The 134,842-nt window shown below is 43.2% G+C and overlaps 7 protein-coding genes and 1 non-coding gene across 19 annotated transcripts in view; 6 read left to right on the plus strand and 2 right to left on the minus strand.

Annotated features, from left to right (window-relative positions):
* Positions 1-7,492, plus strand: part of LOC125288454 (collagen alpha-1(XXVIII) chain-like) — a 31,172-nt gene extending 23,680 nt beyond the window's left edge. Inside the window, 13 exon segments of the mRNA XM_048234839.1 lie at positions 42-110; positions 640-708; positions 2,535-2,603; positions 2,757-2,825; positions 2,918-2,998; positions 3,475-3,510; positions 3,667-3,703; positions 3,855-4,030; positions 4,229-4,607; positions 5,042-5,427; positions 5,704-5,833; positions 6,101-6,292; positions 6,599-7,492. Coding sequence (XP_048090796.1) covers positions 42-110; positions 640-708; positions 2,535-2,603; positions 2,757-2,825; positions 2,918-2,998; positions 3,475-3,510; positions 3,667-3,703; positions 3,855-4,030; positions 4,229-4,607; positions 5,042-5,427; positions 5,704-5,833; positions 6,101-6,292; positions 6,599-6,606 — 1,701 coding nt within the window. The 3' untranslated portion in view covers positions 6,607-7,492.
* A 2,603-nt stretch (positions 7,493-10,095) lies between these two features.
* Positions 10,096-10,168, plus strand: trnam-cau. Its single transcript has one exon. It is a non-coding gene; the product is annotated as a tRNA-Met (tRNA).
* A 374-nt stretch (positions 10,169-10,542) lies between these two features.
* On the plus strand, positions 10,543-21,596 carry LOC125288751 (kidney mitochondrial carrier protein 1). The gene is made up of 9 exons (XM_048235361.1): positions 10,543-10,771; positions 10,904-11,051; positions 11,284-11,378; positions 11,802-11,887; positions 13,577-13,672; positions 14,427-14,551; positions 17,194-17,332; positions 17,726-17,806; positions 19,800-21,596. The coding sequence occupies exons 1-9, from the start codon at positions 10,708-10,710 to the stop codon at positions 19,839-19,841; spliced, it is 876 nt and encodes a 291-aa protein (XP_048091318.1). The 5' UTR covers positions 10,543-10,707; the 3' UTR covers positions 19,842-21,596.
* A 24,013-nt stretch (positions 21,597-45,609) lies between these two features.
* On the plus strand, positions 45,610-51,700 carry ednrba (endothelin receptor Ba). Its single transcript, XM_048235601.1, has 7 exons — positions 45,610-46,477; positions 47,482-47,594; positions 48,121-48,325; positions 49,014-49,163; positions 49,598-49,731; positions 50,879-50,987; positions 51,423-51,700. Exons 1-7 carry the CDS (start codon positions 46,040-46,042, stop codon positions 51,558-51,560), a joined length of 1,287 nt encoding a protein of 428 aa, XP_048091558.1. The 5' UTR covers positions 45,610-46,039; the 3' UTR covers positions 51,561-51,700.
* An 8,077-nt stretch (positions 51,701-59,777) lies between these two features.
* LOC125288894 (ETS-related transcription factor Elf-1-like) lies at positions 59,778-72,637 on the plus strand. Of its 10 annotated transcripts, none has more exons than XM_048235593.1 (8): positions 59,778-59,849; positions 66,399-66,720; positions 66,996-67,149; positions 68,510-68,626; positions 68,832-68,978; positions 69,385-69,459; positions 69,594-69,786; positions 70,012-72,637. In XM_048235593.1, the coding sequence occupies exons 2-8, from the start codon at positions 66,652-66,654 to the stop codon at positions 71,129-71,131; spliced, it is 1,875 nt and encodes a 624-aa protein (XP_048091550.1). In that variant the 5' UTR covers positions 59,778-59,849; positions 66,399-66,651; the 3' UTR covers positions 71,132-72,637. The 10 variants fall into 10 exon arrangements, with proteins under 10 accessions (XP_048091550.1, XP_048091555.1, XP_048091548.1 ...); XM_048235598.1 differs by lacking the exon at positions 59,778-59,849 and adding an exon at positions 64,710-65,223 and having other exon boundaries at positions 68,868-68,978; XM_048235591.1 differs by lacking the exon at positions 59,778-59,849 and adding an exon at positions 64,711-65,223.
* Positions 72,638-73,411: 774 nt separating this feature from the next.
* On the plus strand, positions 73,412-101,864 carry sugt1 (SGT1 homolog, MIS12 kinetochore complex assembly cochaperone). Of its 2 annotated transcripts, none has more exons than XM_048235603.1 (13): positions 73,412-73,649; positions 73,738-73,786; positions 75,305-75,395; positions 76,912-76,981; positions 78,071-78,141; positions 81,165-81,218; positions 84,077-84,105; positions 87,442-87,467; positions 87,903-87,999; positions 90,021-90,128; positions 98,115-98,205; positions 99,816-99,988; positions 101,196-101,864. In XM_048235603.1, the coding sequence occupies exons 1-13, from the start codon at positions 73,636-73,638 to the stop codon at positions 101,295-101,297; spliced, it is 975 nt and encodes a 324-aa protein (XP_048091560.1). In that variant the 5' UTR covers positions 73,412-73,635; the 3' UTR covers positions 101,298-101,864. The 2 variants fall into 2 exon arrangements, with proteins under 2 accessions (XP_048091560.1, XP_048091559.1); XM_048235602.1 differs by having other exon boundaries at positions 73,413-73,649; positions 84,074-84,105.
* A 1,168-nt stretch (positions 101,865-103,032) lies between these two features.
* LOC125288511 (leukocyte cell-derived chemotaxin 1-like) lies at positions 103,033-111,568 on the minus strand. Its single transcript, XM_048234932.1, has 7 exons — positions 111,390-111,568; positions 110,886-111,026; positions 109,944-110,084; positions 109,161-109,274; positions 107,393-107,546; positions 106,574-106,689; positions 103,033-103,933 (listed from the first exon to the last, which is right to left on the minus strand). The coding sequence occupies exons 1-7, from the start codon at positions 111,459-111,461 to the stop codon at positions 103,709-103,711; spliced, it is 963 nt and encodes a 320-aa protein (XP_048090889.1). The 5' UTR covers positions 111,462-111,568; the 3' UTR covers positions 103,033-103,708.
* A 963-nt stretch (positions 111,569-112,531) lies between these two features.
* LOC125288102 (protocadherin-8-like) lies at positions 112,532-117,478 on the minus strand. Of its 2 annotated transcripts, none has more exons than XM_048234199.1 (3): positions 113,786-117,478; positions 113,464-113,665; positions 112,532-113,346 (listed from the first exon to the last, which is right to left on the minus strand). In XM_048234199.1, exons 1-3 carry the CDS (start codon positions 116,228-116,230, stop codon positions 113,003-113,005), a joined length of 2,991 nt encoding a protein of 996 aa, XP_048090156.1. In that variant the 5' UTR covers positions 116,231-117,478; the 3' UTR covers positions 112,532-113,002. The 2 variants fall into 2 exon arrangements, with proteins under 2 accessions (XP_048090156.1, XP_048090154.1); XM_048234197.1 differs by having other exon boundaries at positions 113,464-113,668; positions 113,786-117,475.
* Between the last annotated feature and the right edge of the window lie 17,364 nt (positions 117,479-134,842).

Below are 134,842 nucleotides of genomic sequence, written 5' to 3' on the forward strand. Positions count from 1 at the left end.
TGTTGTGGTTCTGGGTTTGAGTCTGGTCCTGTCTCCCTTAGGGCCCTCCTGGTCTTCCTGGGCTTCAGGGTGAACCTGGCCCAGAAGGGTTGGGCTTCCCTGGACCAAAGGTACAAACAACATTTTTTTGTGTTTGTGTGGTGTTGTTACCTCCCTCTCTCTCTCTCTCTCTCTCTTTTCTCTCTCACTCACTCTCTCACACACTCTCTCTCTCTCTCTCTCTCTCATTCTCTCTCTCTCTCTTTCCCTCTCACACTCTCTCTCTCTCTCTCATTCTCTCTCTCTCTGTCTCTCTCTTTCTTTCTCACTCACTCACTCTCTCTCTCTCTCTCTTTCTCTCTCACTCACTCTCTCTCTCTCACACTCTCTCTCTCTCTCCTCATTCTCTCTCTCTGTCTCTCTCTTTCTCTCACTCTCTCTCTCACACACTCTCTCTCTATATGCTAAGTGCTGTATGTGTCTCATTATTCTCTATCTGTGTCGTTTCTGTAAATGTGTGTGTGTGTGTGTGTGTGTGTGTGTGTGTGTGTGTGTGTGTGTTGTGTGTTATAATTATAAGACATATTTCCTTAATTAGATGTTTGACATATGTTTGACAAGTTATAAGACATATTTCCTTAATTAGATGTTTGTCATCAGGGTGATGTGGGCTTCAGAGGGCAGACTGGCTTGCCTGGACCGCCAGGAGAGGGGGTGCAAGGACCACCAGTAAGTCCAGAAACACACAGCTTATCTCTCTCTCTCTCTCTCTCCTCTCTCTCTCTCTCCTCTCTCTCTCTCTCAAATTCAAATTCAAATGGTGCTTTATTGGCATGACAAATATGACACTTGTATTGCCAAAGCAATTGTTTACAAAAAGTACAGTATCAGGATCTAAGCAATTATACAGGTACAAGGGATAGGGGTACATGGACAAAGTGTAAAGAACATTTTTTTTTATTTTTTTTTTTTTTGTCTGTGTCTGGAGTACAACATATTGAGTTCAAGTTCTGAGTGACTCAACATCTGGCATAGACGCTCGTCTTTCCTCTCTCTCTCTGTCTCTATTTCTCTCTCTCTCTGTCTCTATTTCTCTATTCTTCTTTCTCTTGTTCTCTATCTCTCTGTTTCATACATACAGTATGGGGATCTTATTTAGAAGATGGTCAAAGTGCAAAGTCAGGCAACAAGTAAAGTGTCTTGTGCATTAACTAAAAGCTTTCGTGTGGCATGTCAGGCACTCTTAAGATCTTGTTTATGGTATTAAATTAGGAAATACAGTAGATGTTGTGTTAAATTAGACTTAAGTTAGACTTTTCGTTTTCAACATCAGCGACAAAATGTGAAGAAACAATAGTTTTGACTTAATGTCTATAACCCTAAGCTCCGTGTTATCAACTGAGGTTAGCAAGCTCTCTTATAATACCACACTGTAGAGACTTCTCCTCTAATGAGGAGACAGCACTCAAAGAATCCTCCATAGAAATGGATGGGGTTAGTTAGTAATGCAAATATGGTCGCTGTCTAGCCTACACATATTCCGCCCCTTCCTGTATGCCTTCCTCATTCACTTGAATAGGAAAATAGCTGCCCGATAACTGCCCAAAGTGCCTTGCAAGATAGCCGTCGAGTGGGGGGACTGACTTGCCTAATAGGACTTTGGCTGTACCACGTGTGGTTGCTGAATTAAATACAGTGCCGTGTGACTGCGTTCAAGACCACTCAAAGCCTACAGAATCCCACAAAGTTTGAATCATCAGTCGATAATTACTCATATGCATCTGATCAAAACACTCACAACTAGTCAAAAATCATCCGCTTTAAAATGATCAGGCTATTCTCCTTTGAACACTATAACAGTAAGCTGAGCTCACAGCCATGGAGTTATGGTCCTGTTCTTTTTTTATTTGGTGCTATTGAAGTGGATAAGTATCTAGTCCTGGGCAAAATCTGATCGGGCCCAGATGATCTTGAGAGAGGTGGCAGAGTTCATTCAGTAAAATCAAACGCCATATGACATGTCAGAAGTGATCTGCTGGGATCTTATGTTCAAAGGCTGCCCCAATGAGCATATCATTTTAACAGGTCATCATTCATGTCTCTGCTGTCATGTTAGTGAACACACACACACACACACACACACACACACACACACACACACACACACACACGCACGCAAAGGTCTTTGTGTAAGAGAATGTAAGGCAAAGACAGAAACCATCTGCTACTACATGTGTTTAAACACCAACACTTGCTATGGTTATTATAACCAGACTGACGCTAGTGCTAAGCTCCTTGGAGTGCCTCTTCTACAGAGGGCAATGGTGATGATGGAGAAGGCTTATAGTAAAGAATGAACAGTGACGGGTTTGTATGTTGTCACACACACACATATACACACACACACACACACACACAAACGTATTGTGCGTACGCCAGTATTTATTTTTGTTTGCCAAAGCACCTCTCTTAACCTGTATTGGCATTAATGTTTGATGGTTTGCCAGATCTCTTATCAGTGCCTCTCTCTCTCTCTCTCTCTCTCTTGTCTCCAGGGAAACCAGGGAAGACCTGGGCCACCAGGTCCTGCAGGTCCCCAGGGAATCGGTCTTCAGGGACCAAAGGTATGGAACACTATACCTATACATAAACACATGCAAACGTGCAAATACACGTATGTTATATATTATGCTGTTTATTTTTATTTCCACACACACACACACACACACACACACACACACATTGACTCTCCTGCTTGTTCTTGTGGGTGTTCTCAGGGAGACCAAGGATCCCCAGGGGGGACAGGACCGAGGGGTCCCCCAGGAGAAGGCTTCGCAGGGCCAAAGGTACACAAGGATCTCCCTCCCTGTAGCTTCTTACTGACCTTTTCCTGAAAGACGTCCTTTTTAATATACTATATTCTCCACTCTCCACTCAGGGGGATCGCGGTTCTTCAGGGGAGAGAGGCCTTAAGGGCATTAAAGGAGACTTGGGAGATGCTGGTGCTCCTGGCGAATCAGTATGTACTCGTAGCTCCATACAGCATATTACACACAGCGAAAAGCACAGTGACACACTATGTTGACATACTATGTTGTACAGTACCTCAGAACACATATATATATATATATATATATATATGCATCGAATGTAAGTTCTATAGAAAACAACAAGGTGTGACTATTTATAAGACTAATGCTTGTTATACTCATATAACATTTATATACTTAAAGCAAAGTAAATTTAATTGAAAATGTAACATTCACACCTCGTATGCCAGTCTATAGTGTAGACGGCCTACTAAGGGTTCAGTAACTTCAGTAACTTCTATAAATGTAGATGTCACCCTCGTTTTTGAAATGCTTATTGATAACTGTATGCTTGTCTTAGTACCAATAGAAAAGTTACTCCAAGCACATAAGAGGCCTGATTATGAAACAGAGCATGAACATGCATGCACATGATCACTTTGTATGTATTCTTCTGTGTTTTAAGGGAAGACCTGGTGTAAAAGGAGAAGCAGGCCTTACGGTACATTTATCCACTCGCTTGAATATTAATGTAGACAAACACACAGTAACAGCTACTTACAGTAAATGCTAAAGAAATGAACATATACTTCTTCGATATTCTTTGTTGGAAGTTAATTCAGAATTTCTCATGCAACTTGATTCTGATCCAAAACAGAGAGAAGATGTTATCAGGCTGATCAAGGAGATTTGTGGTAACCATACACTCATTTACACAGGCTCAGCTGCATTATTAAGCTTTCAGAAATCACATGGTCAGTTCTTGGCTCCTGAATAATCTCAGACGCTTTGTTTTTGTTTGTTTGACCTTGGCGGCTTGTTTGTTTGTTTGTCCTTTGTCTCCAGGCTGTGGAATCAAGTGCAAGGAGGTGCCCATGGAGCTGGTGTTTGTCATTGACAGCTCGGAGAGTGTGGGCCCTGACAATTACAACATCGTGAAGGAATTTGTCACGACGCTGGTGGATCGTGTGACCATCGGTCGTAATGCCACGCGTGTGGGCTTGGTCCTCTACAGTCATGAGGTCAGTTAATTTCCTTTACAGATCCCAAGAGGAAAATCAATTACACATTCAGCCACAATTATGCGTTTTCTGCACTGCCACACACACACTCTCGGTGTCCAAGTCTGTAAATTGTAACAGAATGGATTTCTTTTAAAATTTGTAATGTATTTTTACTTTGTATTTCTACCAATTTACCAACCTATTTTTCAACCACAGGCCAAACTTGAGTTTGACCTGACACGCTACAACGCCAAGCAGGACGTCAAGCAGGCCATCCGCAACATGCCTTACATGGGCGAGGGCACTCTCACGGGCACTGCCATACGCATGGCCACACAGGCCTTCTACAGTGCCCGCCACGGCGTGCGCAAGGTGGCCGTGGTCATCACTGACGGGCAGACGGACACACGCGACCCCGTCAAGCTGGACATAGCTGTCCGGGAAGCACACGCGGCCAACGTGGAGATGTACGCGTTGGGCATTGTCAACGCCAGTGACCCCACGCAGAAGGAGTTCCTCCGTGAGCTTGACCTCATCGCCTCCGACCCAGACAGCGAGCACATGTACCTCATTGATGACTTCAACACACTGCCAGGTAAACAGTCCGCCTACCTGGCCAAACAAACTTTTCATAAGTGCCATTTAAAAGTGTTGTCCATTAATCCAATCCACTGGTCTTTTTCTCAAATTGCTCATGGTCCTGCACTTGTGTTGTGTTAGAGTTTCTTGGTATATTTGCCAGCCTTTATTGAGGCAATTTCAATTTCCCTTAAGACAGATGTTATGTTTACAGAATAGTCATTTCTAATCTTCATTACGTCATTGTTTAATTCCATCAAAATGTAGCTTTCAGCGGAACTACATGATTTGGTTTTGCCCCACTATTTCAGTATTCAACTTCAACACCTGTGTATCCATCTGTAGTTAGCTTTCATGCTAGCCTTAAACAGTCATGCATTCGGTTGGGTGCATTCGGTTTTCCATTTAGCTTTCCTGTTAAGAGTATGCAATCTGTTTTTTCACTCCCAGCTCTGGAATCTAAAATGGTCAATCAGTTCTGTGAGGATGAGAACGGCGCTTTGGTCCTCAACCGTGTCAATGGCTACCTTAATGGATACAATGGCAACAACGGCTACAACGGCCACCGTAACCGGATCAATGATGCCAACGGCCAAAACAACAACAGACATACGCTAAATGGGAGACACCCTCTATCGCCCACTAACACACACATTACTACACATAGAGAAACACACGGAGGCACACACACATCGTCACACTCTGGAACCCATAGTGGAACACACACAAGAACCCATTCCGGAACCCATAGCGGTGCAAACACAGGTACACACACTGGAACGCATTCTGGCCAAGACCATTCGCACACTGTCAGCAGTGGAGGAAAAACCACAGAGGTCAGTCAGACATTTTGGAATCCATAACAAAAATGATAGCACCTGTGTAGTGTTATCTTGTCTAATGGTTCCTGCTCTGTGTGTGTATATGTGTTGGTGTGTTTGTGAGTGCATGCATTCATGTGTGTGTGTGTGTGTGTGTGTGTGTGTGTGTGTGTGCTTGCATGTGTGCATGTCTATATCTGTGTGTGTGTATGCTCGTGTGTCTGCGTGCATATATCCATATGTGTGTGTGTGTGTGTGTGTGTGTGTGTGTGTGTGTGTGTGTTACAACAGCATGGTGGTGTTGCCACCGGTGACACACAATTACACACCAGGATCCACAGCCATGGCAACAGGACATCTGTCAACAGGACGTCCACACCCACTATCTATGTCCCAGCACCGAAAGACCCTTTCCCTGAAGGTACACACACTCAGGCATTTCAGCCTCAACCAACTTTTATTATCTAAATGGTGTGTCTGTGTGTGTCTATGTTTGTGTGATTCCTACCTACTTACTATACATACATTCATACAACATAAACATACATACATACATACATACATACATACATTTATAAATACATACACTCACATACATCTATTCTTTCAGTAAGAGTCTACTGTTATTTCAGCATGTGTGGAGTGCTTCTGATTTGTGATGCACTGTAATTCCCTGTCTCTGGCACAGAGGTCATCCCCCTGGACCCACGCTGTGAGCTGCTGCTGGACCCAGGGCCGTGCCGCGAGTACATCATCCGCTGGTACTACGACCGGCAGGCCAACGCCTGTGCCCAGTTCTGGTACGGAGGCTGCGAGGGGAACCGGAACCGCTTTGACACTGAGGCAGAGTGCAAGAAGACCTGCGTGGCCAGGAAAGCAGGTATGTGTACTCTCTCTCTCTCACGCACACACACACATCACACACAGTCATTTGCGTGCATAGATACTCAGATGTGCATTCTTACTCTATCTTTCTGTCTGACACACACACACACACACACACACACACACACACACACACACACACACACACACACACACTCTAAACTACACATGTACTATCACACAAACACATTCAGTATACAGGCATGGACCCTAAACATACACTGTAAGTCTCTCTGTCACATACAGTATATACTCAAAAAGAAAGGCTTAAAGCATGTGTATGTGTTTTTTGTTTTCATAGATGGCTAACGCAGAGGGTCCAGTCGGAACACCTCATCTTTGCTATACCTCGTCCGTCGCTACCCTCCGCAACAGTGGGCAGCAGACGGCACAACAACGCCTCCGTCAGCGCAGCTCCAACAAGCCAGTCCTAACTATGCCGATTGGGCCTTGTGTAAATACTATAGTCACCAAGTCAGTCCACATATAGGCTAGTAAAGATAGTCATGTCTGACTTTCATATCTAAACTGTACTTGTTGTTTGTATTTTTATGTATGTTTTATACTGTATCTTTTCTCACTGGAGTCTGTTTGGAATTGAAAGAATGGAGTACTGTGATCATTCGATGAGTTGTTGTTTGTCATCTGCATACTTTTTCCAAGACAATTTTAAGGTCATCATATACACACATGTGCACACACACACACACACACACACACACACTGCCAGTAATACACCCATTTTGCCCAGGGCGATACTGCATTCGTGCAAGTCTAGTTTTACATTGTGGTTCTCTGAGAATTTGAATATAAGGGAAGTGACATAATAATGATGGGAAGGTGTTATAAAAGCAGAACATATTACTCTCTCTCTCTCTCTCTCTCTCTCTCTCTCTCTCTCTCACACACACACACACACACACACACACACACACACACACACACACACACACACACACACACACACACACACACAATGTCTCCGGCCAGCAAACATGCACATAAATGCATCACACACAGTCTCTGAGTATCTGTGAATCTAACAACACTGCTCAAGTTAATCTTGGAATTTTATTTTATTGAGATGTTTACAATAACATGAGACCCTGAGCTGCATTCTTGTACATGAGTATGTGTGTTTTACAATGTATTTCCTGACCTTATTTTCATAAATAAAATGGAGTTTTAAATTTTAGTAATGGTGTTGTGACTTGGTGTCTAAGACAGGAAAGAACACAGACGGTGCCACTGGGTAGTGGGCATAGGCAGTTCTGGGTAGGGCTTGTTTTTGGAATTCTTTTGCTAGGGTGTTTTTGGAATTCTTATGTGGCCTTTGGAATTCCCTTCACCACTTTCTAAGGCTCATTCCATCTTTTTCTTGGACTGAATCCAGTGCCAGTGGGTACAAGAGTCAGATGTGTCACAGTGCTTCCAAGGAAAGCCTTGTCTGTTAGCTATGTCAGAGTTGCATACCTCTGTAATGTAATTGCAATGAAACAAGCCCTTGCCAAGTCCTAAACCGACAGAAAAGAAAATAAACTGTCACTAAACTCAAGTCAGATTGTATGACTGATGATAATTTCCCGTCTCTATGTAGGGCTACCAGTTTTAACTTCATGGTAGTGCCTTGCTTACCTGATTGAATTATGAAGTTTCAGCTTTGGTTTGTGAAATATTTTGTATACTGAATTAAATCAGATCAGGACACTGGTGCTATGTAGGCTTAATGGATCATTACCGTTAGCTCTGTGACCACCTTAGGTGTGAATTTAAAGGGGAACTTGGCAACTATTTCAACGTAATAAACCCGTTTAGAAATCATTTGGATGGTTAAATGACCTGTTCCGGTGAAAATGGTGACTTTCCCCGCTGCGCCTAGCGTAATCAGGCGAAAAACCAACCTTGCAACATTGAGACTACCGTCCCGGAAAGAGAAGTGAGAAACAAGAAACTAGTTTTAAATCGTGTTTCTTACCTTGTAACATCCACATAGTTCTGCCAAACTTATGCTAACCGTTCGCTAGCTTGTAAACAAATCCATGTGCTTTATCATTACCTTTTCCCACAGTTTGAAATAGCATAATGCACAATTTCTCCAGCAGAGGGGAAATCCTGCCAAGTTTCCCTTTAACATAACAGCTATGTATTCTTAAATTTTGTTTATCACTGAGTCAAGTTCAGCAAGCTCTCTGCTATCTTGGTTAAGAGGGCCATTCATATTCCAAGGTGCAACCAAGAATGACAGGGGCGATGTTCAGCTGGCTACTGGTGCTGCAGGTCGCGGGTTCGAGTCTGGGACGGAGCTGCGGTGTCGACAACACAGGTTAACTGAGGGCCAAACGAGTCGACAGTAAGACCTTGACCAAAAATCTCTATAAAAGGCTTCCCCTAACCTTAAGACAAATCAGACCACCAATACTCGGCAATATGGATGTTCAGCACTGTTGGAATGTCCCAGTCTGATGTGTTGTGTCTGCGAGTCCGCTGGTTCGAGCCTAGGTTGAGCCATGCAGTCAACAGCACCGATCAAGGAGAAAGCTACACCTTAGCAAATAACCTACTTTAAAAAGTAAGCAAGCACGTAAAAAAGGGATTTCATTGAACTGAAGTCAGATCGGGACACAGGTGCTACGTAGCCTAATGTGAATGTAAATCAACTGTCTGGCACTGGCACTGCACTTTGTTCCTATCCCACTGGTTGAAGTATTCCTCAGTTCTGGTGATGTAGTTCTAATCAACAAAAAACATGGATATGTGTTTGTTCAAGAAAACACATATATTATCTTTATTACATTTAATTAACAACATAGCTGTGTTGTGTATGCCTATCGCTTCGTTCACCATGAGTTCCGAATGTGCAGAGCTACAAAATCCACAGGCCTAACTGTCGCTGTCAGAGCCGTATAAGCCCAGAGCCGTATATAGAGATATCTCTATATCTATATAGCTCTATATATGGCTCTGTATAAGCCTATAGAGAATTGCCATCTAGTGGCAAAAATATGGTATGCCCTCCCAGTGTGAAAACTGGATGATATGTCAGTCAGCAAAACTACTAGTCAAGATAGATGTCGACTAAAGCTTTTCTATCTTGCTTGTTTTTTTTTTTTTTTATATATATTTGTTGGTAGCCTAATGGATGTAGGATGTAGCATTTCCACACTAAACGACCGTAATAGGCCGTAATACTTAATTTAGCCACAAGGTGACGCTATATCATTGTTCTAAACAGAGCCGTACATAGAGATACAAATACGGCTCTGGTTCTAGAGTCGCTGTCTACGGCACTGGTTCTAGAGAAATACCTAGCTGTCACTCCCTTGACCACTTTATATTTGCACACATTTACTGTTTTTCAACTAATTACAAGTGATATACATATATCTAACAAATGAACAACAAATAGGCTACACAACATAGCTTGAAGACATTTTGACAATATGGGTTGTGTCAGAGAATGTCTGTGTGTGCATGTATTCATGTAGCCTGCATTCAGTGAATTACACAGGAAACAAAAGTCCTTGTGTGGGACAAATAATCCTGATTCTGATTCACAGGCAAAAATGATTCTCAAAATAAATCCCATGTTGCATTATTTGTTATTTCAGGACATCCCCCAAAAATGTCAAAACAGCGTTAACCTTTCCGTCAACGTCGTGCATGTCCTTTTTTAAGTTCTAGGAAAACTTAGAGCAATACAATGGCAACTTAATGAGGCTTTTATCTTACATAAAAGTAGCAGAGAACATTAGCTCTTTTCTACAGTCAACTTCCGGTACGTTCTTCTCTGTTTCAGCCGCCTCGTTGGCGCAGTAGGCAGCGCGTCAGTCTCATAATCTGAAGGTCGTGAGTTCGAGCCTCACACGGGGCAGGGCGAGATATCCTTTTTCCACTGCCATGTTCATAGTAAATACAGAGAACCTCATGAAATCCACCGGTAGTCCTCTCGGCCTTAACAATCTTTGCTTATAGTATGTCCAGAAAACAGTTGAATTCAACATCCTCGGTACATTTGAAATTATTCAAAACAGAGTACAGAGAGACAGTCAAATTATCTCCCACCAAAATTTTTTTTTGTAAAATATATCGTTAACGTTATTAAAAAGCGCTTAAAGGTTTAAGTTGACACAACTCATATACCGTTGTCTCACATTAATGGGCAATCATGTGAACTAATGTCGTCGGCATTCCCGCCACCTATGAGGGGAGGGACATGTGGGGGAGTGCCTGATGCAATAACGTTATCGTCCTCCCACTGTGCACGGTTCACTTCACGTTGAGCAGTCGGAAACACGCTTCTTACGGTAGCCTATTTATTGTCTGAGAGGAAGTGTGCCAGCATTCAGTGGGACATTAATTCATTTTTTTCTTAGTTTACTCAATTGCCTGTTTTCCACCGGAACCGTCACAATGTCGAATGCGAATTGGAAACCATTCATCTTCGGAGGATTAGCCTCGGTTACGGCTGAATGTGGTGAGTTAACGTTAGAGAAAAACGTGCAACTTAGTGACGAACACCATACAGAATAGCACAGTGATACCTTGGCATGCACTGTTTTAGGAACTGTAAATGTAATGTCATTGCAACACATATTTTGTGTTTCAGGCACCTTTCCAATTGACGTGACCAAAACCCGGCTTCAAGTCCAGGGGCAAGTCTGCGATAGCAAATACAAAGAGATACGCTACCGGGGAATGCTGCACGCGATGGGCCGAATATGCAAGGAGGAAGGTCTTCGAGCTATGTATTCTGGGTAACAGAAGTACATCCATTGGTTTTAATAATGTTGATGTATTGTTTGGAAAATGATCGCTTAAATATGCTATATTTGCCGTCACTCTGAAAATGGAGCCTGAATTTTTGAAAGCCGGGTTAGCTATGCTAACCAAGTTAGACAAGCCGCTTCATTAAATTGGCCTACTGTGGCTCAAGGTGTTGAATGATTTGATTTCCAGTGTTGTAATTCAGTTCACTTTTGTTTGTAGAATTTCACCAGCAATGCTACGACAAGCCTCCTACGGGACGATTAAGATTGGCACATACCAGAGTTTCAAAAGGTTGCTGGTGGACAGTCCAGACGGTGAGTAATAACGTTATTGGGTTTGCAGCTATTAGGCCTAACGTTAATCCCCACGCACTGGTTAAGGTGGTTAAGGACTATAGACAGTCTATGGGTTACACTGTTTCAGTGGTGATGGAATCTTGCACTAACCGCCTCCCAGTGTTCTAATGTGGAATCCAAGAAGTCTCCTACTGTCCTGCAAATGCAAGGTCTTCCTCAATTCCATAAAGAGATAAATAAGCAATTGGGAGTCCTGGAATTAGGCTGGACTGAAGACCATTTAAGTCAGATAACTAAATCAGATTCTTCTGCCACAGCTACAAATTCTTACCTGGCTACTGCATGTTTACAGATTTCCTTTTGTTTGTCCTTATCAAAAGTCTCAATTGATATTTAATATCATTGATATTTACGTGTGTGTGTGTTTCTGATCTCCCTTAGATGAGACACTGCTGACTAATGTGGTGTGTGGAGTCTTCTCGGGTGTCATCTCATCCTCCATTGCTAACCCCACTGACGTCCTGAAGGTACACTCTCACCTTAGCGTGCAGCTGAACTGTTAGTCATCAGTGTCCATAGGCTCTCAGATGACTTTACTCAGGAGCAAATAATTCCTGCCATAGATGGAGGCTGGATCTGAGCCACGTCTTTGCTGGCTCTGTTCTTGTCCGTTTCCTCCGTCCGTTTCAGTCTTTTAGATCAGGCTGCCTATACGTCTCTTCCTTATCCTAGAAGTCTTGCTCCCATATAAATCTATAAGTCTACATATACTCCAGAATGGCAAGGTGTTAAAAATCTTTGCTAGGTTTGTGCATAATTTAACCTTGTTCTACTTCAGAGTATACTAGTCTTTACTTCATAGCCATATTATGAAATAATAATATATATGATTTCTTTCTTCATGTAAACATCTTATGCTGCATGATTGCTAGAGTTATTCATAATTGGGATTTTCCAGTTAGAGTTGACATCAGATTTTTGCTAACACTGAAAGTTACCGATAAGACACTTTTAAACATCTCTAATAGTGCGCAAACGGAAACCTGACCTTAACAAGATTCCAAGGTCATCTGTAGAAGGCTAAAAGGGGTGGGTGGTTGTGGGGAGAGGCCTGGCCTTTACTGGGGGAACAGTCTGTTACTCCTTGGTTGCTAATATTAGTGTGTTCTTTTCATGATCCTCTAGTAGAAATTCCTCTGATTGACTCTTGCCAGTTGCTGGTCTCGGTGACTAACTTGGCTTACTCCATTATGTCATATACAGTGGATTATAAGTGTATGCAGTATAATATTGGTTGGTATACACTTGCAGAAATAGAGGCTGGATGGTGTCTTGGTGACTGTTTAGGCGATCTGGATATTGGGAAATATTGAATTTCCCCTTGGGGATCAATAAAGTATCTATCTATCTATCTATCTATCTATCTATCTATCTATCTATCTATCTATCTTGTGCCAAGTAGTTGCAGATTAAATACCGCAGACAGGACACACTAGTTCTTTTGGCTCTCCTGCACGGTACCGAATGGAGACGGTCCAAGAACAGCCCAGCTTTTTGACTTATCAGTTACATTAAGTATGCTTTGTAAATCATGTCTCAAGTAGCCATGTAGTCATAAGACGTCAATTTATTAGTAGGATAAACCCCTTCCGACTAGCCATCTAATAAGATCTACAATGCCATATTAGTAACTAAATGTTCTAGAATTCTAGATGTTCTGCATAAGAACACTTTGCAGAAGTGAGCAAGTACATCTGTGTAAAGAGATCAGGACTAATGGGCATGGCCCACTTTAAAGAGCTTGGCATTCGCTCATAAGGTTTAGTGGCATAAATTCAGACAGGCACATAAATATGGAGGCAGCTCAGGGCCAAAGGGTTATTGGATCTACCCCCAGCCTGGTGGTCACGATGGCTGGCACTGGTCTTCAATAATTCACTAGGCTGTTGTGGTGGTTGTGTTATGTAAACAGTGAAAGGGGTGTCCTTGACTGGTGTTCAAAGCTTAATTGTCTTTGTTGTAAAAGATGTTGTAACTTTGTTTGCATTGTGTGTTTACAACCTACCCAAGATCCTTATAGTAGAGATGGGTAGGTACATAGCATCCTGAATGCAGTGCTATCCATTTGAATGTGTAACTTATTGTCCCAGTCTTTGGACTTACTGGCAATCTCCTCATATTTTTTTGTTGTTTTTGTTTTGTCATCTTTATTTTAGATCCGGATGCAGGCTCAGGGAAATCTCATTCAGGGAAGCATGATTGGAAACTTCATTAACATCTATCAGCAGGAGGGAACAAGGGGCTTGTGGAGGGTAAGCATGCAGGAACGCATGTATTTGGATGTGTGTACACACATTTATATGCAAACTTCCATGCTCCTTCAAACCTGAAACACACATATGCATATGCAAACACATACAGCATGTATTTGTATGTGTACCAGAGCTAGTGAGTGGAGCTGAGCGATGCAAATATCCCGCTCCTCGCTCAGGTGGCTGTTTACTCGGCCGTTCCTCCGCTCAAATTCGCGTCAGGTCACTCCGCTCAAATTCGCTCCAGTTTAAAAGAGGGAAAAATAAATACAAGCCGAATTGTCACCTTGAACAGAAAACTTAAATCCCAAAGAACTAAGAGCAACAGCAATATATTTCACTCATAGAACATTTATTTTAAAATGCAACACTGAACGAGCAGCAGAACGAACAAGCTTGGCAACGTCAATACATATACACGTAAAACTAAAGGGATCAGTGGGATTTATTGCCTAAAGAATAGAGGCTCAGCATCCAAGTTTTACTTTAGCCTTCTACTTGATACGAATCATATTCAAATTCACGTTTCAAATTCACGTCTCCGTTTCTGCGAAATGTGTTTTCTTGTCTGTCTGTGATTGCCATGTTTACCTCGCTGGTGAATGTCACCCAGGTCATAACCAGGTGATGGATGGATAGGTGTGACGGGTAGCGTTCCTCAGGGCTGTTTTTTTGCTCATACAGCCCTGCTGTGTGTGTGTGTGTGTGTGTGTGTGGCTTAACAGCACCCAGAATTAATAATGTTGTTTTTCAGGGGGTGTCCCTTACTGCCCAGAGAGCTGCCATCGTGGTAGGCGTCGAGCTTCCCGTCTATGACCTCACCAAGAAGCACCTGATTCTCTCTGGCCACATGGGGGACACTGTGTACACCCACTTCCTGTGAGTTCCACCTCTACACGCTTGTTCAAATTAATATGTGACAGAAACGGGGCCTATTTCTCCAAATCGCAAAAGGAATCGCAGTCATAGGAGGAAGACCACACCCACAGATTATAGTTTTACACACACCCCCACAAGACAAGTGACTCCGTTTTTAATAGGGATTTGAATGACAAAGGAGTAGAGGTCAGTTCTTTCTCCGTTGTCTGACGACTTCACAAGCACTCCTGAGATCTGTAGACCTGCAGATAGGATTCTATATTTTAATGTTATTATGTTGGTACCTGTACAAAGCTAATGCGCTGCCGATGTGTGCAGGTCTGAGTGAAGATTAAGTGTCTCATCCCCATGAAAGATGGATGGGGTGAAACACTGTTATTCTCTGAGCTGCTCCAAGCCTGTAGAGTAGCTCATGTATTTCATATTATGCATACACCTGCACGCACCTCGAAACCAGCTCTCATGTTTGAGGCTCTTGGCAAGTGTTTTCTGGTCTGCTCTGATTGAGGGGTGTAGTGAAGCTCTGTTATCCTCCGAGCCGTGCCAAACCTTTTGGGTGGCTTGTTCTTTGCTTTGAGCACAGAGAGGATTCAGTTTTTTTTTTTTTTTTTTTTTTTTTTAGCATTAACATTGGCTGTTCTCAGACCTGATTGTTATAATGCTATTGATCCAGTTTTTCATGAATATGTCTCAAGGCACTTTACAGAACCTAACTTGAACCTGAACTTGAACCAGACAGGGGCAATGGAAACCTCCCTTCTAAGAGAAGGAACTCTTGAACAGAACCACAGATCATATAGAAGGGGGCTATCTGCTTGGTGTTGGCTGGATAGAGAGATGAGGTCTTATATGTATCGATTTAGAATATGCTAATTTTAATCAGACATTGTACACATCAGTGTGTTCCTACTGACTACTATTAACTACTATCTACTAGTAGCTTATATTCAGAGAAGCATAGGGAACATGCACTCTTATTTGTGTAATACTCCTAGTACAAGGATCTACCGCACATACTCCATTGTTTCACACTTGCAATAAACTACTTTAATCTCTTGCTACATTCAGCCTAACACACAGTTGCCTTTGTTGGAGGCAATTGAGGGTGAAGGTACCTAAATTGGCATGTCCTGTGCTCGCGCTGAGCCTTGCTAATGCTAATATTTGCTAATGGGAGAAAGGAAGGAATGGTAATTATGTGTGATTGCCTTCCTCTTCATTTGGGTGTTGCTGCTAAACTCTCGTAATGGTGCAATCCCAGGGATTAGCATGGAAGAAAGTGAGGGGAAAATGGGATTAACAGAAGAATGTTATGACATCTCACGGCGGATCACCAGGTCATGAACGTGTCAGATTTACACATTATTAGGCTCGTGTTTTTTTTTGTTTTGTTTTTTTTTTTTTCTCCCCTTGAATTCTGTGTAGTATTACTTAACTTAACTGTAACAATTGGACTGCCTAACAGTTACAGCAAAATACCTTGTACCTATGAGGATCTCCCTGACCTCTTCAAGTGGTTGTGGGTAGATTTTCACGGAAGTTTAACCACCACAACATCAGTAATTGATGTTTGACCCCAATGGGCTGTTTGGATGGTAGTGTTTCTTTAGGTACATGTTTGTGCACGCAACAGATTTTGTAATTGCCACTGATCTCATGACGGAGGGGCAGAGAGTGCTTGACCTGTTTATGCATTCCAAGCAGTTAACGAGGGAGACGCTGACTGGCTTTTCCTGTCGGTTCACAGGCCTATGGGGCTAAATGCCAACGTGAAGCCCAGGTACACAAACAATGAACATGGACTTGAACTTTGGCACAATGAACAAGTGTGCTTTTCTTTTCTCCCTCTCAGCACTCTATCTTTGTGATGGATGTGATCTAAAATCTGAGTAATCTCTGTCAGTCCAACCATCTGTGTCTAGGTTATGCACAACCAATCAGGGTAAATAGTGTGGTTGTGACTTTGGAGCAATCGTGTTAAAACATGCAGTGGTGGGAGCTGCTTAAATGTGGTTTGGGTGAGGCTGATTTCATACTTCCGGGAATTTGTTTTTGTGGTGAGCTGAACGGGTGCCAGAGAGCTTCAGTTAACAGTCACAGATGCCAATCTCCTGAAAAGGATGGAATGAAAGCAAAACCAAACTTGAATATTAAACATGCAGAGAAGGTGGACATCAAACTGGCATTTTAAGTTGTTGGCTGATGTGTTAACTTTGTTATCTTTAACATGTCTTTCTCATGATGGAAAGTCTGTGTTCTTTTGTGCAGCATTAGGCGAGGTTATGAGTACAAAAAGAGATGAATACATGAATCAGTCAATAATTGAAAATGGACTCTTCGGGCTCTGAATGTGTAAATACTCTTGTTAAGCTACAGTGCTTTCTTAAAGCATAATTCCGGAGCGATTTCAACCCAGAGTCTGTTACACCAGCTTCAGCGCCTCCAGTCTAAAGGCTAACAGTGGAAGTGCTTAGGGCAGACTGCCAAAAAAATGTTTAACGACTGCTGGTTGATCTTTTGATATTTCATCTACCAGATGATTCTGTGATTGACTGATGCTTAATAATTCTGCTGGTCTGATTCTGTGGTTGTTCTGAAGGTTGATATTGAAATCGCCATGATTTGAATCTGTGTTTCTGCAGGTCCAGTTTTGCGTGCGGCCTGGCAGGAGCGCTGGCGTCCAACCCCATCGACGTGGTGCGCACCCGCATGATGAACCAGCGGGTGGTGCTGGATGGCACATGTGGAGGGTACAAGGGCACACTGGACTGCCTGCTGCAGGTAAGCATCCAATCAACCAGCACAATCCTCCCAGAGAGAGGCTATCTGGTTTAGAACAGGGATGGGTCCAAACAGAGGCGACCCAAGTAAGATATGGTGAACGTTTGTTGAACAACTGGGCTACACTGAACGAATGCATAATGTTGGAAAAGCATACGTGCCACAGAAAAAGAGGGGGAAAAAGGGGGGTCTTATCTTGAATCTATGCATGTCTGATGTAGCCAGTTTCTTTGATTATAGTGCGAGCCGTAGTGTCACAGCATACGAGCTGCGAATATTCTGCATTCGGTAGCTAGGAGTTAGAGTGCTCAAAGTGATACTTTCTCTGTCGTTTAAGGATGGGGAAATGCCCCGCTGAGTGAGCTGACTGACTGTCTTTCTTGTGTCCTACAGACGTGGAGATCAGAAGGGTTCCTGGCTCTCTACAAGGGCTTCTTTCCAAACTGGCTGCGACTGGGACCATGGAACATCATTGTATCCTTTTCCACTCTGGCTTATGTCTGTGTGTGTCTGTCTGTGTGTCTGTGGTGGTTGGTTATGTTGGGGAGCAATCCTACCCCATAGGCTATCCCCCCCTCGTTCATATCGGTGTCATTTTGTGTGTGTAAGAGGCAGCACAAATTTACCCTGTACCTGCACTTGGAAAATAATCTGCCTGGTTAGTGCACTTCCTGTGTGTAATCGGGTGCAGGTGTTAGGAATATTCTTTAGGCCCCTCACAGAATCAACCAGAACAGCTAATGCTCATCAGCTGTTTAACAGACATACATGCGTACATACATTGTCTTGTGTGGCATGAGGCGTGATGCACTTAACCCACTGTGCCTATACCTTGACCTATACGTTTTTTTTCCTAGAGTGGTCATTACATAATGATTACATAACACACCCTCAGCTCATGCGAGAGGGGCCCCTCACCAGGGATTGCGATGAGAGGTTGAGTTGAGCTACCAACAATGGGCGGTACAGTCCTGCTGAAGGGCCGCTCTGAGATTAGATTAGCTCTGACGCACTTGTGTAAGAGTGAGACCCAGGATCAGTTTAGGGAGAGAGCCAAAGAGGAGAAAGAGGGTGACGTTTATTCAGTGAAGTTTAGTGACCCTCTATGAAGAAATTCAAGGGGGAAGTGCGGGAATGACAAAACAAAGAGGATTAACCGTCACATATGCAGTTTCCTGCACTCTGTTTAGGTGCTGTTTTACTCTGTGTCTGTGTTTACGATTAGAAATGTCAAAAAAAATTAGCCTACCGCTTTATTCTTCTTCATAGTTTGATATACCAAAAATCCGAAGTACTTCCACATCGAACTCCTCAAGTTATTAGGGCCCATCACTCGTCTCTCTACATGTCGCACAGGTTGATCGCGTTGTCCTCCATTTTTGCCAAAACACGAGCAGCACAGCTGCTGATTGAAACGGCTGTTCGGTCGTAAAATTGGTGGGAATTTTCTTTTTAGCTTTCGCAATGTTTACTGCACTTCGGAATTCTTTTATATTCTTATGTTCTTGTTTGTGAATTTTTGTTACATCTATCTTTTTTATTTGTTTTATTTCGTTTAAAATTAATAGTGTAAATATTTGGTTAAAATCGATTCCCTATTTTAGTTTTCGAAACTTGTGTTTGGTCCAATCGATTGTGCAATCGATTTTCGAACGTAAAGTGACAGCCCTACACACCATTGATACAAAATATTTCCATATGATTGTACATATTTCATTGGTGCTTTTTATGAAAACACAGACCCTGTATTTTCTGCAAGATGATCATATCAGACATAGGAGACCAGGAGAAAAGCTAAATGTGTTTATTTATGTGTTAAGTTTGTTGCCTAAAGTGAGGTATGATTCTTTTTAAGGTCATAGAAGTGGCTGCACAAGTAAAACGGTTTAAAATCTTCAGTCAGTTGGTAGACATGCGCTCACAGCAGACAGCTTTCTGCAACTGATTTAATTTGCCCTCATGTGTTTATTCATTGCTTTTATCCATAGTGACATGCAGCACTGGGAAGGTAGACATTTTACCTTTTTGCTGATTTCTGAAATCGAAACCATTGACTTTGGCAGGGGGTGGGGAGATTTCGCTTTAATGCAGGAACACTGCATTTGTTGTTGAAATCTAAAACTGTTTGTTTCTTTGTGATTGTTGCAACCACAGCAAATTGTAGACTGTGTGGTGCACTCACTTGTGTCTTTCTGTTTTATTTATGGGATACATTTTAGTCTTGCTTTTTTCCCTCCTCAAACAGTTACAAACAAACCTGAGATCTTACACAACTGGGTTTTTTTTGGCAGTAATAATTTAACTGTATCTTGTGATTATATGTAGGGCTGAACTGAAGCTTGACTTGTATCGCAATAAAGTCAGACAAATTGCAACTGGCTAGTTACCCCACCCATTTTTCAGGCTTAATTATATGCAAGATTTACAGTGTATGTCATGTATTACACCTTAACCCTGCACCGTTCAGTTCTTCCTCACCTACGAGCAGCTGAAAAAGATTGACGTGTAAGACACTTCATCACCATGAGGAAGAGGAGAGGGAGAAGTAGAAGAGAGTGGCACGGCAATGCCTCGCCAAACCGTACCGAGCGTAGAACCCGGGATGGAGTGGATTGACCAAGGTAGCCAAATGCCATCTCATGCCAGTCGGGCCCCACCTGTCTGCCCACCCTGCCAACCATAGCTGTCAGAAGTGTCGCCTTCCTTCCCCTTATGCTACCCAGGCTAAGGGGCATATACCTCGTCACAGTGCTCCCCCACACATGGCTGCTTGCGCCAGCATAGCTGGCGTGCTGCTCTACATACACCAGGCTTCCGTGTCTACTCCACACCGTCTACATCTGTCTGCTTATTAAGGCCGTGGTAGAACCCGAACCTCCAGAGAAGTTTATTTCTGGATGCGGCTTTGCTCCGCCGCGGCAGCAGTGTTTGATTGGCGGCTTTCGAGGGAGTGACGCGCCGGTCTCGCTGGGGTCTGTGTGGTTGTCAGGTGACGCCTGATAAGAGCTGGAGATAAGGACAGAATATATGGAATGTGTACAAACACACAGGGAATTTTTATTGTGCTCTGTTATGGAACAGAGAATGTGTTGACGTGTTGACAAAGTCTAGTCAGCTAGATTATTTTGTCACCCCCACACACCCACACACACACACACTCCCCAAACTAATTTTGGAATGAAATTAGAGTGACCCTCATCGGATGCCCTATAAAGAAGGGGCTACACTCTTTTATTTAAATCTCAAAGATAAAAAAATAATAATCATAATTTGCCACTTTCTGAAAGGACCAAAGCATAAGTGTTTTTGTTTTTGTTAGTTGTGATTTTTAAGTGTCACATTGTTAACTTATCTAGCAGTTTTCATCACAGAGTACATACTCGATTTAATTTCTTCAGACATTTTAAATCCCAATCCTTCAATTCATCCAAATTATCTGCCACATGTCTAGAGGGTCCAGACGTGAATGTCAATGTGCCTTGCTCTTTTCTTTTAGATGAGTTTCACACTCTTTGACCCCTCTGTACCGCATTTCAGCCAATTCATTTTAGTCTTCTGGTGCACTAGTTTAATGTTACGTCCTCATTGTAAACTTTTAAAAAAATAATTGTAGGGAGATCATAAGAAGGTCACCTGAGGAGCACTATGAAATAGTCCAACAACATTTTCTTATTGTCTAACAAAGATTTGGTCATGAAATGCTGACCTTAGGACGAGAGACTACTGTAAACTGGCTGTATGCAATTGAACCTGGAGCACTTGACACTTTTTTTTTTTTTTTTTTTCTCTCTGATACGGACCATTCTGTTTTGCTGTTGACAATGATTTCACATGTTTTGGTGGGTGTGTCTTGTAACTAGGTGTGTGTGTGCGCTAGCCTCTCAAAAGAACTATGTGTGCTGCAGCATGCCCTACTGAAGAGCTGGAGGTGTTTTGTTTCAAGTAGTGTTATATCACCACCAGCTAGATAGAAGGGCAGAAATCTACTAGGCCCGCTGGGCCACCCCTATAACCTACAACTACATGGCTCAAATGTCCCAGGGTCTTGGGTACATCCTGTCCAGGGCCATCCTATTTAGTGAAGGTGAGCTGCAGTCATGAGACAAGAGTATTACTGTGCAACGACCATTTAAAAGATGACCAAAGCTGTGGAAAGTATTCCTGGGTGTAAACACATTTAGAAAGATTTGGGAATATGAATCTGTGTGCTTGTATCATGACAAGTTGAAATATCATTCTGAATAAATTATTGCTGTTAACCATATGTGGTTGTTTTGAGTCCTTGACCATATGAATTATGTAACTAACATGCTGATCAATGAAGTTATATTTATGCCACTTAAATTCCAAAGTTTGAGGGCCTGAAGTACAGATCCTCATGACCGTGGTAGGTTAAAGGCATGACATGCATACAGTATTAAACATATCGTATAGCCAATCCAAGTAATGAGATGACCACACCCTGTTTTCTACTGTTTGGTGTGCAGTGGTTCAACTTTTCACAGGTAGATATTCATCCTTCCTATCTAGACGGCTATCATGCCACTTAGAGCCTCTGAGTTGTATTAAAATCCACAATGGCAATTAATTTAATAGCTTGATGGGCCAAGTCATGCAGCGTTAGTTGATGTCTCAGCTGTAGTTTGCAGTGCGGAGAATGCATTTCATGAAATGTGCTAACCAGGGTCCTCCTAGAGGATTTCAAATCTAGAACAAGCTTGTTTATTTCGAATGACAATTTCTCTCCCACAATGATTTATGAATAATTCAAGGACCGTGTGAAGTAATTGTTCCTCTATTTTGCTGAGGAGTCCCAGTTTTCCACATAAAGGCCATTTTTTCTGGCGCGCATCGACTACCCAGGGGAAGACGAAAAGCTATTGTCATGAACCCTCTGTGATTCCTTTTTAAATTTATGCGTGGGGATTTATTAGCACCGTTGCAGTGTCTGATTCTTCGTACTGCACTGAGACACCATATTGTTTGCCGTGTTGCTTATACATTATTAAGATCTTTTTTTAAATAAAGATGTTTTGCCGTAAGAACAGACTTGGTCCATAGACTTAATGGAAATGATTCCTAAGCTCCCATGAAATTGCGTTATTGTGAGTGTAGCCCCCCGACAGTTAATTAACTGGATGAACATGAGACTTTTAAACTTGAAGTGTGGTCTGTCTTGGCTATGATTTTGCTCTGGATAGGCCTATATGGTCATGCATGGGGCACTCATTGAAAAAAAAATGCATAACCATGTAGGCCTATCATGCCTAGCTTTTTTCCAGTAATGAAGTGTGCCAGCAGCAATACCAGAAAGAAAAGACTCACTCGTAAAAATAATGGGCCCAATGTGAATTCATACTTTAACATACTACAATCTAGTTTTAAAATCTGCTTGCAGTGGGACTATCACAAATCTTATCAATTTGTTGCGCATACAAATAGCCTATGAGGATAGCATACACAGGATATGACACGTTCATGACAGTATGCAGTTCAAGTCCTCTTTAAACCCTTCCTGAATGCCTATAAGGTGTCAGCCAATGGACACAGCATCAAACTGATCAAAAGGCCATCACAACTCGCTAATGTACGTGGGTGTGTGGATGATTAGGAAATGATGTGTATTGAGTAGGATGGGGCCTCCAAGTTCTAAGAGAAGTGTTTGACCCACATTGCAAAGAGTTGAAAGCCGAAGACGAACTAGTGCGCAGTCACGGGTCTGATTACCGATTCCAGTCGTGACTGTTCAACTGCTGGGGCAGGCTCTCGAGAGATGGACTACCTCTCAGAGGAGATTCCTCAGATGTTTCTGCTATGGCGCTTTACGGACAGTAGGGGGCGATCTAACTCTTCACGCGTTTGTCAGGAAGTCTCAGTTCATTTGCGCATATGAGAGTCCTTCAGGCACAAACGTCTTTATCAGAATAAAGGCCTCCGTGTGAGATGAGATATAAATATTTGAAAGGCAAAGCGATAAATGCGCTGCTGAAAATCTGTTGCCCCAAGGCAGCGACATCTCACTAGACACACACACACACACCTCTATTTTCTGTTAAATCTTTCAATTGACATGTTGTTGCTAATTAAGGCCCTCTCTTGCTCTTGCCTTTTCCTCTACCTCTGTTCTTCTCTTTCACAAGTATCACTTCTATTGGTCATCCTTTTTGCGTTGCAGTGCCACTCATTAAAATGATTGGATTTAAGAGCAACGTGGGACAAATGATTAATAGAGCATGCTTATATATGTACTGGTTTCCTTTTGGAAAGTGCTACTGTTTTTCAAAATCCACATTCAGTTGGTCACTTTGCATGAGCCTCAGAGGATTTCACTCCGATGGACTTTTATACTGCTGCAATTTCCACCTGACGTTCACACCACATCAGATTCACCCCAGTCTTCTTTTACACTTCCATGTTCCTTTGCATTGTAGACTAGTCGTGTTCTTACGCTTTTAGAGCTTTTAGTTGGCCACAGACTGACATCACAGTCTCAGGGGAGACATCCAGGAAAATGTTTGTTCTCAGAGATGAATCTTTGAAAGCTCTTTAGACATATGTGATCTCATTATTGTTTCAATTATGTATAAATTCCATCATAGAAATTTCTCCTAAAATTCTGTAAGTGGGACAGTTTGAGACACAAAAAAAAACGAGGCACTTTATTGTGAAAATGTACCTTAATCTACATGAAAGAGGAATTCCTAGAGAGCCCCTCTTCACGACAGCTTTGAACAGTCTTCTTGTCATATCGACTAGTTAAATGCACTTTTATGTGTGAAAAGGATTAATGCTTCATCCCCAAACACCAAGCTTGTCTTGAAAAAGAAACTGAGTAAAAAATATTGAGATGTCCAAACAATGAGAAAAAACTTGATTTGTGAGCCTGTTGAGATATCTCCTTTAACACCACTGGAAACACTAGGACCACATAGACATTTAAGAAGTATGATATTTAGGCCTAAATAGCTTTTTAATCACAGTGTTGTCTTTGATAAACTAAGGAGATAATAAATAAGATCTTTCTTTACATTTTCTTCTCTGATGGGCAACCTTGGTAGGGCCCGGAGTCATAACCAGCCCAGGTAAGACCCATATCCCGGACGTACCAAAGCTGCACCTGCTTCTACCTGGGCATATTTCAGAGAAAAGGGAACAGATGAATTGAAGAGTGTGACAAGGAGGAGTAAGATAAAACAACAACAGAGAGAGAGAGAGAGAGAATGCTGAGAGAATGCACCACCCCCGAAAGCTCTCTCTTCTTCCACAGACACATGGGGAGCTTGCCAGCACCCGATAAGACACACTCTCCCAGAGCCAGAGCCGTCACACTGTTTCCTGTCACATTAGTCCACGCACACAGTGTGCCGGGGCGAGGAGGCCCCACGCGTGGTGAAATCAATCTTTATTGTGTGTGAGAGACAGAGCGAGAGACGAGAGACAAGTCCACGCTGTCAGCGGGAGGCAGAGATCCACACGTGTGTGTATTATCAATCACCGTGGCGTGAGAGAGGGGACAGCGCCCAGATTGAGGGAAAGAGACGAAGGATGGAAAAGAAAAGAAAAGGAGAGAATAATAATAAGACAAAAAGAAAGACACGCAGTGACCAGTTAAGGGGAGGGGGGCAGCAGAAATAGGTGAAAGTGGAGGGCACTTAACAAAGAACAAGAGCGACCTTTCTTTAGGCCACTGATGCAGAGCTTTTAATCTTTTTTTACAGTCGACAGTCACAGTGTTTTGTATTTTTTTCGTTCTGCTTGAACTCAGAAGGGAAATGAGCAAGTCATTATGCTATTAACAAGGAGGGGTGGTGAGGAAAGGGGTTCCCCCAGCTATTTATATATCTGTTCCCCCAGCTACATATATATATCTTCCTGTGCCCTTGTGCCATTGCCTGCAAGACAGTGATCTTTGAGAAGCACAGATAACCCACAATGCATCAGTCTTGATTGTTTCCCTTTGTAAATCGCTTTGGATAAAAGCGTCAGCTAAGTTACTAAATGTAAATGTAACTAATGCTGCTTGAGTTGATGACCATAACGGTTCTCAGTGGCTGGTGAACATTATTGTTCACAAACACATTCAGGTTCCTCAGTGACTTACTACTTAGTTGAATGGAGTGGACAGTAAATCTGAAAGACGAATAGTGCATGCTGTGTAGTTGCAAGCTTACTTTTAAAAAACAGAAAGTTCTCACTTTGACCTCTGTAGCCGTGTGAAGGGCACCAACAACAGTATTTCAGACGCAGTTTACAACATTGCTCTGACTGCTGCGTCATGGGGAATCAAAGCAAAAGCCCTTGACGCGGTGATAGTTGTCTGAATGCTTTCCATCTCTGTAACCTCTCAACACACACAACACACACACACACACACACACACACACACACACACACACACACACACACACCAAGAACAACACATATAAAACAAACACACACAAGCACCATCAACATCACATATAAACACAAACACACACACAGAAAAAACACTTGCTTGCATTTACAATGGCACCAGGCCGGTGTTTGACGGATAAGGTTTGCCCGTTAACCTTGAGCTTAGCTGAGCATGCAAACATCAGTTGGATAGCAGAGTGTATGTGTGTGTTTGTTTGTGTGATGGAGGCGATGCTGGTGGGAGGCGATGCTGGTGGGATGCGCTACGGCACTCGCCATGGTGACAAAAAGCTGTTTTCAGGGGGGGCGGGGGGGCATGTTCCTTCTCCTGCACACATACCCACCACACCCCTACCAATTTTTTTAGAGTTCTCCCATCCCCTGGATTAAAGGGACACCAGGCAAGCCTGATGCTTTTTCTCTATGAAACTCCCCCTCGCTCGGTCTGAAGCTCTTTTCCTTTTCTTTGCATCTTCCGTCAAGGGTTTTCGCTGCTTTTTCGCCGGCTCTGCCATTATACACACGTTTGCAACAATCTCTAGCGTTTTGTTAGCCTGCCTCTGTGCTGTAAACTGATCCTTCTTCGATCAGCGGGTAGAATACACCGAACTTGCAAGTGGGATATTCTTCCTACAGGCAGTAGGGGCGGGCGAGAGAGCCTTCATTCGCCCCGTAATGAGTCATTTAACCATATACCGACTTACGAAGATGATTAATTAACACGAAAACGTTGCCTGGTGTCCCTTTAAACAGTTGCCCTTAACATTCATTCTTCAGAAATTTATCCCAATTTCGAAAGTCATAACAGCCAAGCATCCATGTCATATGAGGCTCTGTTAATGGTCGATGGTCATGTCATATGAGGTCTGTTAATGGTCGATGGCATTACAAAAAAAAAAAAACAATGAAGGACACACTGAGTGTAATCGCTAATGTGGATGTAATTCATTTCCCCCGAATGAGTGTAAACTTGGTGTGTGGATGAGCGGCGACCCAACCGCACTCACTCACTTTAATTAGGTCAACACCAATTTGCCTTCTGCTGGCACAATAGCTATTCTGTGTGACATGCTGACCTGGTTTAGACGACTTCTTTTTCTTTTTTTTTTTTGTAGATGATCAAAACACACATTTTCAGGCCAACTCCCTTGTTGCATTATTGTGCCACACACACACTCTGTCATCCTTTGCAGCTCGAGCGCTGATACAGGAGCGCCCCATCAAAGCGACTGAGGATCATGAAATTAAGAGATGACAGCATTGGCAGGGTAGGCAGATTACAATTTCATATTCTGGTCACAAGATGTTGGAAAAAAGTATGACTGAGCCATTTGTCTGTCGGATTTTCAATGTAATAATATTAGCCGCCATCGCCAGCCCGCAGTTGGACATGGATTTCATTTCAAAGATTTCTTATATGATCTGTTTTGAAAGGACAGCTGCCTGGGTGCTACATGGTGTTGTAAGCCACCCTGTGTTGTGCGATAATAGTGAAAGGCTGTGTAAGCGACACACATTCTGTTGCGTTCTGAGAAATGCAATTAGGGGAAGTGTCACCCACATCTTAGACCTTTCAAAGACATCTCAGTCGCATTCTAATTATGATTATGACTTGCCTGTATACAGTCACAATATGAAAACTGGCATCTTGCCTCAAGTGGCCATTGTACTGTGCATTTCACAAGTTATTATTTAATGAACTATACAGCCCTGCAGGCTATATGCTAATCTCTATTATCCCTTGGGTATCAATTCACCCATCCCCAAGAGGCATAACATCATAAAAAGACTTTTTAGCAGTTCAACACTGTGTGTTTGTGTGGCAGCGACCAACAACTTGACTACACATTTTCCCGCAAATGCGTTGTGCAAGACACAACAAAGGCCCTTTGAGCCATAATGGCCAGTTGCAGCTGCTCTGAGCCACAGTTTCTCACTGTGGTCTTCTAAGAAATAGGCCTGGAACAGTGTATTCCTAAGAGAGAGTGGAAGAGGGGTTGTGCCATTGGCACAAAGACACTATGGGCCACGCTATTAAGCATTTAAAATAACACACTTTCATGGCAATATATTGTGCGGCTCAACGCAGCTGTGTGTAGCCAGTTGTACTGTACATCGGGCAGTAATTGGCAAAGAGGTCAGGGCATGGTTCAGATTAGCAATCCAATTTATGGTCAGAAATCCCCAGGCAATCTATACCCTCTGTTGGAAACCTAACTAATAACCTGACTTATATTTAGAGTATCTGAGAATAGCATGAGGCCAAAGCCAAGACCCCCGGACACAAAAGGCAGACTGTCAGTGACCCCTGGGACCCCCTCAGGACATTTTTTCTCCGAGACGAATAAATGCAGAAAAAGAAAAAGAAAAAGAAAAGAAAAAGAAGACATGGAGCGAAGAAAAAGAAGATGATGATGATGACGGGGGAACAAATGCACAACACGAAACACTTAAGAGGCTTATTGAGTTAACAGCTCCAAGGCAGCCATGTGAGCTGGGACCCAAGGGTGTCTTCATCACAGGGTAACTCTCACAGGAACCCCCACCCCCTCCAAATTCAAACCCAGACCCCCACCCCAGCCCAGTCACCCTCCACCACCTTTTTTTTAAAACAGATATGAGAGAGGCAGCAGCCTGTCAGGCTGGCTGGCTGGCTGGCACCTTTGCAGGGGCAAAAACAAATTTTGATTATGCCAACGGAGGCTCTACAGCGAGCGGGCAGGCGGGCAGGCTGAGAAGGCCGAGGACTTACTGTAGAGAGAAAGCAGATAGCTCTCTAGATCTGGCCCAGATCTGGCCCCGAATCAGAGGCAGATTTCCCAGATCAGGGCCGCGTTTGGGCCAGACCTGCCACAGAGTCCGATGCTATCCAGTATAAGTTATCGGTGAAGCACGTCTGCAGGGAGAAGCTGGACAAACATTTAGTTTGAGAGAGGCATGTTGAGGCAGAGCATCTCCACAGAGGAGTCAGGGGAGAGATGTGGGACAAAGACAAGTCTGATCTGCCCTGGGATGTGATGTGCTCCTTTGAGTGCCTTCAAATGCCAGTGCAGCCACTGCTGAATTGAATGAGTTTCTCTTGAAGATTGTTTCCCATGATAGGCTAATGTGAAAGGTTAACGGTTGAAAAGTAAAGTTTCACAAACAAGCCTCTGTTTTATTCATTTGCTTTCCTTTCTCTTTCCTTGGTCTTGCACAAGCATGAAAAAATGCACAAGCGCACACACACACACATACACACACACATGCACACACACACACACACACACACTTGCAAACACATACCCACACAAAACACACACACACACACACACACACATACACACACACACACACAGACACATGCAAATACACACACACACACACACACACACACACACACACACACACACACACACACACAGGTCATAAAGATGAGGAAATACGAGCCTGAGTAGCTCATGACTTGTTTTGCGGCTGTACGTGTGATCAATGGTGTGAGGAAGATGTCAGGGTCAAAAGAGGGCTGCTCGTTTTTCACCACATGGTTTCCTGGAACGCCCCGCAGGTCTCTCTCTCGCTAGGCTCCGCTCCCGTCCAACATCCACCGACACTCCCCATGCAGCGCAGCGATCAGGCACCTGAGAGAATCACAATTCATATGCACACTCATGCACGAACCAGGCCAATCACACACACACACACACACACACACACACACACACACACACACACACACACACACACACACACATCATACATACATACACACACATACATACATACACAGGCTGTATAAGGCTCACACAACACACAGACAAAATCATGCATACACAGAAATGTCACTTGCTTTTTTGTTGCAAATAAAAAAATAATATGCACACCCATACATCATTGCAGACATGCAGACACACACACACCTGTTCTGTAAGAATTTCCAACAGATGGCCTATCACCAGCAGACAAAGGACTGGCGGGAGTCTGATGGATCTTTTTTGCCACCCCCCTTCCCTCCTCCCCCCTCCCTCTCCTGTCCGGTCTTGTCCTGTCCTCTCCCTAGAGGCTGTTCTAGGTACAGTACATGCTAGACCAGTGTCACCAAGCCATCCATTTCACTTCTTCCAATGATATTACAGAGATAGATCTCCACACTCCCCATTATCTCTCTGCTCCTCCGCGCAAGGAAAGAGGGGGACACAGGAAAGAAAGAGAAAGAAGAGAGGCGCAAAGTATGAAAAGATGAAATGAAGAGAGACTGAGATGAAAAAAGAGAAAAGGCAAGAAAGTAAGCTGGGAATGGAGCAAATTGCAATGACAGAAAGTGTAAGAAAATAAACTGGGAACTTTGTGAAAGTGAATTAAGGTTGGAATGAGACTTAATGGAGAGCGATTGGCAATGCATGCATCCCATAAAAGAGAGACTCTGCAAGGACAAGGAGCTCCATTCTCGCCAGCTGAGTGTGTGTGTGTGTGTGTGTGTGTGTGTGTGTGTGTGTGTGTGTGTGTGTGGTGTGTGTGCTAGGGGGGAAGACAGAAGGCTTAATAAGAGTCAGACCCCTGCCTCCCCAATGCAATTACTGTATGGCCACATCTGGCCTCACTGTGAGCTGAGCTCATGCCAAACTCCTGCCTGCCCTATCAGTGAGTGGAGAGCCGGGGAGAGAGAGAGAGAGAGAGAGAGAGACAGAGACAGAGAGAGAGAGAGAGAGAGAGAGAAAGAGAAGGATGACATGAGAGAGGGAGAGAGAAGGGGGGGACAGAGAGATGAGATGAAAGAGGAAGAGGAAGGGGGGAGTAAGACAATGAGGACAGACAGAGGGAGGGAGAGAGAATACCCGGAGAAAAGGGAGAAGAGAAAGGTAGAGAGAAAGAGAGGGAGGGAGAGAAAGAGGGATAGAGAGCAAGCAAGCGAAAATGCAAAAGAGTGAGAGCTGAAGAGTAATGAAGACAGGATGAGATAGAAGAAAAGTGATAGAGAGAGAAATAAATAAAGCATGAAATAAGGCTTCTTCAAAGTTTGGACTGAGCATACCCTGGAACATAGTGTTTCATGCCATGTAGGCCAGTGCAACCACAACACATCAGAAGATACAACCCTCTTAACAACACATAAAACATAAAATACAAATATAAAACACAGCCTTTTGGACCACACTCATACTATACCAAGCCAGCCAATGTACAAATGAATTCCAATAGATTTACTTATAACATAGTAATAGCATGTGAGCTTAGCACCATTTAGAAACACAGGTCCCAATGTACATTACAATCTGTGAACAGATTCATAGTTTGTTTCACAGAATAACTCAGTGTTGGAGTTAAATTTACACTGGAGTGATCATTTCATTCCCACATTGAGTTCCTACAGTTCACTGAGACATTGTGTTAGATTTTAGTGTTTTCCCTAATGTAATACTTTCTCTTGTCTCTTTGTCCCAGCCACAGAAATGCTTGAGACAGAACGTTTATTGTAAGCAGACAGAATGTTGTCACCTTACAATGGCAAATGGCATAGGCCTACCTAACTAATTGCTAGCCCCAGAAGAGACAGCTTAATTAAATCTACCCAGAAAGGCCACATCACTACCTGCCCCCCTCCAATCTGACCCCAGACAGGAATGCATATTCTGTCACTAACTATATATCTAGCCATGAGTGTTCTAGATCGGGGTTCATTTGTTTTGGCTTCACTTTGCAACATTGTGCCATGCTGTGCGTGGAACAGAGCTACCAGAACTCTGTTGTAACATTCAGAATAAATAACTATTATTTCGCAAGCCAGCCTCAAGTTTTACCTGCTCTTAACTACATTGGATCAACTCGGTGTCTTCATTTGGAATTAAGGAGACGGTTTTCAACAGCATTCTTCAATTGTGATGTCAAAGGATGTCATTCTGTATCAAGACAAGTTAAAGCTACACAATGTAAGAATTGGTATTTCATATAGGTACCCATTTAGGGTTGATACAGTACTACCCATTGCATCGAAAACTGACGAAAAGGGTGTTCCTGCACAGTATAAAACACAGTTACGTGTGCAATAGCAGGCATTCTGGGTGCAGACTGACAATGTCACACAAATATTGCCAGTACACTGAAGTATAAATCAGTGTATCATCAAAATGAGCTCAAAGCTGTCGCTTTAAAGGAAAATTCCGGTATTTAGCACTTTGAGTCCCTTTTCTGGTTTGTTTTGGATGAACTAGCCCAGTCGCGCTGGATGCTGCACGACGCAACATTCTATCTCCCGCCTGTTGCTGCATAGCGCAGCATTGAATCTCCCGCTGGTTGCTGTGTAGTGCAGCATGCTTTTTATTTCATGTTTCTAGGTGTACAGAGGCTTAGATATTAAGGTTTTGGTAGACGTTGACAATTCTTAGTATTTTTTCAGAAAACCCTCAGGAAATAAGGTTATTTAGTCTAGAAACTATAGGATTCTATAGGCGTTTTTAGCAGGCATATTAGGAGTAAATGGGCTAGAGTGGTGGACACCGAAATTTTGACGATTGGTCCTGTCTCGACTTTTCTGACTCGTTTTGAATCGCCTTTGACTAGTCAGAGTGGCTGCCTACAGGCATACTCAAACATGTCCTAAAACAACCCTTAACATTCGTTTTCAAAACTGTGCAACTTACCGAAAGTGGTTAGTGGTGTTTCGTTGATGTTCCAAAACAAGTAGCTTAGCTTAAATACAGTTTCTGTCGGTTTTATTTGGCATTTTGTAAAATCCCATTGATTTCTGTTGGAAGACTCATTGCACGTTGATATTACTGCGCCACCGTCTATGCTTCAGGCTCAAATATTGAGCGGAAGTTTATACGCGGTTGTGAGGTGTCTGAAAAAATAGTTCCACAATAGCAAATAAGACGGCTGGAAATCATACATTGCGCCGATATATTTGATTTTAATAATCAACGAATATCACTAACCACTCGAACGTTAAGGGTTGTTTTAGGACATGTTTGAGCATGCGTGTAGGCAGCCACTCTGACTAGTCAAAGGTGATTCAAAACGAGTCAGAAAAGTCAAGACAGGACCAATCGTCAAAATTTCGGTGTCCACCACTCTAGTTCATCCAAAACAAACCAGAAAAGGGTCTCAAAGTGCTAAATACTGGAATTTTCCTTTAAGGTAAAAAAACACTAATTTGAATTCGCATAGCAGTACTGCGGAAACCAACCACGCACTGAGAACAGGTGATACCAATATTACCTAATTTATTGACACAACACACAACGCATTGTAGCAGAAAGCAATTGATTAATTTGTGGCATTTTATTTAACACCTAGAAAAACATGACTTTAAATGAGAGTTTGGTAGCTTCGCTAATGGTGTCATTACGTCATCTGTGGGTTGACCCACCGGTGCTTGCGTGTAACATTGTGTTGCATATCAATTCATTAAATTACCATTAGTTTGTGCATGTCTGTAGTACAGTTTTTGCCTATTGCTTACACACTAAAAAATAATGCTTAGACCAAAGCCCTAATACCTAAAGTTCTTGTAACATACATTAAACACTGTATAACCATAGCTTAAACACATTTTCTGCTTTGCAAATTGTTTATAATTATGCAACACACTTATTGTAAAACACTACACACGATTCCTTATACACTTTGTTCAAAAGTGAAATCTCCTGTTATCATTGGGAAAACACTTCTATTGAAAATGCAAGCACACCTGGTAATTGGTAAAACCCACACACACACCTGAAAACACTTACAGAGAAAACTCCAATCAGTCTGAGGCTTAGCACTACAAATAGACTTCAGGCAAGTTATTGTGTACCTGTTCAAGTGTGTACTTTTACATTGTGTACCTGTTCAAGTGTGTACTTTTACATTGAGTACCTGTTCAAGTGTGTACTTTTACATTGTGTACCTGTTCAAGTGTGTACTTTTACATTGTGTACCTGTTCAAGTGTGTACTTTTACACTGAGTACCTGTTCAAGTGTGTACTTTTACATTATTGAGTACCTGTTCAAGTGTGTACTTTTACATTATTGTGTACCTGTTCAAGTGTGTACTATTACACTGAGTACCTGTTCAAGTGTGTACTATTACACTGAGTACCTGTTCAAGTGTGTACTATTACACTGAGTACCTGTTCAAGTGTGTACTATTACATTGAGTACCTGTTCAAGTTTGTACTTTTACATTGAGTACCTGTTCAAGTGTGTACTATTACATTGAGTACCTGTTCAAGTTTGTACTTTTACATTGAGTACCTGTGTACAGTTCTGTATTTGCCCCTTTACTCCCTTCTTTTCTAAAACCTATCAAAGAACTATTTTCAGTGTGCCAATGATAAGTATATGACCACCAACCAGATACCTGCATGCCTCTTTTGTAAGCAATGGAAGGGGCATGCAGAGACATTGAGGTGGGGTCAGTTCAAGGGTGGATATGGCACAGAAGGTGATATTTTCCCCATTGCCTATAGCCTGAGAGGATGTTGACAAGGACTTGTGGCCAGATCTGAACATTTATTGTTGCAATAATTACATTTTTAGAAAGGATTGTTGTTTTATTTTGGCCTACATGTAAGTTGTTTATCTCCATGTACGATATGTGTTATTTTGCTGTTTTGCATTTTCACATGAGCCAAATTCTGCAAAAAGTGTGTAAGCAATAGGCAAAAACTGTAACACATTGCATTGAACAAATTAGAGCCAATAGTGTTGCTTTATCACCAGACATCAGACCTTATCTGTGACCACATGGACCTGAGTGTACCCTTTCAATGTGCTATTGTTTTGTCCCTTAGTCCAACTGTATATTGAATCAAGTAATTGAGGTAATGCAAGCTGATTGGATGGGAGAGGATGTGTTTAGTCAAGCTGAGCACACTGCTGAACTGACCCCGATCCCACACTTGTATCAGATTAACCATCCAGATTTTTACCTAGAACTGTTTTAAGTCACACTTTACTTCGATAGTCAGCTCCTCCATCTACCTACAGATGCTCAGATTATCTAAAAACTATCACTTTCTGGAGATATGCACATATCGTATATTTATTGATATGACTTGTTTACTGGCATTTTCTAGCATATGCTCCAGACATGTGCGACTCAGAGCGCAACATGCACACACTTTTAATGAGCCAGCTCCATTAATAGATATATAAAGAAAATAATGACATGGCAATGTCCTCAGAACCATGAGGAAGTCAGTTGTTTCACTGCAGTTTTAACAGGCACTGAAGCCCAGTGGGGTCAGGGGGCCCTGAAGCCCAAGCCTTTGCATGGAATCATTGCCTCAATATCAACAAATCAGGATGTAGACTATGAATCTGATTGCATTTACTATTGGCCATCCCCAAAATGCACCAGAATACAGGAAATCACATCAAACAAATTAAAAATGTTCTGGGGGAGGACCCCCAAACCCCCCTCCCACATATAAGACAATAAGTGGGGGGCCCTTAATACATCTGGGCCCAGGGGCCTGAAAGTTCATAATCCACCCATGACTGAAATAATTGTAAGAACAAAAAATATTATTATTTTGGGATTTATACAAGGAACAATGTAAAACACTTTTCCATTCTCTGACAAAGACCTTGTGAAAGGTCTTGCCTTTAAACCCGGATAACGGAAGTGGTAACCTAACTTTAAGCACCAAGTCTTGCCTGTATGTAAGAAGCATTCAACAGAATTCAAAACAGCCCCTTCCAGTGTTGTCTGAATTCTATGGCGGAGTGTTTCTGATTAGTTCAGTCTAAGCCTTCTGGAGCCATATAAACATATAGTATGATTATTACACACAGGTCAATTTCAAAAGCACTTGGGAACTTTGCTTGGGAAACAGTAACATAAAACTGTCTCTCTCCACCTAACACTTCAGATCCTGTCAGATAGATGGCAAACATTTTTTCCTTGTTTTCCACATAAGCTGTGAGGACAGGACTTAAAGCCTTCGCTCAGGCTCCAACTGAAGGGGTTGTTGTCAGACACAACATCAGCTATCAGATTCCCCATCACTTTTTGCCATCAAATCTCCACATGTGGTTTGAAGCCAAAACAGACTTTCAAAAGGAGCAATAATTTGAATCTTCATAATCACACACACACACACACACACACGCGCACACACACACACACACATTTTCACTCATTTTGGCAGGTAAGGTACACTTGATAACAATGATTACATTAAGATAATGTAATATTAATCAAAAATGAAATGAAAAAAAAATCCATGTTTGCTCATCAGAGATTTGAGGGCCTTACCTTTGTATTTTCCCTTATACCTACTAATGTGCCTTGGTCAATATTAATGTTGCACTATCAATCCAACATACACAGAAATACAGCAACACCCTTTGAGGAACAAGCAGAGGTCAACAGTGTTTGCACAGAAAACATGGCTGAAAAATGGGCGCCATTAGCCAAATGTAGGTCGGCATTGCCTCCTGAGGACCAGAACAAGCGAGACATGAAACATGATTATTGTGTGAAAGTCTTAGAGACACCGATACTGAGAAAAGAAAAAAACAAAAATATGCATAGAAAAAGTCACTCATTTGTAATAAATTCTGTGTTTTTTTCCCCTGGAAGACTCAAGAGCACCTTGATTTTAACGGTGTTAAATATGGTCTTTACATAACAGGTCATTGAATGGAGAGAGATGTACGGTATGCAACTGCGTGTATATGATTTCACAGTTACCGACATTCAGAGAGAGAGGAAGGCAAGGAGTAAAAAAAAGAAAAACAGAGGGAGACAAAGGGATGAAAGATTGAGAGGAGAGAGAGAGGAGAGAGAGAGAATACCAATGCAATAACTAGAGGGAAAGAAGGAAAGGAGGGAAGAGGGGAGGAAGAGAGTAAAGGGAGGAAGAGAGGGAAAGGGAGGAAGAGAGGGGGGGAAGAGAGGGGAGGAAGAGAGGGGGGAAGAGAGGGGGGGAAGAGAGGGAAAGGGAGGAAGAGAGGGAGGAAGAGAGGGAAAGGGAGGAAGAGAGGGAAAAGGAGGGAAGAGGGGGGGGAAGAGAGGGAAAGGGAGGAAGAGAGGGAGGAAGAGAGGGGGGAAGAGAGGAAAGGGAGGAAGAGAGGGAGGAAGAGAGGGGGGAGGGGAGAGGGGAAGAGGGGGGAAGAGAGGAAAGGGAGGAAGAGAGGGAAAGGGAGGAAGAGAGGGAGGAAGAGAGGGGGAGGAAAGGAGGAAGAGGGAGGAAGAGAGGGAAAGGGAGGAAGAGAGGGGAGGAAGAGAGGGGGAAGAGAGGGGAAGAGGAAAGGGAGGAAGAGAGGGGGAAGAGAGGGAAAGGGAGGAAGAGAGGGAAAGGGGAGGAAGAGAGGGAAAGGGAGGAAGAGAGGGAAAGGGAGGGGGGAGGGAAGGAAAGGGAGGGAGGGAAGGGAGGAAGAGAGGGGACGATTCCCATTTATACATCCTTGATATTTCCCAAGCAACTGCTACATATAAAACTAAACCAATAACCTTGTGCATGGCGAAACAGCCTGAAATATACCGTCCAATGGCGTGCAGTCCATTCATTATGGCTCCCAAGGGGCACGGCAGACAGAATAGCCTGCGCACACACACACACACACACACACACACACACACACACACACGTAACATAAATCTCTGCATTAAACCAAAGCAATACATCATGAATCTGTCACGAATCTAAGTTAAAGGAGGTTGGGCCGTGTTCAGGTTGGATCATGCCCATGGTGGCAACACAGCACCAACTTCTAAGGCAGGAGAAAGAAATGAATAAGACACTATAAATATGTTTCATCCACCTGATCTATGTTTACCACATCACATTTCTGAGTTAGTCTTCACTACGGAGACCACACTACTTAATCCTAATGTTTTTTTCTTTTCAACATTTTAATGTCAGAATATGTTATACTGTTAATAATAATACGTCAGTTCAACCGCAGGGCCAAATAGCTCAAATAGTTTAGCAAGCTAAGCAGCTGGTTTGGCTGTGCGTGCGTGCTGGGCTTGGCTTATAGGCTCCGTCCTGCTGAGTGATTGTGTGTGAATGGGACTGGACACAGGCTGAGGTGGACGCAGCCTGGCGTACCCGAGCAGAGAGAGAGAGAGGGAGAGAGAGGGGAGAGAGTGATAGAGAGAGAGGAGAATGATAACAAGAGATGGAGAGAGAGAGAATGCAAGAGAGAGAGAGAGATACAAAGAACAAAAAGAGAGAGAGAGATAAAAAGACAGAGTGATAATAAGAGATGAAGAGAGGGAGCACAAAAGAGAGAGAGAGAGAGAGAGAGAGAGAGAGAGAGAGAGAGAGAGAAGCTCCTCTATGCCGTGTCTCTCTGGTGGGTAAAAGCCCGCCGCCACTGCTGGCTGGATCGAGGCCAACTCGTTACACGGTGGCGGCCTCCTGACTCATCGCAGCAAATTCAACGAATCCGCTCCACTTACAAAAGCGTGGCAGCCCACAACACCGCTCTAATTTCAGGAATGAGTGTTAGCCCTCACTTTATTTCCGCATTCAAAAAGAGATGAGGTCTGTGCTCCTCTTTTATTTGTCTTTATTCTGGAACATTCTCAGGTGTGCCTTACACACACACACACACACACACACACACACACACACACACACACACACACATACAAAAGAAGTAACACAAAAACACACACACACACACACACCCATCCACACACACACACACACACACACACACACACACACACACACACACACACACACACACACACACACACACAACCTTATAAACATTGCAAAAGCTAATCCTTTTGATGTTGCAAACATGCTTGTTGCTTAACATTTCTTCCAGTTAGGACAGAAGTATTCTTTTTAGTGTCACAATAAGCTTGTCATGGCTCCAGGTCCTAAACTAGGAATGTGCTTTTAAATAAATGGCCCCAGCAGACAGGGTAAAGCCAAATTCTGAATTGAGGGCTTGTTTTGAACGGAACGGTTCTTTAGAAATGTCACGACCAAAGGTGAGCGTTCAAGTGTGCCCCCACTTCACCAGGCTCTTTGGGTGTGCTGGCGGCAGAGCTGTTCATCAAAGCTCACTCACGGAGCAAAGGAGTAATTTCCATCCAACACACTCTCCCTCTCCCAAGACAACAGCACCTCATCACCTTAACCAAAACAGTCATTCACTTGATTCCTCTCCCCTTTACTCCCCTGACTCATGCAATCTCTCCCTCCTTCTCTCTCTCCCTTCCTTCCTCTTCACCTCTCTCTCTTTCTCTCCCATTCTCTTCCTCTCTGCAGCATCAGAGGGCTCCATTGTTGTTGTCTCAGCTTGACCCTGGCAGTAATTGGCTATCACACCCTCTGTCACCCTGCTCTTGTGATCCTGTGCCTCCCCTCTGATTTAAGTCCTGAAGCAACAGAATGGAAGTTTGGGTGAGTTGGATTGGGGGAGGGGGCGGGGGGCACTTCTCTGAACAATGAAGCCTGTTGAGTGTCCTAAGACAGTCATCCCATCCAGTCCCATGTGCTGGTTGTTACCACACCTTGTTTACTTAGTTGCTTTTTGTCCTACAAGTGCCACTCATTTAACCAGCACACCACTTTAACGGCATCCCTTAAAAACTCTTTAATTTGTTTCCTTTCCATTTTCAAAGCTTCAGTTGCTTGCTTGAAATCGTGTTAACTGTTTGCTAACAGTGAGGATATGATTTAACTGAATCAGCTATCCCTCATACAGTACTGGAATTGACCTGACACGTTAGCAGATCATACTAAACCATGTGTAGCAATTCTGTCTTCTACGTTAGTCATCCATGAGCAATGGCATTGTGCCTCCCTCCAGATGTCGCTGTAAAAGAATCAAGCCTGTTTAACGTCGCTATTATGGTGAACACTGTCATAGAAACCCTCACCCACCCAACCCATGCAGACACTCACGCACCCTCACACTGACTAACTCACACCCACTCAAGATTCTCAGGTGTTTTTTTTTACGACTTCTTCAGATATGTCCTGAACAATCGAACAAAGCAAAGGTCTGTCTACTCTGAGCCTCCCCCTAATCCTATGGTTGCCGGAAAAAAAAAATTCAGAGAAGAGCAAAAAGCGCTGGAGGCGAACACTCTCCATCCACAAACACAAAGACCCACAGTTATCTCTTTCTCTCTCTCTCTCTCTCTCTCTCTCTCTCTCTCTCTGTCTGTCTCTCTCTCTTTCTCCACTCTCTCCAAAGCCACATAAAGTGACTTGTCCAGTGATTAAGACCCATCCTGGACGTCACAGACCCAGTCACCCCTTTCCTTCCTAGCCCTTAGATCCACACTCCCCACCCCCCTGAAGGAACACTGGAGGTGATCTTCATCACAGGGATCACGTCACCAAAGGTCATAGGTCAAATCAGGGAGTCTATTGTGTATTAATGTGTTCATGGGGCATCAGAGGGGATCATGGTACAGAGAGCCTTTTTTCAGTAGTGCTGCTGGATGAGACTGACAGCCCAGACACGACAGACAGACAGACACAACGCCGATTTAAATTTACAGTCCGTCTTACCTGCCGTCTAGACACACTAGCAGGATCGCCTTTATTCGGGCTGTTTGAGGGAATGAATATTTATGAGATAATATGTAATATTCATCATTGGGAGAGCTTGGCATGGAAAGGATCTGCCCTGAGTATTGCATGATTGAAATATAGTTTTAAGTCTTCACCCTGGATGATATGTCAGCATAAACAATGTCTGTTGCATGCAGCATGTTCCCCTTTTAATATTTGCTGTCATATATTTCATCTTTGACATGCTCTTATTATCTATGTGAATCCTATCAGTTTGTTAGGAGAGACTGGAAGAGACCTAATATCAGTTTGGAAATGCTGATTTCCATATCCACAATATGATAACTCCTATGTCTAACATGACAAGTATTCTGTTGTTTTGTTGACTTAACTAAATATCAAACATACATATTCGGTCACGGTCTGAGCTCAGAAAACAGATAGGTAAGTAATATTAAGTGGAAGTGTTCGCTTTCCCTTACTTACAAGGTCAGCTCTTAACTCAATTCAGTAGATTGCTTGTATAAATTCTCAGAGACAAAAAAAACTAGTGAAAAAGTATCAACTACGTTCATTGTCTTCCTAATGTATCCTCCTGTTCAGATTCGTTTTATGATATAATGCCTTCCTCAAGCAGATGTCTGAGATACAATGACAGTTTTGTTTCTGGAAACCGGAGACCGTGATTAGGTAGACTGAGTCTGTTGTGATTTAGTCACACAAATGTACCGTCTGTTAATATGCCCTATTTCAGGGATGAATTGATTCACTGTTTAGCTATTGCGGCGGTTGTGTTTCGTTTCATTCTTAAAGTAGAGCTGAGCAAAATGGCTAAAACATGCTGATCTTGATATGCTGAGAAGAAATGTTAAAATACAATATGATATACAACTCCAAATCAGAAAAAGTTGGGACGTTGTGTAAAATGCAAATAAAAACAGAATGTGAAAATCTACAAATCTAAAAAAAAACATATTTAGCTGCAGAAGGACATCGACAAATGTTAAAAATGACCAATTTGACTATTTCATGGAACATATATGTTATTTTTGAATTTGATGCCATTAACATATTCTTAATCATGTATGTCATTCCATGATGTACCTAATTTGAAAGGTCTGGACTGCAGACAGGCCATTTTAGCACCTGGACTCTTCCTGTATGGAGAAATACTGTTTAAACATATGCAGAATTCATTTTGGCATTGTTTTACTGAAATATAGGAATTCCTTGGAAAAGACATTGCCTGGAGGGGGCACTAATGCTGTAGGCACTAATGCACCTCCACACCATCATAGATGTTGGGTTTCGAACTGAGCACTAAAACAAGTTGGATAGGTTGGATATTTGGATAGACCCTCTCCTCTTTAGCCCAGATGAGTCCATGATTTCCAAAAAGAATTGCAACTTTTGATTGGTCTAACCACAGGAGTTTTTTTCCACTTTACCTCAGTCCATTTTAAACAAGCTCAGGCCCAGACAAGACGGTGGTATTTCTGTATCATGTCTAAATACAATTTTTGCTGTTGCATGGTAAAGTTTACACTAGTATTTCTGTATTGAGTATCAAACTGTGCTCATAGACAATGGTTATCAAAATGGTTTCTGTTATTACAGAAATAGGTCTGGTTTTAATGCATTGCCATCTGAGGACCAAAATTGTTTTTCAGCTTTAGCCCTAGTTTGCAAAGATTCCTCTGGATTCTCTGAATATTGTAATGATATTATGTACTGTGTAGATGATGAAGTCCCCAAATACTTTATAATTTCATGTTAAGAAGCATTAACATTTCATTGTTTTATCTAATTCTGCTAATTGTTCCGTACGGTCTTCTACAGTAGCTAAAGCGGTCAGTATTTGTGCACAAGATAATTTGTGATAATTGTACACAGTCCTGGCTCTGTATATGGGAAACAATAAGGGGCCATAAACTCAGTCAATCCACAACATTCTTTACAGACCCTTTCAACAGCATAAACAAACACGAGTGTTCCCAGGCAATTTTGGGTTGGCACAGAAAACAGCACTGAGCTAATGGTAACATGTGGACACACAAAAATATTTAAAAAACATGTTTTTAAACTCAACATGTTGTAGAGCATTAAGCTAAAGCTCGATTAATTTGATTGGCTGGGAGCACAAATATCAACAAGCTTTTCTGCAGACCTTTTCTTTTTTCGCAAACGGCAACTTTAATGGCAGGGTTTGGGGTTTGGGTATTTGAACAGGTGTTTCATCCCAAACTCAAAATATTCACTGACACATTCATCAGCAGCACTTCAGCACTTTTACCCCCATTGGACTAGAACTCATGGTTGAACATTTTATGCGTTGTTTGTGCCCTGCTCTCAAAAACCACACCAGCACAGTTTACACACAAATGCACCAGCACAGTTGACACAAGAGCTTCAAGCAAAGCCTGCTAACCCATGTCTTTTGACAATATATCAATGTTGTAAAAAGTTTTGGTTACACTTTACTTGACAGTATCGACATAAGAGTGACATGACACTGTCATGAACGTGTCATAAACAAGTCATAAACGTTTATGACATAATGCTTCTGTTATTAAGTGACATTCGGTTTTTGTCATAACAAGTTAGGGTTAGGATTAGGCTTAGGGTTAGAGTTAAGGTTAGGGTTAGAGTTAGGGTTAGGATTAGGGTTAGAGGTTAGGGTTAGGGTTAGGGACAGGGGTCATGTGTCATGACAGTGTCAATGTGTTCATGACAGTGTTATGTCACTCTTATGTCGATACTGTCAAGTAAAGTGTTACCAAACTTTTTTTCACACCCAACCCAGCCCACAGAACTGCATATTGCATAGCTTAGCAGACGGCTAGTTGGAACAACGGGTGCATTGATCGGTCCTTCACATGACTACGGTATATGCTGTGTAAACTAGTTAGATGTGGATATCAGTCCTAGTTGCCTGTACAAAAACACGTGCTCCAATACATGTTCCAAAAGTGGCCAATTTTTTGTAAACTGCTGTGATTGAACCAGAGACTTGTGGATTAAATCAATGTGATAACTGAGTCACTAGACAACATTTCAAGAGGACGGATGTGAGAGTGTAGGTGTGTGTAGCTGAATAGGCCATAATGCTGTTTAGAGTTTCAGGTTTTGGCCTTCTGTTGATGTCAAAAAATCCCCTTCTCTCTCTCTCACGCTCGAGAAGGCTACGGTGGCCTAAGAGCCAGTTAAGGGACGACAGTGAGCACCTTCATGCTTAATTCAATAAGGCCCTTAAAGCCCAGCGGTTCACCCACTGAGCCTGTGCTCTCCAAGCCGAAAATTAATCTAGAGGATTATCACTGATGATAAACATCTCTCTCTCTCTCTTTCCCTCTCTGAGTTTCTCTCTCTCTCCTTCTTCCTGTTCTTATCTGGGTCTTTTTCTCTGACCTACACACTCTTGCTTTTATTCTCTGTGATCATCTTTTTCTCTCCATCTCTCTCTCCATCTCTCTCTCTCTCTCTGTCAACCCCTCTCTCTTTGATCAACTTCAGTGTACATGCAACAGCACTCATCTTAAAAAGAACGTGTTGTAACTCCAAGTCAGCAAAAAGCTCAAAAACATGAATGTTCTTCCTTTGTGCATTATGATGCCAGCAGGTTGTGTAACAGCTACAATTTCATCTGTGTTGATCTCTTATTTTATAGAGGAAAGATCACAAGCTAAGACTGTGAAATTTTCACTGCTATCTTCGAAACTCATGATATTTACTACCTCTTCAATAAATTGTGTGTGCAAATCAACTACTTTGTTATGGATTTCTGTAATGACATAAGACAGTGACAGAATGACAGTATAAATATAAGTCCCATACAGAGAGAGAGAGAGAGAGAGAGAGAGAGAGAGTCAATTTCCCAGTAACTGATCCACTTTGGCAAAACAGCTACCTTGTTTCAAAACACGCAATGACAGCTGCCCTCTTCCACATACCATCACATTAGCAGGGTCATAAACTCAAAACTGTTCCCCACCTACATGCTGAAACCTCAGAAACTCTGGTAGACATTAAAACCAGGGTGGTGCTCAAGAAGATAACTTCCAAATCTCTTCGCAGACGCAGAACAGGGAGTTTATGTGCAACGGCTGCCCAGAACGTCTTCAGAGCGATTCCGTTATTTGTCAGCTCTATAATGATTGAATAGGAGTGTGGATAGGGGGGAAATGTGGTCATATGTATCTACTGCAAAGACATTTGCTTTGGAGCCACTAGTGTTCTTGGGGCGCTCTTAATCAATCCTGTCCATGTAAAAACATGCTCATCCGTGCACTGTCGAGCTCACACGCAACACAAACACACACACACACACACACACACACACACACACACACACACACACACACACACACACACACACTCACAATCAATGCACATACACCCACCCACCCACACAAAACACACACATCTGGAGAGGACCGTGCTTTGGAATAGGCCGCTTTGAGGTTTCCTGGAAAAGCAGGGACGGGGAAATGAACTACAGGTGCAGATGCTGAGGTTCCCCATGCAGGTTAACTGATTTGTGCCCTCCCAGGAGAGCCCACCACAGGCTACAGCAAGATCCACTACATACATTTACATGACACCACTGTGCACATATGCATGCACAGCATTTGGCCACATAAACAACATACTAAAGCTACATGCAGAACTACATAGGCTACATGTACTAAAGCACACAGTTGCTACATACTGTATATTAAGTTACACAACATGACACATAGCCCACATATGGTATGCTACATGCACAAGACATACTACTGTAGTAGGTGACATGCACATTTACAGACAGCATATTGCAGCAGGCAACATACTTGTCTCTTCCTGGGGTCAAGGAGAGTAATGATCGAGTAGCATCCTTAATGACGACGATCATTCTCTTTGGCAACTGGTCATGATCTTGAACGCCAATAATGCATACTTCCACTCTCCTCAGTGATCTTACAAAAACCCCACTGCTCCAATCTGTGAGAAGAAATAAACCACAGAAGAGATTGAGTTGGACGGAGATGGAGCTTTGAATATTCAACTCAAAACCTAATAACTCGGAAATATAAGTGAAATTACATCTATCTGACTATCTCAGCTGGGTGGAACAACCAAAGCAGCTGGTAAATGTTTTGTTTGATTATATATTTCAAGGTTTATCAATTTCAACGTCTTAAATATTTACATTTAGGCTATTCAAATATATGGTCATAAAGTTTAAACTCTACTTGTTATTGCGACTTAAGTTCCTGGATGGTGTACCAGGAGTTGGGCAGCTGAGAACGTGTTGACAAATGTTGACTTCTGTTGGTGAAGTCGCATAATTACGGCAGTGTCAGCATTCAGCTCCTCCGTTGGAAGCTCTCCTACTTGTAGGAGGGGTCGGTAACAGGCAATAATTTCTGTAACTGATGACGACGCTCGGCGCATAAAACTGTTAAACACTGAAATGGGCTTTTCACAGTGGTAAGAGTGGGATCGTTATCTAAAAACACCTCAGAAGCACAGAGAAATGGAGGAACTATTTACACCGCAATTAATATCCTAATGAAGAGCAACAGCGGTTGGATCATTTGGGGAAACGCGCTCATGAAGGAATTTGGCGCAACAAGTCGCAAGAAGGATGCCAGCAGTGTAAACTCAAGTAGAAGTTTCTAAGAACTAAGAAATAACATATTATTTGCTAACTTTATCTTCAAGGTTAGATGTTTATTCTTGACGCAAGTTTTGAGATTGGCATAGTTTAAATGTTTTGCAAAGGTTAGCGCGAGTGGTACTTGAAATTGCAATTTTTTGAAACATAATTTCTTGTTAGAATAGAGTTTTTTCTTCTCCTTATCCACGCACCGCGATGGCAAAGTTCAATTTCGCACTGTTTGCATATCTTATTGTGGCGGGACACTGTCTAGCGGTTTTCGCTCAGGCCAAACCTGATCCACAGCTACGGCAGGTTTCCCACGACGTTCCCTCGGGACCCACCCCTGCCACCGCAAGACCCGGAGGCAGCAGAAACACTTTCATGGGTCAAAACATGTCCATTCCTCGGCGGCCTAGACTTCCACCGCTTCCAATGTGCACAGGACCCACAGAAATCCGCGACACGTTCAAGTACATTAACACGGTGGTGTCCTGTCTTGTGTTTGTCGTTGGGATAATTGGAAATTCCACGTTGTTGAGAATAATCTACAAAAACAAATGCATGAGAAACGGACCTAACATCCTTATCGCCAGTCTGGCTCTTGGAGATCTGTTACATATAGTGATTGGCATCCCCATCAATGTTTACAAGGTAAGACTGTTATTGTCATAATTAAGTCTAATATTATAGATAAATCACCTCTCTCAACATCACCATCATTATCTATATCAGAATGGGAACAACTTGCTTAGGGTAGGGTACTAATTCTGAATAACTGTTGCCCTACTTTTGTGTTACCACAATCTGCAGGGCCAACATGATTTATACATATAGCCAAACTTTATTCTTAGCCTCAAATGTTTTAAAGTGATGTTTTGGTTGTCTCAGTCCACTGAATATTTGACATGTATTGTTGTTGTCTGAGCCCCCTCTCCCAAGGTTTTGGAACCATATGATGAGAGATTCTGTTAAGACACTTGCTGTTTTCAAACATGTGTCCTCAATTTGAGCTCCACATCAATTTTCCCATCAAATCCCTCAGCAATGCACCCACATGAGTGGCGTGTTGTTTTCCCGAACTGCTAGTGAATGCTGTGGCTGTTTATATAAACATCTATCTGAGTTTATCAGATAATGTTTATAACTGTTATCTAAGTTTATCATTATTCCAGCTCAGTCACACCACTACTTTGGCTTTGTCCAAGCATTATGACATACCACGTTGCTGTGACAAAGATTCTGCATCTTTAAACAATTAAGAGTGTTTTAAAAAAGATTCACATACACATATGACAGGCACATGTGTTTCCAATAATTGGTGAAGACACATGAAACGCCTAAGGTTATCCTGGTGTTTGGCTTTGTTATTTAGGTAATTTAGTTTCTTTATTACCAAGAGCACTGGCTGCTGTGGGCTGGGCAGAGTGAGACTACTGCATGATCTAGGGGGCCTAATATCAGTATCAATAAGCTGCTGGATTTGTGGCCCTGAGGCTATGAGTGGCATTTCACTCTTTGTGTACAGAACTTATGCCCCTAAATTCCAAACAGTGGCCCACAGCACGCCCGTGAGTGTGCAGAGAAACTGATGTTAGTATACTAACGCTGGTGTGAATAGCAAGTGTGCTGTTTCTGACTGTGGATTTCTTGTCCAGCTTCTGGCAGAGGACTGGCCATTTGGAGTCGGATTCTGCAAACTGGTCCCGTTTGTGCAAAAAGCTTCGGTTGGAATTACAGTGTTGAGTTTGTGTGCACTGAGCATTGACAGGTACATTTAAAAAAAAAAACACATCATAATTAAAATTTTGTTTGTTTGTACTAATTAATGCATGAACATGATGTCTGATCTCTATGTGTTTAATAATGGACTTGACTGTGGTGTCTTTGTAGTACACTTTAGCTTGTTTAAAGTCATTCATCTTAAGCATTTTGATTTTGTTTGTGCAAAATAATGAACAAGGTGTTTTGTGTCAATGTCAATTTATTTATATAGCACATTAAAAAAAACAGTTGACCAAAGTGCTGTAAAAAAAAAAAAAAAAATAATAGTGATAACAATACAAAGTAATACTGAATTAAAATAATAGTGTTAAATGAAGCCGTTTTAGAAGAAAGAAAGAAAATCAATAGTTTCAACAGAAAACAGGATCAAGATATATAATACAAGGTAATAATCTAAAATCTAAAATATGGTAGGGGTGATGATGGGGGTGGGGGTTGCAGTGGCTCATAGTAGCATAAGTTTATGACCTCAGATGCAACCCCTGTTCTTGAGTCTGGGTTTTCCTTCGCAGGTATCGAGCCGTGGCATCCTGGAACCGCATAAAGGGTATCGGCGTGCCCAAATGGACCGCCATCGAGATCATACTGATCTGGGTTCTGTCCATCCTCCTGGCGGCTCCGGAGGCCGTGGCTTTCGACATGATCACGATGGACTACAAAGGGGAGCATCTGAGGATCTGTCTGTTGCATCCCATGCAGAAAACAGAGTTCATGAGGGTACAAATCTACACTTAACCCCTCCACCCCCCTTTTACCATTAACAAGCCAAAATAGAACTCAAAGTTCAAAGCTTCATTTGCCCCTTGATATGAAGACTGATTGCTTTATGAAGATTGATCACACTTACTGTACTGTGTCAAGCATCAAAGATTTACTTCGTATCTTTTAACAATGTTTTTATATGACTTTAGAGATTGGATTGATTTGTTTGGACCTTATAAAACCATATGACATTGCATTGCATGGGAGTATCTTCACTATACACTAAAGTGTTTTTTGCTTTGCCTTTTAAAGGAGAAATCTGGCGAGTTTTCACATAGATCTCCGTTTCTCGAGGTCACAGAGTACTATAAGTAAAAAATAAATAAATAATAATAATTGGTTTTACCTAGCTCGAGTTGCTACAGCCAGCAGCTAAGGCAGCTAGGCAGATACAGCGCTACACTCTGGGGGCATGTCCGTGAGCTCCCATTTACATGCCCACAGAGTGTAGTCTGGCTGCATTAGCCCCTGGCTGTAGCAACATGAGCTAGGTAAAACCAGTGGTTTTATTTTTTTTTCCGTACCAATATTACTCTGTGACCTCGAGAAACGGAGATCTATGTGAAAACTCACCGGATTTCTTCTTTAACTGTCTTTAACTGTGCTTTTATGCTGTTAACATGATGTTTGCCTCTCTTTATAGTTTTACAAATCAGCTAAAGACTGGTGGCTTTTTAGCTTCTACTTCTGCATGCCACTGGCCTGCACAGCCCTCTTCTACACACTCATGACCTGTGAGATGCTACGCAAGAAGAACGGCATGCAGATTGCCCTCAGTGACCAACTCAAGCAGGTCTGTGGATACACACACACACACACACACACACACACACACCTCAGTATCCATTCATTAACTCCATATATAATAAAAAACATAATCCATTCATTAAATTAAGTGTAACAAGCGGTTTGTTTAGTCTGGTCTTACACACAGTCCCCACTTAACCTTGCATTAAAAATGTTTATCTCAAACACATCTGTGAAAACCTTCATGAACAAACACACAAACACAAACAAAAAACACACCCACACACATGCACACAGATACACTCACACACACACACACACACAGACACACACACACGTACACAAACACAAACCAAAACACACTCACATTCACACACATACACATGCACACACACGTACAAATGCAAGCATAAACACATAATCACACACCGGCATCTGATTCCAGTCTTGGTTGGATGCTAACGAAGAGTTTGTCCACAGAGACGCGAGGTGGCCAAGACAGTGTTCTGCCTGGTGCTGGTATTCGCTCTGTGCTGGCTCCCTCTGCACCTGAGCCGCATCCTCAAGCTGACCATCTACGACGAGGGAGACCCCAACCGCTGTGAACTGCTCAGGTGAGTCTCATCAGAGATACCCCCTGCTGGGGCAAATGGCCATGGAACACAATATGTGAAGGAGACTGGGTAAATTTCTTCTTCTTCAAAAATAAAGTAAATAAAGTAAAAAAAAAACAAGACAACTGATATACTTTAGTAGCAAGACTTGCATTTTGCACGAGGGCTAGCAGTCATGCGTATAGTAGGCTTTGAGATGGACATGTGGTGTTCAGTCCCTGTGAATTATGTGCTCAGGTAAACCTGCAATCGGTAGGAGGTTAAAGGAGAATTCCAGCGATTTTTCACCTAGATCAGTTTCTCAAGGTCACTGAGTACTGTCGGTATGAACCCCCCGGCATAAAAAAAAAAGGGTTTTACCTAGCTCAAGTTGCTGCTTTTTTTTCGTACTGACAGTACTCGGTGATCTCGAGAAACAGAAATCTATGTAAAAAATGACCAGAATTCTCCTAGAGTTAGAGGTTACAAGAATAGAGAAGAAATGTGGTATTGTTAACATATTACAATGGATATGTGTGGTCAGACGTTTTGTTTCTGTGAGCATAGTCTTTGTAACATCCCATGCTGACAGTAGATTACTATATATGTATAGTCACACATGATTCATCCTTCATATGCATTAAGATGTGGAAGTGACGAAGTGAAAAAAAAATCAAGTGACTGAGGAAAGGAATGAGTGCATTTTCCACAACCTACATCAAACATTTTTGATATGGGAAACTATCGCATTTGTTTCCAACTGGGCATGGATAAACGTAGACCATAGACAGTCTGAATTTTAGTCTCTCAAGCCAGGTGTTCAGAGGCATCCAAACACTTTGCCAGCTTTCCATGGAAAGCTTTTTCTATCGGGGAAAACTTGAAGATAACTGCAGCTGTGTGATCTGCTTCTGTGTCATTAAAGAAAAATACAGTCCTCCACACTTAATATTTCAGTGCAGTTAAGAGATCAAGCACAAAATAATGAAAATAAGCACTACATCACAGTCACAGAGTACATCCATTTCCCAAGCATAGTCATAATATCCTCTTTGAGTTAAACACTGCTAACGTGTGATATTTATGGTTGTATCATTGATGTCATTTTCCCAGTATCTGCCTGTATATTTGTTTGTAAACACATGCAAACATTATCTCTTGCGTGCAGTTTCTTTCTCGTTCTGGACTACATCGGCATAAACATGGCTTCTGTGAACTCTTGTATCAACCCCATCGCTCTTTATATGGTCAGCAAGAGGTTCAAGACCTGCTTCCGGGTAAAGACCTCTTATCAGTCTCCCTATGTTGTTTAACATTTCTGCTTACGGTACTTGAATAGCCTAAACTATTTGGTTTGTTTTATTGCTACACTTCACTTTCATATTTCTAAATGTTGTTAATGTTGTTGTAGAAGTGTGTAGTGATAACGTTTTCTGTGAGACCATTATTTTTAACAGATATTGAAAGAATATTAACTGAATGTATACTCATAGTAGAAATTTATACAGTATTATGTGTGTAATATGCAATATGTAAACATATTTGAGCTGCATGGAAAAACTGTCAGGTTTTCCATGTCTTTTCATTGTAATTAGTAACTCTTGAGTGATGTGTGGTATGTTGTTTGTTGTGCCCTGTGCTGTTTGTCGTATTGTTTGTTGTGTTGTGTTTTGTTGTTGTTGTGCTGTGTATTGATTGTTGTTGTGTCTCAGTCGTGCCTGTGCTGCTGGTGCCTGCCCCCTGAGATGCTTTCCATGGATGAGAAGCAGTCCTGCATGAAGCTCAAGCCCACAGACCGGGCCTCGGAGCAGAGCAACTCCCGTGTCACCAACAAGTACACCTCTGCCTGAGCACGACCCCCCTCATGCCCCCACGAACCCCCCGCCCTGTGTCACCTCCAAAGTCCAAAGGCACTTCACTGACTCCAGACCTCTTCAAAAAGGCTCTTGTCCATGGCGAAGGTCATTTCCCCCACCCACCCACCCCCCCATTCCTTGACCAGACTGACTATGGGAACATTGGAGGTGGGATTCCTCACCATTGCCACCAATACCAAAGATCCTCTACAGAAATGTATACTTAAAGGAACTTTAAAGCCTTATTTTTCTAGTACTCAGAACCTGGGAAAGGAGGGAGTGATTGTGTTATCCTCAGTGGACCGATGTTAACAACACAACACAAGGTCAGGTATCGTTTAAACTAAGTTTGTTTTGTTACATTTGGTTACAATGATGGGGAGCTCTCGGCAACAGTATTGATCTCTGTTTTGACCACTCTCTGTGTATGGAATGTGTTATAGTAATATTAGTATATGTTCGTGGCTCTTTGCTTGTGTTGACTGAAGCAGGGAACCTTTGGGCCATATGTTGGCCTCTAGCTGTTTTAGATATTGCCGAGTTATGATTATAAAGACAGCTGGAGATTTGGGTCAGAACTACAGATATACGATTCTTTCCTGGGGCATATGAACCATAATCTTGATTGAGTGATCAAGTTGTTGTTACTACAAGAACTATATGTTCAGAAGCACTCAATCTGCTATGTTCTCTATACTCTACTGATTTATATTCTGATGTTTTTGTCAAACCATAAATTATGAATTATATGTCATAATAATGAATCTATATTATTAACAGGCTGAGGGCCCTATTTATCTGAAGAGCTCCTCGAATATTTGCCATAATCACCACAGACTTCACAATGTATAGATGTTTTGTGAGTAATTCTTGCCAAAGACTATAGGTAATCAGGCTTTAGGTTATGTTGTACAGAGTGCCAATTTCATTAAATGCCTCAGGACAGCCACATACTGACCCAAAGGCCTCCCTATGGATCTATAGTATCTGACCTGCATTTGTAGTACCAACTTAAGTAGGGAATTAAGGAAAGGTTTATTAGATGTGGATATGCACACTAAAAACATATGGGGAGGGTGCATTTTCTTTATGAAATGTTTTACATAGGTTTTTGTATGCACTTTTACCATGAGAGCGTAAAATTCATTTCTACTGTGTGGGACACTGTGGTTCCTTTAAATGGCAGCCATGTTTAAAGCAGGGCAGACACTGTGCAAATAATTTTTGCTGTGTACGACATGATAATTCACATTATATGTTTCAATCTGTCACGTTTGCTGTGCTCACGCTGCCAATACAGCTGACAAAAAGTTCTGGCATGCCAGAAATCCAACCCGATCAGTCCGGAACTGGAACACTGATTTTTACATCTTTTAATCGGGCGTCATAAGCCTGCTGAAAACTGCACAACAAAACAGACAGGAATTTGTTCCGATTCTGAAGTTTGTTGGGTCCGACTGAATCGGGGGATGGGACTTAAATTGTACAGTGTCTGTCCAACTTAATAAGTTTGTCTAGTGCTGTCAAATCGGTGACTTTTAATGACCTTCAAGCAAGATTGGATGAATTATTGAAAAACTAATTTAGAATATTTTATTTCAATTTTGAGAAAATAATAGTAGCTCTTAACTGTTTAAATAAATATAAGACTCTACTTTAAAAGTATTATATCATAATTGTTCAAAAAAACCATAAACTTTTGATGTCATGATAAAGTGTATTAAGAGTATAAAGAGTATTTCCATGATAAGAAGCCATTTGTCATATCAGTTACCTTTTGATGTATGTTTGAAAAGATGGTTACACTTAACTTGAATAGTCCACCCACAGACTGACTATACAGATGCTCAGATTATCAACAAACTATCTGTTGACTACAGTTTATGATTATGGTTAAAGTTACGGGTTCAGTAACTGTTCAAGAATAATTTTACATATTGAACCTGAATCTAAACCAATTATCTATGAGCAAATCTGAACCAAAGTCTCTGTAAACAGACTATCCAAGTAAAGTGTTACTGAAAAGTTACTGATGTATACACTTGTGTCTATAAAGGGTCACCATTTTATAACTTGTCTGCAAATACAAGGACATTCTATAGAAACAAAGCTTTACATTGCTCTTACCAAAAACAAAATAAAGCAATAAAAAACCAAAGCAACTGCCCACAAACTATTCTTAAATCCTGTAAAATCATAGAGCAGTTAGCAGAAGGAGAGTTGTACTCTTGATCGCTAACTTGTGATCTACTCTAACCGTCAACCTCAGCATAATTGAGTAGGGGTTACTCTATTCGAAAGCTGTCTATGACGCACATGCTCCACTGCCGACCGAAGGAAAGAGGCTGCCTGCCTGCCTGCCTGCCTGGACCATGAATAATGCATCATTAGAAGACAGGTGTCAAACTGATCCATGATCTAGCTTTGAAGCGTCTCTTAATGTCAGGCCCATCAGGTATCTCAATTCATATGACGCTCAATTGACAGCTGACGCCAGGAGAAGGACACAGAACTGACAGAATGGGGTCAGGTGGAGGTAGGACTTAGGTTTTTTTGGGCAAAGGTAGCACACGGCAAAGCAATTAGCATTACATCACGGAGAGCAAAAGCAGAGAGTCCGAAGGGGGGCCTATCAGGGTCTGTACTGAACATTGAAATGCTGTTCCTCTAAGGCAATGTGTGTTGTCTTCCGTCATTTCAAAAGCATCACCATGAATATCTTTCCAAGGTTACAACGAGCCCGGACCGAGTGGGCTGCTCTTCAGATGTGTTTGCTGTAGGCACACTGGAGAGGATTATACATCTTCCCCTCAGCCACAGGACGTCTGTGTTTTAATTCTTTGATGTTTATTTACCAAGACTAAGAAGGCTGAGTCGCAAAGCTCTTTTACGCTGTGAACAGACTCACTCACACACACACACAAACTTGTGGACATATACAACCCACTCACAGGCACACACACACACACAAACACACACACAGACAGACAGACAGAGAGAGAGAAAGAGAGAGAGAGACACACACACGAACACACACATAGCTCGTTCAGTCCCTGTCCACAGGCAGACCGGTCAAGACCTGGTAGTTTTCTAGCTCTCCAATCAGTCTTTTGTGCCTATTTACTCCACACAGCTAGAGAGCTACAGCAGGCATAACTAATGTCTCCATGCCCCCAGCCCCTGCAGCAGGCCCAGGTCCCGGGCTACTTATGTGATGGGTAACTCCACATGAGTTGTATTAGAGGGAGCATGCAGTCTATCTAGGAGGCTGTGCAGCCAAGATCAACAACTACAGGTGGCCTATTACATCACACAGGTTGAGAAAACATTTGTACATGCTGTGGTAGTGTAGAGGGGCGGTGGTAGGGGAGTGGATATGGAGCTGGGCTAGCATGCAGCAGTCTGAAAGTTGTGGGTTCAATTCTCGACTTCCACTGTTGTAACTTTGAGCAAGGCACTTGAACAATGGCCCTGTTAAAGAATTGACATATGTACTGTAAGTCGCTTTGGATGAAAAGTGTCTGCTAAATGAATAAATGTAAATGTTACACGCACTTCTGTCTTCAGACACCCACTTATCCTACCCAGATATTTAGATTCACATGTTTTTGTTTTATAGGTCTTGTTCTTTTTTGAATGTGACTTGCGACATCCGAAATGGATCTTGTCCCACTTACACTGAAGTGTATCTGGGCTCTGGACCAATGCACAGAGACAGCGTCTTGTGCTTGAACAGTATCTTGTGCTTGAACAGTATCTTCAGCTAGCATACTGGCTGGGGCTGATTCGTCCCCGAGAACTGTCATCACCCCATTCTGCCCAAACAATCATCAGATCTCATGAGGGGTTAGTCTAGGCCAAAGAAAAGAAAAGATCAAAAGTTCAGCATAACTTCTGGGAACAATCTGATAGTCCCCATACGCCATTCTAGCCAAACGAATGAAATACCCACACTATAAGCAAAATCAAGATTGCAAAATGTCCCAGTTAGATCCAAAAGTGTGTGCGTATTGACTTGTGTTTATCGACAGGGGAAGATTTAGATGTAAGCCCTGGAAACAAACACTGACTTTCTTCATATCCCTCTGAATGTCATGGGTTTTACATGCCTGTGTCTCCAGGCTGTCATGTGAGGAACGAGGACATAGCGCCTTCTCTTGACCTGGGTACACCCACCCCCACCACCCCACACCGCCTCCTCTCTTCAACTGACTGGTCGTCATGCTCAGCATATTACAGCATGAAAGACGCTTTCTGTAGACAGCCCCCCCTCCCCCCACCCTCCGACTGTAAAATTGAGAACAACAGTACCACTGAGGCGAACAGCGTCGACCTCTTCTCGCTTGGTCTTTGTGAAAACATTCCGTCCCCAGTCAACACTCTTTATCGAATCAGGGCTCCCCTTTGACCCTCTCCAGCCAATCAAAGATCTTGTAGAGTGATTGCCTTCAGGGGTCCAGTAGGAGAAGAAAAGAGACGCCTCTCACTTTTACTGCTTAATTTGTGTTTTGTCTCGTTGTCCTGTCTCGAGGGCAAAAAAATAAGAGCATTAGAAAATGGACAGAACAAAAATCCCTGCATGCCCTGAGACACTGTCAAAGACATCTGAGCAGCAAGTCAATTTGTAGCTTGTGTTATTGTTTTGTTAAAAAAGTATATTCTGAACAGGGTTGGTTGAACAAGGATGGTTCTTTCTTGCTTTCTCTTTTGCCCAGCACAGATTGTGAAACAAGAAATATAAATAAAAAAAAACAGCAAAAATATTTAATTTGCAATTCTTTGGGCCACAGAGAAGAACTGCATGATAAAATGTAGAAAACATCTCAGTTTATGGAGGCGTAGGCACATACCTACTGAAAACTCAGCAAGAGCCATTCTAACATCAAAGCTTTTTATTAGACACAGAGCAGTGCAGTCTTGTGACCTCTCGTACTCTATCTTAGAAGAATACCTTAGCGAGGAGTAAGCGCCAGCGTCTCAGTGGTTCAGAGTGCTTCCAGATCTTTGAGGTTTGGAGATGTCCGATTTCTTCAAGCCCATACACACACATACACACACGTGCATACATGCATTACACACACACAGACACGCATACACACACTTAAGCAAATATATGCATTTACACACACACATGGGTGTGTGCCTGTGCAGAATACACATACATACACGCACACACCGTCTTTCCATTTATTGCTTTACACATTCCAAATACCCCAAGATATCTTGTGTGAGTTTGTATGTCATTTCCAATTTTCATCGCAATCTGCTTCCCATAAACTCATGGCATTCCCTTTATATCTATTGATTTATTTTCAATTTCACTAAGGCCTTATTATTCTCTTTCAGAGCGATTCTGTGACTATAGCCTTGAATTCATCCTGTATCCAATCTGCATTCCCTTCTCTCACCCCTGGTCTTCTCAGCATATGACTGTGTGATTTGAAATATGGAGAGGAAGGGGGCAATTTATACAACAGATTTCCCACTATTGACTGGGAAAACAAGCCTGCCATTATAACCTACATTTTTTTCAGAGGTTTAAATAAACTAAAATGTATTGTGAATTTAATGAGATTTCTAATGACTGGAGTTGCTCAGAAAATACCAAACACTCAGGCAATTAATCATACACCTGAGAGTCCGTATGACCCAAATCATTTCCTGTTCAGTGAATCGTCTCCACATTCATTTGATCGTTGCAACGAGCACTAGGAGCGAAAAATCAGGGAGGGTTCACCCAGTTACATCTGGCACATGTTACACCAACATTTGGACAGAGGAGTGAAAATAGTCCTGCATACTTTTGGCTTAGCAGTTCAAACACTTTGCAGGAAAAAATGTCAAAGCAGTGAATAGCCAGAGAATTTAGGCCAATACTGAATCTAACAAAGAAATGAAGCATTGGGAGAGGGAATTCTTCTATTAATTATTATTATTATTTGTTGTTGTTGTTGCATTTTGTTGTTGACCATTGCTAAAATCAAACAGAGCAATAAAGAAGTCCTCGAAAAATTAAGCATTTGGGTAGGCAGTGGCACCCCCTTTCACTGTTACAGGCAGATTGATAAAGCACATTCAAGCAAAAAGGGGTTTGTCATTTGGATAAATGGACAAATCTTAAGGCATGTATTCTTTAAGAATTTATTCTCTAAGAATGGAGTCATGACAGTTAATCTAAACAAAGTCAATTAGTTTGTCAAACATACACTGTAAAGGCCAACTTCAAAAATGGTTGTCACCCAGGGAAGAAATATGCTTGTGAAGTGTTATGCAGAAGTCATATTATTAAATATCGGTTTTGCTTTGTCTATTGTAACCAGCAATTTCTAACGTTGCATCTCTACTTCCTCTTGAACATATGGCAGCATATGCTATCATATTTTTAGTTTGAAAACATCAACATCCTTTGTTTCTGCGTTTGTGTCCAGTTATTTGGTGTTTCACTTAAAAGGAATGCATATCTCATTTTTTATGTTTTCATATCAGGACTCTTAAAAAAGAAACATTCAAGGCTTTAGAATTGACAATTTTTCCTAAATACTTCCAAGAAGTAATAATCTTAGTCTACTAATTGTATCTCTATAAATATAAAACAAAAATATTTTGAAAATGAAATGTCTGTCTTGTAACGTGACTGAACATCATAAATCCCAGCTCATCTAAGCCATCATCAAAGATTTTGGAGATGCACACACAGAGGTTGAGACTTAACAGATGGACCAGAATTCCTTGCAACGCCCTTGTATCTCAATATATCACTTGTCTGAGCCAGCAAAGGAGAAGAAACCAATTAAATGAGCTTGCTGCCAAAATGACAGGCAGAATTCCCTTGGCTCAGACTGAAGGGCGCCCCCAGCTGGTCAAATGGAGACTTTTTCCCCAAGGTCCACCCATGTCAGAGAGGCATAAGGCACTGCTCCCAGGGGCTGAAGGAGAGTTTCATCGACTTTAATAAAAGACCAAAATGTCCTTGTCTTGACTTTCTAACTGCTGTCACTTTGTTACTGTACTTCAATGTGTTGGGGGATGTAAAAAAGTCCTGTTTCACTTTTCCATCCAATTTGGCAAAATAATTAAATAATAAAAAAATCATTACTGACTGTAACACACTATCTGCAACTCCACAATGTTCTAAAAAGTAAAACATGTAGAAGTGCTTGCCCTAAAATCCCTTCCACTGACCAAACCAAGATGAGTATAGGAGAGTGAGTCACCGGGGGACACCCATGGACACTAACTTCACAAGCCTCTGTGTGGACAGTAAGTATGTGGTTAAGTGACTAACCTGGACAAATGAGCTCAGAATAGAGCACCATGACTTCATTCTCCTGGCAAAAACACACCAATCACACATACGGAAAAAATTAAAACAACCAGTTTTACCTAGCTCGAGTTGCTACAGCCAGCTAATGCAGCCAGGCAGCACTCTGGCTTGTCCCTGAGCCCCCATGTACATGCCCCCATGTGTAGCGCTGTAGCTGCCTGGCTGCGTTAACGGCTGGCTGTAGCAACTCGATCTAGGTAAATCTGGTTGTTTTCAGGGTTTTTTCCATACCGACAGTACTTGGTGACCTCGAAAACCAGAGATCCATGTGAAAACTCACCAGATTTCTCCTTTGTGGAAGTTTACTACTTCTCTTAGATAAACGTGTTCAGGTTAGACACTATGAGCACATGCCTGGCATTCCCTCCTCTACAGCACTCCCTAACCAAACAGCACACAGATCTGATGAGTCCCACCTGTAATGGCAGCTAGTCTGTTCTGCTCCACTCAGGGTATTTCTCCACAGAGAATTGATTCCATTCAGATTTCTTTCAACCATGCTGTCATCTAGTGAACCATCTTACATTTCCACCGGTTTTGATTGAACAGAACCAAAGACGCATCACCAACAGAAGGCGATGCATGCAAAACTGAACTACGGTTGACTACGGTTCACAGCTATCATTTGGTGCCAGCTCCAAACCAACTTTTCAGGTTCCGAATCAAGTCATTTTTGGTCAAAACCCTCCAAACAGGAGCGAGTGAAGTGTGTGCGGAAAAGGCCTATCAGCTGTTCTCACTGGCCCCCTCTACCTGAACAGCACAACACACACACACACACACATACACACACACCGCTGCAGGAGCAGCCACAGGGGCGGGGCTTATGCAGAGCCACATAACAGCACCGTTTGCCTCACTTCCTCTTCCAACCACACACGCTGTGGCCTTCTCCAGCAAGCCAGCAGTCCTCTCTCTCAGGGAGAAAATAACACACAGCACTAGACTCACCACTAAAGGTACTGTGCTTACACATTTCATATCAAGTGAAATAAAAAAAGTTTAACTAGCGTAGCTGGAGAACGGTGTGCATCTCTAGATGTGTGTGTGTGTGTGTGTGTGTGTGTGTGTGTATACAAGTGTATGTGTAACTAAGGCTGTAACTAAAGTGAAAGTGAAAGCTATCGTGCAGTCCATGTGTCAACGCAGTGCGCGCCATAGTAGGTTCTGCCATTAGAACAATCATAAGTCCTATGTCTGCTGATAATGTCCAGGTCTAAACACAGACCACAGAGAGCAAACGGAACAAATATCAAACACCTCTAGTCTACACCACATGCAACCTGCACACAAAGAAAGAGAGCAGGAAAGAAGTTAAATATTTATGCCAACATGGGTAGATGATTATCAGAACACCACTCTGACAAAAGGGCCGCACATTTGAGCATATTTAACTCTTTAGTAACACTCAGTAGAGTTAAATAGGTAGAAGATATCTCACTCAGTCTAAGTAATCTATTTGATGTATTATATGTGAAAGCGTGGTTGGATGTATGTTTTGAAATAGTCTCTGATTTGAAAAATGAGGTTGATTAATTTAGGCATGATGGCTTGTCTTTGTTTTGATTTTGAAAGTGCTCAACGGGAGCATGTTTGTCATCTAGGAGACTTAAATCTATTGACTTCACGCTGTGTGTAAAGTTTCCTCAGTGTCGTCACAGTGGAGAAGTGTCTGCTGTTAAAAAGTAGATCACTATTGCGCCATTTACTTTCACATGAAAGAATGCTGTTTAGTTTCCATTGTTGCTAAATATGACTTATAATTAACTAATTCTACAGATTTCAAACTTGAATGTAGCGATAAATATTGATGTCTAAAATATGAGTTTTAATGTAATAAGTGAAATAAGAGATTAAATATATATATATTTAGAGGATTCAGATGCAAACTGTCCCCTGTGGTTTAGAAAAGGAAGGGAAGGTTTTCCTGTGCTATTTGGAAAAATACACCAGTATTGCAGATATGAACTGTTAGATTCCGAACACACATCTCAATAAAAAGTGCAGGCCTATGCTTACTAATGTTTGAATGAAAGCAATAGAGGGTAATGATTGCACTAATCAGGCAGTAAACAAGTATAGTCTGGCCATAGAGGCCTCATTGTTACATTGTTTGTATTACCATGTGATATTAATCTCTATGTGATGTATCCTACAGGGTTTACAATTGAGCCCTGGGGTGCTAATATGTTGTAAGAGTCTTGTCCTGATTTCCTGCATTTCCCTGTCTGTCCTTTTATTTTGTATTAATCATGTCAGCTCATGTTACTTCTTGTTGCCCTTTATTTACTTCCTGTGTCTTGTACCATGTGTTCCTTTGTTTACCCTTCTTATTGTATCCCAGGGTGTGTTCATCTTCAGGTAGCCACTGATGGTGCTGGTGTAAAGGAATGCATGCTGGGATTCACATAATAACAAAATGCATTGTATGAAGTCCAGTCTACACTGCGTGAGTGAGGCGCACACTGCTTTCGACATTTGATTACATTAGATTCCACTGTTTTCCATACAACCCCACACACCAGCATCAAACTCTGCCACCGCCGCTGTGTATATGATTCAGTTCTATTTTGTCGGCGCCGCTCAATACAATCCAATGTTTACCAATGCTTGCCAGTTCTGGCGCAATTTCACCGCTGAAGTGCGCGGCAAGTGGTGACGGACTCATGCGGAGCGTGTCGGATCGATAGTGTCCTTAAGTTGTCGCTGTTGCTGTAAGCGGCTACCTGAACATGAACGCACCCCATGTCTCCACCCCTCACCTGGGTCTTGTTCTGTTCCCTGGTTATTCCCTTGTTTCTTTCCCACCTGTGCCTTGTTAGTCTTGCCTAGCCCATTGCATGGACCTTTATCACAGCAGCCATTCAGGTGTTACCAATGACATTAATTGAGGTTCTGATTCTGCTACACCTGGGCTTGCCCTAATATTTCATGTCAAAATGGCTGCTGTAAAATAGCTCTATTTAAATCCTTATCTTTCCTAGGTCTTGGTCAGTCTTTGTCCATGTGTTTGTTTTCAAATACCGTGATGTTGCCGTAGGCTATTCTTGTTCTTGTATCTGTGGTTGTAAGTAAAGATTCTGCACCTACACTATAGGCTACCTATTACATATGTAGCCTACAGTTTCTGAACCATTTATGTACCCTTTCCAAACAAACATATCAGATAAGGGGTACTGCCATAGTGACCAAAATTGTACCTTATTAGAGTGGCACAATTAGGTACACCTCGATCAATTAGGCATTTTCGGTATCTGAAAAATAGTTTATGGTAGGGTTCTCCATTCTTGTCTTTTCAAAACAAGCTGAGGAATTTAAAAAACAGTTGATGATGAATATGTTCACCACAAATATGTACACAAATTGTAATAGCTCCATCTAACCTAGAATGAATTGCTTAATTCTGGCATGTCTGCTACATGGGGCTTGTCTCTATTTAAATTGGAGTGAATTACTTGCGTTTATAACTTGCGCTGCATGAGATGCAAGGCTTTGCACCGGCAGAAACAATATGGAGCCCTGCTCTACCATCTATTCCTCTCTCGACACACACACAAATGCATGTGCATGCACACACACACACACACACACACACACACACACGGTTCTGCACCTTCCTCTAGAGTAAAGAGATGTTCCACAGCTTTGATGTGCTTTCACTGCAATATGCATGTGTGAGATGTATACAAGGCCATAGTTGAGGAAGACTCCCTGAAGAGGGACAAGCTCACTGAGGCTTCAGTATTATCAAAACACCTCCACCCAGAAAAGAGAGGTGGGGGGAGGGGAGTTAAATAGAGGGAGACAGACAGAAAAGAGAGAGAGAACAAGAAGGAGAGATGGAGAGGGGTTAGTAGAGATGGAGATAGCAAGAGAGAAAAAGACAAATGGAACGAGAGAGATGAGAGAGAAATGGAGAGAGACAGCCAGAGAGAGAGAGAAACAGAGTGAAAGGGGTGAAAGAGAGAGGGAGCAAAAAATAGAGGAGGGAATAGAGCAAGAGGGAAATAAATAGGCCAAGGTTGATAACAGGATGGCAGAGACAGCACAAACCACTGCTGATAAGCACTTTGCACCGCCATCGGCCTGGCACGGCTGTAGCTATGCTTACACATGGACTGGGTAGAGGTAGGTGTGTGTGTGGGGGGATGATGGGCTGCCTAGCATAACAATGGGTGCACTGCTTGGTCGGCAAAATGTTTGCCTTTTGCTGCTACATCTTCAGTTTCATGTGACAGTTTCCAAAGCTTTCTTGAACGCGTCTGCCGTCGCTCAAATACACACTAGCTAATGTTTGCTGATAATCATGTGCAGGCTGTTTAACCTGAGGGGACATGTTCAGCACAGCTCTGTGTGATGGGCCATGCAGACCCATTTTTTTCATTATCAACGCAAATTCATAAGCTCAAAAAAGACCTGAATATCTCATTCAAATTCAACCGTTTAAGCCAATACACAAACACGATGGCTACAGTCAAATTTAGAGAACAAGCAACAGGTATGACTGTCTGACAGGATATTGGCAGCCAAGTTCTGATTGTGCTCCTGTTGCCCAACTGGTAAAGCAAGGTGAAGAAATGGGTTGGTCATGAATTGACACCCAAGAGGCACAAATACTATTTTGCAGATTTACATAAGTGGGATTAAAGCATCAGTTAAATGACTAAACATGAACATGTAAACGGGTTAAGTTAGGGGGCTGATGCTTTGTGTAGAGCTGACGTTAAGTAAAGTCATGTGTGCAGGTGGGGACGTGTGAGGGGGACCTATGGGGACTCACATCTGCTCCATGTGCAACGCCTGGCAGAGCCAGCAGGCCCACAGTGCTTCCTGTGTGATAACGGCTTGTTTGTCTGGGCTATTCTCTCCTCTCACTCAGGCCACGACACCTAAATATATAATTGTGTGTGTGTGTGTGTGTGTGTGTGTGTGTGTGTGATTATCCGTTATGTGTGTGTGGGCCACGTAGCATAGTTTCAGGTGAATGAAAACAGGAGGTTGCTGTTTCACAGTTAAATGTCCATGCTGTACTTTCTACCCTTCTAGAACTTTCTACCGTACAGCATTTTTGGTATTAGTTTATCTTGAGGAGGTGAGTGGGACAGCAGTTATCCTTCGACTTCAGTTCTGTCTGGTCTGTTCTTCTTCAGTTGTGGTAAACATAAAACGCTTGTAGCAGGCACAAAAGCAGCAGGCAGCCGCTGTAAGACACTCCAGTAAACCCCGGGGACTAAGCTCCTCTGTTCACATGAGCCTGCACGCTCTCTCTCTCTCTCTCTCTCTCTCTCTCTCTCTCTCTTCACCGTAGTGAGAGTTTAAAAGCAGCTCCGCAGCAGCAAAGATGCATTGGGGGGCTTCAGATAGACGCTGGGGAGAAAACCACCACTTGTCTATGATGTTAAAGAATAACCGTTTTACAACGGTTTATGGAAATGTCTTACTGCAAAGGAATTTGTTCCATCATACATTAGGTACCACCCAGAGATATATTTATCTTCCTGAGAGACAAAATAAGCAAAACTCTTCACTAGTCAACAAGAACGACCTTTGCCATAGCTCAAGCTATTCATGCTGAACTGAACATTCATACATGACATCTCTACAAAGACACAGTTAACAAGTACACTGAGAAGTACAGAACAAATATGCTAAACAGTCTATATTATTAGAATCCAAATATAATAAAAGTACACTATTGTAGTTATAGACCCTTTCAACAATAAAAACAAAAACAATGCTTGAACGTTCTATTTGGGCCCCAATCTACTTCCTCTGCATTAAGATAACATATGGAATGTTAAAACGGAAGCCTTGTGGGGCCAACTATGATGCTGATAATGGAACTCTCTTGAAAGGGTCCATATTATTGTAATGTATACTACTATAGTCATTGCATTAAGACCAAATACATGTTGGAAGATTAGACCTAGACAAGGCCTGATTCAGTGGCGAGGCATCAAGAAGGGAGGTCTGCCCTTAAAGGGTTAATTGCAGAGGCGCTGTAAAAGGCCCTGATAGGCGTGCTCTCAGGTGAGTTGTAGCAGTAGGCTGGTCGTCAAGGTGAGGTCACCATGCTTACGCTCTGTAACCTGACACCGCAGGAGGGAGTGGTGAGCCTGAGAGGAATGGGGGAGAGCAGGTAGGTAGAGGAGATAAAAGACCGCGAGAAAGTTTACTTGTCTCAACAACATAAACACATAAGAAAGGCGAAGCGCACGAAAAAACAGACACCAACCAGATGGTCTGGGACAAGCTAAAACAAGATAATGGTCATTGATATCTCCGGACTTTCATCGGGTCGTTCCCCTAAACGCCATAAATGCTCGTGATGAGGTGAGTGGCATTTATACAGCAGTCGTATTGATCTCGACAGTAGGCCAAATACACCTAGGTGAAGGAAAAGGTACTTTTGTGCTGATGTGTACTACTGCTTATTGGATTTCTACTTTATGTCTATGGAGGGTGGGTCCAGTCCAGTAGTCTTGATGGATGGGAAAAGATAATAAGTGCAGAGAAATGTACTGAGAGACCTTTGCTTGTAGGCCTTCAGCGGTTGCTGGTAGGCTTTCACGTTTTTATGATCATGATCTGATTTGTCAGTCTGGTGATGGGCTTAAAAGAGGAATTTGCTGTAATCTTAAAGTTGGAAGGATAGACAGAAAACAGAGTGGCTGTTGCTCAACCTCAGCTGTGCCATACCAAATACCAAAAAAATGCATTACAATTTATCTACAAAACCTCACATCAAGAAAAACATCCAGTTGGAATCTAAAGGCCTTTTCTTATTATGTATTATCTCTGTTGTCCCCAAGATCAACCCCAGAGCAATGCAGCTGTTTTCACGAGTAGTGCTTACACCATAAACGGTCACAAACAGGACCATCGATAGACCCCCCACCCCACCCCCAACACACTCTCAAACACACACACACACACACCTCAGCAAGATAGAGAAGCACTGACATTTTGCCTGAGAGTCTGGCCTGCCTGACCACAGCTGCCTGCAGCCTCTGCTCGCTTCCCCTCCTCTCTGACATCACACAGAGACTTCCTTCCTCTTTCTCGTGTGCTGTGTCTATGAGCCAGATAAGCAACAAGAGAGCAAAAGAGTGTGTGTGTGTGTGTGTGTGAGAGAGAGAAACAGAAATGGAGGAAGAGAACAAATGGTGTTTACAGAGCCCTGCGGAAAAGCACGGCACAGAGATAAGGTAAAGAGTGATGGGGGTGGGGGGGTTTGCGGGGGTAAAAAATAATCGCTCGGCAGAGTGGTTGCTGCTGGGCTTTGACAGTTTTATTCTGGTTTGCACGTCTGAATGATTCTGTATATATGCTCTGCAAAGGCCGACACATCTCCTTGATGTGCAATTTCAAAGCGCTTATCATCTGATGTATGCTTGAAACATTTGCCTGTTTAAACACCCGAAGTAAGGCACTATACTGGTGCTGTTCCATGGTGGATTGTTGTCTGTAATGGCTGTTTTTGTGTGTGTGTGTGTGTGTTGTGACAGGTTCTAGCCACACTCTCCTCTCTTATCATCTGTTCCCACTTTCAAGAGGGAACTACTCCGCTGTACTTCGTTGACAAACAAAATCTATGGAAAGAAAAAAAAAGTTTTGCTCCAGTGGAAGATTTCGTGAAGTGCAAAGAGCTGCTGAGGGCCTGAGGCCTTAGATGTAGGGTGTGAAAACTTTGGTTGAGGTATGCTACATGCTTAAGAGGAAGACTGCAATGATCCACTGAGCACCCCCCACCACCACGATATGGAAGCTTCAGCTCAGAACATTGAGCTAGACAGAGAGATGGTTGGCAACCCAGAACACATTCAGCAGGTAAATAGGACCCTGAAATACTTCCCCTACTTGCCAACTGCATATCTACCAACAACTCAGGCCTTTTCAGACAGACCTTTCAAGCATTAGCGATCTGAATGTAACAGTAATATATTATTCTGCTTTTTGGTTGTTGTTTTCACTAAAACACATTAGCATGATTCAACAAATGAGCAATAGATTTAACAAATAGCAACAGATTGGTAACAGCTGGTATTGGGGTTTGTCCTAATAAAGTATGTATGTGTGGTGCGTGTGTGTGTGCACAATTTCAGTTTGAGGATCCTTCTGCTTTCCCTGCTGTGATTGTGGAGCAGGTGCCACATTCCCATCTGCTCGGTTACTCCGGATTGGTGTGTGACCAACAGCTGACCCACGCTCACCTGGGAACGTTCGACCATGACACAGTGGATGATGTTCCCCTGACAGGTGCGTTGCACTACCTCCTCATGTCCGAAATAGAATATTCAAATGAGTTTTTTTAAGGAGGTGCCATACTTTGTCAGTGGGCCTATTGTATTTGTGTGTGACCATATGAAAAGACATGGAGGCTGATGCCATGGTAGCCTAGTAGATTAGATTTGAGATATTTCACATTTCAAGGGGCCAATATTTGTTGCTTGTCTTGTCTTCTTGTTTTCTTTAAGCTGTTATCACAACTTCATGGACTGAATATTTCAGAGAACATTTATTGCTGGCATGAAGATCTGTTTGTAGGCTAGCTTACAGGCCAAGGTGAGCAGATGCTTTATCTGCCAACATAGACAAGCATGTCATAGACCTATGTTGAAATAAAAATAAAACAATTTCACTCTTAAGTTGATGGTGACACGAGGAAGTGTTTAACTGACCCGTCATCGCATGTTGCTGGTTTATGTCAATGAGGAACAACGGTGGTGTAGGCTAAATATTTGTTCAGACAAATTCTCTACGGCTTTTAATAATGGCTGTCCTCGCCAAAGACCTCACCTGTGCAAATAGAGCCGTTGAGACACAATTCCCTCCCTTTGTGAAGTTTGTGTGCTGGACTCGGGCTAGACCTAGGGAGTAGACCCCACCCCTCGTCGTTCGCACATGGACCAGGGAAGTGAGCTAGAACATAATATTGACGTCAGTCGTGCGCCAGCTGGACCAACTCGAACCATCGTAGCTGGATTGCCAACATCATCCACTTGACAAAAGGAATTTGCCATTTCCGTCCAATACTCATATATAACTCCAGTACTTTGAGGCCTCTCCGTTCATCGGAAGTAAGCAAAGTTTCAGGCCTGAGCAATCAGACTCTAATGCTAACAGGTTAGCTGTGCTAGCACGTAGCCAGTGGGGTGTCGATGCGTCATTGTAGCAATCGAAGTTCTTAAAATTCCGGCGTTTGCCCTTCATTTCGATGGAGAAAGTTTACTTCTACTCGTGTCGACCGCAAACAAGCATTGTGCATATCCGTGGACGAAAATGTGTACTTAGTACAACTTACCTGCCTTTGTTGCATCAAGTGGCTAACTGTTTACATCTGATGGCCTCATCTGTAACCTAGTAGGCTATTTTAAGTATAGAGTATATGAATTACGCATGGGAGTGACGAGATGTAGTGTGGGAGAATTAGTTTATGCAACGTATGACATGCAGTGTTTAACGCTCTGAAAGGATTTATATACTTAATTTCATGTCTGAAGGGTCTCCAACAACACATCTGGCGTGCCTAGATAAACTTTTCACTTCGGTTAATTGTTTTTTTAGAGGGTGACTGAAAGAAGCCAACTCAAGTCTGTTTCATTCTTTCTGACTGTAGTGGAGGCCTTCCAGAGTGGGGAGGAAGACACCATGGAGACCATAGAAGCTGCCGAAGCTTTGCTAAACATGGATTCCCCATCCTCACTCAGCCTCACCTTGGATGAGAAACACCTATGTGAGTCACAGTCTGCACATATATATATATATGAGAACCACAGAACACTTCTATGTGAAATTAGCTGTGGACTGACATGGTTGTTTTTCTGTATCATACCCTGCCAAGACACTGTCACCATGCACATTTTTGCCTAATGTTTTTTTGCATAAAGCATAACCCTGTATGTCTTGCATGCCCACTAGCCATTCCAATTTTTCTGCAGCGCAAATTTTCCTAAGCGATGTCTTCACCACTCCAGTTAACCAGGTGTCCTTCCTGTCAGATGGTCTCCAGGGGCAACCACAGTGGCTTCAGCTTCAACGGGACGTTGAGGTTGAAACGGTCTCTCAACAACCAAAGACCAAAAAAGGTGCTCTACACGCACTAAAAAAGACTCGCCACCACATGCAGATCTGCAAACTGTTAATTTAAAGCAAACTTAACACTAACAGGCAGTCTACACCAGGCACGTAACTGAAGTATTCTGTTCGTGGAGCGTTATGCTCTAACAATTAGCTTCTATAAGCAATGTAACTGGCTGCAGACGTGATAGTGGCACGTACATTCAAAAAAGTCTTCTAAAAATATTTTTCCACTCTGCAAACGGAACGTGCCAGGTGTAGCTTGCCTGTAAGAGCAAGTTTCCATGGAAGAGAACTTCAATGCAGAGCTCCATGGAGAAAAAGTAGTTAGCCTATGACTAGTCTAAATCCACACGCTAGAAACTGACCCTCAGTGGATAATGTTTTGACACATTGTGTTTACTGTTTCAACAGGAAGAAAACCAAGACGTCAGAGAACGCGTTCCCCTATTCCAGACATCAACATAAAGAAAAGCAAAGATGGCCGAGGTATAGCATCGTTTTCTCTGTTAGCCATGAATGTGTAATAAGAAAGATTAACGGCAAAATACTCACATCACACCTATAATACCAGCTTGCTTTTGATTTTTATTTGAATGGAATTGTTTTCATTGTTGGCACAGGAAATACATTGTACCTCTGGGAGTTCTTAATGGCCTTACTGCAGGACAGGAAAGCCTGTCCCAGGTACATAAAGTGGACCAACAAGGAGAAGGGCATCTTTAAGCTGGTGGACTCCAAAGCAGTGTCCCAGCTCTGGGGAAAGCATAAAAACAAACCGGACATGAACTATGAAACAATGGGAAGAGCACTGAGGTAAGTCATAGAGTAGATGGTGGAAGTTTCACATTTTTATAGATTTGATAAAACAAGTGTAAAATCTTTGTTGTCAATATTTAATCTCACGTTCTCTGGTACAATAATAATTTGTGTTCAAAACATTAAAAAGGGAGGATAGGTTGTGCAATACCTTCTTTTTTGGTAGACCAAAAATCTATGCATAAGTACTGCTGTGCTGATTTCTGTTGCTTGTCATTACAGATACTACTACCAGCGTGGGATACTGAATAAGGTGGAGGGTCAGAGGCTGGTCTACCAGTTTGCTGAGCTGCCTAAAGACATGGTGTACATCACAGACGATGATGATGATGATGATGATGATGGAGGAGGCGGTGACAGTGATATGCAGCATGAAGTTGACCATGATGATGACGATGATGAAGATGACAGTGGAGATTCTGATGATGTGGATGACGAAGAAGCCTCAAGCGACCAGGAGGCTCTTAAGAAATCCACGGCCATCACTCCTTCGAGACTGTCCAGTACTGCCACAAAGCCTTCAACCAGGGGTGCTAAGGCCCCTGTGCGTCGCAGGGCTGTGAACGGAGGCCAGCGCGGCCAGAAAGCAGCAAGTGGAACCGTTGCCAACAAGACAGGCCGGGCCCTGGGCCTCATCCAGCAGCAGCATCTGCCCATTGTCTCCGCGGAGATGCTGCGGACTCTGCAGAACGTGCAGTCGCTGCAGCCTGGGCGCCACGGTTCCGTGTTCCGCACAGCGCAGCTCCTGGGGAGCCTCCGGCAGAAGCAAGAGAACAGCGTCACCCAGCAGCAGGGAACCCTGATGCAGCACCAGGCCCAGACCCAGCAGGACGCCCAGACAGAGAATCCTGCCACTCAGATAGTCACGCTGCAGCTCGTGCCCGTAGGGCCCACGGTAGACGCCGGTGGGACCCTGATCGCTTCCCCTCATCTCCTTATGCAGCAGGTGCCATCTGGCGAGCAGATGACGCTCGTCATGGAGAGCATGGGAAATAACCAAACGGCGGACTTTCTCCAAACCGAAACTCCCGTCCAAGACGGCACCGGCCCAGCCACAACGACCTTAACGCTTGTTGGTGCCGCTGGGCAACAGTTGTTCTCCCAGCCTCCAGGAACTGTCATTCACTCAGTCACGGCAACAGAATCTGAGCAGAACCTTTTGTTGTCGGATGACCTGAGCAGGGATACCCAAGGAGATCTGGAAGCCACGGAGCCGACCTCTGATGCCCCCCAGGGGATTGAGGGAGGGGAGGGCTCGGAGAGCCAGCCAAAAAGGAAGATGGAGGCGCTCAGTGTTATGATCATCAATGATTCCTGGGTGGGCTACAACTCCAGTACCTGAGCTGCTGAAGACTGAAGGAAGGAGATAAGGAAGCAAAGCCTTCTGTGAAAATAAAATCCAGGGAATACTGTTGGTTTAATGGGCCAGAAAAACTCAAGGAACATGAGGCTTTGTGAAAAAAATTTTTTGTTCTGTCTTTATTTTCCTTATATTTTATATTTTCCTAAGAAAAATAACATGCACTGGAACGTACTGTTTGTCCAAAAGTACTCTGCCTTCCTTGAATTTACTTTCTACCTTCATAACAATGCAATTGTGTAATGCTTAATACTTTGGATCCTTGAACAAACCACAGTTGTCTTGTAGTGTAAACTACTCTTAACACAAGTGGCATGATATTGGAAATACTGTCAGCTCCTCCCAAAGATACATTTGGAAACTTTTCTATGATTTACATAGTGCCACCAATGCAAAGTTAGTGGTTTAGTGAATGCAGAAAGGGAAAAACTGAGCAATATAGCTGAACAGTGGATAAAGCCATAATCATGCAAATACTTAATATAGAAATCCAACACAGATTAGACCAAATATTTTTTTAAAGAGTTCATAACATTCATTCTATAACAGAATGGACCATTGGTCTGTGAAACAGACAGAGGTATGCATATATGCAATATATGTAAAAGAGCATCTGAAAATTCTGTAGTATGTTTTCCAGATGGCCCAGAATGTTGTTTGTTGATGATTCTTTGTGGCCATTGGAGAGGATCTTTTCATCAGTAATGCACTATCTGTGAAAATGATCACACCTAAATGACCACAATTTGCTGGTGCCTTGTGTCAGTCGTGCAACAATTGTTTGCCTTTCAAACAATACTTAAAATTTGTTTGTCTATGTTTTTGTTTCTGTTTTATTTTTAAACTTTCCCCTCAGGGAGATAAAGCTCTGAAATAAAGCGCAACATATTGCGGTCTTCAAATCGAGTCATTCTAGCGTTGTGACCTTACCTATAAAGTGCATTGATATAGCCCTATCTGGATGCACTGTCCAGTTGAAAGTGTGTAACAGCCATTGGTAACAGCATGCCACCAATAAGTGCTTGAATCCTGTCAGGATTTTCTATATTTATTGCCTAAAGTCTCATCTCTTCTGACCTATGCAAAAATAACATGCATCACTGTCCTGCACCATACTATTTGTATGTATGAATGCCATACATTATGTGTGATTTTTGTCCTGTTGATTTGTTTTACATTATATTCATGCTGACCTCTTTACAAATATGGAAATCATTTAGTGTGCAATGGCCATTCATTTACATTCCTGCCCTCATGAAAAAGCCCATTGCCTTTATTGTTCAATGCTATTTGAGTACAATTTCAGTCTAAATCATTGTAGGAACTTGTAACATGACAAATACATTGTACAATCCAAATAACAGAAGCTTTGTTTTATACTGGTATATTACCTACATTTTCATACGTTTTATTGAGTAGAACTAGATACATTGGTGACATGTATGCATTATATTTGTATTTATGAAATAAAATTTACATTTTCACAAACGGCATAATCAGTTATCTGTTTCTATAGGAAAGCTAAAAGATTAAAGTAGCATGCACATCTTTTTCTAATGGGCTGTTATTAGGCTACCAGTAAATTCTGTTTCAACCTGTTACAAGTGACCATCTAAATATTGCATAATGAACCACATCCTCTGTGAGTACATTCAGTTAATTTGAGCATACCTTGCATATGCAGGAAAGTTTTCAGACAAACAAGAAACATACGCTTTGTAAGCAGGCTTGCCTGAGAGACACTTAATTAAACCATTCTATAATTATGGTACCACATTGTCATGCCTATGCCTGAGTAAGTTTGGAATCTTGGACATGAGAGATAGGCCTATCAATAAAGCTGTGTAGGCCTACAAACGAGCAAGGCATTTGTGACATGCAGAAGGAGAAACTTAACCAGAACCTGGCAGTTCTCTACTTTGAAACATGCTGACCTGGCATGAGAAAAAAACATAACAAAGTCTCAGTGGCAAAAAAGTGCATAGTTGCAAAGTTAGTTGACCAGTTTATCTAGGTTACTCATCTTGGACTGCTGTCTGCATTTTTAAAACGTTCAACAATTGGCTTTTAACATAGCAAAACCATTAGCGATTCATTTTGATCATAATTAACAGAGTTTATGTGCTATCTGTCAACATCAGGATGATATTAGATTTTTTTTTTAAATTTGTCAATCAGTGAGAGACGGTCAGCACATCAGCCAGAATTCCACTGCTGTCATTAAATGCTTCTGAATTAGAGCGAATCATATTCACTCAAGCCTCCCTCACACTAGTATAGGTGGTACCCCTGCGTAAAGCCCTTGCTAGCTGTCACTGTTGACTCCTCCGCAACTGTACAGTTAGCTGTGTTGAATATGAAAGTTCCATCTCTGGTTCCTCACGAGCTAGCTGAAAACGACCGCTAGCATCATATTTCCTCATCGAGAAGAACTTTCTAGACGTCAGGTGGATGAAACAGTCGCTCAGCCTCACAGTACCAAAACAATGGCATGCGAAAGGTAGGGGGCAACTTTACCCAAACGACAGAGCTAAAAAGTGTTCCTTCTCGTTGGCGATCATTTAATGTTGTATAATGTGTTATTGCAGGAGTTTTCCTGATTCTTTCATAGACGCGGATCCACAGAAAGCTCTGGAGGTAACGTGAACGTTAGCAAACAAACCACTGTTAGCTTCTAACTGCTGGCTAGCTAGCAGGCCAGCTGGATATCCTGGCAAACAACAACAACGCTTTATAATCTGTGTTTGTATTGTGGTAGGGATTCACTTGTCATATTTCTGGGCCATACAAATTCCCAGCGCAGAATATTGCATGATCAGTGTTACATTAACGTCACCAGTTAACTGGCTAGTTCACACAGTCAATGCTCTCTAGCTAGCCTTATCGCAGTGCTAACTGGAGAGGCACTAGATGTTGTCAAATAGCAACATGCTGGAAGTTAGCAAGCTACTTATCACAACGTTACATTTAGCCAAGTAACAGGTAACTGTATCTGAGTTGACAGTTTAGACAGTTTGTTTGTTATGTGTAAATCTCTTTCAATTAGCTAAATTCTCTTTTAACCAGCTCTTACTTTTATACAGTTATACGAATCAATTGGCTAATGTTAGCCAGCTAATGATAGGCTACTTGGCTAACCTAACCTCTATGAAGTACCTGGCCTGGTCATTTATCAGAATTCACAAGAATGCATATTTAGGATGGTTGATAGTTACCAATTTGGTAGCATAGTACTATAACCAGTGTTGGGCAAGTTACTTCAAAAGCGTAATGCATTATTTATTACTTGTTACTGTCATCTCAAAGTAATTTGTTACATTACAATATTACTGTCTTTGGATTGTAAGGCATTACACTATGTTTACATTATTTTAACCAAAATAAGGAAATATGGATTTGGTGTTCTCAATAGATCTTCATGTGTTCAATGCAGCTCATTACACGGCAGGAGGTGACATAATGACTGAGCTAGGCATAAGGCTAACAAAAGAACAATATAATGGTTGCAGTTATGGCTCATGGGACAATGTAGGCCCCAAAGGTCACTCACAACTTAATATAGTAAAATATAGCCATAGTGAAATTGTATGTTGACTTTAAATGGTTCTCATCATTCCACTTACAGTGGTGTAAACTTTGAGAATAATGACTACTTTAGTTTGAGAATAATGACTACGATCTTTGTCTGTAAAAGCAACATTTTAGTTATTCTCACTGCTTGAAATGAGTATAGCTTAACCATGTTAGATCTGTTGCATGAATGGCAAAGATAACTCAAATTCCCTTTCTACAGTCATCTAAACAAGGCAATCAAATTCCAGGACCAGCATAGATTACTTTTTTTTAATTCTTGGATAATCTTCTCTGGTGCCAATTGAGCATTTCTCAATTTTGGATTAAAAAGCAAAGTAACTTCAGTTACTGAGAATTATACAGAGTAAAATATTACTGAAATTGTATTGGTAATGCCTTACATTACTGCATTACAGCAAAAAGCAATGCATTACTGTAATTACATTACTTTTTTAATGCATGACTCCCAACACTGACTATAACGTTGAACAATTGTTATTAACATGAGATGTTCACTTGATTGATGATTTACTGAACTAGCTAGTTAGTCACAACAAGCTAACTGGCATCCTCTATTTCCAGGAACTCAACGGGGCTTTAGGGGAATCATCTAATAATGCTGAATGGCTCTGTCAGCGGTCGTACGCCCACATTCTGCTTGAAAATTATACTCGTAAGTAATGTACGATATTTACTCTTACTTTATCACGGGCTCTTACACGCACAAACACACACATATACAGACGGGTCATTCCACGTCAATTCAACCAGGGCCCACGCACTTAGGTCTCAACAAATTCTGAAAAAATTACCAGGTGTACCTATGTTACCCAGGACTCTTTCGGCCTCTTTTTTTTTTGTCAAAGTTCACAAGCCCAAAGCACAAGAACTAAACCATGTAGAAGGCTCAAATTTTGCATGCTGATACATCAATAGGAATAGCATGTAGCAAAATTGTCACGTTTGGTCTGGATGATCCTGCATGGTCATAGCCGTCCCTTAAAGTTGATCAACATTTTATTGGAGTTTTTGGCTGGGCTCTGTTTAGGCCTTCAGAAGACATATTTGTACTCAACATAGGCTCTTGGTTTATTTCCCTTACTGAGATAAGTAGAAACACTCTCACAAAAAGCAATGAACAGAAAAGAAATCCCTTCAGGGTCTGAACAGCAGACCTCACAAGTTTGAAAAATCATTTTGGTTCTCATTTTCAGAGCACCCAAACTCCTTGTGGGAATATACAAAGGTTTTTTAAATATGTTTTTCTTTATTCTTCATGATCCTTTCTTTTTAAAAACACCAATTTGACTTGTCTTATGCAAATCCGTCTTTTTTATTTTCCACCCTGAACATGGGCAAAATGCACCATTGAGATCAATATGTTTTGTATAGAGTTACCACAGGTTACTCTATACAACCACAGGTGGCACTGTGGTAACAGAATTTTTTGAGACCTAAGTGCGTGGGCCCTGGTTGAATTGACGTGGAATGACCCACACTTGACTGTTCTAGTGCTATGAAAGTTGGTGCAAAAATCCTGAGCACATGCGACCATAGTCGCATAGATATTACAACGCAGCAGTAACAGCTTCTCAAATTCTTCAGTACAGATGCTTAAATCCAGCGCATATGGACCAAAAGTGATTTGTGTACCTGTAGGCCTGGAGTCAGGGGTGGTTGAGCATTAGACAACCCATGTGGCCCAGAGTTTAGACAACCTAGTATCTGTTTGTCTTAGTGCCTGTCACATAGTAGCACGGGAGGCATACCGGTAGTACATTGTATCTGTATTTGCATTGTGCATTGCATTCTGCCATTATGATATTACACAATGCTTTGCAGAATGTCTAGATTTTGACCATTTTGTGTGTGTGAGGCTGGGAGGCAATACTGCGTTCTTACATCGTGAGTTTCACATCGGTAGTAGACATTTTGTATGTATGTGCACCCGCATGTCTACATGTCTGTATGTATATGCCAGTTTGTGCGTGTGTGTACAAATCTGTGTGCACTGCCAGATTATATCAGATATTCTCCACATAAGTGGAGGGCCTTTTATGGTATAGAGACTGATGTCACCACTCCGCCATGAATGTGGTCTGTCAGCTGCATTTTGTGTAGGTTAGATAAAAACTAAAACTATGTAATTTCAGATGTAATCTTCTGTGTTTGTTTTTGTCTTTTTACAGGTGCTGCTGAGGATTCCAAAAAAGCCCAGCAGCTTCAGCCTGGACTAGCTCTCGCCTTTCTGAGAACAGGGTTTGTGGAATGCTATATGTCAATTGTAAAAACATTCCTGCTGTCAACATGTTCATTGTGGCCACTGACAGTAGGAAGAAATCCAGATATGATCTGTTATTGGTCCGAGTCAAGTTAGGCCTGGACACTTCCAAGAGTCTGCAGCTTCACCCTTGTGTAAATTAATTAAAACAATATGAAGAAAGGGAATGAGTCTTCTTTTAAACACAAAGGAAACTGGTCGTAAGAGGAACATAATGCCCTTTTGATAAAGTAAAAAGACTCAGTGTAACATCAAACAGCCCGTCAGTATTTTGACAATCAACGCATCTGAAGGAATCTGCTTGCGCAATTCCACTAGTAGGCTCCTTGCTTTACTAAAACCTGTGTGTGACTAGCAGAGTATAGCCTACACCTACATGCATTTTGCACTCGCCTATTATTTGAACTCATAGGCAAAGTGAAACTAACTTCACTGTGGTCTCGTAGTCATCGTCAAAACAGTTCTACACGGTTATTTACTTTCACTATTGACTGACAAGGGGTTACAATCGAAAATGTAGCCTGAGAAAATTCCAAACATGTTTCTTTTAATTTGCTCAGTAGAAGTGTGTTTACGAATAGCTCAACTAGCAACGCAAGGTGCTACAATATCACAAAGCTCAAATTGTCAAATAAACAACGCAAAACAGCATATGTGAAATATGTAGTTAAATTGGCCTACGCTACTGTATTTTAATGCCGGTAATAATGGTGGTATTTGGAGAGCCAATTATTTTCTGAGGTAGTACTCATTGAGAAATGTTTGAGAACCACTGTTCTAAGGCAATATCAGGCCTGACTGGAGGTTTAAGGAGACTTGAGGAGAATACAACCACATGTATTGATGTTTCTTATTTTAAGAAAGACTAAAACTAGTATAAATTTAAATAGTTTTTATTATATATATTTTTGTATAATTTGAAGGGATTATTTTGTTTTTTTTAATGAAACGTACACTCCTGGAGTACCTCTAGAGATAGTCCGTGTATCGCAGTTTGAAAACCACTGCCTTAGAAGACTTATCGGAACACTATGGCTTATTACACCTCTCTTTGTGTCTTTTTTCAGAATTGCTGAGTACCATCTGAACAACTTTACGTCTGCCCATGAGGCCCTGCTGGAAGGGCAGAAGCTTGAAGGTGAGTCTCTAACGTTTGGTTGGCCTCCGAGTGAAGTGTTGTCCAAACATTCGTAAAGCAACCCTTAAAGCGATGGTTCGGAGTAATTTCACCCTAGGGTCCTTTGCACCATGGGCCTGCCCTGATGAAGACAATGTGTCGAAACGCGTAGGCATGTAGCCAGAGTTTAATAAAGGCTTTTTAACTTTAGCAAGGAGTGCCTCAAAAGTTGTTTTTATCTTTCCTTTGCACCATGACCCCGAGCCAAACACCCTCCCAGAACCTTTTTTCCCTTGGTCAAACCCTGGTTGTGTAGTGCTGTTAGAAACTAATGACGTTCTGCAGTCGTAATGGAACCAACTTTTATCTCGTAAATTACCCCACTAATAAAGCCCTGAATGGTACGAAACTTCTACAGTAGTACAACTATGACCTTTAGTCCAATAACGAGGCATTAGAAAGTTTGTAAGTGCACCAGGAGTTTTAAGGAGTTTATTTAAATAACACTTGCCTGATTATCTGCTACTATACGGCTGCTTCAACGTTTCTTCCGTGATTTGGGAAAAGCCCATAAAAGTCCTGGCAGGAAGCATGCATAAGGATGTAGATCCAGGAATGCACTAATATTTTGTTCGTAGTCCAGTTTGCAACAATTATTAGTTAGCACTAAGTTGTAAACACTTCGGAAAAAAAATATTAAAAACTGGATATACCAAAAAACGTTGATGTAATCGCTTCCTGCCACTCCTGGTGCACTTACAAACTTTCTAATGCCTCGTTATTGGACTAAAGGTCATAGTTGTACTACTGTAGAAGTTTCGTACCATTGCGTATACAAGGAATTTGGTCTCTGCATTTATCCCATCTGTGAATTAGTGAAGCACACAGAGCACACGGTGTACAGACATTGAGGTGAAGCACACAATGAACACACAGTGAGGTGAAGCACACGCTAACCCAGTGAGCTGCCTTGCTACAGTGGCGCTTGGGGAGCAGTGAGGGGTTAGGTGCCTTGCTCAAGGGCACTTCAGCCATGGATGTGGGCATGGGAGAGCAGTGCTCAACCACTTCCCCGGCCCACATTTTACCTACTGGTCGGGGATCGAACCAGCAACCCTTTCAAGCTTGAAGCTCTAACCAGTAGGCCACGGCTGCCCCACAAAGTCTTGGGTTTAGGCCCCGACAGTAAACTAAAACTGTGTGTGTGTGTGTGTTGGAGGAGGAGGAGCGGGGGCTCATATGTGTGCGTGTTGTGTATGGCTGTGTGTGTATAAGTAAGTAATATTCTTTATATGCTTAAGGTGAGACACGGCAGGTGAAAACATAATTTGATTTCGAGATTTTAGGCTAGTTTGCTACCTTAACATGTATTCTCTCACACTACTACAACAAAAAGTCTGATTTACACATGTAGGTGTTTATTTCATCACATTTTTTCTACTTGTGCCAGTATATTTCACCAAAAGTTAGCATTCTAACGGAACATGCACTACCGCAACCATTCTTTGAAATATATCATATCTGGTATCGTTGTAAAAGTTTCTCTCTCCTGCATTGTTGATATATTGTTCCTAGCCTGTTTTATGTTACATTTTATTCCTAAAAACATTTTTTTAAGGCTATTAGCAATATTCCCTGATTTACTGAATAACTAAAAGAGATATCCGTAATTCCCTCTCTAAAAGACTAAAAGATTTTTTAACCTGGCTTTATCCAATGTTCTGATTTTGTTTTTAAAGTTTATGCAAATCATTGCATATTTAATTAGATCATGCATAATTTGCATAGTTAAACATTAAATTATAGAAAACTTGTACAGTAATATTTTTTTTTCCATATTTATGCAAGTAATTAACTGGGGAAGTTTCATAGTAATATCTGCTTTTTACCCTATTCACCTGTAGTCTCGCCTTAATTAATGATTATTTTTATAAGCAAGAAAGATATAAACAACCATCAAACAGTACCGAAAATCAAATTGAATCGAATAGTTTAAGATGAGTTGGAGAAAATAGTCCAATCTTTTATGATTAAAACATGTTATGTATAATGCTAAAGGCCCCTACACAGGCACACAGGCAGTGCTACGCTATGAATATTTTCAATGGCTTGCACACACAAGTCTGGTCTGCCGCTGTGCCGAGCACACCGCAAACGGCGTTCAACCATGTTGTGCTTTGACCGCGTCATGCTGTAAATCATGGCTTTTCTGCTCTGAGCCTGGCGGCAAGTAGAAGAAAAATCTTTGGGTCATAGCACAACTAAGAGAAACATAGCGGCAAGTGCAGCGCGTGCCGCGTATAATGTGGAGGGACCTCAAGCCTGACCTTAGCCACCAATCAGCCAGCTCCTCATCTTAAATCTGGTATTAGTGGTTTTATAAATAAGGACTGTGAATTCTACACACTTATACATGAATTCAGTATATTTGAGTTGTTCCATGGAAGCTCAGGTAATGTTCCATAGATACAATTACATCAGATCATCTGTAATAATTCTATAAAAGGGCACTATGGCACATCAGGTAGTCATTATGTGTGTGTACTTTTTCCATGCTTCAACAACTTTCAGTCCCCTCCCTTGGCTGACAAATGGTACCATACAACTGACTTCAGCATAAGGGGCTACTGGTTCAGAGAAGTTTGATTGAAATGTGTATAATCTCTTTGACATGTGCTTGCAGAGGTTGACGCAGAGACAATGTGGCTAGGGTCAGGAGGTCAGAGGAGCTTTAGTGTTTCAAAGGCCCAATCTGCTACTCAACCCTTTTCTTCTTGTCATCTGTCTTTCCGTTTAACTTGAATTTGTTTCATACATATTCAACCGAATTTTGCTGTAAATTTGTAAATTGACATTCAGTTTTTATGATACAAATTTATGCTACGTTTGTGGTAAACTGTCTTAGTAAATCCCTTGGTATACAGCATCTAGCTTGTTTGCACCACACGATAAAGACAAATTATGTTGATGTTGATACGTACTTGGCCATAAACCTTCTTCTTAACCTGATTCTGATCTTCATTTTGATTCTCTCTGTTCCTCAGGCTCCAATGACTTGTTCCAGACGTGGATAAACCGCTGTGAGGAGGCAAAGCAGAGTAAGTCTAATACCTTGTTGCTGATTACAGGTGCCAGTTTAATGTCTGTGATGTGTAAGAATTTAGTAGAGCTAGCCTACATGGTTTGGCAGTAGACCCAGTAGTGACTTTAAATTCACTGATCTTTGATCACTGTCCACATTTCCACTCAGTTATAAAGATGCAATAAGTAACCAGGGTGCATCATGGGACACTGCCTTTATCTCAGAATGGTAGATATTCCGAGAGAGTCATGTTATTTCTCTTTTCATAGAAACATTTTTGTTAAAAGGTAAGAATAAGAAATCCTCATTCAAGGTCTGTGCATGTCGAACCCTATTCATAAATTTGTATTGTGAATATTATATTGTGAACAGTTTCACCTTCAAACACTGTGGTTGCAGTTAATTAGATTTAGTTGATTAGTTTCTTTGTAAGATGACCCTGGGAGTGCAGAATAGAATGGATTAGAATGATAATTACACAGATTCGTAAATAAATTGAAATGAAAGTATTGCATAAAGTGATATTCAATTTGCCATTACCTGAGCCATGAAAGACATTTACATTCATCTAGCTATAAGGACAATTTTTATTCAGATTGAATACTGAAGCTTGTGGTGGATTTTGAAACCTCTACTCTTTTATTACTTTCCCTAAATCTAAACTGATAAGTAGTATACCAGTCCAAACCTATGGATCCTGACTTGCATTCCACCTAGCAAGTTAAAGAAACTGCATAAAATCACAAAATTTGACCTTCTGATGCTTGAATTGAACACAGGGAGAGTTGTCTTTGTTTTGAATGAAAGGGGGTAAACCGCTACAGAAATCGGCTTAAAAGCAGCAAGTTGGCTGCTGACTAGCCTCCTGTTTAGGAGAGCCTGAGCCCTTAAGGGCAGGCCTCGACTCAACCCGACCTGACACAACACCGTCATGTCCCGTGCAGTCCCAACACAACCAGACAAGCTGCCCAAGGTCAAGGACTCCACACTTCTGGGTCTATTAGTGACACTGGCCGCCTATAACCACGTGGACAGCTTGAACAGCTCGTCTGCACCATATACCGTTTCGCTGTGCTGTGCTGTGCTGTGCTGTGCTGTGCTGTGCTGTGCTGTGCTGTGCTGTGTTGTGTTGTGTTCTGCTCTGCTCTGCACTGCACTGTACTGTACTGTAGATTGGACGGTGCATCATTTCCTCTGGTTGGCGCAGCTGACTGGATGAAGAAGTGCAGCGGAATAGATGGTTTCTATCTTGGTCAGGCGTTTGAATAGTTTAGCCCCCCCATACTGTTGTGGTAGATGCCACACGTGGACTCCAGAGATGCAGGGGGATGAAAGCACATCACCTCCTGCAGAGTGCTGAACGGATGTTTTTAAAATAACAACAAAAAAAGCAACCCGTGCACCGGTGACGCCGCACGCAACTGAAAATGTTTAAGAATTAAATATAATGGAATAATAAAACGGTTCTCGTGCAGGAAGGGACAAGGTTGAGAAGGGGGGACACAGGACAAAGTTTCAAAGAACAAAAAACTAAATTTGTCCAAATAAATAAACAGTTTGTTATTTATCCATCGGGTTTCTCACAGTTCATCTAAGTTGATACAGCTCATTAGAATAACCATTAAAAATGCAAGAGCCGTGATTGTCATGTTATTAAGTGTGGGGACCATCTGTGGTAAACACGCCAGCCAGACTGGGAGATGTGGTACAAAGGGAGCGGCGAGGCAGAGAGAGTTCCCCTCCTCCTCTGCCTCCTATTCCCCTCAGTGCGTCTTTTGCGGAGCTGGCAGTCTGGTTATTGTTGAGAGAGGCTTATCCCTTTCATGTTTTAAAAAGTGAAATTATTTACCGCCATCGCGCCCGATTCCTTTCGCGCGCTCTCTAGCTCATTCAGCTCACACTCCCACTTTCTCTATCTGGGTGTGTGTGTGTGTGTGTGAGATCTCCGTATAGATCAAAACTAGATGTGTTCTGAGTTAGGAGTCCCATACCTACATATAAACACACACACACACATATAAACACACACATCCATTTTCCCCATTTCTGTGCGTCTCCTGCCTCACTCTGTATATAAAAACCCTTCAATAATTTATTAGACATAACAGCTTAATCCAAAGGAAAAAAGCATATTTAGTCTGTTTGTGGTGTGCTTGGAATGGTAAACAGCTCTCCTCTCTCTGTGCATTTTTAAAAAGAGAGAGAGAGAGAGAGAGAGAGATGATTCCACATGCTTGCTATCTCACAGTGACCCACTGACATGAAGCTTCAGAGGCAGCTGAATGCAGAGAAGCGAAGGGGCTGGCTTGAGGGAATCACTGTATTTGTGTGTGTCTCTGTGTGTGTGTGAGAGAGTGTGTGTGTGTGTGTGTGTGTGAGAGAGAGATTGTTTCTGTATGTGAGTGTGTTTTTTGTTTCTGTTTGTGTGAGAGTGTGTGTGTGTGTGTGTGTGTGTGTGTGTGTGTGTAAGCTCTGCCTAGGAACCACAGCTGTGTGTGGGCTTTCTGTTGTCTCCCTCAATTGTGTATTGCTAGGCGCCTACTCTACATGTGTGGGTATTGGAGAACTCATTCCCTCTATGAACGAAACTGCCCACAGTATTCAGTATCTCTGAAACATTTCCCTTGAGTAAAGTGTAGTGAACTTCAGTTTAAGGGGCAATTAGACCTTATATGTAAAATTTGAGATTGTTATGCCTGCTGGCGAGAAATCCTGAGCTTCCCTGTTGATGGAGGGAAAACATGTAAAGTGATGGTTAAGGCCACACAAAACAGACTAAAACGTAATTGTTTTTCAAACAATCTTGCTGAATTGTTAAAAAGGTATGAGGTGCTAATTTTGTTTGTGTGTTTGTGTTTCTAACTATTTCAGCAGAGCAGGCTCAGAATGCAGCCACAAATACGGTAAGCTTTCAGTTCATCTTTGAACTACTGTAGATGTACTGCAGAGCGGTACATAATATGACCGCCGCCCAGTCCAGCACATTTTTTCCACAAAAATAAATCACGCTGAAAGGCCTATATGATTCTAACTAAATTGCATTATCCACACTCAATTCTCACTGGTATCTGCTAGACAACAAGTACCAAAACATGATTAGTTCATAAATTTCACATGTAAAATTCAGTTTATACAACCCCACCTCCATCTTGCCTGTTCATAATTCTGAGAAATTCTTGAATTGTGTGCATGTACATGTTTATGTTATGTGTGTGTGCGTGCATGCTTGTGTGTGTGCCTGCGTATGTGCCTGTGCATGCAAGCGCACATATGTCTACTGTGTGATTACGTATGATTACTGTGAATGTATGTGTGTGTGTGTATCTGTTTGTGCACATGTGTGCACATGAAATGGGTTAACATGACCCCTGGAGGCAAACATACTGAAAAAAATGGTCATCCTAGTCCCTACAGTTCTCAAGATATTCACAGAGAACTGTGTCTGCCCTACCCTCCTTTCGGGGGGTCCAGTCCAGTGGAGGGGCTACAGATCAAAACGAAAAACGACGGTTCCATGCTATCCATGTGGGGTTACATGCCCACCAAGTTTTGTGTACCCCGGTCTTTCAGTGTCCCGGGAATCCTTGTTGGTGTACATCACTAAATGTACACATACATTATTTTATTGTAAGGCCCCCCATGAACAAAAGTACACAAAACTTGGCATGCATTCGGAGGGTGTCATAATGATCCTACACTTTTAATTTCGTGCAGTTTTGACCTTGTCAGCCAGAGATATTGTGATGAAAACACCTAATATTTTGCTTTTTTAATTTTTAACTAGGTGGCTTATAAATGAAATAAGTGGTAATGGGATGGGTTGACATGCCCCTTAAGACCAACATACATAAAAAGGTGGACCTCCTAGGCCCCACGGTTCTCGAGATATTCACAGAAAACTGTCTCCGCCACCTACAGGCCAGTTGGTGTATAGTAACATAAATTAATTTATTGTGTGGCCCCCCATGAACGGAATTCCACAAAACTTGGCGTGCATACAGAGGGTGTCATAATGATCCTACACTTCCAATTTCGCAGTTTTGACTATGTTAGGTCACAGATACCTGCAATTACAACACCTCATTTTTACTTTTTGTGTTTAACTAGGTGGCTATACATGAAATGAGTGGTTATGGAATGGGTTGACATGGCCCCTTGAGATCAACATACAAAAAAAAAAAAGGTCCTAAACCCTACGGTTCTCGAGATATCCATGTGGGGTTACATGCCCACCACGTTTCGTGTACCCCGGTCTTTCAGTGTCCCGGGAATCCTTGACGGACATTTGGGCATGCGAAAAAGAAAAGAAAAAAAATCTGACTAAACCTATATGAACGCCGCTTCTTGTTTTCTTTATCTTTGTGAATCTCCTCCATGATCAGTCAGTAATTGTCACTCCAGTTATGTGAGTGAAACCAAAGTCCTTTTAGGCAAGTCCCTCCACTCGGCGGCCATTTGACAACGCTTTTTGGGCACTCGTAGGGCATCCATTTCGCAGAAATCTTGGCGGCATAAGGCTTCAAGACACCAATCTTGCTCCAGCGGCGAAATCACAACACATGATTGGCACGATGTCTTCACAATACACCACATGATTGGCTCAATGTATTCACATGTCGACGTTTTGCCGAGGAAGGGGTGGGATATGTGTAGACAACGGTCATATTGGCGTGACAAACTAGCCGCATGCCTTTCTATGGAGTATTTTTTGAGTGCTGTGTCTCCACATTAGAAAGTTGCTGGTGAAACTACCACCGTGACGGTAAGATGCACTCTCCCCAATTGGGCAGATGAGATGTCCAGTGGTCTAGTCTAGATTTTCAGGACTGTGGGTTCTTTAAATTGCATTTATACTCGCATTGAAGTCCTGACAGTATCCTGAGATTGTCCAGAGAGACTGTGTAAGACAATTCAAATGTCTTGGTGAATTTTACCCAGACATCACTCGGCCTTCACCTTTCCAGCTTCCTTAGTGTAAAATCAGGAAAATGTCTCTCAGTCAGGAAAAAAACTCTTCAGTAGTTCGTCTCCGCAGCTTTTTGAAAGCTATTTACAAGAAAACGACTCTTAAGTGGTCAAATAAAATGCTTTATGAACACAAGCCCAGGTCTTCAGGGTTTACCTAACCATTGGCACAGCTTAGATCTCCAGCATGATGTTGGTTCTCCATAGTGGTGTTGATGCTGCAGAATGGGGTTGGTTCTCCAGAATGGTGTTGGTTCTCCTAATCCCTCCTCAGCAGAGATCTGATGAGAAAGACCAGCTCCTCAAGAGCCTCCTTATATCCCTAGCTTATCATTCTGATTGAGGAAATCTGTGCCAAGTTCACAGATTCATCTGATCCTGTGACGTTTCCCTTTCATTAATCAGAAGCTTAAATGGGATTTGATGCCCAGAAAACGATCCTTTCATCTTGCTAATTTTTATTTTTTATTTTTTTTTAATGCATTTTGATGATTGTCCCATTTAAAAAATATGTTTACGCCGTCAAATTATCCACCACTGGATCTCCAGAGAAACGGGTGACATGCGTGTCGGCTCCATGTCAGAAAAATTACGAAGATTTGTGTTAGCTTATGCATTATGCCTCTCCAAAGCATGAAAAATTAAACCATCTCACCATGGTCATTTTTTTTTAGATGTCTTTCTAATGCATTCGCTCACTCGCAAACAAGGGAGCTGTTCTGCATATGCCTGTTGTTGTTATGTGTGTGTGAGTTCGTGCGCATCGGGTTTAAATTTTTTAGAGTTGGACTCTCCAACACCCTTTTACACCCCCACTGGCCTTGTACCGTTCATGTACAGACTTCCATCTCACACATTGCTCCCTGGTTTTATGTTTGTTATTTAGTAATGGGAATCAAGCTGTCTTTTTCATGACACTGTCTCCCGTTTTCCAACATTTTATGTTGTGCCTTATGAGCCTATTTCAAAGAGGCTGTCGACTCAGGGCTAAACAAATTGCAGTGCCATGTGCTTTTCAGGCATTTTTATAGACTACCACAGTGGGGCGCTCTTGCTCTCAGTATACTCAGCACCCCAGAGTGGCACATTGTCTTCTGCAGTAGTCCCTCTGCTATTTTTAGGGTGTTCATCCTTTTACCATTTTGGTTTGCTTGTCTGGCGTGTTTACATTTTTCTGTGTGTGTGTTTTGTTTGGTTGTTTGTTAGTTACATCCCCCCCCCTTTTGTCTGGAAATGGTCCAGGCTATAATTTTTCTGACTTTTTCTCTCCACAGCAACCCGCTGCCCCACTGCCTGTCAAGTGAGTACAACAACAGCACGGCGAAGCTTGGCTCCCACTGAGCCGTATAGTACCAAAAACACAATGGCCACTGTTCGCATGCCTGTGTGCCTTGCATTTAGAGAGATCTACAACAATGCCAGATATAGCCAAGCTGCAGTACATCACAATATGTGCTCCAGTTTGGACTTGCCCATATAAGCTCTCGCTGAATTGTCCTCGTTCTCTTCGAGCCAGATTCTTCATCACCTTATTGTTGGAAGCGAGCCTTGGCTCCGAGCGACGCATCTGTTCTGTATTTTTTTTCTTTTTCTTTTGTCTTCTCATTCATTGCTATATTTATGGTTTTGAGGAAAGCAAATATACAAAAAAAAGAGCAAAACAAAAATGCTTAGAATGATGACTGTTTTTATTATGTCCATGACCGAACTTAAAACCTTTTCTGCCCCTGATAAGGCATGACTGGTACCAGACTGAATCACAAGTCATTGTCACCATCATGCTTAAGGGCGCCAATAACGAGGACGTCAGGGTCAGTTTCGAGGAGAAAGAGGTAACTCTGTCCACTTAACTCTCAGCCTGTGTGTGTGTGTGTGTCTGTCTGTCTGTCTGTGACTGTGTGTGTGTGTGTCTTTTATGAGGCTGTGGCCTCGGGGTGCAGGACATTGATATTGCACCATTGTAACAGCAGCTAGCACCGACTTAAGAACACTGAACAGGGCTGAGATGGTGTCGTCCGTGAGGAATGGAGTCCCCTTCTTATCTAGTCCCGGGCTGGCCGGCTGAAGTGTTCGCTCCTCTTGTTTGAGTTGATAAGTATGACAGAAGAGCCTCGCCGGCCTGTGCATGGTCACGGTGTGTCCCTCTGCTGCTCAACACCGCAGCACAGGAATCTGACAGATAAACACGCCAATTCTCCTCTGCCTTTTTTTTTGTTTGTTTTGTTAATTAATCATTGTTTAATTAATTAAACAGCCAGGTGGCAGACCAGGAGGGATTTTGGCCCCTGTGTGTGTGTGTGTGTGTGTGTGTGTGTCTGTCTGTCTGTCTGTCTGTCTGTCTGTCTGTCTGTCTGTGTGTGTGTTTTATCCAGGCTCTCCACAGTTGATGACAGGCGTTAATACCCCACGCACTCATGCACACGTGGCCGCCATGCAAGCCGCCGAGATAAAAGGGGAGAGATAGAGGGGGGAGGAGGTGGAGAGATGAACAATTATGAAAATAAGCGCAACCCCCCCTTTATCCACCCCCACCCCCCTAAAAAAATAAAGGAAGAGAAAGAAAGTAGAGGCGGGTGGGGGTGGGGACAAAAATCAAAGTATAGGGCCGTTGTTTGATCTGCTCTATAAATTAATTACAGAAAATGTGAGTTTTGTGTTATAATTTGGTTGCAAATGAGATGGAGAGCAGATGAAATATGGATGCGCGGTATCTGGGGAATCTGCCCGCGGGCGGCTACTCATGCTGCCATCGCTGCTGCTGCCGCTGAGGAGTGCTGGTCTCCCACAGGCCCCCGGCAGACACTCCGGTAGGGGGTGGTGGGAGGGGGGGGTGCGCCAGCGTTTCTCCCCCAGAGAGCGGCCGAGGGGACTGAGGAGGATGGGGACGAGGATGAGTATGGGGAGGACAGGAGGTGGTTGTAGAGATGACAGCGCCTCAGTGTAAAACTCCCCTGCACTGTCACCACTGTGTCACATAGGCATACACACACACACACACACACATTTACTAGACGCTCTCACCACACCTTTCACACACACACGCACACACTCACATCTGACACGCTCACCACACCTTCACACACAGCCTTACACACACACACAAAGACATACACACACATCGGACACACTCACCACACATTTACACACATGCATACTCACTCAAACACACACACTCACACACACGCACGCACGCTCGGACTCACCACAGGGGGGCGGTTTAGGGGCCCCTGCGCTGGCCCCAGGCATCCCCCGTGTTCCCGCCCGGAGCCTGTAAACACAGCCAGAGGCAGCTGCACACTTCAGCCCGCCGTGGGACCCGATTACCACAGTTAGGTTCCAAAGATGGTATCTGAGCTAAGAGAGTGTGTGTGTGTGTGTGTGTGTGTGTGTGTGTGTGTCTTGTGTGTGTGTGTGTGTGTGTGTGTGTGTGTGTGTGTGTGTGTGTGTGTGTGTGTGTGGAGTAAAGTAAAGTGTAGGAGTGGATGTATATAGAAATGTTCCATGGCTAGAATTATTGATGGTGACCTTTAGATTACATCCGTTACAAACTTATTTAGTACTTCTGCTATGGGGGGAAAAAGAGAAAACGCTAAATTGTTGTGGAGTACTTTGCTTTGAGACTGTTGAACAGGCAGTGGAACTACTGCTTTCATAGATGTGTTTTGTGGGAGGGCAGGAACAGAGTTTTCCCCCTGCAAGGAGCTGCGAAATCTTCATAAATGATTCAGCAACCGCTCTGCTCTCACCAGAAGAGTGAAACGAGATGCGCCTCTCTCTTCTTTCCCTCACTCTTCTCTCTCCGCTATCTCCCACGCTCTTCCTCTCTCTCTCTCTCTCTCTCTCTCTCATACAGTTGTCAGCGTCTGTGAAGCTGGCGTCGGGAGAAGACTACTGCCTTAAGTTGTGCCTCCTGCACGCTGTGGTCCCCGAGCAGTGCACTTACCGGATCCTCTCCACCAAGGTCTGCTCCTCCTCCCCGCCCTGCACTCGCCACTTCACACTCGGCTACAGCCACCACTGCAGCCAGCACTCACACACTCACAAAGACACACACACACACACACACACAAAGACACACACACACAAGCATGCAGGCACTTCACTCACTCACAAACACAGACACTAACTCCCTCTCTTTGATACACACTCACTCACACCCATACACATCCATACATGCACAGCATTTTACATCATATGCTTAGTTATAGAACATGATGTCTGTGCTTTAGCATATTCAGATATGGGGCACCAGCTTCATTTTCAATAGTCCTTTCCCTTCATTAGCTGTCCCTTCACTGTGTCTATGTCTAATATTTATCCTGTCATATCTCAGATTGTCATAGATCTGATACAGACAAGCGATGACTCAGTTGAATTCATATTCTAATGCACTCCATCCTATTGTTCTACCCTTGTAAATCACCTTGGATCAAAGCATTAGTTAAATGAATAAAAATAAATGTATTGGTCCTCTCTGCTGGTAAGGCTTTGCTTTTGCAAATGGGGTCTTTGAAGTGCTGCCATGCCCCCGAATGCTGTTGTTTGCCCAGTAAATTGGGTATAAGTGTTCCTATCCCAAACGTGGCTGCTCTCTGCCGCTCAGTGTGCGGCGTGGCACCAGCGGCTGCAGGCTTGAAGTCCTGTGGGTGCTCTCTTTCGGCCTGTGCCAGTGGGTCTTAGTGCTGCTAAGCAGACGAGCATGATGCCAGTCTGCCATGCGTTAAAGCCTGTCTCTCTTCCACTCCTCCTGTTCATGCAGCATATCCAATGAAACCCTCCATCTACATTGCTCACCCCCCCCCTCTAAAACAAGGCTCTTGCTAATGAAGATGCCTGCATGCCAGCCAGTCAGCCACACAGGCACGCTTCAAACACGGTCGTCCAAACACGCATGTTTACAACCTATCAAGGCTCGTTTGAAGTGTGCCCTCTAGTGACAACCGTTCCCATTTAAAAAAGGGGATCACATAAAATTGTCTGTAAGAAACAAGCTTGACTTTTTATTTTGTGTGTATGTGTGTGCTCTTATGTGCACTTACAGGCCATTAACGCCCAGCCGCCGCGACGCTAACGAGTTGCGTTTGAGGATTTAATTGCTTCTCAGTGGGAGGGGGGCCAGCATGGGTAGGGTTCATTGCTTGGTAATGAGAGGGCCATTTCAGTGGCCCTCCGTTGGGGAATTAATGACTAGCCGCCCGCTCATGAAACACACTACCACAACGTAGCATCAAGGAACGGCACCAGGCCGGGGGTGTGTGTAATGAAGACGCCCAAGATGGCAAGGATTCAGGCATGATCTTAAAGAGCGAAGATGACGCTCACTCACTTCCGTCCTCACTTGGTCGCCGGGTCACTCGCTCGTTTGGACGCCTCGCTCCCTTATTCGCTCGCTTTCCTCACTGGCTCCCTGAAAAAGAGAAGCTAAGTTGAGCATCAGCGCCATGTCAGTGTCTCTCCGCGCCACGCCATCCAACCCGTCCAGGCAGCCCAGAAGGCCTGCTGTGCCATCTCCCGCAGAAGTCATCGAGATCTGACATGCTCGCTGATGGAGCGGCACTGTTAAGAGACCGAGGCCTCTCACTGGGGGTGGAGTGAGCGAGCGAGTGAACGAGCAAGCAAGCAAACGCCGCTGCTTAAAAGCCTTTCCGTGTTCCTGGGCAGAGAGGTTGGTTGGAGCGCGGTGTGGTGCAGTGGAGAGGAGTGGAGTGGAGAGGGGTGGATGTCCTGACGTTCCAGTCTCCACTGCCCAGCTCTGGTCAGCGCTCTCACGGGAGCCCCTAGGCAGAGAGGACGGCGTGGGGTGCGGGAGAAAGCTGCAACCCACAGAGGAAGTTGCTCGTTGGGCTTCAGCCACTGTCTCCCTAGAGTTAGGCTCACTGTCCGCCTCCAGCCCCGCTCAACTGCTAGTGAGAGACTGAACGGATCGGGACAACATTGATACTTGTTAAGGCACTTGAACAACAGTAATAAAGCAAGGCTGTGTAGCTCCGTTGGATTTGTGTTGCATGAAGAGAACGGAAGCTTTGTCTTCTCGAACCGTACCTAAATATAGGCTTACATTATGTACTGGCTGTTTGGTCGATGTTTGTTGAGCACAAGAATTGCACCGAGTTTGACCCACTGTACAGACTCAATTAGTCTGTGCAGTGCACTTAACAAGATGTCAAGTGTTCTGGAGCCATGGTTGATTGCAGCGCCTTCCGCAGTTGTCAAGTCAAGCAGTCCTGAAGCTCCTGCTTTTGTATCGTTTGTTCCTTTTGAGCTCACAGATCCGTGGTTGAGATCTGTGAGCTCCGCTGGCTGGCTACGGCTCTGCAGTAAGCAGCATTTGTTGTCCGAATCGTGAAGTCATCCGTTCAACGTTCCAGCTCTTGTGCCACTCTGGTTGCTCGGTCGAAAATGAGGTTTAGCCACCCTTGTCATTCAGACAAGTTTGCCAGTTAATGGTCAAGGGTAGAGCTGACAGCAGCTTGTGATGTTGACCGACAGCGTGATGGTGATGCGGAGAGGTCAACATGCGTTGCTTTGGGCAGTCATAGTTGAACTAGGTCCTGTTCTGCTGACCAAGGCAGATCAAGCTCTTTGAATCTTTCAGGCTGTTGATCCATGGCACACTGAACTCACAGCTGTCTATCTTACTGTGTACTTAATGGCCTATCTGTCTGTGTGCCTGTATATATTTATCTGGTGATATATCTATCTGTTTGTCACGCAGTGTATCCATCACTCTTCTTTATGGTTCCACTAACGTCCTCTGAATAACACCTTCAGGACATACAGTGGTCTATACACAGCAAGAGAGCACAGTTGTTTGTTCAAAAGCTTAGCAAGCAAGTAAACACACACAAACAAATGCGTGTGTGAGAGAGCGAAAGAGAGAAAGACGGAGAGAGAGAGAGAAAGAGAGAGGGGAAGAGAGAGAGAGAGAAAGAGGGAGAGGGAAATATAGAGTGTCTAGTGTGGGACACGAGGTCTCCTGTAAACCAGGACCTCTGGGGACGAATGACCTCCTTCAGCAGTACATGTAAAGAGCCTCGGAAGCTGACTGAGCAGAACCATATAGTTATTTTGATGTAGATCCACCTGCCTGTGTGTGTGTGTGTGTGTGTGTGTGTCACACACGCACACAAACTGTAGTGCTATATCTAGCCACCAATTTGCTCAGCTCTTGATGATTTCCTGGATGATTGGAGAGTGAGATGAAAGTAGCATACTGATGATGTCTGCAGACGAATCGGATCCTTTCAGAACTAACAGGTGGCAGCATGCCAGAAATTGTTGGCAAATGACTGCCGTCATAGAGAAGGCCTGTGAAGTGACCCTCCACACAAACACACACACATAGACTCACTCTCAGAGATGCACACAGACACTCTTTCTCGCTCTCTTCCTCTCTGACTTACTCTCAAAGTCACATTCTTTTACAGACACACACTCACACACACACTCAACCCCCCAATCACCTGACTTGAACTAAGAGTAGGATATGAATAGCCTCTCTCTCACACACTCACTCACTCACACTCACACACACACACACACACACACACACACACACAGTTTCAGTTCCAGTTCCTGCCCTAACGGCTTCAGTGGGGTTACATTCTCTCTAGTGAAGTGCTAATTCTTTTAATAAGTGCGCTAAAGATTCAGACACTTTAAAAAATCGCTGAGTGCCTTGTATGGAGATGCTTTTAAACCAGACTTTAGCTCATCTGAGGAGACGTCCGTGATTTGCACACTCAGACACGCGCGCACACTGTCAGCGAAAAACCGAGAGAAGTAGATGCGTGATCCTACTGGGCTAGTCAGAATTCTCAGGCAGTGGGCTTTGCGCCCCTGCCTAGCTAGCTGTGTCTTCCATGGCAACAGTGGAAATTGCATACCACCGGTGTGTGTGTGTCAGAGGGAGGCTGACAAGGGCTCTGTTTGAACGTGGGTGGGAGTGTGGGGTTATAGAGGATGGGGAGGGCAGCAGTTAGGACTACTACTCTCTCAGAGAGCTCAGTCCTCCTGCTCTCTCTCTCTCTCTCTCTCTCATACACACAGCCCCCCCCACAAAAAAAAAAAATAATAATACACACTGCCTCTCCGGAGACTGGCGAACCTCACAAAGCCCTGTTTGTTCCCTGGTCCACAGGGCTCCTTAGGAACACCCGGCTCCACACACACACGACGCACACAATTCCACTAAGCACTCTACATACACCCATGAAACAATAATAATTTTAACCTAAAAAAACTCAGTTTGGCCATACTGACCATGTGTTCCAGTGTATGCAGTAAGGTGATCAGATTCACATGAGCAGTTTCAAATGTAAAGTTAGTGTAATGACCTTCTAGGAACCAGCTGTTCTCTGGGCTTGAGTGAACTATGCCAAACCTGAGCTTCTTCCCAGCACAGAGTGACCTAAAATGGGAACAATGTCCACTGTTAGGTAGCTTTTTTCGGAATATGTTGATTGAAACAAAAAGGGTTTTGTCTTTGTTTTACCAAGGCATCCACTTTTTTGCAGAAGAAACTGTAGTAGAGCACCACTTTTTATTACAAACCAAAATCTGACCAGGCGCTCCCAGCATGTCAATTGGTGGTGTAGTTTGGGATTCTACACTTGCCGCATTAAAATAGCTGGAGTTTTTGACAATTCTAATGAATAGGCGGCATTGGTGAATTCATTAACAGAGGTGTGATCTTAGTCACTGAGCCTTCACCTCGCTGAGACTCAGAGGAGTCTCGTTCTTGTTCTCATGATTGCTTTCCCCCTTACGATGCCTCTTTTTCTGCATCCGGCAGCATCGGCTCCCGTAAGAGCAGTGGAGAGTCGAGTGAAAAAACACACACTCTCCTTTTTTTATCTCCTCAAAGCACAGGGCCCGGGGCTGCGGCTGTGGCTGCCTCTGCAGGTACAAGGTGAATTAGCACGTCAAGAGGGGGATTTCTGACTTAATCTTGTTAATGCTTCCGTACTCTCACAACTTGCCTACTTTTCTCCAGTCTCTGGTGCTCTTGGATCTCTTGCACTTCCTCGCTGTCTACCCCCACTCCCCCTTCGTTCTCTCTATCTTTCATTCTCTCTTACTGCCCCCCTCTCTCTCTCTCTCTCTCTCTCTCTCTCTCTCTCTCTCTCTCTCACACTCTCTTTCTTTCTCTCTCTCCCTCTTTCTTTCTCCCGGTCTTCCTCTGCTACATTCGCTCAAGTTTGTGTATCTAATTTACCCACACTCCTCTGATGTTGTCTCAGGGGTTTCGGGGGAAGGATTCAGGCTTGAGTGTGTGTGTCTGTGTGTGTGTGTTGGGGGGTTCTGGTAAACAAATCACGCCTCGTCCTGTAAAGCTTTTAACACTGCAGTGCCATCTTTTCAAGCGAGCCGACAAGCTTTGCCCCTCTGTGACACACTTAACCCCCCCAACACACACACACACACACACACACACACACACACACACACACCAGATCCTCAAGCTGAGGCGCCCAGAGTGGCAGCTGACCCTCGTGCCCGCCGGGAGCGTTGCCGGCGACGATGACAGCAAACCAATTACCATTCGCCCGCCTCGCCAGGGCACAGGCACCCAGCGAGCGCCAGGCGTCATCGAGGGGCAATAGACAGTGCGACACAGAGTAGTGCTGCGCTCTCTCTCTCTCTCTGTATAACTCTCTCACTCACTCTCTCTCTCTCTCTCTCTCTCTCTCTCTCTCTCTCCCACTCTCTCCCCCTGCAACTAAACGAGCGCCTTGCGTCCCCCTTTTTAATTTCCACGCCTGTCACTGAGAGCTGATTTGTTTATTTCTCCATTTGAATGTACCGCTAATAATCCAGAGAGCCAACACTATTAAGTGTGTATGGGTGGGGGCGCGCTTGATGGTGTTGTTGATGGAGCACATTTATTTATTTATTTGTTTACTTATCGCCATTTATATATTAATTTATTAAGAGAAAGCATCAGGCGTATCAAAGCGTACGGAAGTTGGCATTCGCAGCTAATAGCTGTGACGGTGACAGCAGCAACATCTGATTACCACCTCCCAAAAGACTCACACACACACACACACACACACACACACACACACACACACTGGGTGCAGTAGGGTGGGTGTATCGGTATGCTGCCATTTCAAGGTCCTAATGTCATTGTCAGGAGGCCTGCTGTACTCCTAGCTCAGAATCTGCTTCCCACTATTCACCAAAGAAGTTTGAGTGCAGAACCAGTTCTTTACATTTCAACTGACAAAAAAGTTAGCTCTCCACCTGGACAATTGGTTCCAGAGCACCTTTTGCTGGTCTACCGCCTACATCAGCTTACATACTAGGCTAAATAAAGTTTTTTGTTGTTAAACCAACTAAACGTTTGAGTCCCATTTAAAAAGAAAAGGTAATTTCTAATAATTTCTCACCTCAACAAAACTAATGTGATGTTGATAGCTATATTTTGGCTCTTTAGCCTTTGACGAAATCAAACCAGTTCTCTAAAAGTTCACAGCACTAGCACCAGCCCAACACTGGCATGTGGTTTGCGTTGGTGTGAAGAGCGTATGCAAGTCTGTCAGGTGCTTTAAAGCCAGCCATAGCAGATGTAGGAGGCAGCTGAATGCCGGAGAGCCCTCGCAGAAGAGTAGAGAGAGGTGGAGGAGAGAGGGAGGAGAGCCGAGCCTATCAGCACTGTCACCATGGCTGCAGTAGTCGAGTGCTCGTATCAACCACGCACTGCAGCAGGAAGGAGCAGGGATCTCTTCCCTCTCTTCTCTTCTCTTCTCTTCTCGCCTCCACTCTCTTGTGTGCTCTTTCGCTCGCTCTTTCTCTCCTTCCTCTCTTCCCCCGGTCACTCTTTCTAACTTCTCTCTTACACCCCACCCCTATTCTTGCCCCCACTCACTATAATCCCCTCTTTCTCTCTCTTAACTCTCCTCTGACTCTAACTCTTCGACCCTTTCATTCCAGCACATCTGTCCTACTTGCCTTACCAGTCTCTTCCCCAAGTCAAGCCTCCCTCCCTCCTTCTCTCTATCTCTCTTTCCAACTCCTCCCTCTCCTTGCTCCATCTCTCTCTCTTTCTCCCACTCCCTCTCCTTCCTGCTCTCTCTTTTCTCTCCCTCTCCCCTGCTGCCTCATCTCTCCCTCTCTTTCTCTTCTTCTCCTTTTTCTTCCTCTCATCTCTCAGACTATTTTTTTTTTTTCCTTTTTTTTTGAACTCCATCTGTTCTGGTGCTAATCTATTCTGCCGCTGTACCGGTAGATATGGGATCTATAGCGAGCGAAGTATCCCACCTCAGTGCTTGCTCAGGGGCTGTGCTCTCGCTGTAATTGAGCGCCTTGATGAGCCTCCCATCTCCTCTTTTAAGATTTTCCACTCTCCACTCAGACCCGCGTTAATTGCCCAATCGGATTCTGTCGTCCTCGGAGGGGAAGCGAGAGCTCCCCAGCTGAGAGACAGGGAAAAAAGGTCGGAAACGGAAATGCGCCTTGTGACATTTAAGTGTGCGCTTACACACACACACACACACACACACACACACACACATAGAAAACACCCACTCGCACACTGAAATCACTTCCATAGCCACGATCCATGAACTTCGTTCCCAAATACGGGCATCACAGCCCCTGTGAAGGTTCATGAATGAAACATTCCCCATCAGGAAGCCGTGCTGAGATGTTCCGCTAATTGCACCGACAACCGAACGTTTTCCCCTCAGCTTCCTGTCTTCTTAAGTCTGTACACACACACACACAGACACAGACACAGACATTCATAATAAAATAAATAAATTAAATAAACAGTGTGGACACGGCGGCTCTTTGAGAAGATGGAGCGGCTCACGTGTCTCGATGAACCCTCAAGGCGTGTGTCCTGTCAGAAGTACTCACCATCTCTCTTCTCTTCTCTTCCCTCCCTGCCCCTCCTCTCTTCTCTCTCTCTCTCTCTCTCTCTTTCTCTTCCTCCCTCCAGATCGAGATTAAGATGAAGAAGACCGAGGGCATCCGATGGGAGAAGCTGGAGGGGGAGGGCACCCTGCCTAACATCAAGCACTTTATCCCCAGTCAGTAGTCGCAGCCACCAAAACACATACATACACATGCCCTCAGACACACACAGACACAAACACATGCGCACACACACACACACACACACAGACACACTGTCTCAAACTCACGCATACACACATATACTCTCTCTCTCTCTCTCTCTCTCTCTCTCTCTCTCTCTCTCTCTCTCTCTCTCTCTCACACTCACACTCACTCACACTCACACTCACACACACACACACACACACACATTCACAGCACCCACCGCCCTGTCATGCCTGTCATACCCACTCACATTAGCTTGGAGAAGTCAGTGTTAAGTGCTGTGTGAAAGGCCCTGGTAATCTCATCTCTGCCCGTGCACATTGTTTGACAGGCGCGTTGCAGGGAGCTGATTGAAGGCGTGATTTCCGCTGGCACCGGCTGCCCGGACTGGCGCTGCCGCTGTTTTTTCGCTGGGCGCACGTGCACACGTTTAAGTGGGAGTTGATTAGCATGCGGGCGCTCATTATAAAGTCTGCTTGGCAAAGGCGACCAGCGACACTCTTAGATACACACACACACACACACACACACAGACAGACACACACACAGACACATATACACACACACACACAGACACAGACACAGACACAGACACAGACACAGACATTCATAATAAAATAAATAAATTAAATAAACAGTGTGGACACGGCGGCTCTTTGAGAAGATGGAGCGGCTCACGGTCTCGATGAACCTCAAGGCGTGTGTCCTGTCAGAAGTACTCACCATCTCTCTTCTCTTCTCTTCCTCCCTCCAGATCGAGATTAAGATGAAGAAGACCGAGGGCATCCGATGGGAGAAGCTGGAGGGGGAGGGCACCCTGCCTAACATCAAGCACTTTATCCCCAGTCAGTAGTCGCAGCCACCAAAACACATACATACACATGCCCTCAGACACACACAGACACAGACACAGACACAGACACAGACATTCATAATAAAATAAATAAATTAAATAAACAGTGTGGACACGGCGGCTCTTTGAGAAGATGGAGCGGCTCACGGTCTCGATGAACCTCAAGGCGTGTGTCCTGTCAGAAGTACTCACCATCTCTCTCTTCTCTCTCTCTCTCTCACACTCACACTCACTCACACACACACACACAGACAGATACGCATATATACACACACACACAGACAGACAGACGTACACACAGACACATATACACACACACACAGACAGACAGACACACACAGACACAGACATTCATAATAAAATAAATAAATTAAATAAACAGTGTGGACACGGCGGCTCTTTGAGAAGATGGAGGCGGCTCACGTGTCTCGATGAACCTCAAGGCGTGTGTCCTGTCAGAAGTACTCACCATCTCTCTCTTCTCTCTCTCTCTCTCTCACACTCACACTCACTCACACACACACACACACAGACACATATACACACACACACAGACACACTGTCTCAAACTCACGCATACACACATATACTCTCTCTCTCTCTCTCTCTCTCTCTCACACTCACACTCACTCACACACACACACACTCTCTCTCTCTCTCTCTCTCTCTCTCTCTCTCTCTCTCTCTCTCTCTCTCTCTCTCTCTCTCGCTCTCGTCCGGTTGCAGGCCAGTACCCGTCGTCCTGCCACTACACGCGCAACTGGGACAAGGTGGTGGGCGACATCAAGGAGGAGGAGAAGAACGAGAAGCTGGAGGGAGACGCCGCGCTCAACAAGCTCTTCCAGCAGATCTACTCGGACGGCTCGGATGAAGTCAAGCGTGCCATGAACAAGTCCTTTGTGAGTTGAACTTGTGGAACTCTTAAATGTGCCCCGACATAAACACTGCACTCTCTCGCTCTCTCTTGTGCGCGCACACACACACACACACACACACACACTCTCTGTCTCTAACTCTTCTTTTCTCACACACACAAACACACACAGACACGGTCTCAGACACACAACCCCCCTCCTCTCCTCTCACTTTCTAAATTTTTTCGAGGGAGCTGTTTCAGGCGGATCTCACTGAATTAAATAGACAGGCTGTTTTGAGTGACCTAGATTGCCTCTTGTCATGTCTCCCCTCCACCTCCTCCCTCTTCCTCCCCCCGCCAGCATTTTAATGTGCGCGGCTAAGTTAGCGTTATCGTCGGAGACGCCACGGCAGCTAGAACATTACCCCTCCAGACCGAGCGATAAAGATTTAATGAGCGCCGAGCCGACCAGGACAGTACTCACGCTTCTGCATCTGCTCTCTGTTCGCATGATCCCTACCCTCGTACACACACACACACACACACACACACACACACACACACACACACACACACACACACACACACATCCCAGTCGTCCTCTGGCAAGACTATCGAGCCGTGCGGACGAGGCTTCGGTTCGTTCCTAATCATCCGCAGTATTCAAGGTAGCTCTATTAGCAGTCCCCATTTAGCCCACCTCCCTACCCCTACACACACACACACACACACACACACACACACACACACACACACACATTGTCCATAGTGTCTTAATTGGAGGAGGAGATTAAGAGTTGCAAGGATGGAGCATGCACCGCTTGCTGTAGTGAAGCGAGATGTGCACTATAAAAACACTGGCCTCTCATTACGAGAGGTTATTATGGGCCGTTTTCCCCTCTCCAAGGAGCTTTTGTTTCGTTTTAAAAGCAATATGCTGCTCGTGCTGCTTCCATAACATTTTTCTTGGACCGAGTGGATTCCTCTTGCCACAAAGAGCGGCTTGTGAGGAAGGGTAAGTACCCTATGGAGATTTACGAGTGTCCGGTTCATAGCAACGCCTCCAAACCAGAATTCGGAATATTCACCATGTTTTTGCCTCCTCTCTCTTCCCCTAAGACCCCCACCCCATCCCACTCTACCCTCCTTTCTCCAACAGAGTCCTACCAGTCTCTCCAAACCAGAGTTTTGTGTTTGTGTTATTCGCTGTATAATTTTTGCCCCCCCCCCCCTTTTTTTTTGTGCCCCAGATGGAGTCAGGTGGGACGGTCCTGAGCACCAACTGGACGGATGTGGGCAAGCGGACAGTCGACATGAGCCCCCCCGACGACGTGGAGTTTAAGAAGTTCTGATCGCTGACAGGAGGAGACTAAGAGAGAGGTGGACCTTTAGCACTCCTGCCATCTGTCCGTCAAACCTGTGGCCACACCAACGCCTCCATTTTGTCCCAGGTGTCCGGCCCGAAACCCTGTACAGAGAGCTGGACCACCATCGCATCCTTCGCTCACTCACTCACTTAATCATTCATTCTTCTGGGCATGTTTTTTTGTTTGTTTTGTTTTTTATCAGTCTTTATGAGTGAATAAAGTGTACATTTTTACCAAAAAAAAAAAAAAAAAAACCCCAATGTTCTCTTATTGAGTGTTCGCTGTGAAAAACATCAAGTTTGAAGGAGAAAAAATAAGTATTTTTTATTTTCTTTCTTTCTTTTCCTTTTCTTTCCAAACTTTTTTTTTTTTTTTTTTTTTTTTTTTTGGCTCTCACTGTTATCTCTGCATTCATCGGGATCCCTGGGCACATTGTTCATCTGTGCACATACATAGTTATGGAGGCATCTCCATCCCTTTTATGACCTGGTTTGGGGATTGTCCAGAGTTAAAACAGAATAAAGTGTAAATAAATATTTTCTTTTTCTTGGTCCCCATCTTTTGTCTGTTTTTCTTCATTATCCTTAATATTTTCTGCCAAATTCATTAGATACTGACTGACAGATGAAACTATGCCTGTATGCTTATAGGTATGTATCTAAATCAATATGTCAATTTGATCCCAGTTTAATTGCAGCCTGACTTGTACATGTACGTAACAATTTATTTAATCGTGCAGTTATTGATGCATTACATTTATAAACATTAAATGGAGTCCGGCTCGAAGGAAGCAATGCTTTTTGGGCAGCCGTGGCCCACTGGTTAGCACTCTGGATTTGTAACCGGAGGGTTGCCGGTTCGAGCCCCGACCAGTGGGCCGCGGCTGAAGTGCCCTTGAGCAAGGCACCTGACCCCTCACTGCTCCCCGGCGCCGCCCGTTGTAGCAGGCAGCTCACTGCGCCCGGGATTAGTGTGTGCTTCACCTCACTGTGTGTTCACTGTGTGCTGTTTGTGTTTCACTAATTCACCGATTGGGTTAAATGCAGAGACCAAATTTCCCTCACGGGATCAAAAAAGTATATATACTTATACTTATAAATAATGTATAGTCTGAGGGAGTGCATCTGGCAAGATTTTCGAGCACAAATGGATATTAAAGTAGTTGAAGACTTAAGTTGTTTTCTTCCCTGTTGACAGCTTTTTTTACCTTTTCAAGGAAACCTCACACTTTCACACACTCCAAATAAGAAGGCAAGAGCAAAGTGTCACTTGTTTCCCTGCTTGTTTGCGGCATAAGAGGGAGGAACAGCACTTAGAGCCGGGCCCTGTGCTGAATGCGGTGACTCGGTGCCTTTTAGGACTGTCAGATAGCGCGTAAACATTCATGAATTTGGTGGAAAACAGCTCAGAGGGCCCCTTTGATAGTAGGTTAAGTGTAAATTCACAGCACACGTTTCATCTCGGGCACTGATCAAAAGGCAAGTTTTGTGGCCTGCGTTTTAACAGTCTTCTCTCCGCTTAAAGCTCCCTGGCAACATCAAAAGGAGAGCCATCCATTTGCATTATGGGTAAAATCTCAGACCAAGGCTGTGGTGAAATGTGAAATGTGCTGCTGTGCGTTTTAACCCTCTGTGATCCCTGCCCCAACGTATTAGCAGCCATCAAGTACAGAAGATTAATGCAAAATACAGCATTTAACAAGAATGCATTATGCATGGACTTAAAAAAACAAGAACTTTTATTGTTTGCTGCTGCATTTTTAAAAGGCACTTTAATACATATGATGTCATATAAAGACAGCATAGGATTCTCTTGCATTACATCTGAAGGAATATTTTGGAATATTAATTGTTTCCAAGACAGACAGAATATTTTAAATACAGTCATAAGAGTGAATGCACTACCTCTGCTGTTCTAAAGGCTAGCAGTATGCCGATGAAAAATTGCACATGTATTTACATAAAGAACATACAACATATTGCATTTTGGAATACAATTCAGATAAAGATACTTTCATAAATACATATATATCTGTTACTTTTGTCTTCTTGAATGAAGGTACACAATATTGAGTGTCTTAATGAAAGCCAATATAAAATGCCCACTTCAGTTTTCCAAGGACAAGTTAGAATTATGATAAAGAAACTCTGTCCTCATCCTTCGCAACTATGATGCATTTTGCTTTGAAAGTTACATCTGTCATTCTCTACCATTTAATTCTAGTTGAAATGATGAGACACATGAACTAACTGTACGGATCACAACTCACAAAAATGTGTTGCCTCAATGCCAGAGTCTGCACAAGGTGTTGAGGGAACTCTATAATACACTCTCTTACTGGCCATGCACTCTGGCACAGTCAGCTCGAAGGCGTAGCGCTGCTTGGTGCCAGGGCCTTAGAGGATGCCCAGGATGCGCCCGACCCACCAGCGGCAGGGCATGATGACTCGGCATGCCACGCGGCAGCCGCGGTAGTGGTAAGGCCAGGGGTGGTAGCCGCCCAGGGGCTCGCAGATGCGCTGGCACTGGGTGTAGCTTCGCCGGCACTCCGTGCAGCACACACCGGTGTGGTCCAGCATCGGGTCAAAGGTCATGGTGCCCTCCTCACCCTCCATGCCGCGCTGCAGACGCAGAGACGAAGAGATTGAGACCAAGCAATACATTAAAGTGCCTCTAAAACGAGTGTTGAATTAGAGCCACGGGGAAAGGAAGGTAGCCATGAATTCATTCAGGAATGACATCCTGGTCAAATTTGAGACCAATGTTATATTTTTAGGCAAATGCCTCACAATTTCATTAACTGTCACCTAGCAGTAGCCTACTGCGCTCGTATGTATTTCTATTAGTATGTGTGCTTCACTGGTACTAAACCCACGCGATGACCTTGGTGGTGTTCACGCCGTGCTCTACCAGTTGAACTAGAGGAACATAATATCTTAATATTTCTCAAAACAAACACCTACATAAATAGATTTTTTCCCCCCGTAATATTGGGGCATCTATTTTTCCCCATTTGAATCCCCTTAGTAGTAAGCCATGTGGGCTTTCACAGTTTCCTGTTTCTCTTCCAGAGATAACGTCAGATCTCATCCACACCTCCTCTCTCTCTCTCTCTCTCTCTCTCTCTCTCTCTCTTTTCCGTTCTGATCCAGCCACAACATCTGGCCCTCCGGGGTTCTAACTGGCCATGATAGATTTCACACACACACACACACACACACACACACACACACACACACACACACAAGCAAATATGTATGTGTCCCAGTTTCCCCTCCTTCCCTTCCCTCCTCTTCCCCTCCTCTCTTCTTGCACAGAAGGGACGGGCGGGTGCAGGGATTAAGAAGGGATTGGAGGCTCCGGAAGGGGTTGAGGGATTTGGGGGAAAGGGGTTATACTTTGGTTCGGTTTGGGAATGAGGATGAGAGGTGGGGGGGCTGGTGATGGGGGAGAAGGAGTGGGGGTGTTTTGGTGAAGGGAGGGATGGGGGGTGAGGGTGGTGGAGGTTCGGGTGGAAAGGGGGGGTTCTTTTGGTGAAGGGAATTGGGAAGGTGGGTGTGTGTCTGGGGGGATATGGGATGGGAGGTGGCGGGGGCAGGATTTGCAGGGCAATGCAAACACAAAGGCTGTGGGAAGGTGAATGGAGCAGTGTGCTGCCCTGTGCAGCGGGCTTGAAAGGGGGCCCGTGAGAATAGACGGGGTGACAGGCAAGGCCTCTCTGACTGACCCCACATCTGCTCTCCTTCCCACAGCTGCCCGCAACACAACGCAGTGCAACCCGACGCGACGCGGCACTCACTCAGACAAGCAGACAGACAGACAGACAGACAGCCACCCTGGCCTAGTCTGGTGTTTGTCCCAGAGCTAAACTTTCACATTCAGATACGGCCACAGAAATAGAACTCATTATAATCCTTCACATGCCATTAGGAAACAGCAACAGTTATTATAAAAAAAAAAGTTATTCAGTTTGCCCAATCACCATGCAAGACTTTAAAGAAACCACCCAAATGTTGGAGACCTACTCCTTTGATTGATTATATGTTGCTATGGTGTGGCTATCCCTTTGGATTTGGGCTGTGGTTGCATAGAGCAACAGTGATGCAGAACTGGAGGCTCTGCTGTTTTTGCCTTTTTCTTCCATTAGGACAGCTGTGCTTTTTCAGGATCCGTACTTTTTGAAGACAGGCAGCCCAGGCAGATGAAAGCCACACCTACCACACATGGAGATGGAGACAGGTATTTGTGGATAAGACTGCTTAATAAATCTCATTGTTAGTCGTTGGATTTTATTAAATGGACGCAAAGAAGGCCAATCATTTGTTCTTCCTTGGATCTTAAACGATTCTGATCTAAGGAGAAAAAGTAAAAAGCATTCTGTCATCCAGCGCCTGCCGTAAAAGAGTATCTGTTCTCTCTCTCCTGTCGACAAAACCAATCTGCCTCCTCAGCTACTGCAGCGCGCGGGCTAGCAAGCGAAGTGCTGCATAAGTACTTCAGTCAGCTGCTCTGGCATCCCCCGCTCACAAGCCATCAATTAATAAACATACAAGAGTACGAACGAGTCGTATTTTAATTTGACTAGCATTTTTTTGCACCAAGGAAGCTGTCACTGGAGAGGGAGAGAGAGAGAGTGAGAAAGAGAGATGAACTTGAGTATCATGCAGAGGGATTTCAAATGTCAACCAGTGGACTGACTGATGTGATCAGCGCATGACCTAAGGCTGTGGGAGACTATGATTTGAAACGACAATACATATAAATGGATCCCCCTGGTGAATATCAACTGAGTCCTTATTTATTTAAATACTCGATTCACCACTTAACTGTACACATACAACTGTGCCTTGTGTTGTATATGATACATCCTTATGTACTGTGAGAATGGCATGAAAGCCTTAATAGTATTCAGACATGCAAATAAGGTGGAGATGGGTGTACTCAAGTGTATGAGATACATTATGCAGTTCCCCAATGTCTGTTAAAATACATACATGTTAATAAACGCTATCTGTAAAGGAGACAAGGGGGCTGCTATTTAAAGGCTGTGGACAACCCTAATGATCCCAAGGATTGGTATATGTGCGTATTACTTGTGTTTAGTGAGGTGTTTGTACCAAGACCTCTGGCTGATTCATTATTTATGATTATGCACATAAATCATCCTCAATCATGTTATCTTACAGACGACAGAAGAGGAACTGACACACATTAAGGATAAGCTGAGAAATCCTTGTATTCTCTGAAGGTGTGGCACTCACGTGATAGGGGTTCTCAGGGTTGAAGGGCGGCTCCTCCTCAACCGGCTCCTCGTCCTCCGGACCGACCACCTGACGCCTGGCACGTGACGGGAGGGCTCTTCTTTTCTTCTGCCCTCCTGGCCCAGTCATCGAAAACCACAATTCAGAAGAAATCAGAACCTCCTGCACCCACTTGGCCCAAAGTAGCACAGGGCCTTGTTAATTCACTGTGAAAGTGACCCTGCAGTCGAATGCAACAGTTTTGTGCATTCGAAGTGCAATCGATTCTTACAGGCTAGTCATCTCCCTCCTGGGTTGACAGAGAACTTGTGCCTTGCTGGAGTTTTATGAGGCTCCAGGTAATTGCCATTTTAAACCACAGAGGAAATGGGGATAAGAGACACAAAAGTCAATTCTATCAAATGGAATTCGACGTCTTCTTGAGTTTCTTCATTACATAGCCAAGCCAAACAAGTTTCAAGATTTAGGTCTAATCTAAAATCTTCAAAATCTCTTGGCTATTTAGAAAAGGGTATCAGGCTACCATTGGTGTACAAGTTTTGAGGTTTAGGTTTCATTTGTTAACCTAGAGAAACAGTGAGAGGCCATGTACATCCCAAAAGCCATTTGGCCGGGTGTAGGATCTAAAGTATATTAGTATACAAATAGTAAGAGATGATCCGCACACCATGGAGCACCTATTTATGTTTTTAAAAATAATAATAATAATATTTGCAGTGACGTTTAAAGCCCAATGGTTCTTCCTCATCTCTTATCTCTTCATCTGTTAACTTTAAAAAATCTCTAAATATAAAACAAATAAGGATGGTGACACGGTACCATTGCGGTAGGTGGGCCTGAGCCAGAAGATTGGCAGGTCAGCGCAGAGGTCCAGGATCTTGGTGCTCAGGAAGCTGCTGTCCTTGAGAGGCGTCCCAGAGGCCACCCATATGAGAGACTCCTCCTCAAACTTGGCTGGCATTATCTCGTCCTCCTAGGGGAGGAAATGAAGTGAGTGCACTGTTAAATCTACTCTTGGCAGGAAGAGACGTTTCTCCTTCCCTGGAACGGCCTCTCAAGAGCATCACACGATACTTTGCATTAGTTCTTGTCCTGACCTGAACTAAAGCACACAGGTTAAATAGAGTGGGAATGAGAGAATATGCTTCTAAAAAACAAGCGTCACCTCATAAAACAGGCTGGGGCTGATGGGAGCTGGTGAATGCGTGGCTGTAATCGTTGTTTGTGTCGCACAGATAACATACCATGGCAACTATTTTCATGGAGGCGTTTAAGAGTTGTGTACATCTGTTTAATGCCTTTTCAACCGGCTCTGTGCACAGCACACACCACGTGTAAACACACACAAACACACACATACTGCTTATGCATGTATGTGTGTACCTATAAATACATGCACGCAGCAAACATATTGTTTGGGGTTGGTGTGCGACGGCCGTGGAGTGGCGTGAAGACATGCTTTTTGTGAGCGCTCATTCTCACGACTCCGGTCGACTCACAATGAGAACATTCATCCATTTCCCACTTTTCCTCCACGCCGGCTCGAGCGGAGAGCGCGGCAGAGAGGAAAAGCGCTGCGAGGCTGCTGCCGCCACCGCTGCCGCTGACAGGACCACCCTTATCTGCGTTCTGCAGCTCGCGCGCACAACACATGAATATTCACACGGCCATTTACATGCAATCACTTCAAAATGGATGCGTGCTGGGGGAGGAATTTGGATACGGCCAACTTTGCCTTTTGCAGTGGCGGTGGCGGACGCTATTATGGGGGGATGTTGTCGGAGAGAGAGAGAGAGAGAGACAGACAGAGAGATAGAGAGAAAGACAGACAGAGAGAGAGGGAGAGACAGACAGAGAGAGAGAAAAAGAGAGAGAGGGAGAGAGAGAGAGAATGCCACAGCTGGCTGTTCGGGATGCATTAACTGTCTAATTTGGAGATTTGGCGAAGGCAGCGCGCCCTACGAGGGGGACGTAGAGCGCAGGCAGGCTGGGAAGAAGCACCTCAGGCAGTAAACGTGGGTCTAAAGAGGCTGAACGTGGGCCAAAAGCAGGGGACACATGCACAGTCGTTCACTACAGAAAAGGTTTTGTGGAGGATATTTCCACATGAACACAAAAGGGAGGCATCTATCACTTCCGAATGGTTTTGTGGAGGATATATCAACATGAACACAAAAGACAATCTGACAAGCAGGGGATGCTGTCAGTAATCGATTAGAATTGTTTGAGGATATAAACATTAAAAACCTATTCATGAGGGCCTATGATGGATTTTAGGTCCAATCTAACAGTCACTTAATCAGTCCAGGATAACACATCATAATGTTACTTAAGGAACTGCAATCAGGTTGTTCTGAATTAGGGCTTAGTGCTTGCTATGTTTTTTTTATTTTTTTTATTCATGTTTCTCATACAATGCAACACACCACTGTGGCCTACTCTGTGTAGGGAAAGAGACATGCATTACATAGCTAGAAAGCATGCACTACATAGCATGCATAGCTGGAAGATATACACTTCTATGGAATGCGAATGAGGACAGTTGAGGAGAGGTAACGAAATCTGTGTGGATTGTGGAACAACTTACCAAGTCAAACATCAATGAGTCCTTGTTCAGGCTCTCCACGTCAGGGAGCTGACCCTTGGCTTGAGTCTTGATATAGCACTTTTCTCCACTGGCGAAGCGGATTCCAGTGATACCCTGTCAACGAATGGTGCCAAGAAAACAAACAATGGTGAGGGGCTACTTCTCAAAAAGAGTTGTTACGTAGCAGCACAATAATCACTTTTAGCTGTGCCAGTGGTGACACTGATTATGAGTTAAATAATTAATTTATTCAACTGTGACTCCAGAGAAATGAGGCTCAAATTTCAAGTGGTCCAAACAGATTAAATTTAAATTTAAATTTAAATGGCTTTGGCCTTGACCAACATTGAATCCGTGATCAGCTTTTATACACAGATAACCGTCCTTGACCATGACTCTTTATAGGCCTTGGTGTTCCTCAGATACATGACTTCAAACCTACAGGAAACACAATGTAGGAATTGGTATTTATGCTGTGACGTCAATTTACAATGCATTAGATACACCTTCAGTGCACTAGATACACCATTAGTGCTGTTATTCAATGGACAACCATGCTAGGTAACCACCCAGTGCATAGAAAAGTCATAAAAGGGTCATGCTCCCTGATTCTTGAAAATGACATAGTGCCCAGTGGCCATGACAGACATCATTCTCCCCATTATAAGTCAGTACACCATGAAAATGAGTTTGAAGCCATAATTCTATGGAAAACAACAACAACAAAAAACAGACATAGTGTTTTGTTATACAAATGGCTCACTGGCGAAAGTGGCGACTTACAATGTGAAAGTCATGGACCTCCATGGCCTCATCACTTCCGCTCCCAGTACGGAACCTCTCAAGGTTGTTCACAGGGTCAATCTCCATGGACCCCTCCTCCACCTTCCCATTGATGCTCATGCTGTAATGGACATTGTACACCTACAGGAAATTCCACAAGTCAGAGATATGTCAGAAATGCCTTTTGGGGGAAAAAAGAAAGAAATCCATGTGAACTAGTGATTTCAAAAGAGAATTGCGTGTACAGTATGACTGTATGTTATGATCGTTGTAGTAGACCACATCTAAACGGCCATATCATGTTTCACACTTGGAGTTTGAATATTCATCACCCTGGAGACGAGGAAAAACATAAAGCGTGAAATATCTCTGGAGACAGAAATTTAACATACAAAAGATGAATGTCCTTGCTGAGTTTGAAACACCATTTCTTTCTGAAAGTTACATACAGATAGTCTCCAGTAAAACTAGTATGATGGATCCAAGTTATTTTCATGTTATCCAAACTATGGATTCCATATATATATATATATATATATATATATATATATATATATATATATATATGTCCTATATGTCCTTAATAGAGAGGTTTCATACCACTTTCAACAAAGGTTAACAATCCATATAGACGTGATAGGAGACAAAAATATCCAATATTATCTTTACCACACATATTTAATGTGGTTTGATTTCCAACTAAAACACTATTTAGGTTTTTAAACATAGACCCCATTAATTTGCATTCAGTATATTGTAGGCCTATCTATAGCACCAAATGCTCCATCTTTTGGCACACCTCTCGACCCTGGGGCTTCGGGTAGACCACATTGCAAAAGCACTGGCACTTCAGTCTTAAGGTTAAGGTTGGGGTATAACCTGACAGCTCGGATACAAGAATAACTTTACAGTACAGTTTTAGTAAAAAATAAAAGTTCTTACATGCTTGTCGTTGACATTCCAGAAATAGAAAGCCCCAATGGCTCCAAAAAGGAGAAGCGCAGCTCCAACAATAAGCACCGCAACTCCAACTTTAAGCAGACGTCCCGAGTGAGAGGGCTTGACAGTCACCGCTGTGTAAGCCTGTGCAAATTGAAACAATTTGACAAATTGAGTATTTGGTGCACACAGGTAGCTTTTTGGTATTCTAGATCGTGTGCGCGATAGTGACAAATGAAGTGGACGTGTTCTGGCACAACATCAAAATGACAATAGCCGGGCTACATCATGCCATTTACTAGATCAAAGTGAATCAGTTCAAATTAAAATCTGTCCAAAGGCTGTTGGCTTTTTCAAGCCAGTCAGGCTCTTTGTAGGCTAATTCTCCTCTTCTCCTTTCAAACCTTTTTTCTGTGGATAAGACATTGCTATCAGTATCAGTTTGGCTCGAAAACAACGTGCTCAGGTGTTAAGCGCTGAAATAACGTACAAGTTAGGATTACTTACAGGTGGCATAAACTGCTGTAAATCCTCGGGACCAGCTAAAGCAATGGGTATTTTCTCTGACGTCGCTGCCATGGCTGCGTGGAGACGTCTGCTACGAAAACTACCCTAGTTGTGCTCAGTCAGGCCTTAGACAGGAGGAGGAAAAACTAAGAGAAGAGAGGAAAAAACGCATTTGAGAAGGAATGGCTTGTGTTGCTGCAGCCTATTACCTGCTGGGGGGGCTATCCTGGTTCTTGGCTGGGCCGTCCCAAGTAAGGTATTTGTTTTCAAATTTTGTCAGATGGTTCAGGTTGTGAGGGGTCTGTAGCAGGTCACTCGTGTGGTTGCCAATGGTAAGTGTTGACTTCTGCTGCAGCTTTTGTGGAAACTAACCTATAAAATGAACTGCCCTGTCATTAGATAGCAGTTTAGTTCAAAAGACGTCATGAAATAGCAGAAACATATCAACGCGACTAACAACCAATGACAACCCATTGCGCGCATAGCCGCCATATTTCCGCCTAGAATTGGATGCATTTTATGCAAATAAACAAAATGCTTACATTTTTCCATATTGAAAAAATCAGAACACGTTGTATTCAATGGTGACAATGCATTTTTTTTCAGCTGGGCCACAAATGTTATACTTGGTTGTCATGTCTCGAACCAACATGTAAAACGTCACACTTGAGGCCTACAATGAATGGCAACATTCCTACAGCGGGGATGGAAAGGCGCATTAGGAGCCTCACAATGTTTACACTACTGTTTGGTCTCCGTATACAAAAATGCTGTGCTAAAAGTGACCAATTTCAGACATAGCAGTCATTCATAAGCCTACGGTGAAGACATTTGAGAGATTTAACATATTCGTATGTCTCGCTCTTAATCTGTGTAGCTTTATAGTATTTTAATGCACTTGGAACCAAGCATGATCCTTTTAATGACGCTCACATCCTGTGGATGCCTTAGTTAAAACAGAAAATCAGCCTCTATCTGTGGCCTTCAGCATATAGCCGGGGTAGCCTACATTAAGTGTGCATCGAGTGTCAACTTCAGCAAGTTCTGGTTTGTAAACAGCGCCATCCTCTGTCCTTGAACAAACTGATAATAGGAAAGTTTCAGCTGTGCTGACAAAGGCGAGACGTAGCCAGAGAACAGCATTATGTTCAGTAGTTTATTTTCAATGTATGTTATAGAAACTTGAGCAATAAGAGAAACACATTTGGCATTCAAATATATTCGTACAATGTTATCAACTTGATACATAGGGCTTATTGGCCATACAAATGAACCTCGGGGCCTTTTAAATAATAAACATGCCATTAAAATAAAATACTCTCAGATTCACAATCTGTCTTCTTTTCAATAACATTATAAAAATATACTCTGTATTTACAAAATCCCAATATACATAGTATGTTCAACAAAGTCCACTGATTGGATAGATCGACATTGGACGAGGACTGACATCAAAATGCACTCTACACAAATATTATATGTTGGCATATATTTTCTCTGTAAAATAATAATGATGATAATAATAACAATGATAATAATATTGTCATACATTTGCAGCAACTAGCTGGTTTCAAATACATAATTAACTTAAAAATAAAGCGCATACAGAAGCCTCAGACTTCATTAGTTGAACAGCGTGATGTCGTGGGTGAATACACAGGAATTGTAATATCATTGATTTCTTGCACCCTCACAGGTCTTGGAGGGGTGACCAACATGTAGTCGTATTCTCTGTGCAAGACTTTCTCATAGACGCTCTGCAGGCCCACGGTTTTGGGTAAATGCGCCTGGTAATAGTTGTCTCTGCGCAGGGTGTCCCTGGGAAGCGAGGCCGTCTTGGCGAATGACGAGAGATGCTGTCCATGAGCCGAGTTGCTATTCGCCCGGGTAGCTGAAGGACTCCAGCATCGATCTGAGTGGCCGAGAATCTTGCATTCACTAGTGCATGCCCACAAACCTGGTGAAAGAACAACAAGAGATTAGTTGTCTGTTCCTCGTTTCGTGCGTTTTTTTGCAGACAACTCTAACCTGGGTGGTAAAATGTCAGTGTTCAATCAGAATCAGATTTGCTTACCATTCTGTGCGTTACTCTGGTCCTTTTTTAGACCATCCCCGCTGATATCAGAATCACTGTCGTTGAAATCGCTGTCTCCTTTCCCGCTATCCTTCCCGCTGAACTGTGGATCTCGTGCTGAGATGGTTGTGAAGGAGTTGCCTTTCCATATGGTAATGGGTCTGAGGGTTTCCTTTCCGTAGCCTGGCAGCGTAGAATATCCCTGCTGAAATAAATCAGAGGAACGTTAGAGACAATCATTTAGTGTTGCAATAAAATACAATGCCTTATAAACATAAATATTCTCTGTAGACTAACTCAGTCAGTGAAACCACTAACTCACCTCGAGTTTGGCGACGTGGGTTTTGTTGTCTGGCTCATAGGTGCAGGTGGCCTCAGTGCCGTCTTCGGAGTTGGAGCAGGTGTCGCTTCCTGTCTGGAGAGAGCCCGCGAAAGAAGGCTTGTTTGTGTAGGGATGCACGTCAAACACGTTCTCGCTGTGGATGGGAATGAGCTGGTCACTGTTGTTCTTCCCACCCTCCATATTCGCCATGCCATCTTTGTCTAGGTCGAAATCGTGTCCTCTCTTGACTGCTTTGCGTTTGTTGCAGGTGGTGGCAATGAGTATGATGGCTAGCAGTAGCAAGGTGCAGCTCCCGGCAAGGACAACAATGATGACAATTGAAAGGTCCCATTCACCGGACTCCCCGTTGCTAGAGTGCCTGAAAATGGTTCGGTCGCTGGGGGGAGCTCCGGCTATTATTGTGAAGTGTATAGTAGCTGTGGAAGTCAAAGAGGGTCTGCCGTTGTCACTGACTGTGACTGTGACTCGCAAGCTTTCGTCGACATCGTAGTTCAGCTCGCGATTTAGATAGATCTCTCCGCTGGCTTTGTTGATGGAGAACAACGAGACTTCGCCAGAGGTTATTTTGTAGGACAGCTCTGAATTGGCGCCCTCGTCCGCGTCCCTGGCATTTATCTGGGTTATAACATAACCCGAAGGGGCATCTTTAGGCAGTAGAACTTCTGCGGAGCCGTTATTGAGGGCGGGCTGTGTGATGGACGGCGGGTTGTCATTCTGATCAACTATTTTTAGGTTGATGGTCGCGGTGCTGTGGAGCTGCGGCGACCCCCCGTCGCTCGCTTGGACTCGCAGATCTAGCTGTTTGATGACCTCATAGTTGAAACTTCGCAGCGCGTACAGTGAACCCGTGGCGGGGTCCAGGGAGACATATGTCGACACCGGTGATCCCATGATGTATGAGTCCGCCAGCTTGTAGGTCACTTTGCCATTGTGCGCCAGGTCCAAGTCCCTCGCCACCACAGTTGTAATGTAGGCACCAGGCGCATTGTTTTCCACGACCGCTACTTCATACACAGGTTTGCTAAAGACAGGGGCGTTGTCGTTCTCGTCGCTCAGTCTGATTGTGTATTGCGTTATCGTCCTGAAAGGCGGAGAGCCCAGGTCTTCAGCCACCACTGTCAAATTGTATTCAGGGATCTTTTCTCTGTCCAAAGGTGATGTGGTGACAATCATGTAGCTGTCCTCGTAAGCCTGCTGAAGTTTGAAGTGGTCATGCCCGTACAGGGTACAGTGAACCTGGCCATTCGCCCCGGAGTCTCTGTCCGAGGTGCTGATTAGAGCGACAAAGCTGTCCTTCGCAGCCGCCTCAGTGATGTAGGCAATGCCCGCTGTGATAGAGGTCATCGGGGTAATGCTGATTTCTGGCGCGTTGTCATTCACGTCCTGCACCTGAATGATTATTTTGCAAATAGTAGGGCTCGGATTTGGACCTAAATCAGACGCCTGGACGTCAAACTCGTACGTTTTCTTGCTTTCATAATCAATGGGGCTTTCGAGGGTCAGTCGTCCAGATTTTCGGTCCACTTTAAAAAGTTGACGGATTTCTGAGGGCACTTGATTTCCAAACCCGTACACAACTTCCCCATTTAAGCCCTCGTCCGGGTCAACTGCGTTAAGATCCAGAAGCAGAGTTCCAACCGGTGAGTCTTCAGGTAAATCGACAGAGAAGTTGTTCCGGTCGAATACGGGGCTATTGTCATTGTAGTCTTTCACCTTGACGTTGATTCTGGTGGTGCCGGACCTGGATGGGTTTCCGCCGTCGGCTGCGACGAGCTCCAGTGCATAGGATGCCTGTGTCTCCCTGTCCAGTTCTTTCATTAGAACCAGCTCCGCATATTTAACCCCATCCGCTCTGCTCAGAACATCAATAGTAAAGTGACTATTGACTGAAATCTGGTAGTTCTGTATATAGTTTGTGCCCACGTCCTCGTCTACAGCCACATCAAGGGGGATTCGGGTGCCCACTGCCGTATTTTCTGAGATTTCAAGGGTAGATTCTCTCCGGGAGAACTCGGGAGAGTTGTCATTGATGTCTTTCACCTCCACTTCGACATGAATTAATTTGAACTGTTCTTTAGAAAAACTGACAACGTCGAAAGCAATGAGACACTGAAGAGAATGCTTACAAATTTTTTCTCTGTCGATTCTCTCCCCGATAGTTAGTTGTCCATCATATTCTCTCAGTCGGATAAAAGAGGAATTGAACTGTTTCATCATCCTGAAATTGGCCTTGCCCCCCAGTGACAGACTGATAGACATGTCCTTGGCCAGGTTGCCGATGACTGTACCTGGGGCGTCTTCTTCATAGGTTTGGTATTTCATGGTCCTTCCATCGATGAACGCTGGCAGAAAAGCCAGTGCGCACGTAAAGGTGAAAATCATCCTCCGTTGCCACGAGAATAGAGAGTTTCGCCTGTCACCCATGTCCGTGACCAAACTCAGCTGAGCTTCAGCACTAAGAAATAGACGCTTTTATTAAATCAAAAGCACTTGTCAGTTTAAATTTGCCGTAGTTTCATTGGCACACTGTTCTTTCTGAACCTTGGATAAAAGTGTATCCCTGGTGCGCACACGTTGGTGCTTGCGTCCTCAAACCTTTAACGCAAATGGAGAGATCTGCAATGGCGGGGGGGTTTATAGAGAGCCACATGCAAATGAGATGAAGTGTGACCAATCCCTGCTTTGAAAGGGAAAGGGGCCTTTAAGCCTATTTAGAAATTCCTTGAAGCAAAGAACTTGGCACCAAAATCCACTTCCTGGTTTGTTGTACATTTTATCACATTTTTTTTTTGTCTTCCTCAGACTGGATTCGGGAATTTCATGCAAACAAGGTAGTTCAGTCCAAGGGGTCTCTCACCTGCCAAGATGAATATCATTTTATTTGGCACATTTCTAGGACAGAAGTCATTTTTGTGTAGTTGTATTATAATGGCACAGTTTGATCTTCCTTGACTTTGTTTCTGTGAGTTTGAGTTTGTTTCTGTGACATAGATCACTTTCACATTGATTTTATCTATCAAGAAGTATGTTTTCCTCCATGTCTAGTAATCAAATGTATCTGTTCAGATCAAAGTAGCTCTTATACGCATCCACTCAAGAAGCGGTTTTATTTAAATACTGGGCTACTTGAGTGTTTTCCTCATGTCGTGTGAGTGTTTTCCTCATGTCGTGTGAGTGTTTTCATCATGTCGTGTTCCGCGATGTCGTGTGAGTGGAGTTGTAATGTGCTAATGAAAACGGTTGGCCCGTTTTAACATGCATGTCACTCCTGCGTGCCTTTTCCCGTAACCTCGCCTGCTGGAGCAGGTGAAGAAAACCCGTTTCCAATAGGATTTATTTTAAGCGCCCGGAGATTTAGACGGATTTCTACAGTCAGATTATATCAAAGGCGTATGAACCCCTCGTTAGCAGCGAGGATATAATAGCGTGGTGGGGTATCCCTTTGGAGACATCAACGGCTGTATTATTCTTCCGTGGCAGCCTACGGGGAGCAGAACTTCCCGCAGTTTTCACAGAGGGCTGTGCCTAAGTTGAACATAATGAGAGAGCGCCACATGTAGCCTTTGTGCCAGCTCCCACAGCCACTACCACGGCCATAACTCTTTTGACTAAACAAGGAGGAGCGAATGAATTGGCCAGGACTGGGGTCTTCTATTAAAATACGTTTAGAGCTCGGCTGAGTCCGTCACGGCTACTTAAGGGACCCCCACACACACACACACACCTCTTTTGCAAGGCAGCACTTGCTGTTCAACAGAAGGACTAGTATTAGTGGGCACACAAGAGCGAGGACCAATAGACCCATCTGCTCCCGATGCCCACGGACTTGATAAAATTGACTTGACTGCTCTAAGAATGAAATCATTTCACGTTGATGCTCTGCTAAGAAACAACTCTTGCGTATTTTTGTCACAGCTAAACATGCATCCCAATTAAGTATTGAACTATATTCAATTTCTGAAAGATATATGAACTATAGGTTGTGTGGCTTCACAGTCATTATATTGCCCAATACTAACTATTTAAATCTATTTAGTAAGCCTAAGGGCTTGTTCTGTCTGTTTGATAGTGGGGAAATTATGCTGAATGTAATTTACATGATTTAGCTTAGTCTTCAAATGCAATGCAATGTCTAGTGAAAAAGGGCGGTAATCAAAAGCAAATTACATCACGCAGAAGCTTCAGTGGACGGATTATTCTGCATTGTGGAGGCTGTGTGAGCCTCTCAGATTTGTTTGAGGAGACAGATTTTTATAAAACTTTGGGTGCCTATTCTTAAGTCCCTCACAACTGCACCCCGACTCTATTCTCTCACGTGATTGTTGTGTCAATCTGGCCGTCTGCACGCGAGCGCCACAATAGTAGAATTAGGCAAACTGAGCCAAAATCTCGGTAGGCCAATTTGAATTTTTCTTTTTTAAGTTTTAGAGGCCCTTCTATTGTCACTACATTTGTTCTCATGAGGGGTAGGCAGTTGTTGTCTAAAGTCTGCGCATGAGACGTTTGTGTGGAGAGGCTTAAGTCTTTTGGTATGATAACTAGGGGACTTAGCCTATTGTCACTCAGCAAAGCGCTGGGCCAGTTTCGCGGGGAGGGTGGGCATGTGTGTGGGTAGGTGGACATGTTGGGATGGGAAGGGGGGGCGCAATCGATTCACAGTCAAGCCTCTCCTCTGCCGTCGAATCCAGAGCTATCCCCAGTGACATGCTTAACACGCGTGCCATCACACCCTTCAGTAATTACTTCTTAATGCAATTCAAAGTTAATTAGGCCCACTTTCGCAGATAAGACGACACTGAATCCAACCATTTGTAAACAGAGGTGGTAATTGCCCTGTCTGAATGCAATAGTTGCACCTTGCACGGATTAAATAATCAGAATCCGAACTCTTGAACTGAGTTTTTTTTTTTAATGACTCCAACTCAGACAGAAGGGAAGGCTCTTCGTATAGGCTCTTCTATAGTGGCTAAATTACTGGCTGACGTCTGAGAACAGCGTTATTTAGGCGAATGTCTGTCTATATTTAATCTTGTGTGCTATCTCCCTATGTTGCATATATCCTTCCGTCTCTGAAAGTCAAATGCACACACAAAAACCTTTTCATTATCTGGCCAAATGAGCGTCCTGGATGCATTAGGGCCTTTTTACTGCCATCTGTGTTTCAAGAGTAAAACACTTTGAATAATTTCTCCATTAGGAAACAAAATACTTAACAACTCATGAATACACCCTTAACACCCGTACTGGGGGAAAAAACTTTTATGAGCGCGGAGAAAACTAAGAAATCTGTCTTAAACCACTCCCACCTTTCTTCCACTTCATTTCCAACATTATCCAAAGGGGCGGCGTCTTTGTGCGCGGTGAGCGGCAATCTGTGCGGCCCACCCCGCCAGATTTCTAATGATTTTCCAATGATGATTTAGGGGTCCTCCTCGCCTCCAGCTCCTTTCAGTCCTCAGAGAGCCCTTGCATATCATGCCTTTTTGTTTAGGTCTCGCCTCATCGCCCTCATTGCTACGGTGTTTTCACCCTCAGGCACAGCAGGGCAGAGAGGCAGCACATCGTGCTTCTCAAATTTGGGGCTATAAATGCATGGCTGTTCCACTGGAGATTGATGAGGGGGTACCCGCCTCCATAGGGCAACAGTGGGCCTCATCTCCTCACTGAGTCTTATTTTAGTTGGGTTGAAAGAGGAACGGCCTGTGTGCTGGAACTCAACAGGGAGAATTGTACAACAACAATGCTCTTGGTTCTTGCTGAGTGGTGGTGCTGTGAAGCGGTTTCTGTGATGTTTTGAAAGAGTTCTTCACGTTAGAAAAACATCTAAAGATGATTTTCCATTGGACTCGCAGCAGTGTTCCACAAAGAAGCCCTCACCAGTGGGTTTCAATGGAGTTTAGTGATGTAGAACTTTATTCAGTTTCTGTGGAGACAGGACAACTTTCAGGAATGTTTATGATTACAAGAGCATTGGTTTTCAGATCAACATGGTAGAGGAGTAGACATGATAAATGCAAATATACTACATGCAATGAGTGTAACTGAAATGGAATTGTCTTGCCATATTAAGATACTTTATATAATAATATAAATAACACAATCAGAGGAGATGCATTCCATGAGTGGCAATATCCCAGGACATACCCATTGACTTGATACCAACCCCACACTCACTTGCGCCAAATGGATTTATTTTCCCAATCCAAGACATACACTACTCATAACAAGTTAGGGATATCTGGCTTTTGGGTGAAATTGAATGTTTCAGCACAGAAAGCACTGAAACATTAAACTGTTGGGCATGCACATTCAAAAGTTTAGAGAAGGTCACATTAAGTTCACCTGTAAAGGTTATAGTGGATTTTAGGTTCATCCTGATACTTCACCCAAAAGCCGAATATCCCTGACTTTTTGTGAGTAGTGTATATGTACCTAATATGGTATCACCTTATACAAACATATTCTAACATAAAGAGAGTTGCAAACTTCCCTTTTCCCCCTTTTCTCACCATCTTGTATTTCCTTTCGATCTCTTTCTCCCACACACACACACACACACACACACACACACACACACACACACACACACTCTAACTATTTCCATAGCTCGACATGTCCCACTCTCTTTTACAGTTCTTCTTCTCCTTCTTCTTCTCTTTCTTCTTCTTCTCTCTCTCTCTATCACCCTCCAATCTCCATGTGTGTGTGTGTGTGTGTGTGTGTGTGTGTCAGCAGTTGTAGAAGAATATCTCTCAGATCTGTACATTTCATACTAAGCTCTCTTCAGACTCAGCCATCCAAAATATTGGCTCCTATATCCCATATGCAATGCTGCTTGAAAGTTTGTGAACCCCCAGACATGGTCAGGTTAGAGGGTCAACTGACATGTACTGTCCGCTTCAGATCTAGCCAAAACATTTTTAAATTGAGGTCTGGACTATGAATTCTCTTGATCTTAAGCCATTTCTTGGTCATTTTGCTTGAATGCTTATAGGGTCATTGTCATGTTGTAAAATCTATTTCCTCCCTAGCTTCATCTCCCTGAATGACATGAGGTTCAGATCAAGAATGTGTTGATAGGCCTGATAATTCATGGTTTCCAGGATGGCATGGAGTCATTTAGGTCTAGAGGCAGAAAAACAGCCCGCACCTCCACATTTCCACCACCATGCTTCACTGTTGAGAGGGGGTCTTTTTAGTGATGGGGACGAGACTGCCTATGCCGAGTCCGAGACAAGACCGAGTCTTTGAAGGGTCGAGACCGAGTCCGTTGGTTTTCAAATACAGTCGAGTCCGAGTCAAGACCGAGTCTTTGAGGAAGCAAGTCCGAGTCGAGACCGAGTCCTTTAGGAGTCGAGACCAAGACCATAAAAACATGTCAGTTTTCATATTCATGATTTAATATCACCCCAATTACTAATCAACAGTTAGGGGCAAGGCCACTTGGCCTTCAGTTGGGCATATTTGGTGGGGGGCACAAAGGCCACATGTCAGGGCACCAAGGCCAAAGTTAACTATACAGTAGTAGGCTATAAAAATAATCAAAGTTGTATTTAGCCTATTCACAGCAGTAGACCTGAATCACTGTATGAAACATTACAAAAACATGAAACATGACATATTACATAGAACTGTAAATCATCTGATCATCTAATATTTAGATGTCTAGGCTATATTTAATATTTATATTTATTTTATATTTGGCCTGTTATGGAATCATGTATTGAACAATTTAAGCACAGCTCAGCTTTAAGAAACTGATGCAACCTAGATGCTTGCTTAGCATTTTTTGATCATTAAGACTTCTTTCACAAACTCTTACTCAGCTGTATATCCTCTGATTTTAATATTTACCTATATCTAGGCAATATTTGTAACATTTATTTTGTATTTGGCCTGTTATGAAATCATGAAGAATGATTTAAACAACTTTTGAAACCTAAAGACCAAAGTTGGAGACATGAATGTAGACCTTGCTGCCGATTACATTTTTAATTTAACCGGAATACTCTGGAACGGCTTACTGTACAGGGGACTGCTTTACACCTTTGTGTTCGGTAAGGTCTGTTGTTTATTCTGATATATGGTTTGTCATGTGTTGAACGAAGGGTTCGTGAAGTATTCCACCGAGATGAATGGGTAGGGAGATGGGTGTAGACATTATGATTAAATGTAATTATATTATTTACTTTTCTTGCGAAGAGTTCACCACAGCAATTAGCGTTTAACCGGAATACTCTGGAACGGCTTACTGTACAGGGGACTGCTTTACACCTTTGTGTTCGGTAAGGTCTGTTGTTTATTCTGATATATGGTTTGTCATGTGTTGAACGAAGGGTTCGTGAAGTATTCCACCGAGATGAATGGGTAGGGAGATGGGTGTAGCACCTTATGTAGACGTTTATGATTAAATGTAATTATATTATTTACTTTTCTCGCGAAGAGTTCACCACAGCAATTAGCGGCTAACATTGTTTAAAAGCTGTAAAAAAGTTCTTTCATGTGATGTGATACATGTGCCTGTGTGATGAGTAGCCTTAGCGATTAAGTAGTATTTCAACTGAGAAGAATGGGTGAGTTTAGACGACTTTCTGTCTTGCCATGCTGTCATTTTCCACTGTGTAAGACTGAATTAGTTTGCGCTTGTGATGCTAAGATTATTTTGACAGGCTATAGGCTAAATAAAAATCGCTATTAAACGGATGCAAAGCAGAATATTGAAAGAAGGGGCACCAAGACCAACAAGGGCAAAGACGGGGGCTATGGAAATTTCATTTTGATTTTTTTTATATGAACATAAAAAAAATGCGTTGGTCTGAAATTACGAGTCCTTCTCCTCCCACTGTGGTCCGAGACCGAGTCTTTGAAGGAACAAGTCCGAGTCGAGTCCGAGAAAGCAGAAATCGGTCTCGAGACCGGACTCGAGTACTACATCACTGGGTCTTTTCTTAGTATACAGTGTTGGTTTTCCTCCAAACATGACAATTTGGATTGTGACCAGATAATTCTATTTTGAACTCACTTGTCCAGACAATGGACTTCCAGAAGGCCTCTGAAAGTTGAATCAGGCAGTTTTGTTCTTTCTTGAGAGCTTGAGGCTTCCTTCTAGCAAACCTCCCATGAACATTGTGTCTGTTCCAGTTTTGTCTGATTGTAGACACATGTAGATCTATTACAGAGGTCTGTAACTCTCTGGAGTTTATGTGTGGGTTGGCTTTTACTCAATTTATTATCTTGGTCATACTTTTGATGGGCATCCACTTCAAGGAGATGTTGCTGTGATGTTGAATGCCCTCCATATGCAAATAATTTGTCTTACAGTAGATAAATGGAGCTGGAATCTTTTAGAGAGGGTCTTGTAGCTTTCCCCAGACTGATGGGCTGTCTCTACTCTCTTCTTTATGTCCTTGGAAATCTCCTTTCCTCTTGGCATTGTTGATTCCTGTTGGTGTCTTGGCACTACAGTGGTTTAGTGGATTTCCTCTCTCTTTTATTGATGGCTGCTCAAACCCTTTCCAAAGGAAGTCTGTTTGATTAGTATGCTTAATTGATTGTTTCAGCAACCACAACACTTACTTTTGTATATGAATTTCATCTTTCATAATTGTTTGGCTTGTCACGTACAGTAATTTCATCTAAACAAGTCCATGCATTTGATAAGTAGGCCTATAGCCTACACACCTGACAGTTCATATTTAAAAAACGGTGATGATAAAATAAGAAAATCATGATATAACAACAGAAAACTCCAAACTGTTCAAGGAGTTCACATACTTTCAAGCACCACTGTACACCATAACACCAGAGAACCTGTTATGATATGGCATATAGTTAGAATTTCATATGAGGAGTATGACTTGCATTTGCATAGAGTTAGATGAGGCAGTCTGGGGCACCAAATAGCTGCAGATGCGCTGGTGTATTTTTGGCAGATGGACCCACATCCCAGGGCAACTCTTTTGACTTCCACCCCCTTAGAAACTAGCAGGGAAAACCTCGGCCAGGATGGAGCGTAAAATCGTTAATATGCCGTAACGGAGTGGTCAACAGCGAGAACAATCAACCAGGTTATATGACCACCGTTTACTGCGTCACGTCGTTCGTTACCACATGAATTATGCCATTGATTGTCCGGGAGATGAAAGACCGCATGCAGATATTCAAAGGCAGTTTGATGGTCTAGTTAGGCCCTGATGACCTGAGGCGAAATGAAAGAAACATGGGAACGCTGACTTTAAATTCCTAATCGAACCCTTAATATTGTTAAATAACATAGCCCCTCCACTAATGCCATTAGTTAATCTAGATGGGTTCTCACTGGCTTATTGGAGAAGTGTTGCAAGAGGGGAAGGTGATACACGTTACTTCATTATCTGCACTTACTACAGTTATAGATGCGCTCGATATGTAACTTCAACAAGCCACATATAGGGCACTTTGACCAATGTGACGCCTAGATCGAGGGCAGGTGCACGCTAACGAGACAATGACATCTGAGTGTGCTTTGTGCAGCGCGTGAGGAGGGTGACATGAGAGAGGGCAGGTGAAAGCCCACATTGCTAATGAGCAATGTATTTAAGAGTTTAAGGCGCCCTGTGCGTCCTTAGTCTCCTTTATGGAACACAAAGGAGGATCGCGGGTGTTTTCGTCGCTAAATGTTCTGCAATGGACGCTCCCAGCGTGAGCTGCATTAAAAAAAAAACACCCCGCGGACATGTCCTGCAACTATTTAACCAAGAGGAAAACCACAGGGTTGCTTTTTGCTTTAAGCAAACCCAATTCAAAACTCTGAGAGAAGGACATCAAAGACATAGCTCACTTGGTTAAGTGGCATCATGACTGAATGCCACTTGAACCCACCAGCCTATACTTTGACAAATAAACAGTGTGCTGCTACACAGAAACTTGAATTCAACCCACTCATTGTTTACACCAACACATTAACGTTTAATCAGCATTTGCGCATTTGTGTAGCCTATTGCCAATCAAAAGTTGCAATTTTGGTTGGTTTTGCCTGTAAGTCTTCACTGGCTGGAGACAGCAGTCATAGGGCGATCCCAGTAGCCTACCACATCAGAATGCCTCTATTTTCGCCGCTTGGACAGCTCTTGAATCACACTAATGTGCTGTGATCTTCAAAAACCATTATCATGATTTATAAATGAATTGAGGCATTTATTAATACGTGTGTTAATTATTAACACTTGCGGAGCTTACATTTGTGCTTACACGTCTTCGTGATATCTTCCTGGATAGTCACATATGGCTGTTCACCTAGGTTAGTAGTTTACACCAGAGCAGAGGCCTGAATCCTGATATGATGCATCATTGAATCTCATTGTACGAAGCACATCTGCAGTAGGCTAGACCTCCTCACAATAACTGCGGAGGCTATACTTTTGTCATTACAACAGGACAGGCATGACCAATTCAATCCGCGCACGGTTTTGAGTGGTCGCAACTTTAATTATGCCATGGTAGGTATTAGGCTACGAAAAGTGTGTCTATGATAAATGGGGCGGGGGCGACGGTAAGTCCATTGGAGAATTAACAGATGTCATAAGTGGCCTAACAATTGCATCATCTGATCTCCGCGCGGCGGGGGTTAAACGTGCGGTAATTACTTGCATTCTTCTGCAAAAACGCCACGCGGGCTCCAGATACACGGGCGAAGCAAGCGAGTCCTGGAAGAGTCGGGTGACTTAATAGGATGGCATGCGTTTAAGAAAGAGACAGAAGATTATGCAAATTTATTCCCCACCTCATGCAGAGTAAATTTGCCACCTACGTCCTCTCAACCACAAAAGAACAATCTGTCACCATCTCCAAAGTAAGGTTTTCAGCCTCCATTGTTTTTTTTCTTTTCTTAAATGCTTCCCTGTGTCTTCTCTTTAGTAATGATCACAGTGTTTAAATGGAATTAAATTGCGCTGAATAAACGCTCAAGGAAATAACAGAGAGTATTAATTGTATAATCACGCACTATTTCTCACATTAGCAGAATGGCACCATCATGCTCATAGGGAAACCAACTTAGTTTACTGTGTTATCCATATCCATCTGTGGAATATTTCACCTTCATTTAGCTTCCCTTTCTCAACCCACTTCACCAGTATAACCATGATGCCATTAAATCATAATTATGGCCACACATCATACCCTCATAGATCCAGTCTTGGTAGTAGATTTGATACAGATCTATTTGAGCTTACGAAAGTTTTGTGTAGCCTTTACATGGGTAGGTCCAAATGATGGACAGAAAGGCAAAGGCCAGAAAGGAAAGCCCGAAAAAAAAAAAAAAAAAAAAAAAAAAAAACTTTTTTTTATCCAGCATAATAGACAGTCACATGTTCCTCACTGAAACCCCCTCTCCTTGATTATGAGACCTTTAAGGTGTCAGGCTGGAGCTGAGCCCCTGTAATTGGCTCACTCAAAGGATGTGAGGCAAGGACAATGCAGTTGAGGAGCCCCCTTTGTATCACTGTGGACCAATCTAGTTTACAGCATGAGCAGGTCACATGGCACTCGGGCCTCTTCAGAGAAGTGTCTCGACCCTGCTGACCTCACGTTCATGTAACACACTCTCAGTCAAGCCACCAGAAACAGCCGTGTCTACTGAAAGGCCGTATAAAAGCATGACACTGCACCCTGCACCCATTTTTATCAACCATTTATGCAGGAATCCTGGAGCTTTTTGTGTTTGTGTGTGATGTGTAAATGTTTTGGTTGAGGTTTTTTTGATGTCATACGGCGTCTTTTAAAGACCTATTATAGGAGCTAATATTACTGTTCTCTCAGGTTTCTTTGATGAGCAACATCTCTTTAGGATTAAAGTCACCACTGTTAGAAGAATAGCAGGAATTTCACTTGAACACAAAGCGTGCCCTACTTTATGTTCACAAGAAGAATATAAATTAGCCTAAAATGATTTTCCTAAAGCCTGTCAGATTTTAATTAGGCAAAGCTGCTGTGTGATAAAGTAAAAAAAAAACACTGTCTGTATCTTAAAAGGCATTATTGGTGTACCCCTCTTTTAAAGTTAAGAGCGATCGCTCTTTAAGTTGAAAAATACATGAAATGCATAATTTAAACAAATGCCCATGAGCTTTCCATGGCGCTGTAAGACAAGCGCACACTCCTGATACAAAGTTTCTCTAGTCTTCTTTGCAGGCAATTACCAACCCTGTGGCTTAGGGTGTTTTTTTTATGAAATTATTATTTTTTTTATTTAATATTTAATTGCATGTTTAGCAATCTGATATATCTGATTTCTGTTGTGTGAATATTGGATATGATTTCCAGTCTCTTAGCTTACTGTACATAATGATTTTTTTTAAAGCTGTGCTGTACAAGAGTGATCAGATTGTCAATTGTTGCAGTAATAACAAGAGCACAATGTGCAGATACCAGATATAGAAAAAGAGGGAGAACGAGAGAGACCGAGACAGAGAGAATACAGGAGTGAGAAAATAAGGACTAGAAAAGATATAGAGATAGAACAAGGAGGAGAAAGAAAAATGGGGAGAGAGTGATGAGAAAGAGATAGAGAGAGGGAATATAGAAGAAGAGAAAAGAGAGCACGAATGAGTGTGTGAGAGAGAGAGAGAGAGAGAGAGAGAGAGAGAGAGAGAGAGAGAGAGAGAGCAAGAAGAGAGGCTTGGGGCAAGCTACACTAACAAGCACTTTTGTGCTCGGGGCAATAACTGTGATTTTATGTTATTTTTATCAAAATTGACTGCCTAGGGATTTCCAGTTTGGCTGCCCTGCTAATCTCAACATGTCTATCTGCTCAGCGCTGGCCTGTCCTGCTCTTCATCTGATATCTGTAAGGGCATCTCTCCACGGACAACCCTCCTCTGCCTCGCCTCAGCCTCAGCACCACCCCTGGAGCTCCGACGTATCTTTGTTAGACACTCAGTGGACTTTTGGGGGGGAGAAAGGTCACTCAGCCAAAAATGTCTCCAACGACAATGTCCTCTGTAATGAGCAGCTTGGACAGGGTGGTGTCACATCGTGCCTGCCCAGGTCCCGCAGCCTCGTAGCTGGGAGGGAGGCTCAGCCCGAGATGGGCTCTTATTTTGACAGGAAGGGCCTGGCTTCAGGTGATTATCATGAGCAGAGCGAGAGAGAGAGAGGATGAAGTGTTTTTAGCGAGCGTGAGGGTAGGATGAATTTATAGTGTCATACAAGTACTTGACCTATGTGCTGTCTGTTTCAACACATACAGTGTATTCCCAGAGATATCACCAGATATATTACCATATGTGCGTAGTCAAGTTCGAAGGTGTAAAAGACTACAATATTTTTTGACAAACTGAAGTGGGTGAGAATATCAGAAAACCCAATACAAAACTAGATGCACTGCAGAGCGGTACAAAATATGACCGCCGCCCAGCACATTTTTTCCACAAAAATAAGTCATGCTGAAAGGCATATATGATTCTAACTGTCTCACCGAATTGCATTATGCACACTCAATTCTCACTGGTATCTGCTAGACAACAAGTATCAAAACATGATTAGTTCATAGATTTCACATGTAAAATACATTTTATACAACCCCACCCCCATTTTGCCTGTTCATAATTCTGAGAAATTCTTGAATTGTGTACATGTGTGCGTGTACATGTTTATGTTTATGTGTGTGTGGTTGAGTGGGTGTGTGTGTGTGCCTGCGTATGTGCCTGTGTCTGTGCATGCATGCGTACATATGTCTACTGTGTGAGTATGTGTCATACGTATGATTACTGTGAATGTATGTGTGTGCGTGTGTATCTGTTTATGCACATGTGTGCATATGGAATGAGTTAACATGACCCCTGGAGGCAAACATCTTAGTCATCTTAGGCTCTACGGTTCTCAAGATATTCACAGAAAACTCTGTTGGTGTACGGTCACTAAATGTACACATAAATTATTGTATTGTATGGCCCCCCATGAACGAAAGTTCATGAAACTTGGCATGCATTCGGAGGGTGTCATAATGATCCTACACTTTCAATTTCGTGCCGTTTTGACCATGTCAGCCAGAAATATTGTGATAAAAACACCTTTTTGCTTTTTAATTTTTAACTAGGTGGCGCTATACATGAAATAAGTGGTAATGTGATGGGTTGACATGGCCCCTTAATACCAATATACAAAAAAAAGGTGGCCCTACGGTTCTCGAGATATTCACAGAAAACTGTCTCCGGCCACCTACAGGCCAGTTGGTGTATAGTAACATAAATTAATTTATTGTGTGGCCCCCCATGAACAGAATTCCACGAAACTTGGCATGCATTCAGAGGGTGTCATAAGGATCCTACACTTCCAATTTCGTGCAGTTTTGACTATGTAAGGTCACAGATACCTGCGATTACAACATCTCATTTTTACTTTTTTGTGTTTAACTAGGTGGCGCTATACATGAAATGAGTGGTTATGGAATGGGTTGACATGGCCCCTTGAGATCAACATACAAAAAAAAAGGTGGTCCTCCTAAACCCTACAGTTCTCGAGATATTCACAGAAAACTGTGTCTGCCCTACCCTCCTTTCGGGGGGGTCCAGTCCAGCGGGGGGGCTACAGATCAAAACGAAAAACGATGGTTCAATGCTATCCATGTGGGGTTACATGCCCACCAAGTTTCGTGTACCCCGGTCTTTCAGTGTCCCAGGAATCCTTGACGGAAATTTGGCCATGCGAAAACGAAAAAAGAAAAAAACGAAACCTTCGTTGCGCGGCGGTTATAATAATAGCAAATGTCTAAAATTACACTAAGCATTTTGAAAATGTATTTTTGTTTCAGCTACAAGGCCAGTATCTGTCATTTGTGCATATTTTCACAAGATGCACATTAAACTAAAGACCTCCCCCCCTTTCTCTAAAAAACAAACAAACAAACAATATTACATTTTGCTTGGCTTTTCATTATTTTTCACTGCCTACTGCATTCTGCCTATGTGTGCCCTGACAGAGTGTGCTCCTCTCTCAGTGGCAGATCCACTTGACAAGCCCATTCCCAAACACATTCTCACAGCCCCTTGCATTTATTTTATGCATAAGATGTGTGTATGAGCAGAAGAGGACACATTTGGTCTCAGCCTCCATGCAGAGTGCACCATCAGTCATCCTGTAATTGTCCGAAAGGCATCTGTGTGCAGTTTTTTCCCCTTTACACACAATGCACACACACACAAACCCACACAATCACACACACACACACACACACACATTTTAACATTTTAACATGAATAGCAGCAGCTATACCACATATCAGTACTGGCACAACTTTTTTCAAGTACAAAATACATACATACATACATGAAGTGCAGAAAAGAAGAAATATGAACAAGTAGCAGAGCACACACACAATCACACATACACAATGCACACACACAATCATACACACACATACACAATGCACACACACACACACTATACAGTCACCCACTCCACCATCCTCTGTCGAGAGACCTCTTCAGCGTGTAAATAGTGAGCTGGTGGAGCCAGCATGAGTGAGCGGGGGAGAGTCCATGCCCTGCAGCGCCCGTGGTGTGAGTGCCCCAAGTCAAACCTGACCACGCCACACCACACCACACGAGGCGACACAGATCGAGGCTGCCTGGTGCCAAGCTGCCATCTTTGGATGAGGCTGTGGCAGAGGGAGATCCTCACCTGTCAGTGTGGGATTGGCCCGGGATGCTCGGAGCACCTGACAAAGAGCATATATTCATAGCGTGTCTCGCTGACACAAATCCCAGCAGCGCTGCCCATTAGCATCAATATTTGAGCGGTGGTTGCATGGGGGGGTGGTGCTGGGTAGGTGGAGGATGGGGATGGCCCTGTTGGCCCTGTCACTCTGCCTGGGACCTGGGGCCCACCTTCATTTAGGGACCACCGTCAGACATGAATTTTTCATAGGAGATGTGTGTGTGTATGTGTGAATTCATTCGTGTGTGTATGAATTCCCATGTGCATTTGTGTGTGTGTGTAGGTGTGTATATTTGTGGCTGGCTGTGTACACATGTGTGTGTGTGTGTGTGTGAAAGAGTGTGGGGGGCACCTACATTTAGCGAGGCTCCCTGGCGTACTGCAGACGTCAGCAGGAATAACTGAGTAGATTGACAGCTTCGAGGATTGCCTGTCTGTCTGCCTGCTATGCGTGCGTGTGTGTGTGTGTGTGTGTGTGTGTGTGTGTGCGCGCACACGTGTGTCTGTGTGCTCCCAGCACAGGAATGGAGGTTGTGGAGGTGTCGTCTCCACAGACAACAGATGCAGTGAATGTCAGTGAATGGGGGTCAGTGCGGAATAAATTCTTGTTGACCGCTGAAAATTGCTATTTACTGACACTGGTCAAACCGGTCCAGAAGCCTCATGTTACTGACGACAGCTGTCTCTCTCTGGTGTGAGTTTGGCTCAGACATCATCAGAACCTGGTCTGGGCCATTTCAGATCGGGCCCTGATGAGGTCAGAACCTGGTTCTGGTCCGTTTTAGAGACCCATTGCTTGATCCTAAGGATGGAAATAGAAATGGGGAGAGTGATGGTGAGTCATTCTGATAGAGACTGACCAGATGTGTGTGTGTGTGGGGGAGGGGGGGGGTAATTCAGACTCTACCTTGGTGTAAGAACCCTCTAAATGAGACACAGTGGTGTTTAGTGGAAGATAACAATACCTTAAGCCCTAATTTACATGCTGAGCAAAGTGCAAAGTCAGTCAATGAGAAAAGTGCCTTGTGCATGAAATAAAGTTAGTGTGTGGCTTGTGAGAGCATTGAACTAACCCATGTTTTGACTTAGGAACTTGTGGTATTCAATTAGCAAGTATAAGTTGCTTAGTTATTAAGTATAGTTTAGACCAGTGGTTCTTAAACTGGGGGTCGGGACCCCAGTGGGGTCGGCAAAAAGTTTTGAGGGGTTGCAAAATGATTTGCAGTCTGGATTAAAGACATTTTTCTAAAGGTTTTTAGTCAAAGGTTGCCATTGACATAATGTCTTTGGTGTAGACATTTCTGCCTCTGCTTCCAATGGCCATCTCGCAACATTTCGAAACCAAATTCTGCCGGTTAGAGAGAAGGGGGGTCGCCAGACAAAAAGTTTAAGAACCACTGGTTTAGGCTACGCTTTGTCATTGAATCACAACCCACTGTCTTACAACAGCATTTCAAGCTTCTTTTTGTTGACAGAAATGGCTGCATACAAACCAGATTTATTTCTCAAAGGGCACAACATCAGACTAACCTAGTTATCAGAAGATTAACATATAGCATCTTTGGCTTTAATGTGATATGTTTGGTCTTTTCTTTTTAAAAAGGAAATACAAAAGAGAGAGAGAGAGAGAGAGAGAGAAGCCTCCAGCTTGTCCTCTCTGAAGGGGTCTGCACCCTTCCTTTATTCCAAGGCAGTTCCTGTCGTTTTGACAACCAGTCCCACCCGACTCTCGGTCGATCAGAAGCAGTGGCATAAATATCTTCTGTGTCTCGCCTTTCTTGTGGGTGGGTGTCAGGGCGCGCGAGTCGCTCTGGAGGGATGAGGTCTTTGGGCAGATTTATGGAGGGTCCGTCTACAGACGGGGCCGCCACAGTGGCCTCGGAGCCAAAGACGAGAGAATGAAAGGAAAAGAGTGAAAGGAGAGAAAGAAAGAAGAACTCTTGGTGGTGCTCCACCACTGGCTTCTCATGAATGGACTTTTCTAGAAAAGGAAGAAAGACGAAAGGGGAATGGTATCACAAAGGCGAGGGTTCTCGTCCCAATTGTGTTTAGGAGGGAAAACTTAAACCTTTTTTTCACTTTCTCTCTTTTTTCTGATGATGTCTTTTGGATGGATGTGTTCAAAGTTTACCACACAAACGACCTCCCACCCTCACACTCCCTCCATCCCTTCTTCCAACGGCCCCCACATTGCCATGCATTCCATCTCATATGTTCCTCCATGTTACCATCCATCTCCAAAGCCCCAAGCCTTTGAACTGCAGGATATAATCTCTTCCACAAAGTCTCCACTTCAGAAATTCTCTCAGAAACCCCTAAAACATCTGTGATGTTGAATATTTAACTGTAACTCGTTTTTCTTTTGTTCTTCTGAGCCTCTCCCTGTTATTGGGGGCTGTGGGAGAGGTGGGAGAGAGGGCTGGTGAATTATAGATTGGACTTGTAATCTGCCAAAGTTAGCCTCATTTGCAGTGGAACAAAGGATTCCGTTTTTTTTTCTTCCTGCTTATACTATAACCTGAATACGTTGTGACATACGAGGTTAATGCTGGCATGTGAAAAGGGGCAGAAAAAAATAAATAAATAATAAATAAAATGTTAAAAAATACACACACAGACACAAAATACAAATTAGTGCATCAGAAGTGAGATAAACATGGGGCACCATCTGAGAGAGAAGGGGCAGCAGAGAGGGAGGGAGAGAGAATGAGTGGTTGAGAGAGAGAATGAGAAAAAAAGGGGAACGATAGAAGCAAAAAGAGAGGGGAAGAGAAAGAGAAAAGGGGGGGAGAGGGAGGAGAGATAAATAAATAGAGAGAGAGAGAGAGAGAGAGAGAAGGAGAGAAAGAAGGATCAAGAGAAAGTGAGAGAGATGTGAGGGTGGGGGAGGGGGTTGGGAGGAGAGAGGGATAGAGAGAAAGGCAGAGAGGAAGAGTCCAGCCAAGCGTAACACGGCAGACACAGGGAAACACACTCCTGAGCTCCCTGTGCCGTCTGCTCAGCCCTGCCCTGCAACCATCGGGCCCAATTAAGCATGCAGGAACACTAAACGCCCGCTTTTGTAACGGCATGCCAAAGTGCAAGGCTTCGTCAATCTTTCATGATTCCTCATGCTTACACCTTCACATAGACGCACACACATACACACACACACACACACACTGACCCCAACCCCCCTTTACCCAGGGGATTGGTGGTGGTGGGGGGGGGGGGTGCTCAGCTAACACACCACAACACAGAAATGCCATAAACGTCCAGCTAGACAGTAAAATACATCTGACACACATCCCTACAGACGGGCATGAAAATGTAATGAGTGCATTCAAAGGCTCCCCTCTTTTAACCTATTTCCCTCTGGAAATGGGCCGGATACAATAAGACCGGCATGGCTGAAATCACAGCGTTTAGCAATCAGAATCAATTGTGAGACTATGGGAGGTGTGTGATCAGAGAACTGAGACGCGAAGTGAGAGGATCAGGATACAGCACTCGGAGAGGATCTAACGCACTGCAGCACACCAACACAGCGAAATGAGACAAGACAGCCGGTGTTTTTTTTGTTACTGTCAGAGTCGATTGCTTCTCAGGGTTCCGGAAGTGGAGCAGATCTGTTTGAGTGGAATAAAGTTTGGGGAAAGTTTCAGATATGGACAGGATATGGACAAGGATTACTCATAATTTAAAGATGATCAGTCAAATTAAAGTATGTTTAAAGTCTTTTTGTTTCTCTGCAAACTATTCCCTCCTTGTTCTATTTCTTTATTTTTTGCCTCAGTTATTTTACTGAGTCCTCCACTCTCATCTCTCTTCTTTCTCTTTGAAGATAGCTCCACAATGCTTGTGGGAGGTGGGTGCTGGAGAGAGTGTGCTTAGCTATGCTTCAGTGGCACATAGAGAGTGCAGCAAACGCAGAGGCATGAAGGAGCAATATTCCCAGCAGCCGCGCATAACTGCGGAAAAGTACGAAAAGATGGAAATGTGGTCAAGTGTTCCGGTGACACTTTAAAATGGATTTTGTCCCGTATCTCCACTAACCCCTCTGGGTGAGGGGTCGGATTCGAGTTTGTGTGTGTCGGGTGGGGGGGGGGGGTGGGGGGGGGTCTTATAGAGTCTCACAGAGATAATCCAAGCATAGTCGCACAAAAAAAATGCCCTACTGTGTTTTTCTCTATGCAAATGGCTGTCCATGGTTCATAGTGTGTCTCTCTCTCTGTGTGTGTGAGAGTGTGTGTTTGTGTGTGTGGTGTGTGTGTGTGTGTGTGTGAACACAAACCCCCTTACTGGGAATCACGATGCTTCAGTGGCAGGCTATGCCCCCCTCAAGCAACAACAGTGCTGCTG

Source organism: Alosa alosa, chromosome 23, assembly GCF_017589495.1.
Source record: "Alosa alosa isolate M-15738 ecotype Scorff River chromosome 23, AALO_Geno_1.1, whole genome shotgun sequence".
NCBI lineage: Eukaryota > Metazoa > Chordata > Actinopteri > Clupeiformes > Clupeidae > Alosa > Alosa alosa.

What these genes read in the sequence shown, in the direction of transcription:
- LOC125288511 (XM_048234932.1), bottom strand. Translation starts at nt 111,461, where the DNA reads ATGGCAGCGACGTCAGAGAAAATACCCATTGCTTTAGCTGGTCCCGAG. An exon ending in GGAATGTCAACGACAAGCAT is followed by an intron (nt 110,085 to 110,885) that starts GTAAGAACTTTT and finishes AATTTCCTGTAG; the next exon opens with GTGTACAATGTCCATTACAG. An exon ending in ACCCTGAGAACCCCTATCAC is followed by an intron (nt 103,934 to 106,573) that starts GTGAGTGCCACA and finishes CTGCGTCTGCAG; the next exon opens with CGCGGCATGGAGGGTGAGGA.
- LOC125288751 (XM_048235361.1), top strand. Translation starts at nt 10,708, where the DNA reads ATGTCGAATGCGAATTGGAAACCATTCATCTTCGGAGGATTAGCCTCG. An exon ending in CTCGGTTACGGCTGAATGTG is followed by an intron (nt 10,772 to 10,903) that starts GTGAGTTAACGT and finishes TTTGTGTTTCAG; the next exon opens with GCACCTTTCCAATTGACGTG. An exon ending in TGGGACCATGGAACATCATT is followed by an intron (nt 17,807 to 19,799) that starts GTATCCTTTTCC and finishes TGCACCGTTCAG; the next exon opens with TTCTTCCTCACCTACGAGCA.
- LOC125288102 (XM_048234197.1), bottom strand. Translation starts at nt 116,230, where the DNA reads ATGGGTGACAGGCGAAACTCTCTATTCTCGTGGCAACGGAGGATGATT. An exon ending in CCCACGTCGCCAAACTCGAG is followed by an intron (nt 113,669 to 113,785) that starts GTGAGTTAGTGG and finishes GATTTATTTCAG; the next exon opens with CAGGGATATTCTACGCTGCC. An exon ending in CCAGAGTAACGCACAGAATG is followed by an intron (nt 113,347 to 113,463) that starts GTAAGCAAATCT and finishes TTCTTTCACCAG; the next exon opens with GTTTGTGGGCATGCACTAGT.
- LOC125288894 (XM_048235593.1), top strand. Translation starts at nt 66,652, where the DNA reads ATGGAAGCTTCAGCTCAGAACATTGAGCTAGACAGAGAGATGGTTGGC. An exon ending in ACCCAGAACACATTCAGCAG is followed by an intron (nt 66,721 to 66,995) that starts GTAAATAGGACC and finishes GCACAATTTCAG; the next exon opens with TTTGAGGATCCTTCTGCTTT. An exon ending in GGATGATGTTCCCCTGACAG is followed by an intron (nt 67,150 to 68,509) that starts GTGCGTTGCACT and finishes TTCTGACTGTAG; the next exon opens with TGGAGGCCTTCCAGAGTGGG.
- sugt1 (XM_048235602.1), top strand. An exon ending in GCTGCCCCACTGCCTGTCAA is followed by an intron (nt 87,468 to 87,902) that starts GTGAGTACAACA and finishes GCCCCTGATAAG; the next exon opens with GCATGACTGGTACCAGACTG. An exon ending in CATCAAGCACTTTATCCCCA is followed by an intron (nt 98,206 to 99,815) that starts GTCAGTAGTCGC and finishes GTCCGGTTGCAG; the next exon opens with GCCAGTACCCGTCGTCCTGC.
- ednrba (XM_048235601.1), top strand. Translation starts at nt 46,040, where the DNA reads ATGGCAAAGTTCAATTTCGCACTGTTTGCATATCTTATTGTGGCGGGA. An exon ending in TGTGCACTGAGCATTGACAG is followed by an intron (nt 47,595 to 48,120) that starts GTACATTTAAAA and finishes TTTCCTTCGCAG; the next exon opens with GTATCGAGCCGTGGCATCCT. An exon ending in AACCGCTGTGAACTGCTCAG is followed by an intron (nt 49,732 to 50,878) that starts GTGAGTCTCATC and finishes TCTTGCGTGCAG; the next exon opens with TTTCTTTCTCGTTCTGGACT.